The sequence below is a fragment of the Monosiga brevicollis genome, genomic scaffold, assembly GCF_000002865.3.
Source record: "Monosiga brevicollis MX1 MONBRscaffold_43 genomic scaffold, whole genome shotgun sequence".
Classification (NCBI taxonomy): domain Eukaryota; class Choanoflagellata; order Craspedida; family Salpingoecidae; genus Monosiga; species Monosiga brevicollis.
In genome coordinates this window covers 139,550-260,982 of record NW_001865080.1, presented here as the reverse complement: position 1 = coordinate 260,982, position 121,433 = coordinate 139,550, and the positions used below count along the sequence as shown (strand labels likewise).

Here is a 121,433-nt window from a genome sequence, read left to right as displayed (position 1 = left end):
AAGTCCTTGGTCTCGAATTTGCCCTTGAGCTTGCGCTTGAAATTCCTGATGATGCCTTCTGTGCTGCCAACAAGCAAAATGTCATCAACATAGGCCAAAGCCCATACAATGTCCGTGTCCTCCTTGTAGACGTAGACGCACTCATCCTGTCGCAGTCGACGACATTGCATGATGTCACGCAAATACTTATCAAGTTCGAGATACCAGGCACGGGATGCCTGCTTCAGGCCATACACTGCCTTGTTGAGCTTGGCATACTCACAGCCACCGAGTCCAGCCTCCAGACCACGAGGGACTCGGATGTAGATGTCCTCATCAAGTGGCGCGTGCAAGAACGCCGTCTTGACATCCACCTGATGCACATGGTAATGCTGGTAAGTAGCAAGCGCCATCAATGTGCGGACGGTCGTCATGTTTACCGTCGGCGAATACGTTTCATCGTAATTGATGCCTTCACGCTGCTTGAAACCTTTGGCAACGATCCTGGCCTTGTAGCGGCCATCTTGCTTGATGTCGAATACCACTCGCAGATCGAGCAATGCAGCGTTGGGCTTCTGGTCAAGTCCAGTCATGACTTGATGTTCCTGAAACGAAGCAATCTCATCGTCCAGAGCGCGCTGCCATGCTGCGGCATCTGGGCGAGTCAAGGCTTCCGCTACTGTCTGCGGCATACCAGTTGTGCTGTAGCATACTTCAGCTCGATGACTCTGAAAGCTCGGGTTTGCCTGAGCTTGTCCGGCATTGCTGGCCAATTCGTTGACGTTCAGGCTGGGTTGAATTGCCTTGTTGCGACCACCCGAGGCAGAGCGTCGCTGGGCAACTCGCCCACCAATGCCTGGGGAATTTGACGCCAGTGGTGCAGCGGGTGAGCCAACCTCAGCATTCACAAGCGGGGCTACCATGGTTTCATCGTCGCTCATTGCTGGACTCGAATTTGGCGAGGCAAATGGAGTGTCAGTCTCCTGGTCATCTGCCTCCAGCACATCTTCAGTCTCCGTGCTTGTGTCTTCATCATCTTCTTGCGGTCCTTCGTCTTGCGAGTCATCTTCATCATGCTTCCAGGTCTGCATCGAGGCGAGTGATGGCAAATCCACATTCTCCCCCTCATCACGAGCATGGGGGCAAAGCTTCAGGTGTACCGTCTCGATCATGCGCCTGGTGTCCAGCATGTAGACTTTGTGCGCCAATTTGGCAGGGGAAAATCCCACGTAGACCCCTTTGCGGGCCTTTGGACCAAACTTTGACCTGCGGTGGTCCTTGTCACACACGTATGCATCTGCACCAAACGAGTGCAAATCGAGTAGCGCATGCGGGTTTTTACCATGCAGCAGTTGATAGGCCGACATGTTGTTGTACACGCCCTTGACCTTGATGTTGATCAAGTACTCGGCGTGCTTGGCGGCGAAGCCCCAATAGCCCTGGGGCAGCTTGCTGTCGGCTAGGAGCAGGCCAACCATGTCACGAATCTCACGGAACGCGTTCTCAATCGCTCCATTCATCTGCGGTGTGCGAGGCGGGGAGACACGCCATGAAATCCCAAGCTCCTTGAGCTTGGTTCGAAACCGCGTGCTGCAGTAAGCGCCATCATTGTCGCTTTGAAAAATTGACCGACGAGCCACATCAGCCTCCTTGATCCTAATAGGGATAGGGGAATCACGCAACAGACGCTCAAAACTGGAAGTGAGCTCGTCCTTGCTCTTGACCGGGTCCAGGAACAAATAACCCGTGGCCACATCCTTGTAGGCGATGATATACTTGTCACCATACAGCGAAGGTGTTGAAATGGGCCCAAACATGTCCGAGACAATCAGGTCTCCAGGTCGGCGCGGCGTCCTCGGGTGGGCCTTCTTGGGGATGGTCGCCATCTTGGCCTTGAAAAGATGGCACTGTTCGCAGTCGGCAATCTTGCCCGACAATTGCTGCATATCCAAATCCTCATTGCGCAGCATAGCACGCATTGCATCTGCAGGCGGATGGCCCAGGCGACGATGCATCTCCACCATGGCATCAAAAGCCATGTTGGGAACCAGCGTGTAAGTAAACGAGTACAGAGCAAGCCCATTGCGATTGCACTCTGCCTTCCAGACGGCACCGCCCTGCTTCATGACGATGGTCTTGTAATCCGGCATCTTGACGTCCGTTCCGGCTTCACCCAGCTGACGGGTAGAAACCAAGTTGCGCTTAAAACTAGGCACATACAGGGCATCGCGCAGCACAACTTGCACACGCGAACCATCCACGCCATCAACAAACATGCGCGCAGTGCCAACACCTTGGGACAATACCGTGGTCCCGCCCGATTCAATGGGCACCTTGTGGATCATCATGGTCTCAAACAAACGTTCATCGTTAAGGAAGTGGCTGCTGGCACCCGAGTCCACGATAGCCATGCCTTGGTCCGCACGCAGATGAAAATTTGCCTCCTCAGGCCCCTGCAAAACAGATGTATAGGCATGTGCCTGATCATGGCTGTTCTTGCTGCTGTTGCCGCCCTTGGATCCATGCTCCTTGTGCTTGGCCGACCGCCAAGCCTCACAGTCTGCTTTCTTGTGGCCATAGCCCTTGCAGTAGTGACAATTGCCGTTGAACCGGTGCAAGTCCTTGCTCTCCGGCTCATGCTTCCTATTGGATCCACCACGACGTACACCGTGTTTTCCACGACCACGGCCATAATTGCCTTGCCCAGCGTACCTCTGTCGGCCACCGCGGCCGCGCCCTCCTTGGGCGTAGTAGGCTTCCTCGCGCTCCATGGGCACATCTGGCATGCACATCACTGCCCTCTTGAGGATGGTCCAAAAAGTCACCATCTTCTTCTTGCTGTCATCCATGGTTTCCATCTTGTCCTCCACGTAGACACGCGCTTGTGTGGGCAGGTTGCTCACCAACTTCTTGACCGTGTCCTCCTCGACAAACCTGCTGCTCATCCGCAGCGTCGACACTGTCAGGTCAATCTTGCGCCGGTAGTTGCTCAGATCATGTTGACTCTGCAGCTTCGTGGTGACCAAATCAGCTTCAGCTTGCGCAAACACGCTCTCCAGCGCCTCCAGATCGATGTCAGTTCGATCAATCCAGTCGTGTAGTATCATTCCACGACCATGGCCGCTCTTGATTTCCTTCCTAAGGCCACTCAAGACCAAGCGAGCTGTTCCGGTGAGACACGTCGAAAGTGCGACAATAATCACACTATTGATTTCCTTGAGCTTCTTGACGTTGTCCTTCGGGCCTGGCCCGTGCTTCTCCTCAATGGCAGCGGCTTGCAAATCCTCCTCCTCCAGGCTCTTGAGCTCTGGCAGGTACGGGACATCGTAGCTGTCACAAACGGCGTTAATGACCTCGCGCAGCTCGATCAACTTCATCGTGTCATGGCCATCATACTGAGGCCAGCGCTCCGACTGTCGGCGGATGCTCTTCACGATCTCCGGCAACTCCTCGAGCGCCATGTTCTCGATGTACTCCTCGACACCGGTTTTTCCTTTGGGGAACTCGCACTCAAATGGGAAGCACCCAAGTCTTCAGCTCCTTGACGCAGTGTCCACGCAGTCGAGGCCCATAACCTATTGAAAGACGATTTGAGCTGAGACAGTAAAGCGGTTCAATTGCACTTCTCTCACAGGAGAGAACGATAGAAAACAGGAAGGGAAATATCCAAAAGAAAATGCCACTCACGGTCAGCGGGACCGTACTTATAATCTGGTGGCTAAACACACCCAGAGTGTACGAGAGGGTTCCTCGACGGGCGGCGGCAGCTGCACATCGTCAAGTACATTGATGCAATCCTTCCAGAGGGATCTGGCAGGTGGTCGATGCTTGCACTCCAATACTGCCACACTGTAGATCGCATCGCCACCACCAATACCATGGACCCACGTGATCAAGCACCATGTCCCACAGCACCACGATGAGATAAAACCACAATAACATGAATACTGGCTGGTGTGACGTGCAGACAAAAGAAAGGAGTTGTCAACATAGAAGGCGAGAATGAGTGGAAAGCGTGGTACTGACTGACCTTGTTTTTAGCTTCAGGATCGGCACCATGCTTTAACAACAGTTCCATCGCTTTCACAGATCCGAGTTGGGAGGCATTGTGCAGCGGTGTCATGCCAGACTAGGATTGATGAATCGTTGTCAGCATCGCCATCACACGCAATTGCAGCACCCCAGAGCAACAATAGTAAGAGCACTGTTGTAGCAGTTGGAGGCAAGTAGCGGGATCTAGCCAAATCCCGCTACTGAGGCACACGCAGAACAAGCAAAACGAGGACAGTGATGAAGGAGGAAAGAAAAGGGGAACAGTGTGAAACTGACCATAACATCTTTGGCGTCAGGATCAGCACCGTGCTTCAACAAGATATCCATCACCCTCGCACCACGTGGCCCACAAGCACAGTGCAGTAGTGTTTCATCATTCTAAGGTTTATTTATCAACGCGCGTCGCCACAGTTGCATTGTCATGTCCCATATTGTCACGGTGAGGTAGATGTATCGCGTTTAATCACATGCCAGGATAACATGCTCAAAAAAAAAAAAGGGGGGGGCATGATCAAGGATAAGAAGGATGTGAAACTGACCATGTCCTCAGGGTTGGTAGTACCAAAGCCGTGCTTCAACAACGTATGCACCACCGCTGCCTGCCCTTGAGTGCAGGCATGCTTCAGTAGTGAATAGTCAATCTATGGTTTGATTTATCACCGACACATCACCACACGTCAACATGCCCCAAGCCATGATGATGGGAGATGTGCCACACCCCCCTGCAGATCAGATGAAACAGCAAAGGTGCAAAGCTAATGATCATGAAAGAACCGCAGGCAGAGTCACGATGCTGACCTCGTTGATGACTTTGACGCCTGTGCCGTGCTTCAACAACACCTTCATCACCTCCGCATGACCGTTACCGCAGGCAGCGTACAATGGTGTTTTGCCACTCTGTGAGTCGATTCACCACCAACACCACCAACCAGGCAGCGTCGTGATGAGATGAACAATTTCAATATCAATGGTTTTCCCCGCGTTGGTCTGAATGCGATGTAACTGCTATGATAATAAAGAGCAGGGGCAAGGAAGGATGGGACTGACTGCATCCTTGGCCTTGGCATCAACGCTGCGCTTCAACAACACCTTCGCCACCTCCACATGACCGTGATAGGAGGCGCGATGCAGGGGTGTCTTGCCACGCTATCAATGTCATCATGGTCCACAAGAACATGATGAGACAAAAAAAAAAGGTTTTGTTGATGAAAAGCATCAGTTTGTGTACATGCAGGTCAAAAGGGAAAGCAGGGAGGTGGTCGACATGAAAGAGCGCAGCAAAGGAACACGGTGATACGCTGGGGGCGCGCTGGGGGCGGAGGGAACGGGGCGAGGAGTAGAGGGGAGGACTGACCTCGTCCCGGGCGTTTGTGTCAACGCGATGCTTTAACAGCACTTTTACCACCTCCACATGTCCATGAGCGCAGGCACCGTGTAATGCTGTGTCACCACTCTAGGGTTTGTTTTTACCACCGTGTGTATGTCTCACAGCATGATGATGAGATGTATTTTATATCGCCCAATGTCCAAGCAATACGCGCAGACCAATAAGGAGCAAGACGAACAGAACAAGATCGTAGAAGGTGAAAGGGGTGGGATTTAGCAGTACTGACCACGTTAATGGCATTTGGATGAGTGTGGTGCTTCAATAACATCTCCACCACCTTGACGTGGCCGTTAAAAGAGGCCCGGTGCAGTGGTGTATCGCCACACTGAAGACCGATTTACCATCGCCACGACGTTTGAACAACACCAAATCCGATAGCGACATGTAAGACACCATTTGGCGTGTAAGCACTATATCTAAGTCGACCAAAAGGGAAAGCGAGGAGGAATATCGAAGGAAGGACCATAGTAGGAAAGCGGGTGGTACTGACAATGTTCTCGGCTTGAGCATCAGCGCCATGCTTCAACAGCATATTCACCAGCTCCACATGACCTCTTCCGCAGACATCGTGCAGTGGTGTATTACCACGCTGTCGATTCATTCGCCGCCACCGCCAGCCGCAATCGGAGCATTACCATATTCCACAGCACGACGATTGGATGAGTCAGAATGATGATATTATTATTGTAACAATAAACCAGTTGGTTCGCCAAAGATGGGAGCCATGAACAAAGAGAAGAGCAGAATGGAAAGAGGGGTTGAACCAACCTCGTCCGTGACTTGAGTGTCAGCAAAGTACATCAGCAGCATCTTCACAACCTCTGCATGGCCGTGATAGGAGGCACGGTGCAGCGGTGTATCGCCACCCTATAGGTTTTCTCCCATCGCCACCATACATTTAGTCGCAGAATTGCCAACGGCATAACGAGATGGAAATTTTACCAGCCGATGTACAAGTACGAAACCTATCGATTCTTGATGGAAAAATGGGAAGGACAATCTGGTACTAACCCAATTCTTGACGTTGACGTCAGCCCTGTACTTCAACAACACCTCCACTACAGCCGGTTGATTTCTGTTGGAGGCGTGGTGCAGTGGCCTATCACCACCCTAGAGTTGATGGCCACCGTCGCACACACGCATTTGCAGGGTCACCAGGCCCATGCCCATGAGATGAATATTATTTGGTAAGATGCACAAGACGTAGATCGCAAGAATAGAAAGACATAGACAGTTAACGTGCTGTCAGCACCAAACCCAATTTCGGCAAAACAGGGTGGCACCAACCTCATCCCCGGCATTGGCATCAACGCGGTTCTTCAACATCACTTCTAGTACCTCCGTAAGGCCATTGCAACAGGCATCACTCAATGGTGTAATGCCAGACTGTGGTTGATTGACCACCACCACACATGATCGTAGCGTCACGATGCCCAAATGCGCCGTGATGAGATGGACATCATAGTTGCTGCACAGGTGGGTACATGGAAACTATCGACAACAACAGAGCGGTGCGGCAAGAATGCTGACTTTGTCCTTGGCCAGAGCATCAGCATCAAACAGCAACAACACCTCCACCACCCCCGCATGACCGTGATGAGAGGCCTGATGCAGGGGTGTCCTGCCAAGCTATTGATTCATTCACCACCGCCCACAACAAAATGTGGTTGCAGCATCACCATAAGCCACGGTACACCATGATGAGATACGCATTTTCAAGAGAGCGAAAGAGATGTCAAAGGCAAGGTAGCACAGACCGCGTTTCTGGCTTGTGCATTACCGCTGTGTTCCAGTAAAAGCTTGGCCACCTCCACATGACCGCTGGAGGAGGCGTTGAGCAGTGGCGTGTTGCCACACTGTACGCCGACACATGCGCAGTTGCAGCATCGCCATGATCCACAAGATCACAATGAGACAAATCACGATAATGATAATAATAATACATAACATGATAAGTATTAAGATTGTTGTTATGAGTATTGTCGTAGGCGCAGACTATGAGGAAAGCGGGAGGGGGGGGGAATCAACTGAGGAGAGAAATAAGGAAACAACGCGCGACGCTGACCTGGTCTTCGGCGTTCACATCAACGCCTTGTGCCAATAGCACTTTTACCACCTGCACATGTCCATGAGTACAGGCACCGTGCAATGGCGTGTCATCATTCTGCAGGTTGATTGGCCGTTGCAACACCACGGACGTCAAGTCGCAGAGTGATCGATGATGAAATGAGTCTCAAACCAGCTGTTGAGCCAGCATGCGGTGCAGGCCAACAAGGAAAAAGACGGAAGCATCCAGGAGCAAAGAAAGGTGGCTCGGGAAATGGGAGTACTGACCTCGTTCTTTGGTCCAGGATCAGCGCCATGCTTCAGTAGCATTCCCACCACCCCCACATGGCCTCTGGTGCAGGCATAGTGCAGTGGTGTCGTGCCACCCTGAAAGTTGATTCACATAACAAATGCGATTGCAACATAACCATGTTTTTACTGTAGTGAGCTCAATCGCTAAACCAGTTAAAAGTGAAAAACAGCAAAGCGGTGGACTCGAAAGAAAAGCAACAACATGGACTGACGATGGTCTTGACGTGGACATCAGCGCCATGCTCCAACAACGCATTCACCACATCCACACCACCTCTGCCGCAGGCATAGTGCAGTGGTGTAAAGCCACCCTATTGGGCCCATTGCAAGCGGTGGTCGCATCAAGGTGCCTCGTCGTGGTGAGACAACGGTGATATCACCTGGTCCACAAACAGGCACATGCAATCCAACGAAAAAAGGGTCCGCATACTGCAAGAGAAAAGCAGTAAGGGGGGGTACTGACAATGTTCCTGGCTTGAACATCAGCGCCGTGCTCCAGTATCACCTCAACCACCTCCAGATGACCATTATCGCAGGCGTGGTGTAGTGGCGTATAACCAAGCTGTGAGTTGATTTACCACCACCCGCATGGATGCAGCTTTTCGTCAGACCATCATGGTGAATTCAGTGTCTTGTTCACTTTCCAAGAATCAGTGATACAGACACCTCAACCAACACGGCACGAACCGCTTCGTCTTTGTAAATGGCAGCGGCTTGAATACGTTGTTGATCCCAGCTGCTCAACAACTGCAGCGCCGCTCGTGGATCCGATGAATCACACGCCCTGTGCAGTTGATATCCATCCTCCAAACTCATGATCACGGGTCGCCATCAAACGCCTACTATGAACACAACAGACCATCAATCAAGTTAAAACGTCTGACATTTTCGTTTCAAAAAAAAACGGCAGCTGGGCATCTGCAGAGCCTTGCGCACTGTGCAGCTGGATCAGCGCAGAGGGTGCTCTCACCTTGATCCGCTGGTCTTGACGAGATGTTTGTCCTTTTTTTGTACAGCGCACGGCGTCGACCAGCATCGTGTGAGGGGCGAGCGAGGCAATGAAATGGCGATCACGCAACGCAAAAAAAAGACAAGGCAAGCGTCCGAAGCAACTCACCTTGACCACACGCTCTGGCGCCGCCGCAGGCCCCAGAAACCAGTTGTCCGTCGCGTCGTTGACAACCAATCAAGTTCAACCAATCAAGTTCCAGACCACACGAGAACAGTCGGCGCGGGAGCACGACAACTCAAAGCCGTCGTTTGCCGAAGATGGAGCAAGAAGAAAATGACAGCAAAAACAATACAACAGCCCAAAATAAAATGCGACAGTTTTTTTTAATTTTATACATGTATTAAGCTCATGCATATATGTGAATACTCAAGCATGCGAGCGAGCCGCCTGCAACGATGTATGACGCCTCGTGCTCTAAGCCGGCTACTTTCACAGCGCGGCGTCACATTCACGAAACGTCTGAGACTGAGGCACAAAAAGATGCTTGGGCGTGCAGATCGTCACGGTGCGGTTATCAGCCATCGTGTTGGATCGCACCGACAACAACGCCCCCGCCCCCCACCGCCCCTCCTCGGCCGAACACGCAAAACTCGTTCCGTCATGGGACCAAGACTGTCCGTCAAGCCATTCATGCCGCCTTCTATCTGGCGTTGAGCTCAAGCTAGCCAGCGGGGCATGGTGAACGAACCAGCCCTGATCCGCCAGGCCTCGAGCTAGGGCGATTTTACCCGAGCCTGTGGCCTTGACAAGGGAGCCGTCAGGGCTTCGTTGAAAGAAAAAAGGTATTATGCCCTGAAGCGGGGATATAACAAAGGTGGAAGCAAGTTCTTGAGAATTGGATTGAAGTACCGCCACCTCCAGTCGGCGAACATACTGAAGTCTCAGCAGCAGAGAACAATCGCAATTATCACTAGATTTCCTTGAGCAGCACCGTCAGACAACATCCTATACACGACTACCAAGATTGATATCTTTCCAAGAGCTCCGGCAGCATTAGACCTACATCATGATGTCTGTGGTCCAACAGCCAGGCCAGCCTCGTGGGCAGTCAACACAGATTTCAGCTTGTTGTCATGCTTGTGCTGGCGAGCCACGTCGAGGGGCGTTTCGCTACGCTAAGAACGGGCCAAAGTCAAATGATCGGAAGAATAAGTGAGCAAACAGCGATGCCACATCGTTGTTTTCGAAGAGGCGAGACAAATTTGTTCTGGAGCCCGCAGGAGCGTCCGACGGGCAACGGGGTAGCAAGCATGTGAAAAGTACAACGTAGGGGTTCATGAATGGGCAAAAGAAACATTTGTGTGCAAAGCCGAAACAAGGATAGAGACCGGCAGCTATTTGAGTGTAAGGAGAATTTAGATCAGACGAACAGTGTCATGTCAAAGAGAAACGCGGATTGAGGGAAGAGCGAGCACTGAAGAGAGAGACGCAGCCCAGGTAGGGAAGGCAAGTTGCAAGAGAATTCAAGCAAGCGGGCACAAAGGGGGAGCGAGCGGTGGGGAGCGAGCGGTGGAAAGAAGCGAGAGACAGGCTGGAGTAAAGAGACGAACAGAAAGGACGAGCAGGAGGAGCAGCAACACGGCGACAGTTGGACAAAGGTACCAACCCCATTCTTGGCTTGAGCATCAACGCCATGCTTCAAAAGCATCTCCACCACCTCCACAGAACCGCAAAGGCAGGCCCAGTGCAGTGGCAGACCACCGCCCTGTAAGCAGATTCACCCCAACCAACACACGTACAGGTACCGCATCCACACATGTTCAATCGGGATGATGTTGAGCCATATATGTACCAGCCAGAAGTACCAGCAGCACATGCAGACAGAATGGGGAGAGGCAAGGCAGTCAACAACATGGAGGAGCAATGGCGGGTGAGTGGGAGGTACTGACGTTGTCCTTGGCTTCAGCATCGGCGCCGTGCTTCAACAACACCTCCACAACCTTCACATGATCGTTACCGCAGGCAAGGTGAAGTGATGTATCGCCATCCTGTGGATTGATTGACAGCACCACCATCCGTGAAGAAGCACCACCAACTTGTGCCTCACAAAATTATGCCAAGCAGGAGCACCAGCAACACTTGCAGCCGGAGAGGCATGAGGCAAAGCAGTCGACAACAAAGAGAAGTATTGGCGGGTGAGTGAGAGGCACTGACGTTGTCCTTGGCTTCAGTATCAACGCCGTGCTTCAACAACATTTCCACTACCTCCACATGACCCTCGATGCAGGCCCAGTGCAGTGGTGCGTGTCCAGCCTGTGGACGGATTTGCCATCATTAAACGCCCCCAGGTGCGGCAACGCCATGTGACCCAGAGAGCAACAGTGGGATGTTAAAAATACCATCGTTCCATGTTCCTGTATAAACGACTATCGGTGTACCAGCGGCACATGCAGACCACAGCAAAGGAAGCGGACAACGCCACAGAACAGCCATCGGAAGAACAATCGCACTGACCCAGGCCTTGGCTTTGGCATCAGCGCCGTGGTTCAACAGCATTTCCGACGCCTTCACATGACCGTTATAGCAGGCCCAGTGCAGTGGCGTCCAGCCATTCTGTGGGTTGATGGGCCACACGTACAAGTGTCACATTCATGTTCCATGCTGTACCAGAGTCCACATCCGCACCCCAAAGGAACGAACGCATGACAACACCACCGTTCTCAAAAAGCATTTGTACCTCGTCCTTGCAAGGCGCAGCGGATCGAATGCGTGGTGGGGCCCAATTGTTCAACAGTTGCAGCGCCTCTTTTGGATCTGATGAGTTGCACGCATCCAACAGCTGCTCTTCATCCGAACTCATGGTAATGGAACTCCACACAACTCCACCATTCGCTCGGCCGGCCTGCATCCAAGCGCTGCTGACATGTGAAGAAGAAGAAGATCAATCGAATGAACCGCTTCCAATTCCAACCATTGTCTGAGAGTTCAACGGTGAAACGGCAGCCGGTCAGCTGGCCTGGCTTACCCCGCGTTGATTGATCGTAAAGATGACCGAGCTACTCACACCAAGCACAGACAGGTGCAGCTGCCAATCAGCACGTCCTTTGTCCGACTGGTGCAGGCACAAAACAACAAGCATGCGATAGCGCTCACAATGTCTCACCGTGCCGCACGTTCTGGCGTCGCGACAAGAACCAACCAGGTAAGCACCACCCTGCCAATGAGAGATGAAGTGCGCAGTCACGCACAAACAGCCAGCGCGCGAGCACGACAGCTCAACTCAAGCAACACCGCCGACGGGAAAGTAGACGGCAAGAACAAGAAAAAAAAATTAAAAACGAGTCAAATGGTTACGCAACAACAACTTTTAAATTTTAAAAATTTAACAATTTTTACATTTGGATGTCAAAAAAATTTCGGATTTGAAGACACAGGATTGTCGTTTTGGGCCTAGATACAGGCAATTCAATTAGGGCACCCGGCGGTTCAGGAATCAGGAAGCTGTTGGTTGTGAGGCTAGTTCGGGTCACAGCTTAGCCTGGTGTACGGGAAGGCACCAGAAAGCCCTCTGAAGCTGCTCATCACCAGGGCATGACTGTCCAGGCTTGATCGCTGACGCACTTACAACCCGCGTTTCCGATGTCGGGGGATGAACAGGTGCGTTGGTCGGCTGGGCAAGCTGGTTCATCCCCACCATCTTTGAGCATGAAAGATCTCGCTATCGTTGCGTTGCTGCTCTTGCCTCTCTTTTCCCCACAAAGGCAGATTGTTTGTCTTGGATGCAATCACCGCTGTAACAAGCGGCATTCAATTGCTCTCAACGGCAACAGCACTTCACGCAGACAAAGAGAGTAGCGCACAGACTGCTTCACGCATGTAATGTCAAGCACAAGCTGGACAACTTTGCACGGAAAAGAAATGACATGGGCTGCTGAGATTGCCAACGCTAGCAAGCTGACTGGCAATCGCACTTATGTTGGAGATGGGGTTGTCGCAGAAACAAACGTCCGAGCGAACAAGCGAGAGTTGTTGCAACCCGTCAAAGGAAGTCAGTGCAACGTTGTGCTATTGATCATGCCAATCAACATGTCAGTGCAAAGTCAAATACGAAAATTAGACTTGGAGCATCAGCGAGCACACGCCCGAGGCCGTCGGCCGGTACTTACGCTGACAAACACAGAACCCGTGACAAACATAAGCTTGTTCATGCCTTGCACATGGGTCAATGCAATGTTTTGCTAGGTAGCCACACATTGATTCAACGTGAGTCGACAAGCTACCGCGAGGCTCATTGGAAACAGCCAGGCTCACCGAAAGAAAGACGGAATCGCCGACACTCCCCAACTTTTGCAGGCCGACCACACTCTTTATATTAGGATTGGCCTACAGGAGCCGTCAGAGCATCAACTGAGATGTTTACAAAATTTTCACACAACGCTGTGGCAAAGCATGACTCACAAAAATGGAAAGGTCGCCTCCAACTGAACTAAGGCTGTTCAGGCCGTCAAGTTGCGTCAATGCCGTGTTGCCCTTTTGTGGGAAACCAACATCTCAAGCGAGGTCAGTGCCGTCGTAGATCAAATTTCAATAAACCCCCAGAGAAACTCACCGAGATTTGGAACCTGCCAAGGGCATAGATGAGCGAATTCAAGCCGTCTATCTGCTCTAGTGCAGGGTTTGCCTGCGCATGAAGATATAGCGGTGCAGGACGATAGGTCACATAGAGCAGTGTTGCTACGCATTGTTGGAGGACCTTTGCTCTAACACAGGTATGACTAGCGGCAACAAGCCCGTCATGATCTACAGACTAAACTCATACGTTGATCAAGATATCGCCTTTAACTACCACAATGCCGCGTAAGCCATCGATGTTGACCAGCTGATCGAGCGTCTGTTAACATGTTGCAAAGGGTGAGGAAATGCAATCTTTGGAGGTACGCTCAACACATAGATCAAAGTGCTAGTAAAACGCGCTCTGGCCGCCAAGCGTAAGGCCATACATCAATGGTGAGGGCATCGTTCACATGAGTGAGCCCGTGCAGTCCATCCAAATTCGTCAGCGCAAAATTATGCTAAGTGCCCATGTGGTAGTTGCATGAATGGAGCAGACACGGGAAGTCTGTGCTAACGTAAGCTTAACCCGGGAAGCTGATCAAACAGACCCGAAAGAATACGTCACCTCCCACGTCCGTCAGATTGCCCAAGCCATCCACGTTGGTAAGACCACCATTCCTCTACGAGCAATAGCGGTCAGGAATAAGCAGCTCGTGCCACAAAGCACCAAAACGTTGAGACTCAGAACTATCATGAGCATGTTCTTTCGGCGCTTACGTAGAGCATGAGTTGTTCGCCCACTGCCCGCAGGCTTGACAGACCGTCAATGTTGGTGAGTAGATCACATCGCTGTCCAACACGAGCGGTCAAAATTTAGAATGAAGCAGAAGCGGAAGATCAAGGTCAAGAGGGGGGTTGTTTTTTCCATTTGTTTCGCAGACTACATGTGTGCCATCCTTTTGAAACCCAACAGTAAAAAACGGCGCGCGTCTTACGTATATGAAAAGGCCTCCATCAATGACCTCCACGGTGCGAAGGATGTCGATATCTGCCGACGTGAGGGTTTGACACCAATTCAGGTTGACGCTGCCCTGGACCTGAACCACGCCAGGCGGCACTTGGCTCAAATTGCAGCCAATGTCACCCGGAAACACCATTGAACCTGGTGCTGCTGCTGTCTGCAGCACGGCGCTGGGGCGTGCGCACACTGCACCCAGAATCGAGACGGCAACGGCCAAGCCAATCCAGAGAATCAACCGCACTGGACGCAACGGCAGGTGCACGGGCTTTGACCCAACCATGATGACGAGCAGCGTGTTGACGAAAGAACACGGACTCCCAAGCACGGGTGCTTTTTAAAAAAAAAAAATTAACGACATCACTGGCTGACCGAACCCGTGCAGCAAGGCAGCAAGCCAGCGATTGAAACAAGGCCTTGCAAGCAACGACTCAAATGTCAGACAAAAACTTGTGTGTGTTTGTCAGACAAATCTTGTTGGGTTCTTTTTTTTTTTTTTTTTTTTTTTTTTTTTTTTTTTTTTTTCTTTTTTTTCCTGTGGCAGCGGGGAGCTCTTCGCGGTGGGCGGGGCAGCTGGCGTCAACGAGCTGCACAGAATTTGATCAGAATGGCGATAAAGGCAATGAGAACTGTCATGTTCGGGTGTGATCATGGACGAGGAGGGGGGAGGCGATTGACGTGGATCATGGTGGGGTTGTGCTTGGCTGCATGGGCTGGCGCCAATGGCTTGGACAACGACCCAATCCTGGCGGTTGGTGATGACGGTACGCTTTACATCAACACGAGCAGTCGGGTCGTGGTCAACGGGATCGACATTATTGAGCAGTTGCAGCAGGTGCGCGCCACGCAACAGCGGTATGAAGCCAACTTTGACATTATCTTCCGCTCTGATCCGGGCTCGGCCTGGGTCCCACCTTCGCAACGAGTCATAACCATCGAAGCCAACGGGGCACGAGCCGTGACTGCTGTCGACCTTGATGGCGATGGGTACTGCGATGTCCTCAGCGCCAGCTCCGGGGATGCCAAAATTGCCTGGAGCCGCAATTTAGGCAATGGTACCTTTGCGTCACAGAGCGTCATTACGCGCGAAGCATTAGGAGCCATGAGCGTGTTTGCCGTTGACATTGATGGTGATGATCATATTGATGTCGTCAGCGCCAGTTCTACGGACCACAAAGTGGCCTGGTACCGCAACTTTGGCAACGGCACGTTTTCTGGGCAAAAGGTGATCACTCAAGCTGCCACCAACGCCAAAGCCGTGTACGCTGCTGATCTGGACGGCGATGGTGACATGGACGTGCTGAGTGCGAGTGCCGCCAGCCCTAGCGTGGCCTGGTATCGCAACAACGGCTCGGGCGACTTTGGTACTCCCCTCGGCATTATGCCCTCTAGCATTGACATCGCCTGTGTCGTGGCTGTGGATATCAATGGTGACACCTTTCCGGACGTCCTCGTCCTCTCCGCGGAGACCGGCATGCTCGCATGGTTTGCTAATCAAGGTGACGCCTCCTTTGGCCCCCAATCCACCATAGCCCAAAGCGGGAACTACGGCTATGCGCTGCATGTGGCAGATTTTAATCAAGACGGTGTACCAGATGTGCTCACAGGCACCTACTCGGAAGGCGTAACGGTGAGGTGGAACGCGGGAAATGGAGTCTTTGCTTCGGCTCCCGTCAACATCTCGCACCTCGCCAACTCCTTCACCTTTGCTGTTTACGCCGCCGACTTGGACGGAGACAGGGACCAGGATATCATACATGGAACGGCGAGCACGGGGTCCGTGAATACAGTTCAATGGCACCGCAACGAGGGTGATGGTACATTTTCATCAGGCATCCTGCTGAGTAATGCCTTGGACACTGTGCGGGGTGTATCTGCCGCCGACCTGGACAACGATGGCCACGTGGATGTGCTCAGTGCCAGCTATTCCGACGACAAGATTGCTTGGTACCGCAATGACGGCATGTGGGGCTACTTTGCACGGTACCTTTAGCGTGTGGCTCATGATATGCGTGCGTTGGGCGAGTAATTTGACTTGGCCTGAAACACGTTGGAGATGCAGCCTTTTAATTTAAGAAGAAGAAGCAGAAGAAAAAAGGAGGAGCAAATCTTCCTCAACAAAAAGAACGCGTGCGGCAGCCGACCGGCCATGGTGCAAAAGCGCCTGGGATCCACAAACATGATTGTCAGTGCATGTTGGCTTCACGGGGCGAATTAACCCAGAGCTTGCTTGCACGTTCTCGAGGAAATGAAAAGACGCACACACACACACACACACACACACACATACACACAAGAACAGAGGAGCAGTTAGAATGAGTTGTCAAAACCAAGCAACGAAGAAGGGAATCAAGTGTACAACACCAACACGAGGCATCAAGATCGACAACGGATGGGAGAACAAGTCAAGGAGCCAATCCGAGGAAGACACCAGCGGTGCATGGTCAAAAACAGAATCTTGGTGGCAGGGCGCTAAGAGCTCATTGCCAATGACAAGCTAACAAAAAGTAGTCGGTGCGACATGTCCTATCGTAGCTGCATGACCTCGTAGGCCTGAGCGCGAGCTTCGTTTGCAGGAGAAAAGGCATCACTCATGTCTTCGTAGCTCTCCTCGCGGTTCAGGATGCCGCCCTCGGTCAGCTCTTGCCGAATGGGCCTGAGCGTCCCCTGTTGCGGCGGCAGGGGTGGGGGTTCATCGCCAGCAGGGCGGGGCGGCTCTGGTCCACCCGCAATGTCAATTGGGGCACTGGCTGGAGGCCGGCCTGCAGCCCCATTGGACATGGCGCTAGACATGACCTGGAGCTGCTCAAGCTCCGCCATCATGGCAGACATCTCTACGTCGGTCTCATCGAGCACTGGTGCCACCATGGCTGAGGTGGGCTCCGGCAAGACAGACTCGGGGCCTTCGTAATCCATGGCGTCCAGGAAGCTAGCAGGAACCCAACCTTCCTGGCCATTAAGAGTGGCAAACCACCAGCCATTGTCCGTTTCCTCGAGAACACGCAAGACATCGCCTCGGCTGAACGAGAGCTTGCTAGGGTCGCCCTGGGCATCAAAGTCTTCTCCTGCAATCCATTCTGCTCCATCCTCTTCCTCTTCCACTGACGGGATTGGATCCTTTCTGGGCACCGGAGGCGCCGCCGTGGTCAGCAGGGTAGCATCTACGCTCAAAGCTGAGGCATTGCTTGGCTGTGACATGGACGAAGCCAGCTCCGGGGTCACTTCAAGAAGTCCATCTTCCTCTGAATCGGAGTAAGGTGGCACCAACATGGAAAGTGGAGGGTGGAGGAATGGGACAGTTGTGAGCACAGATTTGACAACCATTTCTTTTGAATGACAAGAAGAAAACGTGCATGTGAGGGCTGACGCACCGATATCTTCGACGGCATTGGAACGCCGCAAGTCGCCACGAGCCTTAACCACCTCATTGATATCTCGGATAGGCATGGCCACGCCTACCCGCGAGGCTGCAGGCCGACCTCCTGGCGTCGTCTCGTCGGCTGTCGGGTGGTGGCATATACAGGGAGGGGGCGAGGGCACGGGGCAAAAGTCAGCGGGGTGAGCACTGAGTAGGAAATGCTTGGCGAATACAAGGCCCGGGTACTGACGCTTGGCATCACGACGAGGTAGGGGCGGGACAGCCGCATTGTTGGGTTCAGCTGACACGGTGCGACTAGGAAGGGCCGGCGCTGGTGGCTCCTCGACGCCATGGTTATCCCATTGGTAGTCTTGAACAGCACGCTCGTCATCGCTGTCGTCATCATTTAGCGCTGAGCTCATGAGCTCAAAGCCCGCTGAAAGACGTGCAAACCCAACACCCCGAGACCATGAGACAGACGCAGACTGAAACGAGCAATAGGGAGGCAGAAGCTCTGTGCGAAACTACGAACGTTCAACGACGTTCGCGGAGTTTGAAGGCCGGATGGCCGAGGGTGGCAGGAAAGGCTTGAGGGCGGCAAGGATGGCTTGACTCTCGGTGGTCTCCAAACAAAAGTGCCCTGGATGTTGACAAGAGCCCGAGCGACCCAAGGGTCCAAGACACGAGCCGAGCAGCGAGCGGTGAGAATGTGGCTTGGGGTGCATGTAAAAGATGATGCCAAAAGCAGGAGCAAAACCAACCTGGATTGGGTTGCGAGCCAACAATAACAAACTCAAATTGTTTTGGGGTGGCGCAGACGCTACAGCATGATTACAAAAGGAGGATGAGGTGCAGCCAGGACGAGGGCACGATGAAAGAGAGGCACGCCCAAACCATGCCCTCCAAAAGATATGTATATTTACATAATGTGTTTTTCAAGATAAAAGGGTTGCCCAAGCAGTGGTTTGCTGACCTTTGCACGCCAATGACGTTCCAACTCGCAAGCTCGACGCTGTTGGCCGGATTGAGGACGGCAAAGTCGCGACCGATCACACGGACATCACAACGCATGTTGGCAGTGATGCCCAGTCGGCGCGCGCCATCGGTAGCACAGAGTTGGCACGAATAAACTTGCTCAGAGTGGGAGGGCCGATTGGTGGGGCGGGGGAGACTGGCTGCAAGACAAGCTGCGGGGCTCGCGGGTACGCTAGTTGCAGCAGAGGGGCTAGGAGGGGCCTCAGTCTCCGACTGCAAGGGCAAGGATGTGTAGGCGGGTAGTGCAGTGGACTGTCGCTTGTTGGCACCACCCGAGAGGAGGTTCTTATCAAAATCGAGGGGGCTGATGATGAGGGCAGACTTCCAGCGCACTGGTGTGCTATGTGGGGTGCCGAGAAAGTCGATCACCTCCTCCAAGGAGGCACAGGAGCCACACGGCTGGTTGTTAAGCAGGTACAGCCCTCCCGCAGTTTGAGTGACCAGGTGGTGAATGACCCGGCCCTGGTGCACGACCGTCACGGCATGCGACCCCCTATATATGAGCCAATGTGAGAACAGAGTACGTAAAAGTGGCCGAGGGGACCTGCACCGCTTTGGCAACGCTTCGTGTGCCTGTGCGACTCTTGATCGCGTACCTTTGACTCGATTCTCGAACGATGAACATGCCCTGCTGGTGACCATAATCAGCCAGCAGGTCTTCAGCCATTTGTCGACTAATCTTGCCGTAGAGCCAGTTATCCGGGCCCACGGGCTTGGGCTAAAAAGAAAACAAAAGCAGGGTTGGGGAATAAGTGAGCGTCGTTCGAGGAGGACCGAGAAGGCGTGGCCCAAGGTGAAGCATACATGAGTGGGTCGTGCACATGGCCGAGTGGGCATGGAGCACGAGGCTCTGGAGGACACCGTGGTACGGCGCGGCGCAGCCGTCTAGTGGCGAGAGGATGGGCGAGTGTAGAGAAAAGGAAAAGAGCCATTCAGTGAGGGGATGAGATGTAGAAGAAGCAAGGGGGGGAGATTGCAAGTGATACAAGCGTTATTTTAAGGAAACCCCTTCCCTCCCCCAGCAAAATTGCGAGGACCCCGTATTCAAGTTGCGGTTTGAGCGTGCGGTGGGCCCGAACCTGAGGACGGCTGGCACCGTGATCCTTGGATGGCGAGGAGGCCGGCTGGCCCTGAAACGGTGTGGGAGTGGGAGGTGGCTGGCGAACGCTGTGGCCAGGAAGCTGGGAGCCGCTGCTAGCGCTGTTGCGGGAGCTGTGCGCGGGCGAGGCGGGGTTGGACGGAAGTGCCGGGGTGGGGGCGGGCGTTGCAGCAGGCGGTGTGGCCACGGCTTTGGCAAAGAGCTCCTCACGAAGATCTTTGATCCAATCATCGCGCTCCAAGCGATTCTCGGCACAAAGAACGTAGGTGCGCTGTGGCAGGACAATGCGAAAGAAAAACTTCATGCGGCGCTCTTCGGAAGGGCCTTCTTCCACCGTAGTGCAGTCAGAGAGATTGATAATACCCTTGGGCATGGAACGCTGTACGTCTCCGGGATCAACGTAGTATTCCATGCGTGCCTTCCCGGCGTTGGTCTGTGGGCAAACCCAGGAGCCAAGAAGCGTATGAGCTGACACGAGTGGAAACGGCGCGCTACAACGGCTGGACCAAAGAGCAGGGCGCGGGCGTACAGCGCGAAGAAAGCGAAAGAAGCGACGTTTCCAGCCCTTGAGGGCGCCGGGTGGGGGGCTCTTGATGAGCCAGCCATTGCGAACCACGTCTGAAGACATGGCTAAGACCAGGGTAGAGTCGACACAGGTGGTGGAGGCGCGATGAATGAAGTGAAGCCAGATTTCGAACCAAGAAAGCGAGCGTGGGCTGGCTTTTGATCACACCGATCATCAGGGCTGCCTGTAGGGACCTTTGTCCCAAATGACGAGGAGCTCAACCATCACAGGCAGAAGAGCAGGCTTACCTCACGATGGTCGGCTATGGATGACCACACACACGCCCACACACGCACCGAGGAGCCGCCGTCCCTCAACTTGGCACGACCCGAGTGTGCCGGTGGTCGGTCGTTCCAGACAGCTCCTTCTGAAAACGAAGCAGACGCTGCTGCCGACGGCCCATTCACACCAACCTAACCGATCTTGCCAACACCAAGCCGAGCAACACTCGCACAAATGCAAATGCAGATTCCTGCACTCCACTGCTGAGTCCAATGACACCGCCGCCGCCGACGCCGACGACGCCGACAATGATGAAGAGATGAAGAATATGAAGCAGATGAAGAAGAAGAGAACGGCAGCGGCAACGAGCGAGCAACTGCTGACAGAAGAAAAAAACAAGAGAGAGAGAGAAGAGAGAGGAGAGAGAGAGAGAGAGAGAGAGAGAGAGAGAGAAATTCCAAAAGGGAGAGAGAGAGACACACACACACACCACACACACACACACATACACATACACATACACACTGTCAAAGCGTCCAGGTTGTCGTCTTCCGGGAGACTGATGAAGACTTGAGAAGACTCATCTATCCTATTGTCAGACTTTTTAAACCCGGAACTGATGGCGACGACGACGACGACGGACACGGAGGCCGAGGCGGTCAACGCAACGGTCACGACAGCGGCGACGGCGACGGCGACGGCGGTGAATGAGGGAGGGATTCCAGTAGATGCCGAAGATGGTGATGAGTATGAGGTATGTCACGCTGGAACGAAGCTGTGGCTTTTGACTTGTTGTTGCTTTCACTACCTGGCTTGTTGGGCCAACGACAGGTCACGTATGTGGTGGCCGACTTTGAGCTGCCCCGCACCGATGCAAATGCTGCCCGAGCATTTCACATCATCGTGAGTGATCGTGGAGGACACAGACGCAATACCTGTGCGTGTGCGTTGCGCTGACACCAACCTCGCGAATCACGGCAGGGCCAGCACACAGCCACCCCATTTGTGCAGCTGAACGATCAAGTTTTCGAGGCCCGGCACTCTGGTTCGTAACCGTTGCGTCGGCGAGCGCCTGGTCATCTTCTCTCGCGCGCACGCAGGGTCACACCGGTTTTATCCCTTGCTGTCCTGTAGAGGCGCTGGGAACGCACCTGATACTCAAGGTGGAACCAACCGAAGGTGCGTGATGAAGATGGGCCTGGCCGGCCTCCTGCAGGGGCCCCGTTCGCACCACATCCTACCCATCTGACCGGTATCTCTCTGCCTGTCTTGAACGTGTCGACGCAAACCATGATGCGTGCTTCCCGCTGTCAACAGATCAGACAAGGCGGCTGGCTTTCTTCCAGACGACCCTCAACGCTTTAGAGTGCCAGCGTATCATTCTGCGCTCCGATGCACAAGGTAGTTGATTGTCCAAGGGCCAAACGCTGTGGCCCACTTACCCGGCCAATCTGCTACCTGCCCAAAGCAGTGAGATGCAATTCTTGAAGGCAATGTCCACCGGCTTTTCTCACTAGACGCGTGTCGGCATGCTTGCTTGTTGAACGATAGACACACCCAGGTCTGCCCGCAAGCGACGACCCTTGCGCCGCCCCAACACAACAACCCCGCGATCTTCTACAGCCGGATCGGGAACCGGCCGGCGCGCGTCACAACCGACGGTAGCAGACGGTGCCGATGCACATGCAACAGAAGACCGGTCTGGCCCGAGCCAGGCCGGTGGCACTGCATCAATACCAGAGCCAGGAGCTTCCGAGTCGGGATCGCCCACCAGCAAGCGTGCGCGACGTTCCTCCAGTCCAAAAGCATGACCTTGTCTCTGCCATCATCCAAGTTTTTGACCACCCATGCTCTGTCGTCGCTCGCCCTAGCTTCCCCACGCAGTCGTCTTCCTTTGCTTTGTGTGTATCCTTTTCCTCCTTGCTTTTTTTTTTTTTCTTTTTTCTTTTTTCTTTTTTCTTTTTTCTTTTTTCTTTTTTTTCTTTTTCGCTGCCACCTGGCGGCTGCCTTAGACTTTGGCAAAGAGAATTGGCAGAACGCCGCTGAGCGGTATGATAAAATTGTAGTCTGTCAGTCACGTTATTCGGGCTTTGATACGGTGCATTTCTCAGCACGTCACTCCGCGTGGAGCAATTGCCAGTCGTCTGGGCCCATGTCCAGGACAACCTCGGTTTGGTGCTCGTCATAGTTTTGGATCCAGGGTTGCGCAGCCAGGACCAGATGGCCTTGTAAACGGTTTGGCGGATCACGCTGCACGGCGGCAAACACACACGGGGAGAGGCGTGTTTTTGAGCATGCTTTGAGCCTTGTGGACGACCAGGTTTGATCTGCATTCAACTAGGGGAGATGACCTGACGCACCGTCGATGTGTGTAAGCGCAATATGGGACCCATAAAGCGTCGCAGCACCTGCAGCCGACTTTGTTCATCGGGGCTGATGGGCTCCCGCAGCACGCAGCCGACGCACAGGGCTGACGATTGGCCTCTAACCCCACCAGCACGACCAGTGATGAGAACAAATGCCGGCAGACCCGTTTTTCGTTTTTCACTGTTTATTAAGACGGTCAAGACCCTGGGCCCCACGTACGACTCGGTGGCAGTGGCGTTGCGTGCTAGAGCCACGATCCGCGCCACGTCGCTCGGCGCCTGAAACAGGGTAGCACAGCGGGGCAAGGAAAGGGAAATGAGAAGGGCCATGGGCGTGACATTGCCTGACGGCACGCACATGGCTCTCGTCTGAGAGAACCTCATCCCGGCGGAAGCACAAACCTGCGCCCAAGCCTGCACATCGTCAAGGACCAGCAGCCAACGCGTGTGCTGAATGGCCCGGTGGCAACAACTCAAATAGGCCAGTAAATCCGAGCGCCTATCTCCGTCCATCCGCGCAATGAGAAAAAGTAATTGTCTGTGAGTGTCTGTGTGTGGCCAAAAGGTTGAGGCAGCAGCAGGACGGAAACAACAACGACGGCGCGCCAATGCGGGGTGGAGTCGAACTCACGCGGGGAGGTGACGAATTTCAATGGCGTCAAGGGTTGCAAGGCTCGGACGCTCGAGTTGAGTACACATTAAGGGAGGGATGCGGCCCAGATCCTCAGATGTACTCGTCAAAAAGATGACCTGGTACCCTCGGGTGGCCCATGCTAAGCATTCGTGGAAGAGGAGCGTGCGCAACGCCCTGCACACACGATGCGTGAACCAGGAATCAGGTTGCGCGCTCAACCAGCAACGAGGGGACCAAAGGAGCCGGAGCCGACATTGAAGAGGGGGCGCAGATGCCATGAAGCTGTGGATGAGGCTCGGGGCGGTCCGGATGGTCGCGTAAGGTCGCCCATGGAAGAGGCGAAGACCCAGCTGCGTCGGGCCATTGCGATGAACCCTAGCCCACACAGGACGATGAGCATGCGCCCGGTGAAGCAAATGCATTTACACACGAGGATCGCCGGCTGGGAAATCAAAGGGCTGGGAGAATGGAACCATCAAGCGCTTGATCGTTACCGGAATCGCCAATAGTTGTCGCACGGTGGGTGAGGCCGATGCCGTATGCATCGGCGCTTTCCCTGCCGCCGGAGTTGTCGACATGTCTGGCCGACCGGTGGGCACCAATCATCCCCTCACCAGACTACCCCGTCCCCCTGATCATGGTATGACCATGGCCGTGCAACACCAGTCCTTCTTCCCCCCAGCCAAGCGCATTGCCCAGACGGCCCTTCGCTTCGTCCCCTCTGACCCACAACACGCGCAGCAAGCTCGCCAATTCAAGTTGAAAAAAAAACCCCCCCCCCAGAGTCGCAGCCGCGTCAAACGGTCGTTGGCGCCTTCAGAGCTTCTGACAAATAGAATGTCAGAATTTTAAAAGGCGCTGACTGTGGCGGAAGTCTAAATAAAGAAGATACTGATATATTTAGATGGATGATGACCAGCTCGAGCAGCACTGGACGCGACGAGTCAGCATTTTGACTCGAGAGCAGTGATGCAAGTGAGACATATTTACAGAGGCAACATTGTCATCGTCGTCATCAGTCAGAGATATGGAGCTATGGAGCTTTACAAGACTTGCAAGCCTTACCATATCTACTATAAATCAGAGATGTGAGACGTGACCGCATACTATCCAGAGAAGTTGCGGAATCACCATCAGCGCTGCAGAGAGTGGCAATCCTCATCGACGAGGTGTGGCATTTTTTTTTCATTTCTCAAGCATCCAAAAGTCAGTGGCACGTCCCCGAGCGAGGCATGGCAGCGCGGCCCGCACCTTCACCCCCCCTCCTCTTTCTTCTGCCCTTGTGCCCTCGCCTGGGTCTCATGGTAACTGTGCCCGTGAACTTTGTAGGACAGCATCATGGCTACGATTCACGCCCACACCGCCTTTGATGGCGAAGAACTCTGCAAGGTCCGCCCATTCACTGTCTTAATTTGTTGTTTTGTTGAGCGGTTTGTGGCCGGCTCTCGTTGCGTGCGCTGTCTGTCTTCAACTTATACAAATCCCTTGGGCGCTTCCACCATCTGTGTGGCACGATGCAGGCTTTGCGCAAGGCCATGAAGGGTCAGTGCTAGTGCTGCGCCACCGTCTCTTGCCACAGTTTTATCGGTGCCCCCACCACCACCAAAGTCGAGTCTGGTTCACTCATCACTCATCACGCGACATGTACAGGTCTTGGTTGCAACGAGCGCGCTGTTATCGAAGTGCTCTGCTCCGTCGACAATGCGCAGCGCCAGCAGCTCAAGGTCCAGTACAAGGTAAACAAACATGTGCTCACTTTTGATCTGCCCGACCCTTGTTCCCGACTGCCCCGATCTCTCATTGATGACTCTTCGGATCAAACCGGACTGGATTCGATAGACCATGTTTGGCCGTGATCTTGTGGATGATCTCAAGTCGGGTAAGAAGAGACGTGTTTTTTTCTTGTGCTTTTGTGGTTTTTCTCAAAAAAAAGAAAAAAAAATTGTTAAACAAGTTGTTCTCGCCTTGACTTACAGTGCGACCCTTTCTTTTCGTTTTTTTTTTTTTCCAATTCTGGATAGAGCTTGGCGGCAACCTCGAGCGCGCCGTCCTTGCCATGATGATGCCCCCGGCCGAGTAAGTAGCAGATTCCCGCTGATACAACGATGTTCAAGCTGCGCCTTGTCCCTCTTCATCCTTTGTCAGCTCTGATGATAGTCGCCTCACTGGAGTGACGGTTTGGTTGTTTTTTGAACATCAGATATGATGCCTTCTCTCTGCACGAGGCCATGAAGGGCGCTGGCACAGACGAGGCTGGTCAGTTGGAGATTTTCCCGCCTGCCGCTCTACCCAAAAGCTTGTTGCCGCGCATCTTGCACACGGAAGCCTGATCCCGCCATCTCACCGCTGCCATGGCCCTCCCCGTGGCTCTATCGCAGACATTACCGAGATTCTGGCCACCCGCTCCAATGCCGAGGTATGTGCGCCTGTACCCCATGCAGCCAATTTCAGTGTCCTACGTCCGTCGCTCACTTGATCTCACTTGATCTTCACCTCTATCGCTTTACTCAAATTAGATTGCAGCCATCAAGGCTGCCTACGAAAAGGCCTATCACAAGGATCTGGAAAAGGCCATTTCCTCGGAAAATGGTGGTCACCTCAAGCGCATCTACATTTCCTTGCTCCAGGCCAACCGTGACGAGACGGACAAGGTGGACCAAGCCCTGGCCAGCGAAGACGTGAGTACCCTCTGTACCCCGCCCCCCAGAACAAGACACACACCGCCCTGACCCCATGTTGTCGACCCGTTTTACCATCTCAGGCCAAGGCACTGTTTGACGCCGGCGAGAAGCGCTGGGGCACCGACGAGGTATGATTCAGCTTTGGTGTCTTTTGCCAAGGCCTGCTGGTTTGGCGCAGTTGTGTTTCAGGATGGCGATGCGCCCTCTTTCCCGTCCCGTGGATCAAGGCACTAGCTCACACTGTGGAGGGACATTCTCACGCTTCTTCTTCTTCTTCTTCTTCTTTTCCCTTGTCGCCTTGCCTATGCAGTCGGAGTTCAACCGCATCTTCATGTCACGTTCAGCCGCTCAGATCAAGGGTCTGTCACCTTCAATTCCACTCTTGCACGTGCCCTTTTGTGATCCGGTACAGCCAGCCTGACCCCTCTTTGGCACATGTCTGTAGCTACGGCCGACGAGTACGCCAAGATCAGCGACTACGGCCTTCGCCGCGCTATCGAGAAGGTGGGGCCTGCCCTACCACAACCCACCCCTCGATTGTTCCACCCCTCGTGCCTCTCACTTCCGACTCTTTCATTCATCCGTCATGGCAGGAAATGAGCGGCAACTACGAGTTTGCCATGGTGTCTATGCTGCAGGCTGCCGTCGACATGCCCGGCTACTTTGCCGAGCGGGCTTACCGCGCCATGAAGGTACGTGTCTTGAGCGCTCGGACGATCCTGTTTGGGCCTTGTCTTGTCTGTGCGCTCTCATTTTTATGGTTTGCCTATTTCTCCCTCTTTTGTCTCTGTTAACAACTTTGTTCCGACCGTGTGTGTAGGGTTTTGGCACTGCCGATGCCGATCTGATTCGTGTGATTGTTACACGTTCGGAGAAGGACCTCGAGGTGGTGAAGCAACGCTTCCACGAGCTGTATCACAAGAAGCTCTCAAAGATGGTCGAGGGCGACTGCAGTGGTGACTACAAGCGCCTTCTGCTTCACATCATCGGCGAATAAACGCATGCTCATTCCTCTCGTGTACATGCCCCTCAGTGTCCACACTTGTTTGATGCCTCAGTGCTTTTGATTCACATGCCATTTTTCAAAAAAAAAATATGTCAAAATTATGTCTAAATTCGTCAGAAATTCGTGAATATTATGTCATGTCTGCCCCCAAGACGCATCAACAACCACAGCAGCGGGGTACAAGCCACCGCTGCAGATCATCGAAAGCTTGTTGCAGAAGCGGCGTGTTGGCCAACACCTGTGCTGTCGTGTTGGGCCCAACCGTATGAAGCGGCCAGTGCGGAACCTGCAGGATGAAGACACGGCGTTAATGATGATACTTTTCGAGTTCTTCAACCAGACGAACGAGGGACGCAGGCGTACATCTGTAGCGTTCCAGCCCAAGTCGAGTAAGGTGTTGCCGTACACGATGCGCGCGCCAGGCATTGTACTCCATGAACACTTGTCAGGCTGCTTCTCCGGCAACTGCCCAAAGCCCTACGCGTCCAGACATCATACTTGAGTCGTGGCTGCTGGTCGCATCGCAGGGCAACGGACGCCATCTTTTCCTCAGATCAACTCGGTGTACAGGTGCGGGGCAAATGGCCCACCTCACACCGTGCAGTGCTGGGGTGGCTGTAAAAAGACCCAATAAAAGTGACGTTCTCATAGAAAGGTTGCGGCACCTATCACAGGCGCAGAGCGCGCTCCAATTAGCGTTGGCCATCGGACTCGCAACGCCCTCTGACATTGCGGGCAAGCGTCGTCTAGTATCCTCAGCCAGGTGCTTCAGCTTTGCCGTTTGATGCCAATCGGACCTGGTAGTAGAAAAAGGGCAGGAAGACGTCACTTCGTCCCAGACCAGCTTGCGAGGCAGGCTCCATGTTCCACTTGGAGCGACTGGTCCCGTTGAAGCTACATTCAAACGCCAGAGACACGATGTCGTACCGTGAGCCCAAGAGCAGCGGGACTACGGCATGCACGTTTGCTTGAATCGGAAGGGGCGACCACAACAAGAATTGCAGCGAGTAGTGGCTGGCACGGGCTTACCAATAGCAGGCCGGGTCGTCGTGGGTGTGATTGGGACCCCATGTAATGGGATCGCACTAGCGTTTGGGCAAGAGCATGGGGTCTATCAGCGAGCCGCTCGCTGGTTTGCAAGATTGGGATGAATGCATGCCACCCCCTTGCCCCATCGGTGTTCGAACCTGCTGGAAGTCGGTGCTTGTTTGCAGCGCAATCATCCGATCGGCCCAGACGTCACAAATACACATGGGATCCTCTGGTTGATTTCTACACCCGCAAAACCCGTTCCGTCCATCATGGCGGTCACAAGCCCAGCACTGACCAGCAGCTTTGAAGTACGCGGGCCAAAGTACCTGGGTTCGGCCTCTGGTCCATTGCAGGACACGTATGGGGCAAAATCAAGGTCTGCCTGGCGTGCCACGCAATACCTAGAGCAGACACCGCAACGAAAGCGATTGACCCTCAGTGCCATAAATCAACACAGCTCGGCAGAAAAGCCAGTCCTTCGAAGCATGGCCTTGCTATGCTTGTCTCGGCTAGCTGGTTCTTCCTCGATGAGGGTGCCTATCCAAGCGGCACAGACATACTCGGTAACGGGAGGGTTCAGGCTGACGTTGAAGAAGAGGGCCGAGTTGGTGTTGGTCAGGAAGGCAGCTTGAGCAGCGAGTCCAGCTGAGTTGTGATTGGCCAGGTAGTCAACTTCGGTTGTGTACTCTGACACGCGGTATACCTGCTCATGCCAGACAAGAAAGTGAGCCGACGCCGCCCCCGGGAGGCAGGTGAGATTCGGTTCCTTGAGAAGCGGCTGGCAAGGGATGAGGCAATTCGCACCGAGAGAAAAGTGACACCAGGAGCCGCGGTGCGTGCCAGGACCTGGTATCCATCAGCAGCCAAAAGATACAGCGAGGCTGGCTCGAGTTGAGGAATCTCGATCACTCCAGAGCGCGCTATCCCGAGGACACGGTCAGGCTGGCTGGGCCGAGCCAAAACTTGGGCGACACGGGTTGGAGTACGCTCTGTGAGATCACGACGACCCAGTCGGGTGAGGTGCAGTTGCTGAACAGATGATGCCGCTTGAACTACCAGTGCGTGGGTGGAGCTCTGAACGACGACCAGGGCCGAACGATCGACCACGGACGGCCCGGCGAGCAGTGCGCAACGGCGTGGCGCTGCCGAGTCGTTGCGCCAGTGCCACACAATCGAAGGCGCTGAGTCAGGATGCGTGCGAACAGATACGGCATACTCAATGTTGGGTCGAAGGTCTTCAAGTAAAAAGCTGGTCTGCTGCGTGGTTCCCCGCCAAAAGGGTGCCGCGGCTGTGCTGTCGTTGAGCCACAGATGGAGTTGAACGGCATAAAAGTCAGTCTCCGCCTGTGCCGTCCAATTGACCAACAGGTGCTGGCCTCCCACTGGCGCACACGACACCTCCACCTCTGCCACCACTGACACTGCCATAGCCACCGTCAACACCACCACCACTACCGCCGCCTCTGCTCCCAAGGACCACCTCCTGCCGCGCCCGCAGAGGCATCGCCTCATCATGATCAGCTTGAAAAATTTTTAAATTTTTTTCTCAAAAAATCAAACAACAAAACCCAATTGCGTCATCGCATCAGAACGGTTCCTCTTGTTTTGCTTGTTATAGAACTACTACGCGTGGTATTTTTACATCCTTGATGAGATTGAATGTCTCTCTCTCTCTCTCTGTCTCTCTCGGTGCCTGCTGAACTTTTCGGCCTCCTCTGCTGCCGGCTCTGGTGTCCAGGTGGGCTGCTGCTACCCTGCCGTGCCTCTGGTACAGAGTTGTATGAGATGAGACAACCGGGAATAAAGCACCATACCTGAGAGAATGGCGGTCGAGCTGCAGCGAATCAAGTATGCGCGCGACCAGGTGCAGGCCGGGATCGTGCACCTGGGCGTCGGGGCCTTCCATCGGGCTCACCAGGCCGTGTACTGGGACACGCTGCTGCCGGAGGACCCGCGTTGGGGGGTGTGTGGCATTAATTTGCGTGCTGCTGACCGTGCCGGCTTTGAGGCCCTGCAGGCCCAAGGCGGCCTCTACACGCTCAAGACGCTGGCCTTTGATGGGGCCACTGAGTACCGGCAGGTGGGCGCCATTGTCGAGCTCATCGATGCGTCTCGGGACTACGGGGCTGCTGTTGCCCGGGCGGCTGATGATCATATCCAAATCATCTCCATGACCGTCACCGAGAGCGGCTACTACCTGGACGAAGCCGATGTGCTCCGCACCCAGGCACCCGATGTGGCGCAGGGGCTCGCACAGCAGCCAACCAGTTGTGTGTACACCTATCTGCACGGTGCGATGCGCGCGCGCATGGCTGGTAATGGCCGCCCGATCACCCTCATGTCGTGCGATAATCTCCGCGAGAACGGGCACAAGTTGCGCACGGGCTTTCTGCAATACTTGAAGGCTGCCCAGGATGAGGCCACCCGTGCCTGGGTGGAGGCTCACGTCTCCTTTCCCTGCAGCATGGTGGATCGCATCACCCCGCGTCTAGACCCAGCTCATGCCCGCGATGTTCGCGAGCGCTTTGGCATCGAGGACCAGGTCACCATCATGGCTGAACCGTACATTCGCTGGGTGATTGAGGACAACTTTGCCGGTGCCCGCCCACCTCTGGATAGAGCCGGGGCCATTATCACTCGGGACGTCCAGGCTCACGAAGAGGCCAAGATTCGGGTCTTGAATGGTGGGCACACGGCGCTTGCCTATCTCGCGGCCCTTCGCGGCCACCGCACTTTTGACCGCGCCATGACCGACCCCGAGCTGGCCGACTTTTTCATGGCTTACGAAACGGAAGAAGTCATTCCGGGACTTGGCGAATCACCCATCGATCTCGCTGCCTATCGCGATGAGATTTGCGCTCGGTTCTCCAATGCCAGTATCGGTGACACCGTAGCCCGCATCTGCAGCGACGGCGCCAGCAAGATGCCCATTTTCATCCGGCCCACGGCCGAGGCCACGGCCCGGCGAGGCCTCGTGCCCCATCACGCCATTCGCATCATGGCCTCTTGGTACGTCTTTATGCGAGCGGTCCAGCGCGGTGGGGAGATTGACTTTGCCTATGTCGAGCCCAGCTGGGACACCCTCGTGCCCTTGCTGGCTGCTGGCCAGGAGACGACCTTTGCCACCCATGAGCTGCTCTGGGGTGACCTGCCCCAGCTTTGTCCCACCTTTGTTGAGTGCCTGGTTGCCGAAATTGCCAAGCAAGAGCAGGCCTATCAGCTCGCACGTCAATAAAGAGTTTGAAATCAACTCGCCGCCCGTGTCGTCTGGGCCCACCCTAATAGTTTGCAACCTGCTCCCGATCAAGCAGCAATTTGTATTTGTTGCCCAGTGAGGCGAGGCGGGGGGCAGTAGAGCACCATTTGAATGAAAATCCAGCGCAAAAAAATGAGACCGAAATCCCTGTGTCGATCCCTTACGAGTACAGATGGCAGTGTAGCAAGCGTGCAAAAAAAAAAGGGGGGGGGGCTCAGTCATCCCACAGCGAAAGCAGCGAAAGCCACTGTCCTGCTCAAGAATGAGCCGCCCAAAAGCAAAAAGAATTTCAGGGGACCTCGGGGAATCGAACCCCGGACCTCTCGCACCCAAAGCGAGAATCATACCACTAGACCAAGATCCCAGAAATGTGATGGTAAGGAAACAAATTATTGTATATAAAACCATTTGAATTCAAAGACTTTGGCTGAAAGCGTACTTGTCATCCTTATTTGTCATCTTTTCTGAGGTCCACACTGAAACTTGAAAAAGCAACGAAAAGGTTAGACTTGAGGGCTATCTCGATTGATGGGAGGGAGTCACGGTTGAGGTGCTGCTCAACTCAGAGGGGTATGAAAAGATCACCAACCAAGCTTTAAAAGTCGCTGGGCGGCCATGGTCCAGGCCTTCTGAAGACCTGACCTGACCAGAAAAAAAAGAAAAAGAAGCAGGAGGACAGAGGAAATTCGGGGGAGGCCGCACGGCGGCTCAATCCGAGACGGGGGCAGTGTCTTCAACAATGACAAAGAGGTTTTCGGGACTCTCGGCGTGGAAGCGGTCGAGAACCGTATCACAGGCGACTTCAAACTCGGCTCCAAACTCGCTGCGCCAGACATGCTGCTTGAAGACGGCTAGCAGCACACCCGTGCGTGCGTGCTTGAGCAAAACGGGTTCTCCCGCAGGAACGGGCTGGCCCTCCATCTCAAAGCGCATCTGGGGGTCCACGGCGACAAATGTCCAGGCACAATCAAAGGTCGGGCTTTCCGCTTGCAGGAAGGTCACGCTTTGCTTGCCGCTGTAGCGCGCAGGGCGTCCTGTGAGCCCCAGCTTCTCGGAGCAGAGATAGCCAACGCTGTGCTCGGGCAGGCGGCATTGAAGATAGACGTTGTCACCGTAGGTGATGCGCCGCTCTGCGGTCGGCGCATCGCAGAGCACCACTGTAAAAGCGTTGCGGGAAGCGGGAGGCGCTTGGGGTTGGGCCGTGCATGCCATGGGAGTGCCGGGAGCCGCCAGCACGGATGGGAGATAGCTCACAACACTCTCACTGCTGGGGTGGCTCAACTGGCATGTTTCGCCATTGTTCAGAAAGCCATCCCCTGCTCGAGATAGTTTCTGGGCCGTGCTGGCCGTGGCTTGTACACTGGCCACTGTCTGCGACAAGGTTTGCCCTGCCTGTTGTTTGGCCAGAAATGCTTGAACGCGATCCTAGTGAATGTAAGTCACAGCGTCAGCAGCAGGCAGCGCATGAGCTACAAAACTATCGACACCAGTTGAGCTCGAGCGACAGGAAAAAGCATCCAAGCCCAGAACGCAGAAGCGCACCTCCTCCGAGGCGATGTCCTCCTGCCAGTTACCCACGCGCACGCCGTGACCAAAGCTGCGTGCGTGCGCCATGCTGGTTCCAGTTCAGCCTCCTCACAACTCCAATGCCCGCCAATCCACCTTTGCCAAAAGCCCCAAACGTGCAGATTGACTCCTTTTCCCAGCCTTGGAATGCCCGTTCAAGCAGAGTTCCCCGCGGCCGTCAAGCGAGCTCTGGATCTACCAAATCAGCAGAAAAAAAAAAAAAAAAAAAAAAACAGAGAGAGAGTGTGTGTGTGTTATTTCTGGTTGTCAACGTCAATGATATTTGGTAACAAAATGTCAGTACAACAATACCAACAAGAGCAACAGCAAAGTCGCTTTGTATAATCCGTGCCTTGCTCTTCTGCTTCTTCTTAGGAAAGTATGAGTGGTGCTGCTATGGGATGGACGGGCCGTGGTGTTGAGCACACGGTAGCACGTCTGGGGTGTATGGGTGTGGAATCGGGGTATGGCTGAGAGGAATGGGTTGTGTCGAGGCTCAACTGATCAGACTCGATAGTTGGATCGCTGCTTAGCTGGTATGCAAACAAGCAGACCTCGTCAACACACAACTTCAGAGAACAGTCCTTGATACAGTTCACGAGCAGAACAGAGGGACGACAGCCGGTTTGATCGGGGCACTATCAAAGGCGTTGGAAGGTAGGGCATGCGCTATGCTCCACCATTTGGAAGGTGCCATTGTGCTAATTGACCATGGCCTTGCACCAGGGCATGGTTTTGCCATTGCGCACATCGCGATCACAGTTATCGTCGGGAAACAAGGGCTGTCCCGTATTGGCATAGCCTTGAAACCAATTGCCACACATACCCTGGGTGGGATTGAAGGCGCAGTTTTCGGCTTGCGCATCGCTCCAGTTGGTGGCCTGGCAGTTGGAGGTGAAGACGGCGCAAAAGCCATCCACGCAGGGGTTGACCTGCTGCGGTCGCATGGTCGGCGCCGCCTGCAGTGTAGCCGCAGCATGGGTCCGATTCAGGCCGGGCCAGATGGTGGATGCATTCTCCGCCGGAATACGGTAGAGCCAATTGCCCACCGAGTCGACAAGCGCGACATAAATGTAGGGGCGGTTCTCGTCCCGACCCGAGGTGACGACGTAGTTGTCGCTCTGAAAGCCGCCTTGGTTGACACCGCCGTTGAAGCACCGTCCCACTTGGTTAAACTGCGTGCTATCAGACACGAGCCCGAGGAACAGCACGTTAGCTGGGTGCGATGCTCAAAATGAGGCTGGCCATCAAGCACAACCTACTCAAAGCTGCGTCGATAGCCCTGGGTTCGCGTGTTGTTGGGCTCTTGCCAGGCGGGTTCCAAAAAGTCCATCTCTCCTGCGTTTCCGCCTGCCCAACAATTGTTGTTGGTGACAGGGCACTGGTCCGCCGGATAGCCCACTGCTGGCCCACGATCAAGGGTCACCTGGCGAGAATCAAAACGGTAAGGCTCACACAATAACGACGCGCAGCAAAGAGGTTGTGCAAGGAGAAAGACACGCCCCTTCACCAGCAGTGCACCATTCAGCTCATCACTCAGGAAAAAAAAAAAAAAAAAAAAAAAAAAAAAACAGAATAAATACCTGATTGAGCATGTACCAGGTAGCCGCCCAAAATTGCTCGGTCGAGAGGACAAACATGAGCCCATCGCCCGCCACGCCAGGTACACCAGGGTTGTAGTAGGCCAGGGACCAATACACGCTGCCACCGGGTTGGGGCCCTAGCCAGGCATCGGCAGGCTGCAGGCCGCCGTATGGCTTCATGAGGTCAAACGCGGGTTTGCTTCCGTCGACATTGAAAGAGCTGTCGTCTTGACGTCGCCATGTGCGGCTGGCGTTGTCAAAGGCATAGGCAGCCATGTAATTGAGAACCACTTGGCTCCCGGTTTGATAGTATGGCTCCAAGTCTGTCACGTTGTTACCAAAGCAGCAGGGTACCGCCGGCCCCGTGCATGTGGCGCCCGTGCTGGTCGTCCCACAGCGCAGGGGATCGCCTTGAGGTGCACAGCCCGGTGCCGTGGCCCCACCACATGCACAACCTTCCCCCTTGCACACTCCAATAATCTACAAGGCCGGGTTGCAGCGATCCGTTTGAGTGAGTGGAGCCACTGCCAATCACGCAGTGCGGCAATGCCGAGCGCAGCAGACGCACCTGGTTGAACTGCGGTCCCACATAGCAGCCGGCAACAGGGCAGCAACAGGGCTCACTGGGGGAGAGATTTTGGCACAGGCCCTGATCGTTACCCGTGGTACAGCCTTCAAAGCAGGTGCCTGCTGGAGAATTGGCGGTCGGACAAGGCCAGAGACTGCCGTTGGCCTGAAGATCGGCATACGTGGGTGCACAGTCGTTGACCTTGGTCAGATCGCAGCCGGTCGGAAAGCCGAGCTGTGGGTGCTGATAGTTCACAGCCACCACTGACACACACAGCCCCATCAACCACACCGCCGCACTGCGCGAATGCATGGCCGCCATGGCAATCCTTTGATGACTCCACCGCCCTGCACCGCCGATTCAGCAAAAGAGTCCTTTGATGATTTCAAAAACCTGGGAAAATGGAGAAAACGTCGCAAATTTAAAGGAAGATGCAGAAAACATTTGAAACGCAATGGTACTCTAAGGGCTTCTTAAGAAAGATTTACCTTTGTTGATGTTCATGTTTGTGCGGCATTAAGTTGAGTTTTCGCTGCCGCTGGGGTTTTTTTTTAACATGTAAGTAGCTCTCGAGTGTATGTGAGTGTGCGTGAGTGCAGCGTGCCATCGCTGTTGGAGCTGTGAGGGCGACTGAGCGTGGCGGTGTTCTGGCTGGGGCCAGACCTGGATGTTTGATCAAGCTCAAACACTTTTGGGCTGACCACAGCAGCTCAGGGTGCAAGCAAAATGGCCTGAATCAAGAGGTCGTGATCGGTGCGGGTGTGGGGAGGAAGTTGAAACCGCCCACCTAGGGCCCACGGCCTGCTGCCTGGGCAGGATTCTTGTGGTTGTCCAATCAAAATGGGTGCCTCTGCTCCCGAGGCACTGGCTATGCAGCCCGTGCGCTTCGAGTACACTCCACGCAGCCTCGTGCGTGCGCAGGCCCAGATCCATCGTCATCTCCTCGTTTTCGTGGTCGTGGTCATCTTGGTGCACTTGCTGGCCCTCCTGCTCCTCGATCATCTCCTGACGCGTCCCGACTGGCCTCGGTACGTGCCGACAACCACAGGCTTGCCCGGCCAACTCTTGCAGCCTCCTTTTTGTCTTTTGGTGGGGCATACCCCCTTGCCGACCTTTTTGGGGCCCCTGTGGTCGGATATCGCCCTCAATGGCGCGGCTTGTGAATGAGGCCCGACTCATCCTTCTGCCATTTGACTGCAACAGCATCGCCAAGGCACTGGTTGACACCAGTGGACACGCCGGTAGTGCCGGAGCTGCCTGGCTCACGGGCAAGGCTCTTGACTTGATTCGGCATGGGCGGGTGATCCGTGCCCTGCTTCAAGCCATCATCTGTGCCATCCTGGCCAGTCTGATGGACCTGGATCACTTTTTCCACGCCTCGCGCTGGAGTCTTACGGTGTGTGCCACGAGTCTAGAGTCATCACGCATCACCTCTCAAGCACTCACTTTGTCACAGCACAATGCCTGTTGGTTATAGCCGCAGGGAGTCTCACCGAATCGGGCGTGTCGTGCTGCCGGGGTTGCAGGCAGCCACCTCCCTGTCCACGCGGCCGTGGCTACACTCACTGCCAGTAGCCATTGCCGCAGCGCTTTTGCTGAGCTATGTGGCTCACCGGTGCAACGTTGCGGGCGCCCATCGTGACACATTTCTGCTGCCACTGACCGCCGTGCTCACGCATCAACTGCGCGATGCGCATCGCCGAGGCCTTTGGCTCTACCCCTTGGCTGGTGGTGCCAGCATCCCAATCTCATACACATTCTACCTGACTTTTAACGTTGCCATATGGCCAGCCGTGCTGGCTCAGCTGAGCCGCTGGTCCCCCGGCTAGCTGGCACACAATTGCGATGATTATTATCACGGCGCACCGTGTCTTGTCTGGAACGCTCAAAGAGCGCAAAAGGAAAAAAAGAAAAAAAAAAAAAATGTGGGGGTTCCTTGGCGGCTTTGTCACGCTGCGCTGCTTGTTGCGTCCCTTCCCCTTGCCCTTTCCATGGTTGCGTCCCTACGCTCATGCGTCGGGAGCGGGGCTTGAAGATGACTTGAAGCAAGAACATGGTGATGATGATGTTGACATGTAAATATCATTTCGAGTCGATTCGGTTAATAAAGAGTCGGATAAAGATGGCAGGCACAGCCCGCTTAATGCCAGCCTGCACGGCAGGCTTGGCTTCCAGCCTTTATGGGACTGCAAAGCCATACCACTGGCCAGCTCAGCTGGCTGATTGTGGCGACATTATACTTTAACTATGTTTCAGCAAGGAGACATGCCGAGGTGAGGTTGACGAGCTGCCATCAAGTCGTTTGAAGATCACGTCAAACAAGGGAAATAAAGAAGAAGGAAATGTCCGAAGGAGGGAGAGCCAAGACGGGCCATGGTTGCACAAGGCAACGGCCAACGCTTGATTGTATCGCTCAAACAGAATACCCGGTCCCGAAGGACACGGGCTCATTTATCTCCCAGCATCGCTAGCGGGGCCGCAACGATACACACGAGGTGCCAATTGGGCCCTGACTCTAATTCGAGCTGGTGGTGCAACAACCACACCAATCACATCAAACACAGCCACGACACGCCTGACATCTGCCTTACCTCATTGCCACCGAGCCCTCCATCAGTGGGTCAGTGGCGCCAAACCCAGTTGAGCAGCTCTGGCGCCACTGACCCGCTGGCGGACGACTCACTGATGATGTGTGTCGAAGAGGAAAGGAAATGCCACACACACACACACACACACACACGTGAAGGTGGTGAACACGTTATTGACACTTGGTAACAGAGCTGGGGTATCGCTTCTTGTTGATACAGGTTTTTTTCCGTCAATTCCGCAAGGAGGGGGAAAACTGAAAGGAGGTCGGATGGCTTCTTGATGCGCACACTCAGATTATCCTTGACCTCCGTCACGGCACGGTCAATCAAAAGCTCCACCAACACAATAGACAGAACAAAAACAGATCGGCAAAGTGGCTGCCTCAGGGCTTGGGGCATGGATAATGCAACCGAAGTGGGTCCCGACCATTAATCTGTACATAGGAATGGCGTCCAGATGCAGCACAGCAAAGTGAGCTCGCGCGGAGATGCCAAAGGGCTGTTCAATGGCGCCTCAACCAACCCGAATGTCATTGACACGATAGTGTGCGACCATATGGAATAGATACTGAAAGCAGCTGCGGTCAAGGCCCCCCAACATGCAAAGAGACAAGAGTGGCACATGAGCAACCAGAGGACGGGGCTAGAGTCAAATCGCCAAAGTGCACAGCATGCTTTTGAGACGGTAAACTTACGAGGCACCACTTCCACCGAAACTGTATGTCTCCCCCACCTCGATCGGTAGGTGGATAACCGCGGTTTCACTCCTGCAATCACCCACATGAATAAGCGTGCACGACGCCCCGCAGCAATACGACGATGGGGCGACATTTAAGGCGAGCCTGGATCTGCCAGGACAAGAGGGTTGACGTAGGGGAGCCACAGCACACACCGGACACTAAGGGTCAGCCCGTTGGCTGTACGCTGCGAGCGCCTGATCAGGAAGGTGCCGGGCGCAGCTCGGTTCAAACGCTGCTCAGCCACAACACGATCCACAATGTCCCCATGGAACCAGCTGCAGCCGACCCGTGACACACATGAGCTGTGGCCTGTAGATTGACCCGCTACCCAAACTCAATCAAACAGGGTTGTGCTGCCAGCAAACTCGGGCCAAGGACACGCAAAACTCACGCTTCGTGGTCAAAATCGTCGCCATCAACGAGTTCAAAGTAGTTGGACGGGACGCGGCCAATCTCGCCCTGGCTATTCTCAGCCTTCCACCAATTGTGTGAATCATCGAGGACTTGCACCTACATCCACATTCGCATAGGAATGCCACGCGAGCCCAGGCGCCAAACACAGGGGACAGGGCATGTGCGACGGTGTGAGTATGTGCAAGAAAGTCGGCTGTCGGCCTGGCACACGGGCCATGTGGGGACACGACGAGCGAGCTACAAACAATTTCGCTCGTCTTGAAGGATAGCTGAGTGACTTTCAGGCTAGGATCGGCGACATAGTCGGCCTTGGCCATGGCGCGGCGCGGGGGTGCAATTGTCTCGTCGGTGGGTGGCGGGCTGAGAGTGGAGCCTTTGGGAAGGGTGTTGGTGGGTGCCGCTTGGCGGCGCAGGTTGTTCAGCGCCTGGTCCAGGACGAGGCAACGATCAGCAGGAAAGCCACCAGCCTTGAAGGCATCGCCGTTCAGGGTGAGGAGCTTCTTGCCATCAAACCCGTTGCTGTAAATGGCATCCTTAAAGTCTTTGAGGTCGTTCTCTCGGAGCCATCGGAGCACCTCGCCGTTGTTCCAAGTGTTGGGATCCGCGGGCAAGGGCGCTTGGTCGGGCTCCACGAGGACAGATTCCGGTCGCTTCATGGGTACGCGGGGTGGCTGACTCGAGCTTGTTTCCTCGCTGGGCAATGGCTGAGGATCTTCGTAGTCGTGCTGATCGTCCACGTCTTCGTAGTTTGGTTGTTCCAACACGGCAGCAGCAGCAGCCGCCGAGGCGTTGGGGTGACGGGCCGGTAGCGAGGGCGCCGAAGCCAAGGCCTCGGGCAGGCCTGAGTTGGCCCCGTTGTAATTCTCGTAGTCGTGGGCGCTGGCATCGGCTGTGGGGCCAGGTTTGTGGCTGTCGGGATCTTCGTATACTTGCTCATCAGAGGCGGCGCCAACGGGCTCAGAGGCGGCATATGGCTTGGGAACTGATGGGCGCGAGGGAGAGGCGATGGCGACCGAGTCGGCGTCATCGTAAGTGTCTTCCTGTAGTGGGGACGCCGCCTTGCTCGGATCTTCATATGCATCGGACGACACGGCCTGGTCGGGATCCTCATAAACATCGCTGGGCATGCCTATCGAGTGGGCTCAATGAGAAGCAACGGCAGTAGGAAGCGGGACGTGAGACATCAGGGGTGATTTACATTTCAGGCGGGGCTGGGTGTTTTTTCAGACGCGGTTGAAAACAGGGATGGTACCAGAGCTTTGAGAGGCATCGAGGCCATTGATGTAGCCACCGGTTTGTTGAAGGCCTGAGATGGCATCGTCCAATGCGTCATCGGCGGCGGTACCAGGAAGCGGGGGCAGGCCACGTCCATCGATTGAGGAGCGGTTTGATTGGTTCTTTGGGGTGGACACGGCGGCTGGTGGGCCAGCAGGGACTGCAGCAGGAGGGGGTCCAGCCATTGCAACTTCAGCTGCCATGGGGATCTTGGACTGGCTGTTGGAGCGGCGCCGGAACATGCGTCCGATCGATCCCAATCGTGAACGTTTGGTTGTACCTGTGGTGTGCGAGTCAATTGTTGGACAGGGGGCGGTCAGGCATGAGGTGGCTTCATCGACTTTGCAGGGGGTGGCGGCATGTGGCAGGTCTTTCTTCGGGACGAACCCTCATAGGTTTTGATGGCAGAGTCAAGTTTGCCTTTGTGGACGGCTTTGAGACCACAGTCCTCTTTCAAATACTACCACATGATCATTCGAGTGAACGGGGAGGCATGGTGCGTCAGGGCCTCGAGATACGGGGCTGGAGGAGGGATGACAAGGTCGTTGTAGGTGAAGCAGAGCATGCAGGGACAAACCTTGGCCGAGTCGATGATGTCCTTGACCGTTTTGACGCCCTGCTCCACAAAAGGCTGATAATATTCTTCCAGGCCAGCAACTAGGGTGTGCGCACCAGTCGGGCGCGGGAAGGGGACCAAGAACAAAAAGTGCAAGGCGTCAATAGAGAAAGAGCATGACGGTGCCTTTGCCTGTGCGTCGATGGGGTTGCAATGATGGGTGTGCGATCGCAAGCGTCCGGCCTACCTTGCAAAAACTCTTGGACAGTCATGTCCTCCGAGAAGGAGGCATCAGCTGGGGAAAGCAGAGGTTTCCATTGAGCAGCAGCTGTGACCAAAGATGGGAGCAGATGATGCGCGAGGGTTCCACGAGGACGTACCTTTAGCCATGTTGGCGGTTACGACAGTCGAGAGCAGTTGCGTTCACCAAACCAAGCTCTGCAACAGCGAGAAAAAAAAAAAAAAAGAGTGGATTGCCGTGAGGAGAGAGCAGCACAGGTACCGGGTGTCGTTTGATGTCCACCAAGACGGATAAGAGGGGTATGACAACGCACACTAGCCTGATCTTTTCGCACACAACGATGCTTTGAAGACTGCTTGGAATAAAAAAGGGCTAAGGCAAAATATCGAGAGGCGAGCGTTATCTCTGATCGTCTTGATCGCACCAGGTCAAGCCGAAACCCTCCCCCAACAGGGAAGAAAGAGGGCCATTGAACAAGGTATCAACAGGGAGCGAGCAAATAACCCTTTCAGATTGGGAACTGCCCGCCGAGGCACACGCCGCTTCAACCACCAACCTTGCCCTGCGGAGCCCAGCCGAGTCCGCCCCTCGTTGATCCAATTGATGCGTCGGCTCCACAAATCCACACCACCCTCTACAAACCTTTGCCCGGCATCAGCCCAAATGCAAGCCCCTCAACAGAGCCAACCCTCCCCCCATCCACCTCGCCATTCAACCCCACTCGAGTCCAGTCGATCAATCATATCAATCAAAACCACTGACCGGCAAACCACCTCGCGTCGACTCGCGCACCGCAAAAAAAACATAAAAAATAAAACAAAAAGGGGGTTTGAAAAATTAAAAATAAATAAAAAAGTCGCGTGCACATGTGTGTGTGTGTTTCTGTCCAGTCCGAATTATTGAACGTGTGTGTGTGTGTGCTCGTGTGTGTTGCACACTGTGTGCTGATCTCCGTGTGCTATGTGTGTGCTGCACACTGTGTGCTGATCTTCGTGTGCTATGTGTGTGCTGCGTTCTGTGTGCTGACCTCCGTGTGCTGTGTGTGCTGATCTTGGTGTGCTGATCTCGGTGTGCTGATCTCGGTGCTGATCTCAGTGTGCTGTACTTTGTGCGCCGACGTACCTCGCGTGTGTGCATGCTCTGTCGTTCTTAGAACTCTCGGAGCTCTCGCTCAGCTCACTCACAGACACTTTCTCCCCTCGCGCGCTCCTACTGGCCCTGCGCTTTTTCTTCTCTCCTCTTGCTTGTGTCTCAAGTGAGTTTATCCGTCCTCTCTCCAACGAGGCTCGCGAGGAACAACTTTGGCCGACATCATGACTCTGTCACCTCTACTTGTACAAATGGACACCATGATTCCAGTCGACACGCCGTATCAAGCTGTCCAGAGGAGAGTGTCTGTAGAGCCTATCCCCATAGCAGCAATCAACTTCAATCCAGCACCCAGTCAGGGAAACCCTCCACCTCTCTGCCAGCCCTCTTGTTCCTGCACAAGCTGAAGACCAGGTACCGAATCAAAAGAGCCTCCCCCTCCCTCCCTGAACCACCACCACCATCACCACGCCACCGCCACCGCCACTCTCTCTGCCCGCAGCAGCGTCGAAACGCTTTCGCACACACACACACACACACACACACACAACAATGCACATTTTTAAAGTGTAGATCTGACTACACTTTACACCTTCGTCTACTTGGTTAATGGGACATTGGATTTGTCAGACAAATTACAAGGTTGTTTTGGACAATAGTTTCAGCCGTAAAAGTCACCTTTGGATAATTGCCTGTGCAAGACAAGCCCAGGATCGCACAAGTGTGATAAACCCAACACAAACAGCACACACAACGCGCAGTAAGGTGTGGTTTTGGCGGCAAACTTCAACGCGCTGAGGAAAGCGCGCTGGCGCCGAGCAGTGGTCGTAGATGCCGCTCCAGCTCCCACGTCGCTGCCGCCCGCACCCCGCTCGCGCTGCCGTCACCCACCATCACCCTCCCCTCTAGCCCACATCTCAACCCTGCCACCCCCGCCGCCTGCTTTTCGTGATATATTCAGACAAAGACGCTGCGTCCCAGCGCCTTTTTTTCGTAGGCAGCTCTAGAAACACGCACACACACACACACTCTCTCTCTCTCTCTCTCTCACTTTCTTTTTTTCTTTTGTGTGAGAGCGCGCGCGCCGATCAGATCAAATCAAATCGTGTGTGTATGCGTGTATGCGTGTGTATGTCTCTCTCTCTCTCTCTCTCTGTGTGTGCGTGCTTGTCATCTTTGATGGGTCAAGACGTCGCGCAGCTTAGTGACGCCTCACCAGCCGACTGAGAACTCGCGGTCGGGGTGCTGGCTTGCTATTCAAATGCTCTGGTATCGGTGATTGTCGGGTGGTCGATTTGATCCGATTCGCCACGCGCTGCCAGTTTCTCATTGCCACAACAAACGCTCGCCCTTCGCCACTGTCACTGCCCTCGCCTACAAGCACGGACCCGACCCAGGGTGCACCAAGCGACAGCGCCACCCTTGCCTCGTGGTCCAGGCCTCTTCACCAAGCTTCATCCTGCTTCCCTCTGCCTCCTCTCCCTTTCGCCCCCGCTCGCTCCCGCTCCGTCTTCCCACTCCAACTCTTTTCAACAAAGAGAAGAAGAGCCCTTCCTCCTTCAAGCTCTCCGTTGCCTTCGCCGGGAACCTCCCCCACGTCTCAGCGACATATTTGACTCAATGCTCCATGAGTCACAGCAGCGGCCCCCCCGCCGCAGCCGCCAAAATGCTCGAGATTGACAGCTCGCAGCCCGTCTTTCCCGAAGACCGTCTGGCCACCACTCCGGAGCGCCGCGTGCATCATTCGCAGCCCATGCCTAAACGCGCTCGTCGTGGCGCTTCCGCGGCTGTTCAACTCCAGCTCGACACCTCCAACAACACGTCCACCCAGCCGCAGGATGACAGCGACATCGAGGATGCCGATACCCACCCTGACTCACCCCTGTTGGGCCCGGGCGCCCCCCTCTTTGAACAAACCATCAGCTTGCTCCAGGCCCTTCGCACCTCGGACCAAGGCCTCCTCCAGCCCAATGACAACTACCCCGCCCCCGTCGCTGACGCCCTCCAAGGTTCGGCCCGCTCGCCATGAGGGTTCAATTTCTGTTGTGTTGGTGCCGGGCCGCTTCAGCCACTTCCTGCCGGCGAAGGCAGATGCTCCGTCTCAAAGCATGCGTGCTTGTTCTTTCTTACTTGCCGGCTGTGACTTGCATACTCATGCTCGTGTCGTGTGGTTGACCGCGTGCCTGTGCAGAATTGGGTCTCATTCGTCGCCGAACCCGCAACGATGAAGTACTGGAATGGGTCCCCGATGCCACCTCTCCCGAAGGCCAGCGCGTGCAGGAAAACCGCGAGGTGTGCCAAGGCTCGCCCCCACGGCTCCAAGTTTAGCTCGCTCTCGTTTCGCTCATCACCCATCGGTTCTTGACGCTGTGCCAGGATGAACTCAAGTCCTTGGACGATCAGATTGAAAGGCTCAAACTGCTGCATTCCACCTCGGCAGCCAGCATGCGTCAACTTCTCAGCAAACGACAATCCTTGGCCCATGTTGCCAAAAGTGACATGGCTACTCTGGCCACTGTTCGTGATCGCACCGTCTTTATCGTTCAAGCTCCACCGGGAAGCACAATGAGTAAGTGACGGCTCCTTGACCCAGTCTGGCACCAGGTCGGAGGTTCTCCCCTATGTTCGGCCGCTTGCCAGTGGTGGCTCACCGTACCATGCCTTTGTCATTGTCTGTCAGCGGTCCCGACTCCCAACCCATCGACCAGCCAGTTTACACTCCAGATCCAAGGCCCCGGACAGGTGGCCGTGTCGCTGTTGAGCCAAACGCAACCTTCCCTCAGTGATCTCCACGCCGCAGACCCGGACCTCGTCACCAATCCCCTGAGTTTTATGGCACCAAGCTTGGACCAAGCTTGCAGCTCCACCAATGTCGTGCGGTCTCACAGCCCAAGTTCGCAGCTTGCGGCCAGCTCGACCACTGCCTCGACAGTCGACTCGCGAAGTCAAGCGGCCCGGAAACGCCCCAAACCGCGACCCAGCACTCTCCGCTCTGTACCCGATCGGATACTGGCTGCCACCCCGCTCGAGTCGCCACTGCGCGACCCTCTGCGGTCCAATCGCCTGAGCATGGATCCATCCTATCATGAGCAAGACGAGCCCATGCTCTTGTCTCTCATGCTACCCCCGTCCACCGCCAGTGCCGTGCCCGAATTTGCCGACTCGTTACATCATGAGTATCGTCTCACCGACCCGTGCATCTCACTCCTGGACACGTTTGCCGATGAGGATGACGATTTCGCCGAGGATTCCGCGGCTCTTGGCAACGACGTGCCTCGCTCTGCCTGATTCTTGTTCGCTGCCGTGCAAGGAAGGCGGAAGCCGGAAGCCAAGCTCTGCTGCCTGAGCTCTTCTGAACGAGCTCGCTGTGTGTTGTCTGTTTGTCCTGATCCGCAAGGGGCCAGCGAGTGCTTTGTCTGACTGTCCGGTCCCTCTGTCATGTCCTGCGTGTTTGTGTGCTTGGCCAAAAAGCTGCTTGCTGCGCTGCTGTGGCGCTGCTGTCGGGAACACGTGTGGCTACATCCCTGTGACCCGCCCGTTTCTGCTTTCTGGTTTCGTGGTTTTGTGTTTGGTTTGCTCTCCCTCAGCCCCCGCAGTTTTTTTTTTTTTTTGTTTTTTTTTTGGTCCTCTGGCTCGATGATCACAGAGTCATGGATGCCAGTTCCACTTGTTTTTGAATCCGTCCTTTCTTCTTCTTCTTCTCTTTTTCTTTTCCGTGTTCCTTACTTTTTGTTTTCCTTTTTGCTCCTGTCATTCTGCTGATGGAGTTGACTGGTGCCTGTTGAACCGGTTCAACTGTTCTGGGTGTCATACTTGACCCGCTTGATCCCGTTCTTGGTTGTCCGTCCGTTGTGTACTTTGTGTCCCGGGCTCATGCCCTTTTGGCGGTGGCGGGGTTTGGGAACGCGCCCCATCGCCGCATCATTTGACTCGTCTGTGTCAGTTCATGTCTCTGTTTGTTGGTTGTCTTTGGCTCGAGCCACACTGTCCATAACACCAACTTGCGCTCCCATATCACCCAGGCACCTTGCCGGGTTGAACTTCTTTTTAAAATAGAATCTAACAGATACCATTCGTAGTCCAACTCACCCTGCCACATTCAAAAACAAGCCCCCTTTCCCCCACGCTGTTCCTCCTCCTCCCGTCCCGCCGTCCCTCTTCCAGCCACCCAGCCAAATGATCTTCGACCGTATGTGTCTGCCTGAGGATCGATCATATAAACAGTACTTTGCTTTGACACGAAAAACACACACACACACACACACACACACACACACACACACACACACACACACACACACACACACACACACACACACACACACACACACACACACACACACACACACACACACAATAAAAAAAATCGCACAAGAGGCGAACACAACAAGTTCCTCCAAAAATACACACACACACACACACACTCTCTCTCTCTCTCTCTCTCTCTCTCTCTCTCTCTCTCTATCACATTTTTCTTCTCTCGTTTCAGCGAGAGATCTTTATATTATTTTAGCGTCGAGGGCTGTTTGTAGGGTCGGTGTTCTGATATGTGTCATGGCTGCCTGTGTAGATTGACCGTTGAAGATGCAGGTTTTGAGCTTGGCCCTTTTGGGCTTGGCCCTTTTGGGCTTGGCCGTCGCGTTGGCGTCGGCCAAGCCGCTGCGAGGCATGTGCCGCGACAGCCAGCTTGTTTTCCCCGAGGGTGAGCGCATCAGCGCCCCCCGCCCCCACGAGTACATCAACGTCGAGGACCTCCCCACAACCTTCTCCTGGGCCAACGTCTCTGGCGTCAACTACCTGACTCGCAGCCGCAACCAGCACATTCCCGAGTACTGCGGCAGCTGTGTTGCCTTTGCCACCACTTCTTCTCTGAATGACCGCATGGCCATCCTCCGCCGCAAGGCCTGGCCCGAAATCAACCTTGCCCCCCAGGTCCGTTTTTTTTTTTTTTTTTTTTTTTTTTTTTTTTTTTTTTTTTTTGTTCTTTTCCCTTCTTTGGAGAGCTCGTGGGGGTTGATTTCCGTTGGCATTTCTTCAGGTCATCGCTTGAGCTCACCCCCTTGTCAATCACCTGGCCCGGCTGATTTTATGTGATTGTCTCAGGTTCTCCTCAACTGCAACGCCGGCGTGAGCTGCGAGGGCGGCAATGCTGGTGCGTCCCCCTGCCCGCTTCTTCATGATTATGTCCCGCTCCAATGGGTCTCATCTTCGTCAACCTACCTCACCTTTATGCTTTGATAGGTCCCGTTTTTGAGCACATCCATCGTAACGGCGTGCCCGATGAGACTTGCCAGGTTTGTTTTCTTCAACCGTAACCTTGACACTCGGCCTTGACACTCGGTCAAACCGTGCCCCTCACTCGTTTGCACCTGTTGGCCCGCTTTTAGAACTATGAAGCCCGCGATGGCGAATGCACCGCCATGGGCATCTGCGAAACGTGCGACCCTAACAAGGGTTGCAGCCCCATCACCAACTACACCCTCTACTACGTGGCCGAGTTTGGCAACCTCGTGGGTGTGGATCAGATGAAGGCCGAGGTACGCCTGCGCCCGTGACACCGTCTGCTTTCAAGCCCCCTCTCTTAAACCACAAGCTCGGTAGCCGTGCATTCTCACCGTCTGGATTTGGCTGCTAGATTTACGCCCGCGGTCCCATTGTGGCTGGCATTGATGCCACTGACAAGCTCGAGGCCTACACCCATGGCATCTTCAGTGAGGAGAAGATTCTCCCCGTACCTAACCACGAGATCTCCATCGTCGGCTGGGGTGTCGAGGATGGCACTGAGTACTGGGTCGTGCGCAACAGCGTAAGCCACCTTTCAGGCCACAAGGCTTTGCCTGTACCCAGCTTGCGCCCACTCATCGTTTGCCTTGTCTGGCTTGCTCTAGTGGGGTACCTATTTTGGTGAGGAGGGCTTCTTCCGCATCAACATGCACGAGAACAACCTCGCCATCAACTCCCAGCCTGCGTTTGCCGTCCCGGCCTTCCACAAGAACGTCTCCGCCATGGAGCCTTACATCAACCTTGGTGCTGAGATTACCGCTGAACTTGAGGCCCGCGCCGCTGGCCGCCTCTTCATGCACCGCACCGTCGACATGCCTGCTTTCACCTCGCACCAATTCGCCGAAGGCTCCCTCTTTGACCCCGCCACCAAGGGCAAGGCCGTGCGCCACAACGTCAAGTCCAGCCACGTTGTCTCCCCCCTGCCCCATACCTACCTCACGCCCGAGGACTTGCCCGAGACGTACGATCCCCGCAACATCAACGGCATGGACTACACCACCGCCAACCGCAACCAGCACATCCCCCAGTACTGCGGCAGCTGCTGGGCGCACGGCACCACCTCGGCTCTGGCCGATCGCATCAAGCTGCTCCGCAAGGGAGCTTTCCCCGATATTCAGCCCTCCGTGCAGGTCTTGGTCAACTGCGTGACCGCCAACGAGACCCATGGCTGCGAAGGTGGTGATCCCACCGCTGCTCACAACTGGATCTACGAGAACGGTATCCCCGATGAGACTTGCACCAACTACCTGGCCAAGGACGAGGTCTGCAATGCGGCCAACACGTGCAAGACGTGCTCCCCTGAGACCGGCACCTGCACCGCCATCTCTGATCCCCCAAAGCTGCACATTGCTGAGTACGGTCAGGTGGCCGGCGAGCACAACATGATGGCTGAGATCTACGCACGTGGCCCCATCGCTGGCACTATTGCCGTTCCCCCCGCGCTGGAGACTTGGAATGGTCAGGGCATCTTCAACGATACTACTGGCGATGTCAGCCTTGACCACGAGATCGAGATTGCCGGCTGGGGCGTGGAGAACAACGTCCCGTACTGGATCATTCGCAACTCGTGGGGCACCTACTGGGCCGATACCAACTGGTTCTACCTGATCCGCGGTACCAACAACCTCGGCGTTGAGGCCAACTGCGACTGGGCTGTTTGGGACGGCAAGATGCCTTACGTGAACGAGCTTCCCGTGCCCCAGGCATAGACGCCTGTCTGCCCCACGTTTTGCTTCCTCTTCTTCCTCTTCTTCTTCTTTTTCTTCTTCTTCTTCTTCTTTTTTTTCCCAAAGTCAAGACTAGATTTGCCGACCTGCGTTCCTTCTTCTTTTTGGTTGCACCTTTCTTCTTCTTTTTTTTCTTTCTCCTGTTGTTCATACCGCGTGTTACTGCAATTTTGTGGGCTGACCGTTTTTGTATACGCACCAGGCTTGACTATGCAAGGCTGTCGTGATCTTGACCTTTTGGATGGGGTGTGGGTTTGTCTGCGGTTTTGATTTGTTTAATTTTGAGACGGAAAAATCGACGCACAAGCTCACGCATGCACCAAAGACTCGAGCACCTGGCCTTGCCTCAACCGTACTGGCACGTACCATCCAAGAGGATGTAAATTTTTACTTTCACCCGCCAACCGAGGGCACAAAGGTCCTAGTCGTCAAGAAGCCGGCGCTCTTGCGCCTGCTTGTAGAACCTTAGTGCAGCCGCCTGTGCACTCACGGCATCGGGATAGGCTGAGAAGGTGGGTGGTGAGGGTGACGGACCACGGTGATGTCGGTGCAGCTCGCTTTGCTGTTCCGCGATCAAAACTTGGGCTTCCTGCAGACTTCTCTCAAGTTGAGCAATGCGCTCTTGGTCTTGGGAGGCAGCCAAAGAAGGTGCAGCGGCGGAAGAGGCCGATGACCATTGCGGCATGAACATTGAAGATCGCGGGCTCTCTGTCACGGAGCTCTGAACAGAAGACAGAGGGGTACTCATCCGGCGGCTGGCGGGCATCGACCGCGACACGGAGCTGTGAGCTGAAAACCATGGTGTGGGCGTTGAAGGGGTGTAGATACGCGATGTGGCTGCTAGGTCACTGGAAAGGCGCAAGCCTTGAGCATGATCAGTTGAGCGCAGCATGGGGCTTGAAGATGATTGAGCCCGGGCTGTGCTCCGTTGTATAGCAGCTTGCCCACTGGATGAGCGGCGTTCACGCACGCCTTTGGCCGAGAGAGGCGCTTCGACCCTCGCATGAGCGTATGAGCTCGGGCTGCTAGGGGTGGAGGTTCGTCGTGACGTCGATGCTGAAGAAGGCTGGGGCTGATCAATCAGCTGTTTGGCCCGCTCCAAGGCAGTAGCAGCAGGGTCCAGCGCATCGCTGAGCCGATGGCCATTGCGACGAGCGCGTGCAGATAGCCGTTCGCGTTCAGCGGGGTACAGTTTTTTGAGCCAACGGTGAAGCCAGCGCTTATCGGGATATCGGGCACACAGGTTCACAATGTCGCCCAGCTTGAGGATGGCCCAAGGAGTTGAATTGCGACAGAGGCAACACTTCACAGTGGGTTGGTCCACGGTGACAGTGTCTGCTGTAATTTCATTGCCATTGCAAACCAGCAGGACTGGCTCGGGTGGGATATCTTGATGGTTCGCCAAAGCTTCTTGTCGCACCTGTGACCTGATGCTCAATCGAAGGCGCTGTGGTGGTGTCGGCTTTGTTAGAACAAAGCGATGCTGGTCCGGTTTGCAGCCCAGCGTCACTTGGCGTGTCTCTGGCCGGCGCGCGTACGCAGTCTGCCGAAATGGTTTGGGTGGAAACTTTTGAAAGGCGAAACTTGAGGCATCTTCAGCGGGGGCCTGCTGCCCTGATGGCGGACGCGACGCAGCGGAGCGATCGCGGCCCGCCCGATCAAAAGCACCATAAGGTGCGTACGACATGGTCCCAAGGTATTCACGAACCACACACACACACACACACACACACACACACACGTCGTCCCACCAAACAGCTCCCCACAATCACCAGCAACACCACGCCAACGCACCAATACCGCTGCCCTTTCCCAGCGTACCCACCCAGTGTGCGTGCGGTCAGTGCCTCGAAAACTTCGGACTCACAATCACACAAGCAACACAAGGGAACCAGAAGAAATTGCTTGCACGTTTGCTTGGTAGTCCCGTCACAAAAGCATTTATTTCCGTGTTGGAGGCAGTGAAGTCAGCTCAAGATGTATCGCGATGTCGGCTTTGCTCGTGCCAGAAGCGTGCATTCAGAATCACTGACTCGCTACCAGCACATACTGCCCCTGGAACGGATTCGCTTTTTCCAGTTTCCCGATGATCCCGAACCTTCAGAAGACTGGCAGATTGACTACCTAGATCCGGGGTCTTATCGCGTGCAAGATGTGGCTGCGGCGATCGCCGAGATACCGGGTGCAATGGCGGACTGGGACATTTGCCACATCTTTACTCCGCGAAGCAGTCTGATCGCCGAGGCCGTGGTCTTGGCGTACGAGAGGAAGGGCTACCGCTTTAAGCTCCGCCATCACGAAGAGTAACCCTTGCGTCCGATATGGCGCCGCAGTACTTTTTTCTCTCTCTCCCTCTCTCTCTCTCTGTGTTTGTGCTTTTCTAACCAATTCACTACCCTAACTCTCTCTAACTCTCCCAAACTCTCTCAAACTCTCTCATACTCTCTCTGCTGGCTTAAAAAATTACCACAAGTAGGCTTTAATCATCTTCTCTACACACACACACACACACACACACACACACACACACACACACACACACACACACACACACACACACACACACACACACACACACACACACACACACACACACACACACACACACACACACACACACACAGAAGATGCGGCGGCGAGAGCTGGTCGAGGCGTTGATTGGGGCGATGGCCATGGCACAGGCAGAGGTGGTGGCGGGTGGAGCTTCTTCGCTGCTGTGTGATCTCTGGGCACAGCTTACTGCCAACGAGCGAGTGCCCTTGGTCGCCCCCTTGATGGCTCGCTTTGATGCCTGGCTCGACGCTGAAGTTGGCGCACAGCATGATCCACCCACGGCAGCCAGCTGGCCGCTTATGCCCCTGCTAAATGTGCTGGCCGCCCGCGTCGTTGGTCTCTTGACCACGGGTCAGGCACCTGAGCTACATACCACCCAAGCTGAACTGAGTGCTCTTCAGACGAGCGAAGCAAGCCATCTGGATGCAACTGCCCAACAACAGGTTGGCCCGGCACACACCTCCTGCATGCCCACATTGCCATGGCACCACTGACTGCCTCCCCGCTTTTAGCTCCGGGACCTTGGTGCCCTGCCGGCCACGGCTGCGGCGATGCAGGATGCTGCTCGCATCTGCCTTGGCATCAGCTCCTGGCCGCTCTTGCGCATGCTCCTGGGATTACGCACTACTCAGGGCAGCCTACCCCTGCTGCCCCCACCCCTCAGGTACGATGCCTCGTGCTTGAGACCGTCTCCTTATAGCAGGTGCTTTGGCTATATGTGGACTTGTATGGGTGGACCCGCTTATGCAACCCCTGAACCAGTGTCTGCCTTGCCACCTTCAATGCGCTTCACAAGCCCGACTCGGCCGCTCGCTTGAGCCAAGGGGCCCGCGCTCTGTCCAAGCACTGCCACCGCGACACCTCGTCCCAGTTTTGGGGGGTCGCTCGTGGACCTGAACCGGTACGTGTGCCAAACCAACCATCCTCACCTGCACTGATCGCGTTGTCCCGGGCCCTCTCTCGCCTGCGCCACAGGACCTGTTCTTCCCTTGATGTGAGTCTGTCATGCGCCAGGCCCAAAATGAACATGCCCTTGAGGTGCTGGCCCGACTCGTCACCAACGTGGCTTGGATCAACGTGCATGAGCTGCCCCACGCCACGCAGGTCTGTATAGCATCCGCCTTGCCAACTCGCCCCGTGCTCCCACACGGGAGCTAGCTCTCTCCAGGCCTCTGATCCCCGCTCTGCGTCTGTCTGGCCACGGGCAGGTCGTTGAGATTCGCAATGCCGAGGGCTATGGCATGCGCTGGTCGGCTGATGGACGAGACTTTCGTGGTTTTCTAGAGCCACAGATGGTCGATGGTCATGAGCAAGGATGGCGCCATTGAGCCGGCGCCGCAACTAACAGACTTTTTTTACCAGATGCCCACTTGACCGATCACTGTTTTAATCGACCGATATCAATTTTCAAGAAACAAACGTCCCAAAGGCGCTGCGCTGTCCACCCCATTTGGCAGGCCTGCACATCAATACAACTGTCGCTTCATGCCTGATGGATCAAGAGGTCGTCAGCACCAACACATCAAGCGGTGCCAGCGCAACGGTGGCGTTGACTTTGTCGCCCGTCCACGCATCGTAAAAGGAGAGATTTTGGCCGCTGCTGGATGAAACCGTTGCCTCGATCGTCGCGTTGAGCACATTAATCAAGACCACCGCCTCCGCGCTTGCGCTGAAGCACAATAGGCCAAACACGTTTGAGAGCTTGCCCTCACCAACGACTGCGACGTTGTCAGACGAATGCTCGCCCGTCGGCTGCGTACAGCGCAACGCAGGAGAAGCGGGGCCGTGGGCCTCGAAAAATGACACGAGCTTAGCAAAGGCCGAGGCATCAGCAAGGCCGTCCATCACAAATGTGGGCAACGAGGCCAGCTGAGCCAGTTCATCAAGCGTAAATGTCTGATTGTGCAATGAACTGTTGGTGGCCAACACCAGGTGCGCAGTACCCGCTTGATGCAAGGCTCGCAAGCGCGGGGGTAGGGGCGCAAAGGTACACAGTGCTGGTGGCAGTACGAGCATGGAACCCTGGATCTTGGTGGTCAGGTCCGGGTCCGACTCATATGCAAAGCCCACATTCAGGCTGGTCATGGCCAACAGGCTGTACAAGACTTGCGTAAACTCCATGTAGCCGGGCGCCAGGATCGCGGAGAGCTCTGAGAAAAACAAGTAGACCTGGGGCTTCTGCTGACGAATTGGGGCGGCGAGATGACCGAGCGCTGAAACCTCTTGTCCAGCCCGTACAAACGTATCCAAGAGTTGTGGTTGGTTCAGTTGGCTGTACGCAAAATCGGCACCTGCAAACTCCCGCGACATTTTGGGCGTGGCCTCCCAGTCGGCTACCACGACGGTGCGCCAGATGCACAGTCACCACCAAACACCCGATGTTAGCTGCTGATGTTGCGCACGGTCTCTGCTTGCCCCGCCTTGTATCCCATCTCTGCTCGACACCTCGATGCACGCACATGCCCCGCCCGTGCAAAATTGCTTACCTCGACCCCAATACCAGGAGGTCACGAGCGAGAGGCCATGTAGCGAGCCCAGCCAGGTGCAGGCGCGCACGTGCTTCCAGGAAATATCGGGGTTGCGGAAGGAGACGGTGCTGATGACATGCCATTCCGAATCGATGACTGGTTTGACCTCGGTTGAGAGTTGCTGCATGGCGCGATAGCTAGCGGTGAGAGTGACCCAGTCCAGGGCGTACGTGTTGGGTGGATACTGATTCAGTGTTAGGTGGGGCTTGCTGCTGGCTTGCGCACGCGTATCACAATCGTGCATCTCCATGAGCTGACCCAGAGCTTGGCGGTCAATGCCATTGTAGTGGTGCGGGCCCAGGAGGGAATCGCTGTTGGTGGTTTTGACGTGAAGCTTGGCTCGGCCGCCAGCGGCGTCTTGAATGACAGTGTGAAGAAAAGTGTAAAAGTCCGTCACGCGCAACATGTTGAAGCGCTCCCAGACCAACGTCTGGGCCTGGCCAAAAGCAAGGGGGCTCATGGCCTGAGCAATGCGCGGGTCGTCAAAGCTCGAGAAGTTGGTATGCCACTGAGAATTGAGCAGCGCGATGCTGTTGTTATACGAGTCCTGCAAAAAGATGACAAACTTGGCCAGGGTATAGCTCGAGTTTGTGCGTTCGTAGCCCGGCTCGTTGGCGAGTAGCATGTCCAGTAGTGCCGGCTCCTCAATGATGGCGGGCATGAGCGCGGAGAGGGTTTGGTTGAAGATTTCTCGAACGACGGGGTGGTCAATGTCATAGCTGCAAAATTGGTTTTGACCGGCATCCCGGTTGATTTCGGGGTACATGTCCCGTGCCCATGCTGGCATGGCGTATGAGGTTGGGCTGTTTGAGCCGCCCTGCCGGCCGTTGGACATGGTAAGCGAGGCGAGTCGTCCTTGAAGACCTTGTGCCACCACGTTCGACTTGATATTGCTGATGGCCTCCTGCGATATATTCCACGGCGTAGGCATAAGTTGGGCGACGTTGAACCCCACCCCGTACGTATAGACGCCGAGTGCCCGGGCCATGGCCGTGTGCTGAGGATTGTTGTCCAAACTTGGAGCCTCGTTGTAGCCCGTGAGCAGAAGGGGCTCACCGTGGACGTTTTGAAAGGCGCCCGTCGTGCTGTTGAAGGTGATGGGCATTGTCAGGATGGGAAGGTGGGGGCGTGATCCACCCTGCGCCATGCGGTTGCATTCGTCCACGGCACGCTGCAGCACACCCTGGAGCTGTGTGGCCTCGGTTAGGGGCACGAGCTGGGCGGCGCTTATGTCTTGGTCCGTGATGTTGGGGTGGCGATTGAAAGCGGCGATGCTCTGGGCCAGAATCATGGTGTGATTGGTGTCAAAGGGAATGTATTGGGAAAAGAGCTGAGCGGTGGCCAGTGTCGTGTTTTCGGGCTGTACGGAGACCCCAGCGCGGCTGAGATTGGCCGTACAACTGACCAGCGTCTGCTGCAATGTCTGCACTCTCGCCAGCCGAGTCTCCAGCTCTGTCGACTGCTGAGCTGCAGTCTGCAGCGTCAACCCAAGACAAAGCAGCAACCAGCGGGAGGCAACCCCGCCCCGCCTTGCCCGACGCTCCTGCATGGCCGTCAATGGTGCAGCCAACAAGCAGGCACAGGGCCCCCGCCCTCGAGATGGCAGTGATCAGAGCAACGACCAGCGTGATCGAGATCGCTCCTTGTCCCAAATTTGTGAGCCGGAAACATCAACATTGCTTATCTACATTAACCAGTATTTTATCTGCGAAAACTTACATTGTTTCTGCTAATGATAACTCATAAACTCTCACTTCATCAGCAACTTCTCACCAGGCATCGAAATGTCCTCACAGTGCGACCATATTATCTGACAACTGATGATACGACGATTTTAACCGGTTTCACCAAGCTTGCCCGGCTCAGGCAAAGGTTACGCATATCAAGTCTAACGGGTTAAGCATGCATTGCTCGCCCTCACGTGAGCAATATATACACACACACACACACACACACACACACACACACACACACTTCTCGCTCTCTCTCTCTCTTTTGCGCGCGCGCTCGTACTCGTGCTCACGGCCGGGCAGCGGCTGCAGCAGCGAATGGTACGCAAATGAGCACGGCAGGGACGTACTAGAGGTGGTCAGTGCCGAAGGATTTGTGGGCTTCAAGTCCTCAAGTATCCGCGGGCGTGGGGTGCTGGTGAACTGACCGGAACACGCCAAAAGCCAGCGTCTCCTCTAGGGGAAGGGGGCGGATCGTCAGCTCGGCGGCGGGCGAACGCGAGGGTCGACAAGACTGGTTTGAGGAGGATCACCGTCTGCACTACACCCGAGGCAAGATGGATCGGCAGCTTTATCCGCCACGCCAGCTCTATCCGCCACGGCAGGGCTACAGCAGCGGGGCAGAGAACGCAGAGAGCGCGATGCCCATGGGGCATATGGACGCCGTGAGCCAGCGATATGACGAGGATGGTGCCAACAGCAGCTTCAACGGCCGCAAGGCCACTGATGCGCGAGCTCAACTGGGACCTGATAAGCCTGCACCGGCGCGGGACCGGTACAACCCGATGAACAACCTGCGCTCGATCGATGGCATGGATCGGCGCCAAATGCTCATCCCCCCGGTTATTTGCACGCTCGTCACTTGGAGCTTGATTTACTATCAATGGCACCTCTTCCACTATGAGCGCCTGATTGACATGAGTGATGAGACCTTGGTCCTGCGGTATCATTGGTGCCTGGTGGCCAGCTTTTTTGTCTTTTTGCAGCAAATTGCCATTTGGCGAGCCCATCTCACCGAGCCAGCCCGCTTGCCAAGCCCGGATCAGCTCTTATATAACGGCCGGCCGCTGTCCGAATTGCCGCCCCCTGATAGCCCGGGTGCGCCGCCACACCTCACGCGCTGTGATCGGTGCGACCGACCTCGGCCACCCCGGTGCCACCACTGCCGGGCTTGTCGCGGTTGCATCCTGACCTTTGACCACCACTGTGGTTTTCTGGGCACGTGGTGAGTTGACTGCTGGCGCCTGGGTTGAGCTGGCTGCTCAGCTTGATGAATTTGCAGGGGAAGGGAGTGAGGTTGCCACACTAACCGCTGATTCTCACGCACGACGTTTGACCTTGTATCCTTGGCTGCCAGCATCAACGCGTTCAATTACAAGTACTTTTATCACGTGTGCCTCTACAGTTTCACGTGCACGGCAACCTGCTTGCTGGTGATGGCCTATTCAGGCATTTTAACTTGCTTGGTGGGCCAAAACCTGGCTTTTATCTGGCACCTCTTTTTCGAATCGGACGTGCCTCTTGTGCAGTCTTGGGTGGCGTACGTTGTCTCGTTTTCGTGCCACGCTTGCATGTGGATGCCCAACCCAACGACCGCTCGCCAACACTTGCTGCTGGTTTCTCACTCAATGATCCAAACCGTCTGTTTCTCCTTCCTCTTTGATGGTCATGGTGTGCTGATGGGAGATAGGCGCGCGCATCGCGAGCTTGGTTTCCTGGAACTGTTTTATCACACCTTGAACATTGTATTTATGACGCTCACGGCCATGGGCACGGGATTCATGTCGACGGTCCACTCGCTCATGATCTACCGTGGAACCAACACGTTGGCTGTCATGAAGCAAATGGTAAGCTTTCAGTCGCCTGGCCGGGCTCCTTCGCTTTTTGTCGGCAAGGGGCGTCTTGGGCCAGGGTGCAAGTACCTTTTTTTTCTATTGTTGCTCTCATGCGGTTGCTCGCTCTTGTGTGCATCGGTCCCTCCCCGCAGGATGCGACCAATGATCGGGACACAACGTGTCGGCAGCTGTTTCACGGACAAGCGCGTCCACCGCCGGGCTCTAGCGCAAATGCCTCGGCGTATGCGCGCATCTCTGCCGTCATGGGACGCCACTTTTACCTGGTAAGTGCCAGGTGCAACCTTGAGCGTTAAGGGCGAGGGCGAGCAAGCTGATGGAAAGCATATCGCAGACCTGGTGACCGGCTGCCTCACGCCGCGATAACTTGCGCGCGGTAATTACAGTGGTGGCTGCCGCACTTACTGCAAAGCGACAAACGACGCATGTTTGCCATGGCCCTGTGGCCCTTGGAGCTGCGGCCCGAGAGCCATCGCGCCGTGTAAATTGGGAATCGGCAATTGCCATGGGATTTCCCGGGCACCTTGTAGGCTCAATCAGCAATTGAAGTCATAGGGTCATACCGTACACAGGAAAACGCTGCATCCTAGCCCTGGTCCCATAACAGCAGGACTCGCCGTGTGACCGGGCAGTGTGGGGCAACTCCGAAGGAATCAGCTCCGCGGAGCCTTGCCTTGTTCCCCAAAGCCTTTTGTTACAGCGCTGGTATCCTGCAGTTTATGTTGGTAAAAGATAATTTGCTGAGGATTTGTTACCAGGTACAAACTGAGTTTCTGACGACTTTTATGGAGTTTATGCAGACGGATCGAGCGCTGTTTTGCTGATGACTCCAGGTGGGTGTCGAGGGACCAGCTAGCAGCACGTCAATCACCGTCATCGATGGACGTGCTGGCATGGTGCCAACCTCCAACCTCAAACAACATTGAGAGCGTGTGTGGGGTGGTGGTCTTGTTCTGGGGGAAGGGGAGGAGGCTCCCACTCAGCTGTCGTGAGGACCTGGCTTTGTCTAGGCCCATCACAGTGCACGCATGACCTTTTCGGACCCGAACGTTGCGTTGCGGCGGTCTGCTTCCAAGACCTGCCAAGCGTGTCCGGCTCCGACGTGCTGTCCACACACACACACACACACGCACGCGCACACACATCGGAAACCACTTCCACTCGCATCGCGGCATCGTGGGTGGCCAGTGGTGGTGGGAGTGACTTTTTTTTTTTTGCAACTGGGAAATCACACACACGCGAGTCAAGATCCATGATCCGAGTTGGACATCAACGCTTGATCACGACAGAACACCAACACCACGCGCGCTACTTGAGCGGCAGCCTTCTTGTTCAGACTCACTCGATCTCTTTTGCTTTCGGTCCTGCTCTTGTGGTTGCCCGTACACGGGTTTTTGCCTCAGTTGAACCCTGAGCATACCTGCAACATGGCGCAAGAACAGCCGACCAACTATGGCGAGCAGTGGTTTGCCGAGGCTGCCGAACGCTGGGGTGAGATGCCCGTCGTCATCGAGTGCAACCTCAACGCTCTCAAGGAAATGGAGACCCAAATCAACAAGCGGGGCCTCGACTGGAAGCAGCTCTCCGTCCTCGAAGTGGGCTGCGGCGCTGGTGAGCGACATGTGCTTGTCACCCCTGCCCCCCTGCGTCCTCCTTTCCTTGCCCATCCTCTTTTGTCATCATTGTCATAACGGGACAGGCGTGCTTTCGCTGGAGCTTGCTGCCCGGGTCAAGGACGTTCTGGCTGCCGATCCGTCTGCAGCCATGATCGCAAAGCTCAAGGAGCGTCAGGTACGATCCGCCCGAAAGCACTCTGTGGCATCGACGTCTGTTTTGTGGAGAGAGGCGAGGGAAGATGGGACACGATTTTTTTTATCACGCACCTCACTGCGGCTCGTGCTAATGTGATGACATGCATCGAACATTTTGCCGACAGGCCAAGGCGGGTGTCACGAACGTCGAGACGCTCAACGAGGCCATTGAGCGCACCGAGCAGCTTGAGCCAGCCTCGCGAGACATTGTGGTCATTTCCCTCACTCTGCACCATGTGGCCAAGGTGGAGGAGCTCTTGGCAGCTGTGCGCCACTGCCTAAAGCCCGGTGGCCTCTTCTTCATTTTTGACTTTGAGCGCATGGAAGACCAATCCAACTTTCACGATGACTTTGATACCACCGTACGTTGACGTTGCTTCTCGCAAGACTCGGCCGTGACTTGAGCGCGCCGTGCATCCCGCCAGTCACCCTCTTGACACTTGTTGTTTAGGCGGCCGGCGTCCACCACACGTCAGGCTACGACCGCGCCCTGCTGACGGAGATGCTTGCCCCGCACGACCTCAAGGTGGTGCACGCCGAGGTGGGTTGCGCGTCCCGAGATGAGGACAAGACCTATTGAAGGAAGCCTTGATGATCCCGCGCTTTTGCTGCCTGCTTATTTGCGTGAATCCCCCCCCCCCTTTTTTTTTTTTTTGCACATTTGGCTAGAAATCCTTTATGATGACCATCCCCAAAGAAATGATGGACCAAGCCAAGAAGACAGAGTCAGAGGGTCACGGTCATGAGCATGGCCACAGCCACGGCCATGGACATGGTCATGGTCATGGTCATGGTCACGGCCACGGGCATGGCAACACTGGCCCCTTTCCCATCCTTTGTGCCGTAGCAGAGCGTGTGTAGAACCATTTGACCAAATCTCTTCTGAAACTGAATTAACATGTAAAAAAAAAAACACTCTCCCTCGCTCATCTCACACCTGTCCGAGCGCTCATTCAAATCCGCCCGTCCTGTACACACGCGCGCATCGTCCTCTTTGGCTCCGTCTGCCATCACGGCCTCCCCAACTCCTCTTTTCCTTCATCTCAGCCCTTCTCTCTTTCTCTCTCTCTCTCTCTCTTCTCCCCGCATCCGTGCCGCCTCCTGTTCATCCCAACCCCCGTAGCCATCTTCTCTCATAAATGAACAGCTTCTCATATGAGCGCTATGAGCTTTGAGTGAGAGAGAAAAAGTCATTCTTGAAACTGTTTGCCTCTCTCAAACTCTCTCTTGAACTCTTGAACTCTCTCTAAAACACACACACACACTCTCTCTCTCTCTCTCTCTCTCTCTCAAACTCTCTCAAACACACTCCCTCTCTCTCTCTCTCTCTCTCTCAAACTCTCTCAAACACACACTCTCTCTCTCAAACTCTCTCTCTCAAACTCCCTCTCAACTCTTTCTCTCTCAACTCTTTCTCTCTCAACTCTTTCTCTCTCAAACTCTCTCTCTCAAACTCTCTCTCTCTCTCTCAAACTCTCTCTCTCTCTCTCCCTCTCTCTTGCCAATGTGCACTCGTGCACCGGAAGTGTGTGTGGTCCAGTTTCAAGCTCGCGCGTTGGTCTTCCAGTGTCGGGTGGCGGACCGGGTTCCTGGTAGCAGGGGCCTTTGCAGATACAGAGTCAAGCGGATCTTCAACGGCTGGTCCACGGGCTTGTCGACCTGCCACTGTCAAGAGCTCTCTGCTTTCGAGTCGCACACCGATCAAGCCGTTGGTGGGCTCTGCTCGTACGTACATGCACCCATGCCACCTCCCGCTGAGAACACCCTGTCCCCCGGCCTGGTATCCATGGCCACACCTCCAGCCCATTTCGTTCCACCTTGTCGTGATCCATTGATTCGTACACCCCCGAGCCATCGCCCCAGCCTCAGTGGAGCCCTACGCACACACCCCGTTTGCATCCGTGTCCAGAATCTTTTCTCACGAGGTGTCCCAAAAAAATAAATCGCAGCTCACCGCCGCCATGCCTGAAGCGATTCGCACCTCCTCCATCGCCCTGAGCATGGTGCTCGGAGCGGCCCTCTCCGTCTTCTTGGCATATCTCCTCTACACCAACTATTTGGTCTGGCATAGCTATCTTCAGGTCCGGTTCTGGCGGGCGGTGCCGTGCTGTGCCCGACCCCAGCACCCGACTCCAACTCACAGCTTTGGTACACAGGTGGTGTTTTGGTCCTTTCTCATGGCTCAAGCTCTCCGTCCCCTCAAACTGCGCATCGTACGTGCCACTGAGCTCAGCCCCGCCCCCAGACCATGCACGCATCCTTCCTGTTTGTGCCATTCATGCCTGTTGTTGCTCCGACCACGGCCATGACAAGCGCAGGTGAGCTTTTTGGCCGAACTGCGACAAGACGATGTGGCTCCGTCCAAGAGGTTCGGTCGAGACCAGTCAAGTCCTTGGAAGTTCCCCGCCGCTCCTTTTGCCGTCTGTTGCTATGGTCAAATGACATGCTTTGGTTGGCCTTAGGGAGCGCTTGCTCATCAAAGTGCAAAGCATGAGCACCGAGGCGATGCAGACGGCGCGTGAATCACACAACATTGCCCGTATCATGGTGGCCCAAAGCTTTCTCCAGTTCTCTCTGCTCCTGGTGGTTCGTTCCAGCCAATTAGACACGCCATACACTGATGATTGTCTCTTGCACAGCAAGCCTCCCTACCCGCCATCACAAGCACCATCATCGCCATCAATGTTCTGCGCGCCTCAATCGCACCTCTGCTTGTGTCATGTGCACAGATGAGCGCCATCGTGCATACCACAGGCTACGTGGGCCTGCTTTCCCTTCTCGGCATTTTTGCCGCCATTTGTATGTGTCCTTGGCAGGTGTACAAGCAACTCACTTCTGCTGCAGGTTTGACCTCACACGCCAAATGCTGCCCTGCCCTGGCCCCACAGTCGTGCTGATGGGCTACCTGCTAGACGTGCAGCTGCTGCGTTTGCACCACTACATGGGTCTGAGCGATAATGCTATGGTGACACTGATCCTGAACATTGGTGTCTCTCTTCTTCTCGTCTTTGTCGTCGTCTTTCTCGGCGTTCAGAGCCTGTTGGAGGGTGCCGGAGCCATCGAAGGCGCTTACAACTGGATCCAGACCTACATTGACGGTCTGTCCCTACTCTGGTTTTCTCCCCGAGCCATCACGATGACCCTTGGCTTCAGCCCACCCGAACCTCATGTTCCCCTTCCCCTACCCTCTTCCCCCTTCAACTGCCCCCGAATGCCACTGTGCCCAACAGCCAAGGAAGGCAATCTGCACAATGACTTGGCCTCCATCTCCCATTACATCGAGCAAGGCTACGAACAGGTGGCAATGCAGTTCAACGAAACAGAGTGGTGGCCCGCTGCTGCTCGCCTTGAAGCTGCCGTCCGCACCAATACCAGCATGACAGCAGCCGTCATGGATAGTCGTGACATCTTGGCTGGACTCTACAACAACACCACCTGGTGGCCCCTCTTTGATCGCATTGTCACCAGCAGCGCCGCGCCTGCCACCGCCAGGTACACTTGCCACTGGCCCAGCGCCCTCGCCCTCATCTGATACTCCAGGCACGCATATCAACTCGTACCACGGCATGCTCTCGTTTGGTGCTCGCTTCCACACTGCAGTGGCGGCACCATGTCTTTGTGGAAGGACATGTCCATCCTGCAGGAAGCTGCCATGACCGTCATCAACGCCCTCCAGGACCCCGTGGGCTTGGGCTTGCAGGTAAATCTTCTCGCGTTGACAGCCAACACCACCAGTCAAATGACACGGCACGTGTTTTCCTCGCCGACATTCATCCCCGCATAGTTTGCTTTGACAGCCAGCAACTTTCTCCTCAAAATTGGTGCATACAGCTCCCAGCTGGTGGCGTTCTTCATCTTCTTCTATGAGATGACTTCGGCCGAGGAGGACCCACTCGAGAGCGTGGTGCGCGTCATGCTCCCAGCTAGCCCACGCTCCCGCGACCGCATCTTGGGACAAATCCAAGCGGTATGCCACCACGCTTGCTTGCTTCTGGTGCTTGTCCACCCGGCGCGTTTGGCAGACAGTGGTGGCCCATCCAACTCACGCGGTTGTGGTGCCCGCATGTCCACAAAGGCCATTGTGGCCTCGTTTCAAATCCCCCTGGCCATGGCATCCGTCCATGCCATGATCACGCTAACCAGCTATAGCCTCTTGGGCATCCCTTTCACTTACTTTGCCACCTTCTTGAGCTTTTTCCTCTCCTTAACGTACATTGTCAACCCACTGGCTGTGCCGGCAATCTGGGCGTGTGCCATCGGCGTACCGCCACTCATCAGTGAGTTATACTCCCATCTAACACCCGGCTCTGGGCTGCGTTCAGAGTCATGAACAAAGGGCCCTGACAGTTTCGCCCATGCTCCTCTTGTAGCGGGCACCAATTACTTTGCGCTCCTGCGTGGCTTGTTGCTCCTGGCTGCACACATCCTGGCCTATTCCTTCATGGATGCGCGCGTTTTTCAGCTCGAGGAAGCCCGGGTACGCTTGCTAGCTTGGCTTTGATTGCAAGGGCAAAGACAACAGCTGATTGAGCGCGCTGCTCAACATGCTTTCGCTTCCATAACCACCCTTGACGGCAGGGATTAACACATAACCCTGGGCTGACCATCTTCGCCGTCGTGCTTGGCTACTATGCCTTTGGCACCCAAGGGCTCATCGTCGGGCCCCTGGCATTCTACCTGCTCACCGTCATCTACAACCTGGTTTGTGGACACCCCAACTTGCACCCCGCGCCTTTATTTTCGCTAGCTTACTCCTTCCCTGTTCCGCTTCGGCAGCGCTTGCAAGTTAGCCACGAACAGGATCGCCGCAACAGCAGCCGCCGCAACAGCAGCAGCAGTGGCCAACCACAGAGTCAAAAACAAAGCCAAAGCAGTACGGCCACGCCGCTGCCCAAACCATCTCAGTCCCGTGATGTGCCGCCTCATTTTACCAGTGACTCTGTGGAGACGCCTGCCAATGGCCGTTCCATGACCAACTCCCCTACAGTCTCAGCCCCCACCATTCGTGTGCCTCCTGCCACGGTCAAAATGGCAAGCTTTTAGCAGGTAGAAGTCTTGATGGTTCAAAGCTGAGGTGGTCCGTGCTTTGCAAAGTGTTGCCCAATCCGAAAGGCGAGAGCCTGTGCTCAAGCATGTTGCACGCCATTTACAAAGACGAAACTGCAATGAAAATCGAATTCTTTCCTATTTTGCTCACGAAACGTTCGACTCGCACTTCTGACGGGGAGTTCGAAGGTGATTGCTGATGCAAAGCGTCACAAAAGGGCAAACACTCAAGCCTGGCCTTGCTGCCCACCGATGTACTCAACATAAGTTAAACATTCAATTGGGGATTTGATACTACATGTACTTTACAAGTGCTGTCCTAATCAAGAATCCGTTGAGTGAAGATTGTTGTCATTTGAGATAAAAACAAGAAACCAGTGGGGTTGCAACAGGACGAACACGTCCACTTGTCTGTAAGCACGAGCAATGCTGAAGACACGGATATCATAACTTTTTAGCCCTTCGCTCTTGAGAGCCTCAAATCTCCATGTCATCAAGGGCAAAATCGTAAATGGTGGCGTCACTACTTTGCAAGTCGATCGAGGGTGCTGGCTGAGCATGGCGGTCATAGACAGTGGCCCGGCGTCCGCTGGTGTCATTGGCAACGGGAAAGTCGTACACAGCCATGGGGCCCAAGCGACCAGTTGTGGCAGGTCCAGCAACCTCATAGATAGGCCCCTCTGCGTTCTTGCTTTCGTTGGCACGAAAGACCTTGTTCGCCATGAGCGGACCCTGCCAAGACGAGCCAGACGCGCCGTTGTGAGGCGACGGCAGATTTTGTTGTAACAGGGTAGCAATGGGCATTCATAAGTCATCACACATACCTCACTCAGCATTTGACCATTGGCTTCGTTGTCGTAAATGTCGTCACCGCCGAAACGGCTCTCGTACATGTCGGCACCCATCCAGACCCCAACGCCACTGGAGCCACGCGCGGGCGCTCGGATGCCCGAGCCTTCGCTTTCGTCAGACAGGTCGGCAATCGACTCGTACAGCTCCTCGCTATCGGCCTCAGGTACGGCCGTTGAAAAGTTCTTTTCCTTGATCATGTCCGTCAACAGATCCACCAACTCACCAAACGTGGGTCGATCTTCTGCTTCCAGCGACCAGCACATGCGGGCAATGGCGTCGGCTTCGGCAGGGGCCTGACGTGGCGTGGGCAAACGATAGCCCTTCTCCAGCAGATTGAAAACATCACCGTTGCGGTACTCTTTGTATGGGGTTCCTCCCAGGGAGAAGATTTCCCACATCGTCACACCAAAGGACCACACTGCAAAGTATAGAGCACGGGCAATGCCATAATTGGTGAGTTGTGGCAGCGATCACAGCTGGGCTAGGCAAGCGTGAAGGGGCAACGCAAACGCACCATCAGACTTGGTAGTGTAGATGCGGTCCGCCAAGCTCTCTGGAGCCATCCACTTGACGGGCAACTTGGTGGCTGTGGTCTTGTATTCTTCGCCTTCGATGTTGCGCGCCAGGCCGAAATCGCTGATCTTACATTCGAGCTTCTTGCCCACGAGCACCTAGACAAATTGGCACAAGGATCCCAGGCAGCGCGCACGCCAGTGAGCTTCAAGCAGGATTGCATGCATTCATGACTCGAGCAAGATTGTAGAATAGCACACACAAACAGCAGACATTCAAGACACAGTGTTTGATACATACGTTGCGGGCGGCGAGGTCACGGTGAATCACGTTTTTCTGTTCCAAAAAGGCCATGCCGCTGGCAATCTGGAGGCAAAAGTCGACCATCTGGCTCACGTGAAGGGATTGCGGCTTGCTTCGCGACGCCCGACACTCACGCAAGTAGTCGCGCAGGTTGCCCAAGTCTGCCAGCTCAACCAGTAGAATATACGGCTCCTCGCGCAAGCAGTGCCCGATGATGCCAATTACATTGGGGTGCGCCCCAATCTCCTTCATCACCGTCATCTCTGACAAAAAGTCTTGACGCTCCTCGAAAGGCGCTCCTGGTTTGAGAGTCTTGGCCGCACACCCGCGCTCCTCACCGCTGTGGCGGTTGCGAATCCAAGCCCGAAACACCTCGCCAAAGGCACCATTGCCAAGTTTCTCGCCCAGGCGCACAAACTGCCGCTCCACTTCCCAAATGTCCGCATCGCGGACCTCCAAGACCGCGTACAAGTCCTCGGATGTCGTGGGTGTCACAGGTTTTTGCTTGCGGCGGAACAGAATGAGAACCAAAAGCAAGAGTAGCAAAATGGCACCACCAGCTGCGCCACCAATCACCATTGAAGTGGATGCATCTGACGCGGTCGATCCCTGACTTGTGCCCGAGCCCACGGTATCTACCTCGCAATCGGTACCCGCGAACCCTTCGTCACACTCGCACTCGTATTCAGAGGTTGCCGGGTCCAAATCGGGGCTGGCGGCACCGGGCGTGCAGGTGCCATGACCGTTGCAACGGCCGTCGCAGGCAGCGTCCAGAATCGAGCATGTGGGGCCGCTCAGGCCGACGGCACACTTGCAGCGCGCACCACGACGTGACACCTCACATTCGCCCCCAAACTGACACGGGTTGGGGTTGCAGTAATTTTGGCAACCGATGCTGTTGGCTCCCGTTTGTGCATCACCCGAATAACCCGTGGCACACACGCAGCTCACCACGGCATCGCTGGGGCCAGAGACCGTGCAGTTGGAGTTTGAAGCCACGCACGGCTTGAAGCCAGCCAGGGCCAAATTATTTCGCGTCACAATCTCCGGGTCATACACCGAGTTGACAATGTTGCACACGTACGTATCCGACACGCAGGCACCATTTCCATTGACAAAGTAATTAATGCCCAGCGCGGCGATGGCCGGCGGCGTCACGCAAGCGTTGGGGTCAACACATGACATGAGGACCGCATTGTACTGCAGTGAGTCGTCAATGCACTCACAGGTGAAGCCCCCGGCCGTGTTGACACACATGGTGTCAGACGAGCAGGGCGAGGTGGAGGTGGCACACTCGTTAATATCCTGGCAACCGGCGCGGATGTTGGCGCGATTTTCGCGCGTGACTAGGCTCTTGTTGTAGATGAAACCATCACCACAATCCTTCACACTCTGAATGCAGTAATACTCGGCTGTCAGCTCCTCCCCAGCCGCGCATGTGTCAGGCGCAAAACAGCCACGCTCCGGATCGTATACATGGTCCGGGCTGGGGCAAACAACGGCCCATGTACATACGATCGAGCCATTGACAAGGGTCGAGATGGCCCCGTCGGGGCAGCGCACATTGCCTTCCTCACTCACGCATGCATCGCCAACAACGGCAAAGCCATCCGGGCACGTCAGCTCTGAAATGACGCACCAGCCATCCTTCAAGGTTGACCCGGCGGGGCACGCTGCACCACACAGCACGCCATCGCAATTGGAGCGACTAAAAAAAGTTGTGGCCACGTCGTCCCAGCCCAACTCTTCCAGCTGGCTCGAAAAGTCGCCCGACGCAACGGTTTGTAAGGCACAGCAGGCACTGTCACGTTGGGACGTAGTGACACCGAGAGCCAAAGAGACGAGCGACGTGGCGGAGGTCTGTTCTTGAATCAGGGTGACAGCCACCGTGTCGATGGGATCACCCGCTACCACGGCTGAGAGGGCTGCGCCCAGCGCGTCTTCAAGGTCGCCCGCCATCTCCTCCGTTGCCATGGCAGCAGACACAGAGAGGGTATAAGAGACACCGAGGTTGACGAGGGGGCACGATGTGGTGTTGGCGATCCCAGCTTTGGCAAAGCCGCTTGGGCAAGCCTGACAGGCGCCGTTGGACACGATGTAATTGACGTCACAGGAGCAAGCGTGGCTGCCAAGACTAGTGGTCGCCATGTTTGCACCACAAGGCTCGCAGCTTGTCTCTGCATGCCCGCTCTGGGCTTGAGCCGTGTTGATAGGGCAGGGAACGCAAGAAGGGGGCAATGCGCTGAAGGCGCCCGAGGCCGTACAAGTCAGCACGGCATCGCCAGTCATATGAGTCCCTGCGGGGCAGGTGTAAGCCACGGCGTCACCATATGTGGCCGTGGTTGCGTTGGGAGTGGCGCCATCGCTTGGGACGTCACCACATGAGACGGGCACGCAAGTGAGAGGGGTGCCCATGTACGTGCCAGAAGTGGAGCAAGTGCGCCTGGTGTCACCACCGGAGGGAGTGTAGCCGCTGCGACAGAAAGAGGTTAGGGTGCTCGGGTAGCGTCCACCATTCGTGGCAGAGCTTTCCACCACGTTCACATCCACATCCACATCGCACAGAGTGCCCTGACAAGTGGGGACGGGAGCAGACCATTGAGCGGCGCCCTCTTCCTCGTTGTAGCGGCAATAGAGTTCGGGGTTGCCCAGCATGTTAAAGCCGGCGTTGCAGGAGAAAAAGGCCATGGAAATGCCCCCGTGGACTTCAAACTGAGCATTGCCATCCATAGGTGCAGTCAAGGGTTCGCACTGCAAGATCGTGGTGGTAGTGGTAGTAGTGGTGGTAGTGCTGGTGGTAGTGCTGGTGGTAGTGCTGGTGGTAGTGCTGGTGGTAGTGCTGGTGGTAGTGCTGCACGAATCGCAGGTTCTACAAGTCCCTGATGACCCATAGCCACACCCTGTACGATAGGCCCCATTGCTGCAAGTGAGGACTGAGCAACTGCTGCAGCCTCTGTCAACAACGGCGCTTGGGCTTGAAGTTTGGTACTGAGAGCTTGAGCATGAGGACCAAGCAGAGCAAGAATAGCTTCCCCTTGTTCCCGAATGAACGTCGTAATAGCCGCTCTTGCAGTTACAAACGTAGGCATCGTGACCCGTGAATGTGCATGCCGTGTTGCTTCCACACGAGTCCGAATTCGCGTAGCAATTGTCGTCTGAGATGCCACCACGAAAAAGAAAAATGGTCCGCCATGAGGGACCGCGGGCCACAGATTTTGTGGTGTTTACAACCCGCATCAAAACCAGCTGATATCACCAGACATCAACGTACAAGGAGTATAGATCAATGTGACGAGAATGTGGCCTCGGGAAAAACTCAAGGTCCGAACTTCACCATTCTTGTGAATGTTGGACATGGTAAGCGAGCCCAACTAAACATGAAACGCACAAAGACGGGATGAGCAGGTATTGGGCAGACTGGCATCGCTAGACTTCAAGCAGGAGTGGAAATGCCGGGTCATACCGACTCAAAGTCCCACCACTTATTACCACCCTCATCGTCAGCAGCTTGCACAGAAATTGAGGCCTAAAGATGAAACGCAAGAAAGAAGTCGACCTGAATCTTGTGCACCTCCCTCGTTGCGAATGGTTGGCAGACGCGCGAAATTTCCAATGAGCAATGCAAAGCCGGGGCCGTACCGTTCGGCTGACGCCTGGAATTTTAATTTCCTCGCCCCTGAAGTTGGGAGCTAACGAGCCAGATGAGCGAGGCCCGGGCGTGACACACAACACTGTTGGGTGCCTCGGGGGCAATTAAAAGCGACAGCAGGAAATTGACAGGGATGTGCAAACACTGAGACTGACTGTTGTCGTCATCGATGGTGGACGTGAGATAGTCGGTTCCGCCGAACGTGAAAATCAGGAAGACGTCGCTCTCGCCGCTGGGCCATGAGTCTAACGTCAAGTGAGAGCAATGAGTTGAAGGACAAACGAGACAACAATTGAACCGCACGGTCGAGCAAACATCGAGTACCTGCATCCTCAAAGCTTCCATCCCAGACTTTGATGACCAATTCGTCCCCGCAGACAGCCGGCAGCTCTAAGCAATGGCAATGAGTTGACGTGTTATCCAGCACAGCACGACTGATTATCGCATGACAAGACAACGAGACATACTCACCAGCAAGAAGCGATGCAAGTAAAAGCACAACTACGTTGCAAAGCAACACAGTGCCATCCGTCACAATCATTTCTGGCTGCCGATCTCAACCCAAACCCAGGAAAGTGCATGCTTTAAAAAAAAGCAAACGCGTTGAGTCCGCCATGACACAACGAACCAAAAGCGTGTGTCACATCTGGCTCTTTGAACTTTCTTGCTGACATCTTTCGTGTTGTTTCTCTTCACGAGCCCTCCTTGACACTTTCCGAGGAACAAAGTTCCTGAGTTCTGATTTACATGATAAGCAAAGAGAGAAAAGGATCAGCAACAACGAGGGGGCAAGTGGAGTGAGCTCACAGGTGCAAGCAAACACACGGGTGTTGTCATTCATCGCCAGCAAACTGGCGATGGAAGTCCAGAAGTCGAGGGCAGCCAAACGTACGCCGCGCTGAACCTCAAAGTCGAAAAAATTATTGTAAAACTATGGCAAAATTACCCGAAAATCCACACAGTTGTCAGCCAAACGCAGCACACTCACAAGAGCGAAATCAGTGAAGATATCAAATCAAAATGTACAACACATACATTTGACGTGTTTCTTCATGATCCGGTTGACAACCGACGACCGGTGCGACGGCGAGCATTTCCGAGCTCAACGCTTCCCCTCTCTCTCACGAGGTCGTCATCGGTTGTTCCCGTTTTGCCGCGCCCTTCCGCGCGCCTGCTTGAAATCTCGGTGCGCTTGCTTGCTTGGCTGGCCTGGGTAGGGTCTGCAGTAGCATGGGTTGTTTGATGGAGCGTGTCCTGGTCTTTTGTCGCGGGCGCGCGTGTCTCTGTGGGATGTTGGTGGTCAGGGTAGCGGTTCACTCGTCAGCCAGCCGTCGCTCTCATCATTGAGCATCGGCTTGCTCGCGGTCGAGCTCATCTTGCTGTGGCTCTTGCATGTAGGTGACCGCTGAGGCTCAACATTATTTTGCCTCGGATTGTGCACTAAATTCTTAGCGTCTGTTCGGCGCTCTAGCAGACCGGCACCTGCGCTGGCGCGATCCATGTTCACATCACTCGTGAATTTTTGATTGACGCTCCCATTCTATTTCTGAGGTGCACAGTATACCGACCGTGACCCCCCACCTCTGGTGTCACCGAGTCAACCCACACCGGTAGCCGTCACCATGGCGGAGCCGGCCGATCAGGCAGAGGTGCTCAATGACGCGCGCATTCGTTGGCTCCTTGATCGGCTGACAACCATCTTCAAGCTGGGCATCAATCAGCTGCCCGAGCTGCTGGATCAGTCAGACGTAGCTGCACAGGATTTTGACGATGTCATTGCCTGGCTTGAGGCCCCCAAAACTGGGTTGCTATCCTTCTGCAAACAGATCAAGCTGGTTGACGCCGCTGCTGTTGGTAAGAGCCTCTCAAGCCGTAGACTATTCTCCCTCTCACTCCTTCGATCCCTTCTCCATCATCTTGCGCCCCCCTCCCCTGCACCTTTTCGTCCCGTTCCATCCTGATTCACCCCAACTCATTGACGTTTTAGAAGATGAGAGTGCGAATAACGGGGTGACCAGTCCCCACGAACAAACGGTCATCACCATCACTGTGGGCGCGCTCCCAGCGTCGGCTGCTGCCTTTCCCACGGTCTACTTTTTAAAACACAAGGCCCGGCCCTTGGAAGACGACCTGTCGCCCGAAGCCGCACACGACATCCTCTCACAATGCATTGAGTATGGCAGCCTGCAAGGGAGCTCTCTGAAAAGCCTCGAGAAAATGGTCAGCCTTCTCTACGTTCCCCTCCTGACGATGGCACAGCAGAAGACAGAGAGTTTGGCCAATGCCAACGATCCCCAACTACAAACCCTCCGACAACCGGGCAATGTACTGGAGCTCTCCCATGCCATGGGTGACGACTTTCTGGCTGGCATGACCAAGTTTCGAGACCACGTGCAACGCACGGTCCAGCATTTGGAAAGCCATGTGCGCATTGATGTGCCCCCCACCGTGCGCAAGCTCATCGCACAGTGTCGCCGTGCCAGCGGACCCGACCCCGAGGCTGTAGCAGCCCTGTCGGCCCAGCTCGTCATCTGGACCCAGGCCGTGGATCGCCTGCTCGAGGATGTGAATCACATGGATCGCGATGGTCCCGGACCCCAAGCTGAGCTTGACTACTGGGTCTCGCGTAGTACCTCCCTGACTGCATTAACCGAGCAATTGCAGGTGGCTGAGGTTTCGGATACCCTCAAGACGCTCAAGCAGCTCAACGCTCCCGAGCTGGAGCAGTACAACTTCAGCGTGTCCCACCTGAACAAGCAGCGGGCTGAGGCCAAGGACAATGTTCGCTTCTTAACGACCTTGGAGCGGCACTTTCGCCACCTCGCGCAATGTCCAAGCCTGCCGCAAGTGACCGAGCATCTGCCAGCGCTGATGAATGCGCTCCGCATGGTCTGGGTCATCTCCCGCCACTTCAACACGGATGAGCGCATGGTAGCACTGATGGAACGCATCGCTTGGCTGCTCTGCCAACGCGTCAAGCGCAGCGTTGTCCCACGCACCGTCCTCAAAAAGGAGCTGGCAACTGCCATCGAGCTCTGTGAACAGGCTGTGGCGCTGTTGCAGGGTTGGGAATCCAGTTACCTGGCCACACGCGAAACCATCGAGCAGAACGGGCGTGATGCGCGTTGGGAGTTTGATCGCCAGCGTCTCTTCCGTCGTACAACCTACCTGATTAGAGTGCTCAACGACCTCCGTCAGGTGGCTGGTATCACACAGGAATTCTTGAACATCTTTGGCAACGAGCTCAAGAAGGTGACGGGTAATCCGCAGGTTCGTCTTCGTAGCATAACTCGCACCGTGGTCTGCCGTGCGTGATCAATGGGCTCGTCGTACTCCAATCTCTGCTGGGCGCTTGTCCTCATGCATCGCGGATTTTCAGGTCATTCAAGACGTAGTCAAGCGTGTGCAAAAACTCGTCAACTTTGTGTCAGAACTGCCGTTTGAGCCTTTTGACGAGGTCAGACATCTCCGCGCTTCCAACGAGCTGCTCAAGGCTTGGGCAATCTGTCTTTGTTTTTCTCACCTCATCTCCCTTGCCTTGCCCAGAATAATGCGACCGAGTGGGGTGCAAGCATGGACGCTTTCTACGAACAAGTGGCTCAGATTGAAACTCAGGCTGTACAGTTTATCGACGAGTCCTTCCGCTCGCTGCGCAGTGCACAGGGGGCTTTTGAGATGCTGCAAAACTTTCAGCACATTCGCTCGCGTGAGACCATCAATCGCCAGCTTGAGCTCAAGTACGAGGATGTTCTCGCAAAGTTTGCGCAAGAAGTGGCTGAGGTCAAGCGCATCTTTTATGAGCAAAAGGCCGATCCGCCCCATGCCGTCAACATGCCGCCCGTCGCGGGCTCGGTCAAGTGGGCGCGCAGTCTCTTTGAGCGCATCAAGTCGGCCATCATCAAGTTCCAGGAGCGTCCCAGCTTGCTGGAATCCGAGGCTGGTCGTCTGGTCAGCGCGCAATACCTGGAGGTTGCTCGCGATATTCATGGCTACGAGCGCACGCTCCACAAAGAGTGGTCGCTCGGAGCTGAAGAGCGCTTGCCGCGCATGCTAGCAGAAAACGTTCTCACGCTCACTGCAGGGCCCGGCAGCAATGGGCCCCTGGCCAGCGCCTCCACTGCGCGTGCTGCCAGCAGCCGAGCAGCCGCGCTCGCCGCTAACGTCGACGTCATCCCAGATCCCAGCGCCCTGTTCAATCGTCATACCCGCCTCAAAGTCAACTACCTGCCCGAATTGCGCATCTTGATGGCCGAGTCCAAGTACCTGGACATTCTTGAGCTGCAAGTGCCAGAGAAGCTCGTCAATCTGACTCTTCAAGATGAGAAACACCATCAACTTCAGCATCAACTGCAACTGGTCATTGACCGCCTTCATGGCGTCCTCAGCAGCCTGGATGCGGCCAGCGAGCGCCTGCTGGCGCTGCATTTGAAGCAGTTGACAATCTGCATTTACCCGGGTCTGACCCGCATCAACTGGACCTCGCTTGGCGTGGCCGACTTTGCGAGTCGCTGCGAAGACGCCATGGATCGCTTTGAGACGGTCTGGAATCCCATTCAGGTGTGAATCATTGGCATTGTGTTCCTGTTCCATTCTATCCCGCGTGGCCATCTGACCTTTCAAGCTCATGCCACAATCTCATTCCTTCTTGCTTACCCCCCCCCCCCCTTTTTTTTTCACATATTATCCAAATGATGATAGAAAATCGCAACCGATATCCAATACAACGTGGAGCACATTCGCAACGCCAAGCTTTTTGCTCCGTACAGCGTCATCATGGATGAGCGCGCGCGGGTTGCCGCGGACCAGCGGAGCATGACCAACGCAGCAGCGGCTGTTGCTGCCTCCTCCTCGCCAGTTCCCGGCACGGTCAATGTCGCCGATGCCCGGCTGGAGGCAGCCAGCACTCTGCCGACGTTTGAGCACGAGGAAGTGCCCGAGGTCATGGAATTTGCTGCGACCGCCGAGTCGTACCGTGCTGAAATTGAGGAGGGGCTTGTGGCGCGCTATCAAGCGGTTGGTCCCCTCCTGTCCAAGATTGCTGTGAGCCTGGGTGAGGAGAGCGCGGCCAACCTGGTCCTCTACTACGAGCACTGGGAATCCGAATTCTATGAGGCATTGACGGACATGGTTCGTCTCAACTACGAGGCCAGCCTGGACGCCATGCGAACGCACCCTGAAATCTTCTGCAGCGTGGACGTGCAGTTGTCGGTTCCCGAAATTGCGTTGGCTCCTTCAGCCAGTGAGCTCTATCAGGTCTTCTCACGCTTCTTTCGCAACATGCTTGACACGTGCAAAGCTTTTATTCGCTGGCAGCGAGGTACCTGCCTACCTGCGCCCCCTGTCGTCGGACCAGATGGCGAGCCCACCCCCTTTTCGTTCTACGACGACGTTTGCCAAGACAGCCGCGTGCTCAATCTACTCGAGGAGTTGGATCAGACAGTGCGCCGCATGTTTGCGCTCGTCGGCAACTACCTTTCCGAGTGGAAGCGCTTCCGTCCGATGTGGAAGATTGATAAAGCGGGTGCTGCCGACAAGTTTGCAAGTCACCAGCCCTCTTGCATGGAGTTTGACGAAAAGCTGCGCGCCTATCTGACTGTAGCTGACGAGGTGCGAACCATGCCCAGCCAGCACAGTGTGCTCTTCGTTCAGCTGGAGCTTGACCATCTCAAGGACATTGTAGTTCAAGGTGCCGATGCCTGGATCAACAACCTGGGCCAAGCTCTCCTCGATTCCGTCTGGCAGCTGGCCAGCGGCCTACAGGAGCGTATTGAACAGTGGACCAATCTCCTCAAGCTGGAGCCCGATTCATTGGACAAGCTCAAGTCGATCCTGCGTGCGATTGCCGAGGTCAAGGACAGTGGCCTGGACATACAGCTTGCCCTTGAGGATCTACATGAGCGCTGCCGCACGCTGCGCATGTACCCAGCCATTGACGTGGACGAGGAGCGACTAGGCATCGTGGCAACAGTGACCGCGGCTTGGGAGCGTGTCAATCGCGAAGCGCGCGAGGTGGATGATGACTTGGTCTCGGTCAAGCACAAGTTTAGCCGCCTCACCGCAAAGGAGGTTGTGGCCTTTCACAAGTCCACCCTGGCATTGGTTGAGGAGTTTGATGCTGCAGGTCCAGTAGCTTCCGGATCTGACATGGACGAGGGCCTCAAGCGCCTGCACGACTTTCACGAAAAGCTGGCTGCGGCGGCCGAGACCCGCGCTGAGCTTACGGACGCACAACAGCTTTTTGGCATGGACATTCAGGCTTATCCAGAGCTCAACGCACTGCAAACGACCATGGAGCGTCTGGAAGTTATTTTCGCCGTGTACCAGGCCCAGCGCGACAAGCGCGCGGATTGGTCCTCCACACTGTGGTCGGACCTCAACGTCGAGGTCTTGGTTGCCGGTACAGATGAGTTTATCTTGCGTATGAAGCGCATGTCGGAGGAGGTGCGGAGCACGAGCCTTTGGCGCACTCTGTCCGAGAAGCTGCGCGACTTTAAGGGGTCCCTAGCGCTGCTCACAGACCTCAAGTCAGATGCACTCCGACCCCGGCACTGGAAGCGCCTCATGGAGGCCACCAAAATCACCTTTGATATGAACCCCACCACTTTCACGCTGGGCAAGCTTTTTGAGATGGAGTTGCATCGCTTCTCAGAAACCATTGACGAGATTATCACAGCCGCGGCCAAGGAACTCAGCATTGAGAAGGGCCTCAACGAGGTCAAGGACACGTGGCGCACCATGGAGTTTGACATTATCCGCTACATGCAGGGTGAACAGGAGCGTGGCGTCGTTCTCGGCGCCACCGACGACATTACGCTGGCCTTGGATGATGGTGCCATGAACCTGCAGTCCATGGCCGCATCGCGCTTTGTGGGCCCCTTTCGCGAGCAGGTCACGTCCTGGGAGAAGAAGCTTTCACTCGTGGGCGAGGTCATTGACGTGTGGGTGCTAGTCCAGCGCAAGTGGATGTATCTCGAGGGCATCTTTACCGCCGGTGACATTCGCCAGCAACTGCCCAACGAGGCCAAGAAGTTTGACGCCATTGACAAAGCCTTTCGCAAGATTATGCTTGACGCCAAGCAGCGCCGCAACGTTGTTGACACGTGCGTCTCTGAAAACCGCCTCCAGATTCTTACGGGTCTCCAGGCCGACCTGGATGCCTGTCAAAAGGGCCTGAACGATTACCTCGATGCCAAGCGGAATGCTTTCCCGCGCTTCTTCTTCATCTCGGATGACGAGCTGCTCTCCATCTTGGGCTCACACGAAAGCACCTGCGTGCAGGAGCACATGATCAAGATGTTCGACAACATTTCCGCTCTGCGTTTTGGCACAGGCAACGCAGCCAACGTGGCAAGCGGCATGATCTCCGCAGAGGGCGAGGAGATGGCCTTCAAGAATCCGGTTGTCTGTGACGGACGGGTTGAGGAGTGGATGACCGAGGTGCTGGCCGAGAGCCGCGCCACCAACCGCCTCATCACCAAAGAAGCTGTTTTCCAGTACGGCAGTGACGGGCTGAGCCGAACCGACTGGATCCTCCGCTACCAGGGCATGGTCGGCCTTGCTGGTTCTCAGGTCTGGTGGACCTGGGAGGTTGAGGACGTCTTCCGCCGTGTCGCCGAGGGCGACAAAAAGGCCATGAAAACGTACAGTCGGGCCCTCAACAGTCAAATTGACGACATGGTCGTCAAGGTCCGATCGGACCTGAGCCAGAACGAGCGCAAGAAATTCAACACCATGCTGATCATCGATGTTCATGCCCGCGACATCGTGGACCGCTTCGTGCGGGACAGTATCCTCGACATTCGCGAGTTTGAGTGGGAGTCACAGCTCCGCTTCTATTGGGAGCGCGACGCCGATGATCTCGTTATCCGCCAGTGCACCGGTAGCTTTGATTACGGCTACGAGTACATGGGTCTCAATGGCCGCCTTGTCATCACCCCTCTGACAGATCGCATCTACCTCACCCTGACACAGGCGCTGTCCATGTTCTTGGGTGGTGCGCCCGCTGGTCCCGCCGGTACCGGCAAGACGGAGACGGTCAAGGACTTGGCCAAGGCCATGGGTCTGCTCTGCGTTGTCACCAACTGCGGCGAGGGCATGGACTTCAAGGCCGTCGGCAAGATCTTCAGTGGCCTGGCCCAGTGCGGTGCTTGGGGCTGCTTTGACGAGTTTAACCGCATTGACGTGTCTGTGCTCTCGGTCATCTCCACCCAGCTCCAAACCATCCGCAGTGCACTCATGATGAAGCTCAACCGCTTCCTTTTTGAAGGCACCGAGATTGGCTTGGATAGCCGCGTGGGTATCTTCATTACCATGAACCCAGGCTATGCCGGTCGTACCGAGCTGCCCGAGTCGGTCAAGGCGCTTTTCCGGCCGGTCGTCGTCATTGTACCGGATCTTCTCCAAATTTGCGAAATCATGCTTTTCAGTGAGGGTTTCCTTATGGCCTCGACCCTGGCCAAGAAGATGACGGTGCTGTACAAGCTGGCCAAGGGCCAGCTCTCCAAGCAGTATCACTACGATTTTGGTCTGCGCGCCCTCAAAGCCGTGTTGGTTATGGCCGGGCAGCTCAAGCGCGGCAGCCCTAACCTGAGCGAAGACGTCGTGCTCATGCGCGCCCTGCGCGACATGAACCTGCCCAAGTTTGTTTTCGAGGATGTGCCTCTCTTCAAGGGCCTGATTGCCGATCTCTTTCCGGGTCTGGACTGCCCTCGCGTGCGCTACCCCGACTTCAACGATGCCGTCGAGAAGGTGCTGCTTGATAACCGCTACATCCTTGATGACGTCCAAGTGGACAAGGTGGTGCAATTGTACGAGACCATGCTCACTCGCCACACGAGCATGGTGGTCGGAAACACGGGTGGCGGCAAGTCTGTGGTCATCAATGCCCTGGCCCAAGCGCAATCCCTGCTGGGGCTCACCACCAAGCTCTACACGCTCAACGCCAAGGCCATCAACATCAGCGAATTGTACGGTGTCCTGGACCCCGTCACCCGCGACTGGACAGATGGTCTCCTCTCCAAGATTTTCCGTGACATCTGCAAGCCGACAGACAAGAACGAGCGGCGCTACGTTGTCTTTGATGGCGACGTCGACGCCCTGTGGGTCGAAAACATGAACAGCGTCATGGACGACAACAAAGTCCTCACGCTGCCCAACGGCGAGCGCATCCGCCTAGCGGCCCACTGCGCTCTGCTGGTTGAGGTTGCCGACCTGCAATACGCCTCGCCTGCCACCATCTCTCGGTGCGGTATGGTCTACGTGGACCCGAAGAACCTGGGTTATCGTCCATACTGGCAGCGCTGGGTGAATGCTCGTGCCGAGGCTACGGAGCGCGGCCAGTTGCATCTCCTCTTTGACAAGTACATCCCGGCCAGCATTGACCGCATCCTGGATGGCCTCGATGAGGAGCAGGCCGTCGCCCGCCTCCGCTGCATCATTCCTCAGACCAACCTGAACATGGTGGCCCAGCTCTGCAATCTATTGACGGCGCAACTTCCCGCCACGGGCGAGATGGAGACGGAAGTCCTCGAGGCCGTGTTTCAGAGCAGCATCATCTGGAGCCTGGGTGCTACTCTGATTGAGAGCGACCGCCCCATCTTTGACAAGTTTGTCAAGCGCCTGAGCGGCATGAGCGTGAGCGGCGCCGCAGGTCCCGGGTCACTACCGGGCGACAAGGCCACGCTCTACGAGTACTTTTTTGATCTTGCAGCGCGACGCTGGGTCCCGTGGGAGGCAGTTGTACCCTCATACGAGCACGATGTCACCCGGCCCTTCCACGAAATTCTCGTGCCTACGGTGGACACGGTTCGTACGTCCTGGCTGCTGCGCCTGCAAACGACGATTGAGCGGCCGGTGCTGCTGGTGGGTGAGGCCGGTACCTCCAAGACGGCCACCACCACAGCCTTCCTCAATTCGCTCGACCCAGAGCACAATCTCGTCTTGAACATGAACTTTAGCAGCCGCACGACCTCACTGGACGTACAACGCAACCTTGAGGCCAACGTGGAGAAGCGTACCAAGGACATTTACGGTCCGACGCCGGGCAAGCGCTTGATGGTGTTCATTGACGACATGAACATGCCGCAGGTCGATACCTACGGCACCCAGCAGCCCATCGCGCTCTTGAAGCTTTTATTGGAGCGCGGCGGCCTGTACGATCGCGGCAAAGACCTGACCTGGAAGTTTTTGCGTGATCTGGGCTACCTTGCAGCAATGGGCAAGCCCGGAGGTGGCCGCAACAGCGTTGATCCGCGCTTTGTGTCCCTGTTTTCCGTGTTTAACGTGACCTTCCCCTCGCAGGAGTCGCTCAAGACAATCTACGCCAGCATCCTGGCCGGTCACCTGGGCTCCTTCTCCGAAGAAGTGCGCAGCCTGGCCCCGACGCTTACTGATGCTACCATGGACCTCTATGATCAGATTGTAGCCTCGATGCCGCCGACGCCGTCCAAGTTCCACTACGTCTTCAATCTGCGTGATCTGAGTCGTGTGTACCATGGCCTCTGCCTGAGCACGCCCGAGCACTTTGAGACTGCGGGCTCGCTGGTGCGCCTGTGGCGCAACGAGGCGCTGCGCGTCTTCCATGATCGCTTGATCAACCACGAAGATAAGAAACATGCTCAAGGTTTGATCGAGAAGTTGTTGCGCGGCAGCTTCCCAGCCGTGGCAGACACGGCCTTGGCCGAGCCTCTGTTGTATGGCGACATGCTGCAGGTCTTGACGCCAGATGCGCCTCGCGTGTACAGCGAGCTGCCGGGCTACGAGCCCGTGAAGCGCGTGTTTGATGGCATGCTGGAGGAGTACAACGAGAAGCACTCGCGCATGAACCTCGTGCTGTTCGAGGATGCCCTGGAGCATCTGCTGCGCATCCACCGCATCATTCGCATGAGCCGCGCACACGCGCTCCTCGTGGGCGTGGGAGGTTCGGGTCGCCAGAGCCTGACCCGCCTGGCCACTTTTGTGGCCGGGTACAGCCTCTTTGAGATTACGCTGAGCCGTGGGTACGGCGAGGAGGAGCTGCGAGAGGACCTGAAGACGCTCTTCAACATGGTGGGCGTGGAGAAGCAGCCCACAACTTTCCTCTTCACCGACGCCCACGTCGCCGAAGAAGGGTTTTTGGAGCTCATCAACAACATCCTGACGTCCGGCATGGTGCCCGCCCTCTATGCGGATGACGAGAAGGAGGCCATCATTGGCTCAGTGCGGCCCGAGGTCCAAAAGGCGGGCCTCGTGCCTAACCGCGAGACGTGCTGGAACTTTTTTGTCAACCGCTGTGCAGACAACCTGCATGTGGTGCTGGCCATGTCTCCCGTCGGTGAGAAGCTACGCACACGCTGCCGTAACTTTCCTGGCCTGGTCAATAGCACCGTCATTGATTGGTTCTTGCCTTGGCCACAGCAAGCCCTGCTCGCGGTGGCCTCTGTCTTCCTGGGCACGGGCAGCGATGCTCACGCGCGGGCTGCCATGATCCCGGAAGACAAGCGCGATCACATTGTGCAACACGTCGTGCACGTGCACGAAAGCATTTCAGGCTATAGCCAAGAGTTTGAGGCGACACTGCGCCGCAGCAACTATGTGACACCCAAAAATTACCTCGACTTCATCAGCAGTTATCTGGATCTGCTGGAGCGCCGCGACCAGTTTGTCCAGGCTCAGTGCGATCGCCTGGACGGCGGCATGTCCAAGCTCGTCGAGGCAGGCAAAGACCTTGAGGTGATGAACGCCAAGTTGGCCGAGCAGAAAATCACGCTGAAGGCCAGTACCGAGGCCTGCGCCAAGCTACTGGACGAGATCACCGCCGCGTCCACCGAAGCCAACGCCAAGAAGCAACTGGCCGAGGCCAAGAAGGTTGAGATTGCCGAACAGAGCCGTACCATTGAGGTGGAGAAGAAGGACGCCGTCGAGGCTCTGGAGGTGGCCCTGCCCGCGCTTGAAGAGGCCAAGATGGCTCTCAAGGACCTGGACAAGAACGATGTGACGGAGATTCGCTCCTTTGCCAAGCCGCCCCCGGCCGTGCAGACGGTCTGTGAGTGCATCGTTGTGATGAAGGATGGCAAGGACATCTCTTGGAAGGCGGCCAAGGGCATGATGGCTGATCCGCAATTCCTGAGCTCGCTCATGAACATGGATGTGGACGCCATCAAGCAGAAGCAGGTGACCACCATCAACGCCTCACTGAAAAAGGCCAACATCTCCTTGGAGAAGATGCGGGACGTGTCGACGGCTGGCGCGGGCCTGCTCAAGTTCGTGACGGCCGTCATGGGCTACTGCGCGGTCGCGCGCGAGATCAAGCCCAAACGTGAAAAGGTGGCGCAGCTGGAGAAAAACTTTATGATTGCCAAGCGAGAGCTGGACCGCATCGTCAAGGAGTGCGACGAAATTGAGCGTCAGCTGAAGGAACTATCGCAGCGTCATGAAGCAGCCCTGCTGGAGAAATCGCAGCTGGCATCAGAGGCCGAGATCATGCAGCGCCGCCTTGTTGCCGCCGACAAGCTGATCAATGGCCTGAGCTCGGAGAAGACGCGCTGGGCACACGAGCTGGAGGAGTTGCGTGCGCAACGCGTGCGCCTATTGGGTGACTGTCTACTGGGCGCGGCCTTTTTGTCCTACTCGTGCGCATTCAACTTTGAGTTCCGACGTCGTATGGTGCACGATGACTGGTTGGTGGACCTGCAACGCCACGAGGTGCCTGTGAGCAACCCGTTTAGCCTGCAGGACTTGCTGACCAACGATGTTGAGATTGCGCAGTGGGGCTCGGAGGGCTTGCCGCCGGATGAGCTCTCGGTGCAGAACGGCATCTTGACCACGCAGGCTTCAAGCTTCCCGCTGTGCATCGATCCCCAGCAGCAAGCGCTCAACTGGATCCGCACCCGGGAAGAAAAGCACGGACTCAAGGTCTGCACCTTCAACGACCCAGACTTTTTGAAGAAGCTCGAGCTGGCCATCAAGTACGGCACGCCCTTTTTGTTCCGGGATGTGGACGAGTACATTGATCCGGTCATTGACAACGTGCTGGAGAAGAACATTTTGGGCTCGGGTCAACGGCGTTACGTGGTGCTCGGGGACAAAGAGGTAGATTACGATCCCAACTTCCGGCTCTACCTCAACACGAAGATTGCCAATCCCAAGTACCCCCCGTCGGTGTTTGGCAAGACCAAGATTATCAACTACACGGTAACGCTCAAGGGTCTGGAAGACCAACTGTTGAGCGAGATTGTGCGCCACGAGCGACCGGAACTGGAGGAGCAGCGCGCGCAGCTGATCCAGGAGACGTCACAGAACAAGACGCTGCTCAAGGACCTGGAGGACACGCTGCTGCGTGAACTGGCCTCGTCCACGGGCAACATGCTGGACAACGTCGAGCTCATTCAGACTTTGGAGAATACTAAGTTGAAGGCCGCCGAGGTCCAGGAGAAGCTGGCGCTGGGCGAGTCGACGGCCAAGGAAATCGACATTATTCGCGACGGCTATCGTCCGGCTGCCAAGCGCGGCGCCGTGCTCTTTTTCGTGCTGTCGGACATGTCGGCCATCAGCTACATGTACCAGTACTCGCTGAGCTCATATCTGGAGGTCTTTGAGCTGAGCTTGCGCAAGAGCTTGCCTCACACGATTTTGCAGAAGCGTTTGGCGAACATTATCGACGCGCTGACACTGAACGTGTACAACTACGCCACCACGGGTTTGTTCGAGAAGCACAAGCTGCTCTTTTCGTTCCAAATGGCGACCAAGCTGCTCGAGTCAGAAGGGCAGATGGTGCAAGCCGAGCTGGACTTTTTCGTCAAGGGCAACATTAGCCTGGAAAAGGTAGCACGGCCCAACCCGTACGGCTGGCTGCCCGAGGCCAGCTGGCAGGATGTGATGCGCCTGAGCGAGGTGGCCGAGGTTTTCCAAAATCTACCCGATGACGTGGCGAGCAAGGAGGCCGTGTGGCGCGATTGGTTCCAGGGTGAGGCGCCAGAGCAGGGCGATCTGCCCATGGGCTATTCGGAGCGCACGACCGCGTTCCAGCGATTGTGTTTGCTGCGCTGTTTCCGCGTGGATCGCATTTACCGTGCCGTGACGGACTTTGTGACGACGGAGATTGGCGAGCGCTTTGTGCAGCCACCGGTGGTGCGGTTTGAGAACGTGCACGAGTCGTCTAGCCCCAACTCGCCGATTGTTTTCATCTTGAGCCCCGGCTCTGACCCGGCCGGCGACCTGGTGAAACTGGCCGAGAAGACGGGTTTTGGGGGCAACCGCCTCAAATTCCTCTCCATGGGCCAGGGCCAGGGCCCGGTGGCGCTGGAAATGCTGGAGACGGCGGCGCAGCGCGGGCAGTGGCTCATGTTGCAAAACTGTCACCTGCTGGTCAAGTGGTTGCGGGATTTGGAGAAGGCACTCGAGCGCATCGACAACCCGCATCCCGAGTACCGATTGTGGCTGACCACGGCGCCCACCGACAAGTTTCCCATCGGCATCCTGCAGCGGTCGCTCAAGGTGGTATCGGAGCCGCCCAACGGGCTCAAGCTCAACCTGCGCGCCACCATGACCAAGATTGCGGAGGCGGAGCTCGAGCCCGAAACGTGTGCACACCCAGCCTATCCACCCCTGGTCTTTGCGTTGGGCTTCTTTCATGCCGTGGTGCAGGAGCGCCGCAAGTACGGCAAGATTGGGTGGAACGTTCCGTATGACTTTAACGAGAACGATTTCCGTGTGTGCTTGCAGATTGTGCAAACGTATCTCTCCAAGGCACATGCGAACCGGGACGAGAAGCTGCCGTGGGGCTCACTCAAGTACCTGGTGGGTGAGGTGATGTATGGTGGGCGCGCCATTGACAGCTTTGATCGGCGCGTGCTGCGCACGTACATGGACGAGTTTATGGGCGACTTTATCTTTGACACGTTCCAACCGTTCCACTTTTATCAGGACAGCTCTGTGGACTACACGATCCCGACGGGCGGGTCGCGGCAGGCGTACCTCGACTACATTGAGCAGCTGCCGCTGGCCAACGGGCCCTCGGTGTTTGGCCTGCACGCCAACGCAGAGATTGGGTACTTTACTAGCCAGGCGCGCAACATGTGGCATTTGTTGGTCGAGTTGCAGCCTCAGACGGCCAGTGTGGGCGGTGGTGTGTCGCGCGAGGCGTACATTGGGAATGTGGCGTCGAGCATCAAGGCCAAGATTGAGCCCGCCTTTGATTTGGAGCGCATCCGCGCAGACATCACCTCGGCGGCGCCTGTGGATGAGGATGGCAACAAAGTCTTGCCGCCCACCAGCGTGGTGCTGCTGCAGGAGCTGGAGCGCTGGAACGCCCTGGTCGCCAAGATGAACAGCTCTCTGAGCAGCCTTCAGCGGGTACGTTTTGGGGGCCGCTTATCGTTGTGATTGATCCTAGGGCGAAGGGAGTGGGCGGTGCGGTGTTCAGGGGCAGGGAAGAGGCAGGGGCGTCGTCTTCCTTTGGCTACTTTATGGTTGTGCCATGAGAGAGTCAGGTTCACCTGATTGGGTTTTCCTCTATTCTCTCACTCTCTCACTCACTCACCCTCTCTCCTCTCTCTCTTTTTTTGTATCTTTTTTGTAGGCGCTGGTGGGCGAAGTGGGCATGTCGAGCGCGTTGGATGAGCTGGCGTCGGCGTTGTTCAACGGCCAGCTACCGGGCATGTGGCGTCGCTTGGCTCCGGATACGAAGAAGAATTTGACCAACTGGATGCTGCATTTTGAGCGTCGCTACCTGCAGTACAAGAGCTGGGTGGAGAAGGGCGAACCCACTGTCATGTGGCTGTCTGGCCTGCACATTCCCGAGTCCTATCTAACGGCGTTGGTACAAACGACGTGCCGACAGAATGGATGGGCCCTGGACCGCTCAACGCTGTATACCGCGGTGACGGAGTTTGTGGATCCGCGCGAGGTACAGGCGCGGCCACCCAGCGGCTGCTTCGTGACGGGCTTGTATCTCGAGGGGGCAGCGTGGGATGTCAAGGCCGGGCACTTGGTGCCGCAGGCACCCAAGCAGCTGTTGCAGCCGTTGCCGATTCTGCGGGTGATTCCGATTGAGGCGCACAAGTTGAAGCTGCAGAACACGTATCGCACGCCCGTGTACACGACGTCGGATCGTCGCAATGCCATGGGCGTGGGCCTGGTGTTTGAGGCTGATCTGGCGACCGCCGAGCACCTCAGTCACTGGGTACTGCAGGGTGTCTGCCTCACCTTGAACGATGATTAGGCCTCTCTCGTCCGGTGTTCTCTGAGGTCACCGCGACCCACCTCGGTGTATGTATGGGACCGAGGGCCTGAGCCATAAGTGATCAACTACCTACCGCACAGGATGTTGTGCCTGTGCCTGTGTGTGTTCTAAAAGCACCTTGACATGTGATTGTAAACTCCACCTCTCTTGTTTTGAATTGACATAGCATATCCTTTGACATACTCACTGCATTCGTCAACTGAAACACTCCATGTCAGCTTTCTCCCTTGCCAAAGTATTGCAACACTTCTTCTACTGCCTTCCACCTCTTTCTTCGTTCTCCCTCAACCTTCTAGCAACAGCCCGATAGTGTATCGTAAATCACACTTTACACACCTCTCGGCTGTACACGTGTCCCCCTCGCAACACGTTGCAGAAGCTTAATGTTCACATCGACAGTAGTGCCCTTTCTGCGTTGAGGACGCGCTCTTGCATGTGAGTTGCGCGTCGAGCGTACCAAGTGTGAGTCCCGCTACACTTGCTTCACCATTGCACACCACGTTTACTCTCGTAAGAGTGTGCAGCCCACTGAACGAGCCACAGCGAGAGAGAGAGCGAGAGAGAGAGAGAGAGAGAAATGCATTTGTGCTTCTGGTCACTGGATGTAAGTTGGTTGTGCCTGACAGGCCTTGGCCTCGTGGGTCGGTCATCTCGGTCGTGTTAGTCGTGTCAGTCGGTCGGTCGGTCGTGCATCGGTCGTCGACTCGGTTGTGCTGTGGGAGCGGGCGCGATAGCACGATTTGTGTGGTGCTTTGTGGTTGGCAGTCCTTGCGTTGCTCTTGTGTCCACTCGGCTTGTGGGCACGGCCGTCTGGTGTTGGGTGTTCTGCGGCACCTGCGTGCGTGCAGTGGTGTCCTCGGTCGGCGTTTTTGGCTTGTTCGTCGTTCATGGCACGCCTGGGCACAGACAAGTCATTTCGTCTTAAAACTCTCCACTCATTTTTCTTCTTTCCCCTCCTCCCTCGCAGTAGACCCCTCCCTTCCCTCTTGGCTTTCACATCAAGACCTCCAACCATGTTGAAGGCGTCTCGCTCCCTGCTGGTGCAGGGCACCCGTGCCAACCAGACCAACAACTTTGCCCACGTCATTACCCGCGCTGCCAGGTATGCCTCCTTTCATACCCATGTCTGTCTCCCTCTCTTCCATCTACCTCACCGTCATTCGCCTTTCTTGACGAGTCGCCGGCTGCACTCTTCTTGACCGCTCAACCCCTCGCTCACCCGCCTGGCTGCCCGCTCGCTTTCTTCACTTTGTGCAAAAAAACAACAACACGTAGTGTCCAGGGCCGTGTTATTGGTGTTGACTTGGGTACCACCAACTCTTGCGTTGCTGTCATGGATGGCAAGGACGCCCGCGTGATTGAGAACTCCGAGGGTGCCCGCACCACCCCGTCGGTGGTTGCCTTCACCGAGGACGGTGAGCGCCTGGTGGGCCAGCCCGCCAAGCGCCAGGCCGTTACCAACCCTGCCAACACGCTCAGCGCTACGAAGCGTCTTATTGGCCGCCGCTTTGAGGACCCCGAGACCCAGAAGGACATGGAGACCTCGAGCTACAAGATTGTCAAGGCGCCCAATGGCGATGCCTGGGTCCATGCTGGCGGCAAGGACTACTCTCCTTCGCAGATTGGTGCCTTTGTCCTCACCAAGATGAAGGAAACGGCCGAGGCGTACCTCGGTGGCTCGGTCAAGAACGCCGTCATCACCGTGCCTGCCTACTTCAACGACAGCCAGCGCCAGGCCACCCGCGACGCCGGTGAGATTTCAGGCCTGAACGTGCTTCGCGTCATCAACGAGCCCACCGCTGCCGCCCTGGCCTACGGTCTGGACAAGCAGGAGGACAAGACCGTCGTCGTCTATGATCTGGGTGGTGGCACCTTTGATGTGTCCATCCTGGAGATTCAGTCTGGTGTCTTTGAGGTCAAGGCCACCAACGGAGATACCTTCCTGGGTGGTGAGGACTTTGACAACACGCTCGTCAACTTCTTCATTGAGCAGTTCAAGAAGGACCAGGGCATTGACCTGCGCAAGGACAACATGGCTCTGCAGCGCCTCCGCGAGGCTGCCGAGAAGGCCAAAATTGAGCTTTCCTCCTCCATGCAGACGGACATTAACCTTCCCTACATCACCGTGGACCAGACTGGTCCCAAGCACTTGAACATGAAGCTGAGCCGTGCCAAGTTTGAGTCGATTGTGGATGAGCTTGTGCAGCGCACCGTTTCGCCCTGCCAAAAGTGCCTGTCGGATGCCAAGATGAGCAAGAGCGACATTGGTGAGGTTATCCTTGTTGGTGGCATGACGCGTATGCCCAAGGTTCAGTCGACTGTCGAGAGCATCTTTGGCCGTTCCCCGTCCAAGGGTGTCAACCCCGACGAGGCCGTCGCCATGGGTGCCGCCATTCAGGGCGGTGTCCTGGCTGGCGAAGTCAGCGATGTGCTCCTCCTTGACGTGACTCCTCTTTCCCTGGGCATTGAGACGCTGGGTGGCGTCTTCACCAAGCTCATTGGCCGCAACACCACCATTCCCACCAAGAAGTCGCAGGTCTTCTCCACCGCTGCTGATGGTCAGACCACCGTTGAGATTAAGGTGCTCCAGGGCGAGCGTGAGATGGCTGCGGACAACCAGGAGCTCGGTCGCTTCTCGCTCGTTGGTGTGCCCCCGGCGCCCCGCGGCACCCCCCAGATTGAGGTTACCTTCGACATTGACGCCAACGGTATTGTGAACGTGTCCGCCAAGGACAAGGGTACTGGCAAGGAGCAGCAGATTGTGATCCAGTCTTCGGGTGGTCTGTCTAAGGATCAGATTGAGCAGATGGTCCGTGACGCCGAGACTCACGCCGAGCAGGACAAGGAACGTAAGGATGCCATTGAGGCTGTCAACGCGGCCGAGAGCATGATTCACACGACCGAGAAGAACCTGGAGGACTTTAAGGACGATGTTGAGCCCGAGGCCGCTTCGTCCATCCGCGAGCACATTGCCAAGCTGCGTGATGCCCTCAACGCTGAGGAGAAGAACGCCGAGGAGATTCGTCAGCTCTCAGGCGACGTGCAGCAGGCCAGCCTCAAGGCCTTTGAGGTTGCCTACAAGAAGCGCGCCGGTAGCAACGACAGCGGCAGCGAGCAAAACTAAGTTTCCTCCAACAGACTGTGTCCACTCGAGAGTGTGTCCTCTCACTCTCTTGTTTTTCTTTTCTTTCTTTTTGTGGTCATTGATGGAAGCGATGCGCCGTGCGCGTTGTGTGTCCTTTCCTCCTTCCCTACATGAAGGGGGCGGGCCCCGAGGGGGTTGACATGGGAGGAAGCAAGCAGAGGATCTGTTTCCCTTTTCTTGTCTTAACTTTTTTTTTTCCTTTGTATCTTGTTTGTTTCTTGCCCCGTCAATTTAGTCTGTGACTTGAATAGCCTCTGTCCTGTCCAATGCCATCGTAGCCATTGCCAGCCCAAACTTTTGTTGGTATTGTACTGCCCTGTCGTAGGAGCTGAGAGGGAGTGTGCGCCAGCGCGCCATTTTTTTTCTCTCGGGCTGCCGGCAAAAGTCTGACAATTTGTCTTTGAGCTGGCTTGCAAGCCTTTGTCGAGGGAATGCAAGTTATTTTCAGGTTCGTTTTGGGTACAAAATGAGTCTAAACCTGGTTCAGATTTGGTCCAGCGAGCTGGTGGCTCGGGTATATGGTTTTGCAAGGTGCAGCAAGCTTAACCACGACTGACAAGTGTGATTCGTCTCGGCTAAGGGAGAGAAGGATGGAGCCTGGTCGATCCGGCGGTCGATCCGGCGGTCGATCGGCCGAGGCGGTCGAGGCGATCCAGTGTGCGACGCTGTGCCAGCGAGGAGCATGTCTCGAAGCAAAGCGCCTCGTGTTTGAGGCAGTTGAAACCCGTTGAAACGAAGCAAGAGATCGATAGGGTCGAGACGTATCAAGACGTATTCGACCAAACGGCTACTAAAGAGTGGTAAGCTTCGGGGGAGGAGGGGGGAGAGGAGACAAGGGGCTGTGACAACGCACCACTTCAGGATGGACACGCGGCTGCTGAAGTCAGGGTGTGCCGAAGAAGAAGCAAGCCACTGCCATTGCCCCAGGGCCGCACGAGCGTCGCCCCGCCCCATCGCACGCAGCTCGCTCGCTCGTTCCCTCGAGCCGCCGCTCGACCCATGGAGAGACAAACCCCTTTGAACAGGGTTACGCCCCCTTCTGCTTCTCTCGTTTTGAAGCAAGAGAGAGAGAGAGAGGGGAGAGAGATAGAGAGAGACATAGAAGAGAGAGAGAGAGAGAGAGAGAGAGAGAGAGAGAGAGACAGAAGAGACAGAGAGAGAGAGACAGAAGAGACAGAGACAGAGAGAGAGAGAGAGAGAGTCAAAAAGACAAGTTTGCAATGGAATGTCAAGAGAGAGGCCACGTCAACAGATCTCCTCCTTAAGCCCCCTTGTCCGCATTCTTTTGTCTAAAGGTGGGGTTGCTTCTTCGCTTCGTTTTGACAACGTGTCTCACAACAACAACAACAACAGTAACCAGTACACTCACCACTCACGAACCAGTAACCTCAAAGTCAGTGAAACGCGCAGAAGGTGATGGTTCCGCCCACTTCACTGTACCACACCTATTGGTGATCGTCCAATAGGTAAATAAGCTTAAACAGCCACACCCACAGCACCGCGCCCTCACAGAACAAGGTGGGTAAAGGCTGCGAGGGGTTATTTTTCCACTGCCACTGGTACGTCGCTGCCCTTTTGGCTGGAGAGCTGCGTTGGGTCTTGGGTGTCGGGTCGCTGGGGTTTCGCTCTGCCCCTCTTGTCGGGCTGTGTGTCTTGGCGTGCCTGGCTCCCCCTCTCCCCTCTCTCTCGCTCCGGGGGTTTTCGTCTCGATGTGTACTGGTGGGGGTAAAAAGGGTTGTGGGGCTCTGCCGTTGCGTGTCGTCGCGGGTGCGGCTGTCGACAGTCTCGGCGAGAGGCAGGATGCCACTGTCGTGATGGGGCGGGCGCGCGCTTGATTTGGCCTCAAATCAAAAATCCTCTTTCGGGTCGTGCCTCGAGATGTTCCATCGCGTGGGGAAGCAAGTGGTGTTTAGCAGCCAGTGGGATCGTTGATGATTTGTGGCACAAAACATTCAATCCCCCCTTCTCTCTCAAGCTGCCATTGTCACACCGGGCTCACCTCACAATCCTGCTCTTCTGCCCACTTCTTGTGCCCTTGTGCCTCACCAGATCTTTGGACTGAGAAGAAGTCGTTGCCTCCCAACATAAACAGACAGCCATGGCTCGCAACATCAGCATGACGATGGGCCTGCGTAACGCCTCGTCTGGCCTTTACCTGACCCAGGAGACCTTCGGCTTTGCCGTCAACTGCAACGGTACGGTTCCTTTTCCAGCACATTCTTTGTGGTTCATCTCCAGCCGTAGCACTAGTCTTTCGTCAACCATCTTCTTCTGTTTGTTTCTTTCGTCTCGCCTGGACGGCGCGTTTTGAACCTGCTTCAAATCGCCATCGTTCTCCTTGTTGTAAAACCAAACCTTGCATCTTCTTTGACGCTCCGGGTTTGGTGGTCAACATTTGAGAAGAGGGGGCGGATCCACTGGTCCTGATATTGTTGTTCATGTACTGGGTGGTTCCATCATATTTTGTTTCCCCCCCGTGTCCTGTGATCCCCCTGCCTTCTCCTTTCCTTTTCTTGTAGCTCGCCTCATCTTGTTTTGATGCCTCTTTTATTTGGTTTGCCGCCTCGTTCGCAGGCAAGAGCCTGAAGAAGAAGCAAACGCTCACGCTCGTGGCCCAGGACGGTGGCATCCACTTCAAGACCCACCTGAACAAGTTCCTTTACGGTGATCGCGACGGCAACGTCAAGGCCGACGCTGATGCCCCTTCGGCCGAGACCCAGTGGACCATCCTCCCCCAGGCTGATGGCACCTGGGCCCTCAAGTCGGCCGCTGGCTTCTTCTTCCACGGCACTGGCGACAAGCTCACCGCCTTTGTCGGTGGCGATGATGTCCCCGCTGATGGCCGCTGGGTCGTCCACCTGGCCATGCACCCCCAGATCAACCTCTACAACGCCATGCGCAAGCGCTACGTGCACCTCAGCACCGACGGTGAACTCCAGTGCAACGAGGATGTGCCATGGGGTGAGGATGCCCTCCTCAACCTCATCTTTTTCGAGGAGCACCCCACCGGCCGCTACGGTCTCATGGCCTGCAACGGCAAGTACCTCGAGAACTCTGGCAAGCTCGTCGATGCCCCCAATGGCAACTGCCAGTTCCTCCTCGGCTTCCACGATGATCACATCTCCCTCTGCGACGACGAGGGTCGCTTCCTGAGCTGCGTCGGTGGCAAGGGTACCGTCCGCGTCAACAAGCAGAAGGTCACCAAGGACGAGCTCTTCCGCATCCAGGACTCCGAGCCCCAGTTTATCATCCGCAACATCTTCAAGAACCTCAACGTGTCCGCCCGTAACGGCGCCGAGGTTAAGGCCGACCAGAAGCTCAACGACGTTCAGGACACTGAGCGCTTCCAGTTTGAGGTCGCCGATGGCGAGGTTCACGTCATGTCCGACAAGCTCAAGTACTGGGCTCCCCGCGATGATGGCTCTCTCGCCGTTGAGACTGAGAAGAAGTCTGCCAACACCGCCTTTGTGGTTGACTACTCGGCCGGTAACACCGTCAAGTTCCAGCACAAGGCCAGCGGCAAGTTCCTCATTGCCAAGCCCAACGGCGCCATGTTCGCCACTGGCGATGCCTCGGACGAGGCCGCTGCCTTTGAGCTCGCCATTATCAACCGCCCCACCCTGATTCTCCGTGGCCAGTACGGCTTCCTCGGCGTCAAGGGTGCCTCGGGCCGCGTTGAGTGCAACCGCTCCCACCCCGACGTCTTCAACCTCGTGTCCAAGAATGGCGAGTACTATCTGCAGAAGGACGGCAAGTACTGGACCGTCGACCAGGATGGCGTGGCCTGCGTGTCTTCGTCCCCCGTTGCCTTTTTCTTTGAGTTTGTCCAGCTCTCCAAGGCCCTCATCAAGCACAAGGAAAGCGGCAAGTACATCATTGGCGAGCAGAACGGTGGCTTCAAGGCCAACGGCGACCGCGAGGAGACCAACACTCTCTGGGAGTTTTAAATGAATGCACATTATCTCACATGAATCCCCGGTGCGAGGTTGTTGTTGATCGCTGGTGTCCCTTCATACCCTCTTCTTTTACTTGCCTCGTTTGTTTTCTTTTCTTCTTCTCTTTTTTTTTCTTCGCCATGTCCACGTCTCCTGGGCGCGCCTTGGCCCCGGGCTATGCCGTGTTGATAAGGTGGTTGGCTGACCGAGGAGGGTGTGGCACACCCTGCGCCATCTCTCTTGGAAACTGAAGAAAAATAAAAAAGAACAACAATTAACTGAATGACGATCCTTTTGATTTCTCTTCTTTCCTAAGATCACGGTGATGCATGCCAGTTTTGGACGGGACACGGCCTCGGCACGGCATGGCAGTACGAGGTTCACCGACGTCAGAGGACAAAGATATAAAAAAGAGTAGGGTTTCACGTGTTGGTAGGGAAACCACCCCGGCATGGCACGTGGATGGTTGGTTGTCTGGCCCTGCACCTTGTACGGCCGGTCCAGAAGGGGGACATGTCTGTCTCACGCGCAGGGCGGGACAGCCAACCTGAAGCATGAGGATGAGCAGTTGCAGGCTTGAGCGAGAGGTTGAGAAAGAGAGGTTGAGAGAGAGAGAGAGAGAGAGAGAGAGAGGTTGAGAGAGGTTGAGAGAGAGCTAGAGAGCTTGAGAGGTTGAGAGCTTGAGAGCTTGAGAGAGAGAGAGCTTGAGAGAGGTTGAGAGAGAGCTAGAGAGCTTGAGAGGTTGAGAGGTTGAGAGCTTGAGAGAGAGAGAGCTTGAGAGAGCTTGAGAGAGAGAGAGAAAGAGAGAAAGAGAGACAGAGAAAGAGAGAAAGAGAGAGAGAGAGCTTGAGAGAGAGAGAGAGAACAACAGACACGCACACGCACGCACACAACATGTGTTTGGTGATGTCGCGCAGTCAGGCGTCCGTCCGGAAGGGCAGTCGGAGGCGGAAGGACAGGCGAACGATCAGTACAGAAGCAGGAAAGCCAATGCAGGGCTGGTTCAACGGGTTGCTGGTCTTCGGTGACTGTTTGGGAGCAAAAGAACAGGATGCCGTTTTGCGGGCGTGCTGGACGCGTGTTTCCGCCCCCTTTTTTTTCTATGCATATCTCTTGTGTTAATATCACGCTTGACGTCTCCCTGTGGTACAACTCCATGATGCACCTCTATCTCTGTCATCCTGTTTAAATACTAAGAAACCTTTGCAGTTTGGGGCCAGTATGAATTAAACCTCTGAAACTATTCACTCCAAACTTGTCCTCTCTGCAGATGAACACCAGTGGAGAGATACTCTCTCTCTCTCTCGCGCACGCTCTCTCTCTCTCTCTCTCTCTCTCTCTCTTTTTGCTGCTGCTGGAGCTGCTGGAGCCTGCTGCTGGAGCTGCTGGAGCCAGTGCTACTGGTGCTGCCGTCACGTCACGAGAGCGTGTGTTTGGCATCTTGGGTCAGCTCGAGCTTGCCATACGCGTCAATCTTTCCCTCGAGGTGCATTGGGTTGCCTTTCGGCCGCAAGACGCCGCTGCCTTTTGCCATCGAGGTTGCTGCGACACCGGTCGACTTTGCATACCAAGTCCCCTTTGATCACATCAGGTAGCTTTCGCCCCTCGCTCGGCAGTGCCGCCAGCCAGTCTGCTCTCTGTCTGCCCTGTGGCATCGCCTGCTGTGTGCCATCCTACTGTACAAGAGAGGCAAACGATCAGACGGCTAGCGACCCTCGGCCCAGCGCCTTTCCTTGGACGACTGACGCGGGCCCTTGATCGTTTCTCCCTGTGGTGTGGGCTAGCATCAGACATCATGGCTGACGAGGAGGGACAAAAAAAGCGCAGCACGCTGGGTCGCATGTTTTCTTGGGGCAAGAAGAACCGCAAGGAGGATGTGCCCATGGCGGGCGCGCCCCCCGCTGCTGGCGCGGCTGCCAGTCCGCCAAAGTCCAAAAAGGAGCTCAAAAAGGAGGCCACACTTGCCAAGAAGGAGGCCACACTGGCCCGCAAGCGAGAAAAGGAGGCCACCCAGACCAAGAAGGCGGGTCCTACGCCCACCAAACGCAAAGACGCCACTCTGGCCAAAATGAAGGAGGCCACCCTGGCCCACCAGCGCCGTGAGAGCAAAGCCGGCAAGAAAAACTCCAAGAAGAAGCAAAAGCAAAAGCGTCACCAGGCACAAAAGGTCCGACGTGGTCGTCTCTATGTCAACCTCCGCCTCAAAGGCGATACCCTGGAGGCTGATATCGAGGAGGCCAAGGACCTGATTGAAATGTCCAAGGCCGGCGATGCCAACCCTTACGTCGAAGTCTCCGTGACCTCAAGTGCCGTCAAGAACGGCGTGCAGAAATCCGCCGTCATCCAGGGCACTCGCAAGCCCCAATTCAAGGCTAGCTTCTCCTGGGAGCTGCCCAAGCTCAACAAGGACTCAACGATGCTCCGCATCTACATCCACCACGAGAGCAAGGGCTTTGGCAAGAAGCGCTCCTTCATGGGTGGCATGGCCTTTTCCATTGCTGAAATCGAGGATGTCGGCACCATCACCGAAGGCTGGTTCCGCCTATTGGACGAGCAAAAGGCCGAGAATCAAAACGTCCCCTTTCGTGTCAAGCGCCGCCATGAGATGACCACCGAACAAATGGAAATTTATGGCATTATTGGTGATGCTGCCTTGCCCCCGCTGCCGACCCCTGCCGTCTCAAGCCCCATTGTCACGGACGGCGACGATTATCTTCAGCCGAGCACTGTTGCGAACCTTCAGGCCGAGGCTAATCTTGGTGATCTTCCTCTGCCCGCCTTGCCGTCCCAGCCCGGCGCGTCGGCCAAGAGCAGCCCTGGTCTGAGCATGGAAGACTTTACCTACCTCAAGGTGCTGGGTCAAGGTGCCTTCGGTAAGGTCCTCATGGCTGAGCGCAAAGCCAACAAGGAAATTGTTGCCATTAAGGTACGCCACCCGCCCTGGTGGCGTCCGTGTTGAAAGTCCGGAAGCATGTTGTCCCCGCCACTACCAGCCCAGGTCCTCACGCTGTTTGTCTTGGTGTTCAGGTTCTATCAAAGGAGGCGGTGGTTGATGACGACGATGTTGAGGCCACACTGATCGAGCGGCGCGTGTTGGCCAAGGCATCCGACTGCGCCTTCCTGACCAAGCTGCACGGTACCTTTCAGACTCCGAGCCATCTCTACTTTGTGATGGAGTTTATCACGGGCGGCGACCTCATGTTCCATGCACAAAAGGTTGAAAAATTCACCGAAGACCAAGCGCGCTTTCTTGTGGCCGAGATTTGCGAGGGCCTCTGGTACCTGCACGAGCGTGGCATCGTCTACCGCGATCTCAAGCTCGACAACGTCATGCTGGCCGGCGATGGCCACGTCAAGATTGCCGACTTTGGTCTCTCCAAGGAGTCCCTCTGGGGTGCGGCCACCACCACGACCATGTGTGGTACACCAGGTTACATGGCCCCCGAAATTGTTAACGAGAAACCCTACAACTTTAGCGTGGACTGGTGGGCCCTCGGTGTTCTTCTTTTTGAGATGCTCGTGGGTGAGTCACCCTTTGATGGCGACGATGTGGACGAAATCTTTGAAAACATTCAAGGCAAGGAGGTGGAGATCCCCTCTAGCGTTAGCGGGGCCGCTGCTGACTTGATTCGAGCCTTCTTGACCCGCGATGTTGCCAAGCGCCTCGGCTGTGGCACCAACGGCAAGGACGACATTCGTAACCACAAGGTCAGTTTTTGCCATCTTTTGGTGTGTGTGCGTGGGTGGTTTCCCTGCCCGGATTGGTAATGCGGCTCTTTGCGTCTACATCTCGACTTCACTGTGGGAATGGTTGTCGGGGATGACACATCTTTTGCGTGATAGTTCTTTTCCGGTCTGAGCTGGACCGACCTCAAGGAGCGCAAGATTGAGCCGCCATACAAACCCGCGAGTGAGGGCGACCCACTATCCAACTTTGACCCCGAGTACACGGACATGGACATTGAGCTCACCCCTGTCGAGCAAGAGGTCATTGCCGACCTGGATCAAATGCTCTTTGCCAACTTTGATTTTGTCGCCGGTTTGTCGGCCGTCGAGTCTGAGGTATGCCGCGCGTGCTACGTTGCTTGCGTGTTTGCTCGCTGGCTGCCAAATGGCACTGCCAAGATTCCAAGCCCCGGGTCACGCTGGCTCTTGCTAGTGCCTTTCTCTCACCCCCTTTCCGTGGCTCGTGATCTCTCTTGCAGGAGGCACCCATGTCCAAGTACGATTGGTACCGACCCGATCTCAACCGTCAGTCAGCCACGGCCCTGCTGCAGTCGGCACCCACGGGAACCTTTATCGTCCGCGAGTCGCGCCAACCCAATTGCTATGCCGTCTCCGTGTCTCTGGGGTCGCGCGTGTGGCACGGCGTCATCACCCCCTCCACGACGGCCACTGGCGACAAGTTGTACAAGCTTTACGTCAAGAACAAGTTTTCCGATATCCCAGAGCTCGTCAACTACTACCACGAGCAGCCCATTGCGCTCAATCCCAACGGCCAGCCCATTGTGCTGACCAGTGGTGCAGATGACGACGAGTAAAAAGAGAGAGAGAGATAGAGAGAGATAGAGAGAGAGAGCGAGAGAGGGATTGGCCGACCACGTCCATTCTGTTTTGGCGTCTCTCCTTCAAGCACAAGCTGGCTTTTGTGTTCTTATATACGCTTTGATATTTCTTCCCGTTTAGCATCAGCCCTCTGCCAATGGCCGAGGGTTGTTTGATAGCACCTTTGATTTGACGAGAACCGCGCATCTGCTGATCATCAAGGGCTTGACAGATTGTTCGGGCATGCAAAGGTCTTGGTTGATCTTTTTGTGCCTTTTGGTGTTTTTATCACCTTGTTTTTTCCCGCCCCACTCGTCCTGTTGTGGGCGAATTTTGTGGCTAGGCCTTTGCTGCGCACGTGTGTTGTGATTTTTTTGAAAGGGTTGTGTGTTTGACCCGCTGGAAATGTTTTGCTGTCTCTGATCCTTATTCTCGCTCATGATTTGCTCTTGGCGCCAACTCTGAATTGAATTGAATTGAATTGAAAGGCAGGCTTGAGTGTTGTTGTCCAGGTGACGAAACCACCGACTGAGACACGGGCACCTTGTGCCGGCGGACAGCAGATGAGCGGCTGTGGTTTAGTGGCGCTTGAAGTAATCCAGCTTGTCGTCGGGGGTGGGGATAATCTGTCGGGGGAAGACAAAAGCGGGTGAGCTTTGCCAGGCGAGTGGATTTGTACTTGGCGCCACAAGCAAAATAGGTAGGCCAGACATACCGTGTCATCTCCGGGCTGCCAGTTGGCGGGGCACACAACGCCGTGTTCGTCTGTGTGTTGGAAGGCCTTGACAAGGCGCAGAGTTTCTTCGACCGAGCGACCAACCTAGGCAGGTTTGGGGGTGGAGGACGGGGCTTTGAGCAGGTCGCGCTCTAGAGCAGGTCATTGACGGATGTGTTCTTACCGGGAGGTCATTCACGGTGGACTGTCGAAGAATGCCCTTGTCGTCAATGATAAACAAACCACTGTGGCACGAGGGGAGGCGAATGCGGTTGGCGGCCCTAGTTCGTGAGCGCTAGAGTTTCAGTCGGGGCGCCATGAAGTAGGGGAGGCAAGTGGTTCGCAATATGTGTATACCGGAGGCTATGGCCAGCGTCGCGGAGGAGCACGCCGTAGTCGGCAGAGATGGAGTGTGTCAAGTCGGAGACGAGTGGCATGCTCACAGCGCCGAGGCCACCCTCATTGGTGGGCGTCTGCGTCCTGTAACATGCGTCAATCAGTGAGCCTTAGGAGTTTTGATTCAGCCTGGCGGGAGGGAGCACTGTAAAGCCCATTCCAAGGTCTGACGAACCAGACTTTGAGGGTGTAGACCGAGTCAACGGTCACGATCAGCAGCTGATGATAAAAGAAAAAAGAGAGAAAAAAAGGAAGGGTATGATGAGGTCTGGCACACTCACTCACTCTTGCCCGAATGCTTGGGCGCATCGGACGAGGAGCCAGGACGGGGGATGTACCTGGGTGTTGTGAGCCTTGAACTGGTCGATGGCACGCTCAAAGGCCAGGACCTCCGTGGGGCAGACAAAGGTGAAGGCCAACGGCACAAACATCAAGACTACGTATTTGCCCTGATGAGCACGCGCATGGGGGGTGAGTCTGGGCAGAGCCACGGGCCTGGTCAGGTGATGCCGGTCGGCTGGTCGGAGGGCAACGATTCGCTTGCCTCGTAATCAGCCAGTGAGACTTTGGTAAGTTCACCATCAATCACGGCATCGGCCGTGAAGGCGGGGGCCGGAGCCTGAATGCGTGCCGTGGTGCTGGTGATGTCATGGTTGCTGGGATGACTATGGACGCATCGACCGGCCGAGCGGAGGGTTTAGCAGCCGCCACAGTCCACAAATTGCATCGGTTTTCCTCGAAACACTGGCCACCGACGAACGATACCAACCGATGCTGAAGGTCCCGTCCACAGCATCCACAGGACTCTGCCTGAACACCGCCCAGCAGCGCCACAAGCGCCAGGAGAGCCGTCACTGCCATCAAAACACCGCTGCCGTACGCCATCTTGTCGTCAGCGAGAGAAAAAATGTCAAGCGTTTGAGAGAAAGAGAGTTTTTTAAAGTGATTTGAAGAGATATGGAGGGATTCTAGAAATTTTAGTGGTGATTTCAACGGGTTTCATAGAGGGTTTGAGAGATGCGAAGGCATCCGCGAGACGTGTGAGAGATGTGTCTAGGTGTGTGTGTGACCGTGTTTTGCTGGAACTTTCAGTGCTTCAGACATCTGGGTCATGATATGAATTTTTCCTTAAAGTAGAGACAGGCGGAGAAGCAGAGCTCTCGATGCGGGGAGGACAACATAGCAGGCTGCGAAAGGGAGGTGCCTCAGGCGATCCCCAATGTAGCCCGTGAAACCTCGTATGGGAGACTGGGGTTCGATGCGGCTGAATCATCAAATATCGGGACCGCATGCATGGCAGCAGACCGGGAGAGGGGCTCATGCGTCAAGGCCGCAGCCTCTGACACATGCGATCAAAGGCTAGAAGGAATCAAATAGCGGCTGATTGTTGACACCAGAACCCAGGGCCCCACGGCAACACGCACACTCTCAAGCCCTGCCCGAGGCTATCGTGGGCAAGTGGCAGAGGCCACAAGCCCCTGAGACAGAGAGAAGAAGAGAGCAACTGGACGAGACAGAGAGAAGGGAAAGGTGTGTGGGAAGAGAGGGCGAAGGAAGAAAGAAAGGAAAAAAAAAAAAAAAAAGCAGCAGCAGTAGTAGATATCAACCAACAAAGCCAACGCCAAGAACACCGAGGAACAGGAGACAGGGAGTGAGGCAGGGAGCCTGCTGCTCATGACTTGTAGGGGCCGGTAGGGGGTGCCACGGGATTGGATGGCTGTTGATAATAGCCCATGGGGGGTGGCGGGCTCTGTGTGTAGCCATGAGGATATGGGGTGGTGCCCGGGGGCATGGCTGCGGCATACTGTTGGTGGGCGGGTGGGTAGGCCGTCTGTGCTGTTGGTGTGTAGGCAGGCGGGGGGACATTGTTGTTCATAGGGGCATGGTAGGGGCCGGGCTGTTGGGGATGGCCGTATGGGCCAGCTGATGTGGGGTAGCCCGCAGCGGCGGGTGGCGGGCTGAGGGCCTTGAGTTGCCAGGGGAAGGCACCGCGGTTGCGACCACCCGAGTCTTGGCGGACGTTGTAGACGAAGCAGTTGTGTTCGGGGCTGAAGCGTTTGCCGACGACTACGCAGGTCGTTTCGAAGCCATGCTGGCTCTTGTACGAAACACGCTGGTTCACCTCAAAGTACTCCATAACGTACGATGGCGGCGGACGGGATTCCGCGGCGCCCATGATGAACGGTGTGTGGTGTGCTGGGCCGCCGCGCAAGCTTCACGACAAATGTCCCGACGAGCTCAAGCCCAAAGTGGGGCAGCACAACAATGAGGCGTCAAGGGCAGAGCGCGGCAAACAAGAGGCAAGGCTGCCGGGTTTGTGGCCAGGGTGAATGAAAGCAGTCGAAATCCAGCCGAGAGAAGCTCTATCGCCAACAGCGAAAAGGCGCGGTGAGCAGCAATGGAGTGTGTACCAGAAGCAAGCTCGGAGACCGGGAAATGGCGCCGTGGCCGTCAAGTGACGTGTGTATGTATGTATTGTATGTGCATGTATGTTGCCGAGGGTCAACCAAAGCTTGACGATCGCCCTGTGCTCTGCCCTTCCGAAGAAAAAAAAAACGGAGCAGACGTAAACGAGGCGGCTGGATCTCTGTGTGCGTGTGTGTGTGTGTGTGTGCGTTTCCCCTCTGAACCCAAGTTGCATACATGTGTGTGTGTGGTACATGTGGCATCATCGAGCAGGAAAAGGGGTCGGAGAAGGCAAGGAAGAGCGGGAGAGACCAGGGACGCGAACACCCGGGGCAAGAACAAACACATGACCGGACTGACCTCAAAGAGAGATGCGATGATGACGACAGCAGTTGGAAAAATGAAAAGACAGAGAAAGAGAGAGAGAGAGAGAGAGAGAGTGTGTGTGTCAGTGGTGAGATGATGAAGATTGCATTGAAACCACACACACACACACACACACTCTCTCTCTCTCTCTCATCGCCATTTTGAAATGTAGCAGCCAGGTACACTGCCCTGCCCTGCTACCCCTCTCCTCCTCACCCAGCCCCAGCCAGCTCGTCGCCTGTCTGTCCCGGGCTGCCCTCGTTGCATGATGACCACACGCACCGCCCTCCTGTGAAAACGTAAACCTGTTGTTCGTCAACCAACCGCGCGCGCACGGTCCATGGATTTGTCTGACAACGACGGGTGGTACATGTGTTATGGCACATGTACCGGGGAAAGTATTTTACTATCCCCACTCGTTCAAAGATGCTTTCCTGTGTGCTGTTGGTGAGGGGCCTTGTAGCCGCAGAGTCAAAAAGCATGATTCAGAGATAAATTCATGACACGACTAGAGCACGACATGCTAGAGAGGTGATGCTGGAATGCCCAGGGATTGACTGGTCCACCTGCCGCAAGAGAGAGAGAGGATCAGCAGGGTAAGACGGTGTCAGCACCACGACCACCAATAGCTCAACAGGCCAAAAGAAAAAAACAAGCAAGGGGAAAAGAAAAAAACAAGAATGCGCTCAGACAAATGCCTCGTGTTTGTCTTCAAGAGATCGCAAGGGTAACGGCGGGTCGAGACCGCACAGAACGTGAAGCCTCGTCCCACACTGGCGTACCCTCACTTTCAGACTCGTCATCTAAATCGAATCGTCACTGCGCTCTTTTCCCCCCGACAACAAAAAAAACAACAACAACAGCACAACAACCAAAAGACACGCGCGACCATTTCACTTGCCTGCGCTACAGCGTGCAAAACTGCTAACACTCGTCAAAGATGCTGCTGCTCGAGGCTCACAAGCTACGAAGAATAGAAAGAATAAAAAAAAGGTGAGAACTTAGGCTTCAAGTTCACGAGTCCATTGGCAGTCGGGAGCAGCATCAGGTTAGCTGTTTTATCAACACGGGAATTCAGCCCCGAAAGATGGTTGATATGATAAGCATACTCATCATGTGCGCCGTCGCATTCACAACTCGTTCACTCGCCATTCACAGCTCACCTGAGGCAGAGAGTGAGAAAAGGAAGAGAAAAATGCCACTGACCGGCCCACGTTGTGTGTGGTCTTGTGACCGTTGACTCCCTTTGAGGTCCAAAACTCGTTCACCCACACACTTTCACCTTTTTTTTTTTCTTCTCTCTCTTCTCAGCTTGGTGTTTCCTTTTTAATTTTAAAGGGGAGCTACAAGTTTAGCTTCGCTCTCAAGGATGGAAAACGAGAGATTTTTTTTTTTTTGGATTGCTTACACAGAAAACACAAGCCATCCTCTCTCGCCAATCTCGCGCGCCATCAAACCCACCAAGCACCACGGACAAAAAGAAATAAGACACAGACAGTCGCGCATGACACAAGCAAGAGAGGCTAGATGGAGCGAGAGCATTGGGACAGCAGCGCCACAGTGCCCTGGGCCCTCTGTCGCCTAGGTCGTACGAATTTGGTAGTCGCCGTTCATGGTGATGTAGCGCACCCACGGCAACGCCTGATAACCGCTCTTCTCGATAATCTTAAGATAGCGCACCTATGACGGTCAAAGAAAACAGCAAAGTAAAAACGTCAAGCCCCCCCGTGCAACGATCCTTCGTCGCAGCGAGGCGGGTCGTCCCGTTGCACGTACCTGGATGCCCGAGGTGGTAAAGTAGGGAATCTCAAACTTCACTTGGATCGGAGGGCGAGATTCGGCCTCCTCCGACTCGACCGAGGGCAGGTTGAAGTGGGCGCGCATCATAAACTCTTTGCCACCGGGAAACTGCTTGATGGTCCAGACCACGGCCGACAACTCTGGCGCATACTTGCACGTGCCCATGACTGTCTTGAACGTTGGCGTGTCCGCATCCGCAGGCACGGGCACGATAATCTGCACGTTGTTGGCCGTCGAGCGACGCTTAAAGTTGGATTTGGCCTTGATCATGTACTCGACGCGCGAGTGCGAATGACGCTCAATCACACTCTCAATCCAGATCAATGGCTTGACATGTTGCGTCAGTCGATAGGACATGAGCTCAAACTCGCCCTCGGGCGGCACAAAGCTGATCGTGTGATCCGTGTCAAATCGTGATAACCGCACGCATTGATGAAACTTGACGTCTTCCAACTCCACACTCTTGCCCTTGCCGCCGCCTATGGCAAAGCACCACAACAAAAGAGGCACGGATCAGTGACCTTTCAGAAGCATACCAGCCACAGAAACCCCTCCTCAGCCGGCACTGCAGATGAGATGGTCTTTTCGCTACGCTGGTATCTCATCTGCACCCGATCTCGTCTGCACCACGACAATTCAAACGTACGGCGACCCGTCGACTCAAAGACGACCTTGTCGTTCAGACCCAGTCTCAGCTCGGGCATGCCTGTTTAGCGTTCAAAAAGGGCGTGAGTGCTATTTTTTGAAAAAAAAAAAAAAAAAAAAAAAAAAAAAAAAAAAAAAAAAGAATCGCAGCAAATGGAGATGCGCCACATACCGCTGAGCTGAACGCGCATTTGCACCGAGCCCGCAATGTCCGAGTGCAGCACATTGCCGCTGGCGCTGACCAGTAGATTGATCGATTCGACCACATCCAAAAATACCTCGTTCTTGCGGTGCTTGATGCCATCCGCGCGCCACGAGACAGCATTGGTCACGGCCATGGGTGGGCGAGGTGCCGCCGCCTCCAGCTTGCGGCCCGTCTGTGTAATGTATGTCTGTATGTGTGCCAAACAATCAAGGACCAGATGAATGAAAAACCCACCAAGAAGGAACCGAGTCGGGCGACCACGGTGGTGGGAGCGCAGGTACATTTGTCGGCTCAGTTGCGCACCTGCAAAATCTGAGACTCGGTGAATTGCGGATAACCAAAGTCCATTAGCTCGTCAAGGAGCTCGTAGATGATGACAAAGTTGTCGCGAATGGATTCCTCCTCCAGCGTTGTAAAATAGTCAATCAGAATCTAGCCCACAACCATAGCATGAAGCAAAGTTGAATTGAGCTGATCGTCTGGATTGTCTGGGCAGTGAGTTGACGAATGGCATGCTGTCCTCCTTCTCCAGCGCCTGCTTTGAAGCCACTGGGGTAACCGGCCTTGTTGCTTACCTCGACCAGGCGGTGAAGGAACACAAAGACTAGCGCGGCGTTGGCGTTCTTCTTGCTAGCAGCCACCACGTAGAGGTTCTCGTGTTTGATGTACATGTAGTTGGCCTGCGCCACGCCGGTTCATTTCATGCAGGAGAGGGCACAGCATGCAGCGTGAAAGTCACCCAAAGGTTAGACATCAATTTTGTCAACACGAGCGGGACGGGCATGAGCGAGATAGGCACGAGCGCACAACCAGGTTCACACCTTGTCGCTTGAAACAATGGGCGTTGCAACGCCTTCGTCCTCATTGTCAAGGGCTAGGGCCAAAAACTCGTCAATGCAGTTGCGCGGCAAGTCACCACGGTAGTCGCGCGAGATCAAGGCCTAAAGCACGGTTTCAGCCATGGAGTGACACGGAGCAAGGGTGAGCGCGCCAAATCACTGAGCTCAAACCCAACTGGCCCCTCATCACACGGCACTGCTCAGCCTGCATCCAGGCACCAAGACCAAGCGCCGTGGCCAAGTTTCCGCCCGATACAGGTGGGTCAAGGCTGGGAATCAGGGTCAGGGAGGCGAACCGCACCTTGCCCTTGAGGTCCAGGATGTAGATGGCCGAGGCCGACATGATGAAGGTGAGTCGTCGACTGACGGTCGAACAAGTCTTAACACAGCCGTCTCTGTTGTGTGCCGGCAATTGGCACAAACGCTCCACCCGTCACCGGCCCTTTCCAATTGTTTCAATGCTCGCCTTGATAGGTAGCCCAGGGACCTGGCCGCCCTGGCAATCGAGTCTGAGACACCGACGCCACCAGCCAGTGACCACTCGATCTCGTCGTTCCCGTTCCGCTCGAAACAACAACACCGACAAAATAGCCCAAAGGGGATCAAATCGAGCAAAAGGATCAAAAGTATCAGCATATCACAAAGAACCAGAGCTGGAATGGGATGGAAATGTTTGTATCATTGTGGGGGTGTTATTCTTCGAAAACGTATTCAGATTACAACAAGTTGTATTTTCTGACAAAAGCTGGCCTCAATCAATCAGGGCGCTGGGTAGGTAGTAAATTCACAAGGTCCCAGAACCAAAAAAGAAAAAAAAAGAAAGAAAGAGGGAGCAAGTGAAGAACAATGGAACAAATAAGAGGGTAAAGAGTCAGCTAGAGAAAACCGGCGAACCAACTGCCGGGATTTGGGTCAGAGGACACCAAATCACAAGGCGACCGACCGTTTCGGGCAACATGACGAACGTGCATACAAGACACAGACCACAGAGCAGCGATCGGGAGCAAGCAGAGAGGCATGTGGTGAATCTGGCAAAAACTAAAAACATCAAACATTAAACAGGAAAAGAAAGAAGAAGAAGAAGAAGAAGCAAAAAACCAGAGGCACGAGTACAAAAGCAGAAACCAATGAAACCGCCAGATGCAACCATGAGGGACGAAATGCACGCGCACAAGACAGGGGTCGAGGTCGAGAATAGAAAAGAAAAGACAACAAAGGTTGGTAAGATTGGGGTGAGCGATAGGACCCAGAGAACAAGCGGGCTGTGGATGGGGCTAGGCTGGCACAGCCGACTCAGACCACGCTATCCTTGGATTCACGCCGAGGTGGCGGTACGGGCGGTGGCGACTCGGTCCCTTCACGTTCCGTGGTGGACTGTGGAGCGCGACCCAACATGCAGCCGCGTAAGAAGAACAAGGGAGAAAAAAAGAAGAAGGAGAAGAAGAAGAAGAAGAAAAAAAAAAGCCACAATTGTGGACAGGGGGAACGGTTCAATCGCGGGGCAAGACGTACCACCACTTCGTAACGCTTGCGCAGGGTCACGGGCGCCTCGTCCATGGCCGTATACACTTCATCACCTTCGTTCAGGGCGTCCAGCACCTCTGCCTCCGATGGTGGGAGCGTTGAGTTGGGCACATTGGCATCTGACATATCTTCGTCTACAGACACGGACACGGACACGGACACGGACACGGACACGGACACACAGATACGCCATGCGAACCAAGGTCAGAAAGGCATGTCAACTCGCATTGTATGACAGCATTGATTCATTTCGACCTACATATTTCACCATCCTCAGATACCAGCATGTTTGAGGTTGGGTCCGGCTGGGTGTCGGAAGCGGCGGTCACTTCGCTGGGCCCACCCTCAGCCGTCTCCATGCTCTCATAAATGGCAGGGTCTTTCTCGTCCCCAGCGCCATGAGTAGCCTGCTCTGTATCCATGCTTTCATACACGGCATCGGTTTCCGTCTCTGCAGCCCCGCTGCCAGGACCTTCCAGGTCCACGCTCTCGTACACGTCGGGCTGGGGTGAAAGCGAGCGCTTGCGAGCGGCTTGGTCATTCGAGGGCTCAGCTTCCGTTTCCACGCTCTCATAAATGTCTCCGTCAACTGGCCTGGTATCGGCCGGTACGCGTCGAATGTTCTCTTGGCTACCACGCGGTGGGGGAAGGGCTGGAGCGCGGGGGCTTGGTCGTGGGGGCAATGACGGCTGCGGGGTTGGGCTAGCCGGGCCCTCCTCCTCGTCGGACATATCGTTGGCAGCAGCGTATACGCTCGAGTCTAGGGCCAAGGCATCGGCGTCTGCATACATGGTCGGTTCACGGGACACGTGGTCTGCCGTGTCGTATATTTGAGCATCATCCGTGGGGTTCTCCAAAGACTCGTACACGGGCAGGGGGGCACTTTCGTCAATATCCGCACCCGTCTCCGCTCCCGGCGGAGCAGAAGAGCTTGCAGACGCCACATCACGGTCGGTACCGGGCGCCGGCGCCGCATCCGTTGATGTCTTGGCCACCGCTGCTGGTGCTTGGTGACGCTCTCGGTGCTTGGCCATCTCCTCGGGGGACAGTACGGCCACGCCGACAACGCTGCCCTTCATGTCCAAGGGAAGACCCTCAACAGTTGTTTCAAGCTTGGCCGGTTTGGGGACCGCTTCTAGCAGGAGGCGCACCGAAGAAACATCCATTTCCACGTTTTGGTTGTTGACAAAGCCCACGGCCTTGTTGGCGTTGCGACACACCCACACGCCGCTGGGCCCACGGCTCATTTCCAAAATCTCCAGGCGTTCGCCGAGCGCAATGGGCAAAAACGTTTCGTGAAGAGATGACGCAGGTGGTGCCTTGGTCACACGGCCTTGGCCACACGTCTCGGTGCGCGCCTTGCACTCATCCAGCAAGGCTCGATCCTCCTCCGAAATCTCCGGGACGGCTTCGGATTTCTTGCGGCGAAACAGGCCTCCACCCGAGCGCTTGCGCGTCGGTGGCTTTTTCTGTTTTAGGAAAGGGAGGTGGCGGGTAAAGGCCCATGAGCAAGGCGTGCCAGGCATTGGGCACGGGTACCCATACTCAAGTCAAAGCGTAAACGCACGGTTGCTTGGGCAGGAGCTGGCGTTGCGCCCGTGGAAGCCTGGGGCTTGCTCCCAGAGGCAAACACATCTGCTGCGCCCTCGCCCTCACCCTCGCCCTCGCCCCCGCTGCCCGCCGGGGCTTCTGCGATGCCCGAAAGACCGGTTGAGGCTGCGGCGCTAGCCTGAGGTTCACCTTCCTCCTCATCAGTGTCAGCCTTGGCGTAGGGCTACGCAGTAACAAGCAGTGTTTCAAGGCCGGTGAACTGGGTGTTGTCTCAATAACAGGCCGCAAAGCAGGTAGAGCACGAACCTGGGGAAGCTCGGGTGCTGTTGACCCCGGATTGCTTTCGCCTCCACCAGAGGTTGCGGTGGCATTCTAAGGAGGTGGCGAAGAGGGTGCGACAGGTGACGAAGTGAGGCATTTGCATGATTGGCGCAAAGCAGCATTATCCTGGGCAGTGGGCGAGGTGCATCGAACCGAAGCCATCGAGTCTGTGCGGCAGATGGCCGACTCGCGTTTTTTAGCCACGTAGACCTCTTCCTGCCCTTGCTGAGGTTCGAGATATGTGTTGCTGCTGTGGTCTACGCGAATCTGGGCAAGTTGATTTTTGCCCCGGAACATTTCATCCGCTTCGTCATAGTTATCCATGTCATCTGCACGAGAGGCGCATTGGGGAACGGGGAGTGGAGTGACAGGGTTGCGGCAGGCGACCCAGAGACAGAGCGGTGGAATGAAAAAAACAAACAAACAAACAAACAAAAAAACAAACAAACAAAAAAAACAAAAAACAAAAAATTAAACAGGACACTGCAATGAACGCGTACCGTCTGTATCGCTATCCTCGCCGTGAGGACGGCGTGCAGAGACGGCAGTGTTGGGTAACTTGGGAGGGGTGCGGCGATTACTGGCGATTGGGGCGGGATCGGCATCGGCGGGGAGGCTTTTGGGCGGGCGCGGGGGTGGAGTACCATCTGTGACAAGAGTCACGGTGGTGCTCGCGGGCGTCGAGGGCGGCGGCTTGGACGGGCGAGGGGGAAGGCTGCCAGAAATTCAGGGGAGGTGGTGGTGGGGGGGGGTCAGAAAAGGCAGCAGGCATGCTATGGGTGTGTATGTGTGTGTGTGTGTGTGTGTGTGTGTGTGTGTGTGTGTGTGTGTGTGTGCGCGCGTGAGGTAATGGAGCCCTGCTTTACGCACCGTGTGGAACGCTTGTCTTTGCGGACCAGGATCTTCGGCTCTGGGGTCAGTTTGGGACGGGAGGCACGCGAGGGCACCTCGGGAACGGGTTCCACTCTGGGTGAAAACAAAACGTGAGGCATGTCCTTATTGGACCCAAAGAAATCATGGGGGTTTTTTTCGTCCCTTTTTCTTCTTATGAAGGCAAAGGGGGCATGGTTTGAGCAGCGTAAGGAAGCCAGCGTACCGGCGCGGGGGAAGAGGGGGCAGGGTGTCGCCTTGTTCGTCGAGGTTGTCATAATCATTTGCGTCATCGCCTTCTTCATCCTCGTCGGCTGGTAGGCTGGAGGGGGCAACGCTGGGGTTGATGGGTAGACCAGCGGTATCACAGTATTCGTAGCTGTTGTCCTCTTCATCATCGCCATCTTGGGCAGCGGCAGGAGGAGCAGCCATGCCCCGGCCAGGAGAAGACAAGATGGGATCGGGAAGTTCATAGTTGTCATCGTCGTCGTCTTCCCCACCGTCCAAGGTTGTGGGAGGAGCAGCCACTGGTTCAGCGGGGGTGGGGACCTCGATTGGGGTCGGGTTGAGGTCTGCGGCCGTGTCTGGGGCCGGGCTGTGGGAATGTGAAGGGGATTCCGATGCGGGAGGCTGTTCAGGAATGGTAGGTTGTGGAGCAGTTGTGGCCATTGGTTCAGGGGTAGTGGGAGCAGAGGAGCCCGAGCTGGTAGCCTGGGAGGGAGGGCGAGGGCGAGGCTTGGGTTTGGGACGCGGCGTTGGGGTGGGGCCCTGGGTAGCGGCGGCTGCATCTGCCGCGTGAGTATCATTGGAAGCTTCTGGTCTAGTGACGCTCGGCGGCCTGAGGAGGTGGCGGGGGTGAAAAAAAAAAACACCGGTGAGCTGTGAAGGGACAATGTACGCGGGATCTGGGGGCAGCGGGGCAGCATACCGAGGGCGGGGGGCGACCGGGGGTGCAGCTACGTGCAATCAATCAGATGGAAATGTGGTGAGAGAGCATGCATGCGTTGGAAGATGGAACAAGCTAGAGAAGAGTACACATGGAGACAGAGAGAGACAGAGGGAGAGAGAGAGCAAGGGCAGCAGCAGCGCGCAGGGCTCAGGCACTTTACCTGGCATGGCGACGGTCAAAATTAAAATCAATGCGCAAAAAGGCGTCAAAGATTGAGCAAGGCAACGCGTTTGGGCTCAAGTGACAGCGGCAAGGGCAGGGTCTGCCGTTGGCTTTTCTCTGCTTTTAGGAAGCAGGCCGCGGGCCGAGCATGCTCATGGCCTGGCGGGGACGATGTGGTCTGCCCGTGCCCAGGCTCGGGTTTGCCGTCAAACACGATCAACACCCAACACTGCATTTATCAAACCCCAGGCAACGATCAGCCCCAACGGCTGCTAGAATCAACACACGCGCCTCCCTTTCAGCACTGAAGCAGGCGAACGCAGGCGCACCGACAGGCAGCCAGAAACCGAGCACCACGACCCGACCGGCACAGCGATAAGTGAGAGAGAGAGAGAGAGGGAGAGAGAGAGAGAGAGAGACGTTAACGAGAGAATGAGATCAAGAAAGATCAGAAATCAGAGAGAGTGGGGGCATGAGGTTTAACATTCAGAAAAACAGCAAGAGAAAGACGTTAAAATGAGAGAGAGACATCCCAGAGTGAGAAATCGCAGAGAGAGAACGATATGAATAGATGTCGTGAGAGAAGTAAAGTCGAGTCCAGTTCAGGTTCAGTCCAACTGGTCTTTTTTTTTGACACAAGAGACAGAGACACAGAGACTTTGAGCAAGAGATTAAGAGGGAGAAAGAGATTGAGCGAGAGATTGAGAGGGGGAAGAGATGGAGAGAGAGTTTGAGAGTTTGCGAGGGTTTGAGAGAGTTTAAGACGGTTTAAGACGGTTTGAGAGAGCTTGAAAGAGTTTGAGAGAGTTCGCGAGAAACAGAGAGAGTTTGAGAGAGGCAGAGAGAGATCGGGAGAGTTTGAGAGTTTGAGACAGTGTGCGTACAATACGAAATCCACTGAATGAACACACACAGCAAGTATCGACATGTGAAAGTGTGATAAAGTATACCACTTCTAGTGGTACTTTTTGTGTTCTTCCTCCTTGCGCTTGTGTGTCTCTCTTCGATCTCTCTCTGTCTCTCTTGGGCTCTGTCTCTCTCTCTCTCTTGGGCTCTGTCTCTCTCTCTTGGGCTCCGTCTCTCTGCCACTATCTCAGTGTCTCGGTCCCTTTGCCTCTGTCTCGGTGTCTCGGTCTGTCTCTCTCTGTCCCCCCCCTTCTCTGTGCACTTCTTCTCTCTGCTTCTATCCTATCTATGGGCTGAACGCGCTCGGATCGCTGCTTTCCTTTTTGAGCGTTGTATAACTCTTGTGACTCTTGTCGTCACTCACACACACACACTCACACCCACCCTCTTGTGACCATGTGTCCAGCAGTTGACCGCAAGAAGGCGCCTTGTGCCTTGCTGGCTCGCGTAGCCGATTGCGTCCTCAGGCTCGCTACGCACAGACACCTTGCCCTTTACCACACCCTAGCGATCCTTTCTTTCTGTTCCCCTCCCCCCCGCCACACTCCTGCCACCGCTGTGCAAGTCCTGCCGCCGGCCCGTCGACGCTGCGTCACTGTCTCCCTACGCCCTCGGAACTTGTCCTCCAATGGCTCCGGTGAGAAAATCCGTAAAAATGCTGACATTCGTCTCCCAACTAAAATCTGACATTTCTTATGGCAATGGGAAATTGGGTATAGGTTTAACGGAGAAAAACTTGGCCTCGACAATACACAACCTGTCTTGTTTGGCAGATCTGAGCATGATGTGTGATTGCGTCGTTCTGATGCTATGACGCATGTCGAAGCCACTAACCTCCCAACGATAAACCTTATCATCTGTACGTTTGTTACACTTTGAGCCGCGTAAAGTGTGAATATTATCACAGTATCGCTTGTTGCCTTCTCGGACGGCAGCTGTGATCACACGTGTAAACATCTGCTGACGGCTGTCGTCGGTCGCTTCCATTCGGGCTTGCTGCTCGTTGACCGAGTGGAACGTGTGTGTGAGATCCGAGTCGAGAAAGGGCAGCGGGTGTCCTTGCCGATTATCGCTTCAAGGGTCCTGAAGAAGCGCGCACGCCTCGGCGGCGCTGCCATGATACTGGTAGTTGGGCCTTGAGGCATGCAAGGAAGACTTGGCTTGGGGCGTTTCTTTTGTTCTCTCTGACTTTGCTGACTTGTCCTTCTCTCTCCCTTTCACTTGTTTTACATGCGCTTTTCCATTGAAACAAAGCGCTCTTCCATCACACCTCTAACCCTCTTCAACGCTCTGCTGCGATTGCTTCTGCAGAGACAGAGAGAGAGAGAGAGAGAGAGAGAGATTTTTTATTTTTTTTTTCGGCTCTCGCTCTCTCTCTCTGTGTCTCTCTCTCTCTCTCTGTGGTCGACTGCCATTTGAAGCACTTGAGCATCTGTGTTTGCGTCGTGCGCTGCCCGGTTGAGTCGGACGCTACGCTTGTTGTGTCGGGGTTTTACAGCACCTTGAAAGGTTTGTCTGGCAATCTCCTGGCTGAGCTATCCTTAGCTGGTTGCTTAGCTCTGGCCACGTATGCCTGTGTGTGGTAGTGGCCGTCTCTCACAATGGTTCGGAACCTGCTGGGCCTCTTTGTGCTGTAGATGTTGCGCTTGGCTGCTCAGCGTTTGCAGGGTGTGGTTGCGGCTGCCAACCCCGCCACCCTCTCCTCCGCCCCTCGGTTCCTCGTGGCGGCCCGTCGCTATCATCAAAACGTCCGTCGATCGCTCACTCTCACACAAACTCTCGCACTCTCTCGCACTCTCTCGCCTCGCCCCCGACACGTCAGCCCAACATCTTGCGCCCTTTCCTCATCGACTCTTGAACACGACGCTTCCATTGGCTTGTGCGCAGGTGATTGACCATTACGAAAATCCTCGCAACGTCGGTTCGCTGGACAAGGCCAATGAAAAGGTCGGCACGGGTGTGGTCGGGGCCCCTGCCTGCGGTGACGTTATGAAGCTGCAGATTGAGGTTGATGACAACGGCATGATCAAGGAGGCCGTCTTCAAGACGTTTGGCTGCGGTTCTGCCATCGCCTCCAGCTCTCTGGCCACCGTCATGATCAAGGGTCTGCACGTACGTTTGTTTTCTTATTTCTTTAAGTATTATTTTTATTTTTAATTTTCTTTTTGTTGGCGTGTCCTTGGCTCTTCTGCTCAAGATCTTCCTCCCCGCCTTCCGGGTCGTGCTGCTTGCTCTTGCTCACCCCCTTGTTTGCTTTGGTAGATTGATGAGGCGGCCAAGATTCAGAATTCAGACCTGGCAAAGGAGCTCCGGTTGCCCCCCGTCAAGCTGCATTGCTCCATGCTGGCAGAGCAGGCCATTCAGGCGGCCATCAAGGACTACCGTACAAAGTCCTCCACCGATACCCCGCAAGCTGCCACGGCCTGAGGTCGTTTGTTGTCACTGTGTTGACCTTTCCTTGCTCTTTTCGTTTCCCGCCGTGACGTCTTGCGCCTTGTTCATGCCCCTTCCTTTATCTTTGTCTTGTTTTTGTTCTTGGATTTGATACGTCAACCTGTATGCACAAGCCCCTTTGCGCCGTGCACTCGTCGACTCGGTGAATGACTTTTCCTTTGATCGCCTTGTTTGAGGTGTTGTTGCCAGGCCTCCTGTTGCTTTCTGCGCAATGTTTCTTTCTTTTCCTTGATGGTTCTGGAATGCAACGCGCGGCTGCCTTCGTCTCGTCTCAACCATCGGCTTGTCCAGTTGGCTTGCGCGCTGTTTGTTTGTTCGTTTGTTCGTTGCCGACCATTGGCATGCCAATTGCATCTACTAGCCTGGCTCCCCTCCACCTTCCTTTGAGCGCCCGTCTTTGTACTGGCTCGTGTTCTAGCTCTCAAGTGCTGAAACAAATCCTAACCCTTTTGGTAAAGCGTGGCCTTGATCGATTCTAATGACAACCAAGGGCAGGTCGGGAGAAAAACCAAAAAAAAAAAACCAAAAAAAAAAAAAAAAGGGAATCGCGCACAGCGCGGCACGAGCAGCCGGATCGTGCAAGGACGCTCCGGTCAGCACTGGCCAAGATGGGCCGTGGTGTGTCGGGCCAGAGGTGACCGGAAGAGTTACAAGAGCGTGTTGGCCAGCCAAGCAATGGCATCTTGTGCTTGAGAGACGGTGTGCCGACCCAACTGGTAAGCTCCTGTCAGGGTACTCGTAGAAAAGGCTTGGTCTGCTGCCTTGACCAAATGTTGCCATTGAACAGCCGCCGCATCCTGGGCTTTTGTGCGCCACTCCTGCAGCGTTTCTCGCGCGTGCTCGCGGTCCTGGAACTTGTCTTGCAGGTCATGAGCTCGTGCTTGAGCTCCCTGCATGGCTCGCTCCGACCTGCAGCAGCTCAATCAGAGGAGACAGCAAAAGGAGGCAGGAGGTGAGCGTGGCGAGGGAGCCGGGCTTGTTGACGCGAGCAACCCGGCCATGAAAGAAAAGAACAATGGTTCTCGACCAACGCCACGGGGCCACGCACCAGGACGGTTGTCGTTCAGCAGGGCCCGACTGGCGGCCGGCAGTCGAGGCTGGTGCGCTTGCCTCGCGTGGGTTGCCTGCTGCCCGGGCATCAACACTGCCAAGCATGTGGACACAAGGGCATTCGGTTAGCGATTCTATAGAGTGTTCAAGCGACCCGGCAAAGCCACGACGTGTCTGAAAGACACATGGCTGCGCGCGCGCACAGGCCGTACGGTTTGGTATTTTGAGTAATGAGAACGCGGAAGCCCGCGAGCGCAGCGAGTTCGTTTGGGTGCGGAACCGGACGATTCTATAAAACCAGCAACACGGCACAATCACGGGTGACGTGAGTGCCGAGCCGCCGCATCACAGCATCAAGCCCCGCCGTCGAAGAGAGCGTCGTGGACCGCTTGGCCACGACAACTTGGCAACACCGCGACACCGAGCCCATTGGCCAATTAAAACAAGAAGAAACAAACAAACAAACAAACAGGCAGGCAGGCGTCCACCCACCTCCACGCTGACAATGCTGAGGCCGTAGCAGCGCCCACACGGCTCCCGAGGGTTGACCGGCGGTTGACCAGGCTTGGGTTTGTTCTGCCAATAACCAACGCACGTCTCACGCATCAAAGGGGGCCCGCCCCGCTGATGGCCATGACCCCCCCCACGCTTGGCAGCGCCAGCATTGCCTTCGCCTGGTCCACCAGCACCATGCCCCGATGACGCATGCACCAAACTCTCCCCACTACCCGCCGCCTCCGCCTCCGCCCCGCCAGACCGCCGCCCCGCGCTGCCCTCTTGCGCCCCACTCATCTTCCTCGAAATAATCATCAACATGTAACCACAAGACAGAGAGAGAGAATTTGTGAGAGAGAGGGAATTTGTGAGAGAGAGGGCTCGAGAGAGAGAGAGCTCAAGAGAGAGAGAGCAAGAGAGCTTGGGAGAGAGAGCTTGAGAGAGAGAGAGAAAGAGCTTGAGAGAGAGAAAGAGCTTGAGAGAGAGAAAGAGCTTGAGAGAGAGAAAGAGAGAGAGCTTGAGAGAAAGAGAGAGAGCTTGAGAGAAAGAGAGAGAGAGCTTGAGAGAAAGTGAGAGAAAGAGAGAAAGAGCTTGAGAGAGAGAGAGCTTGAGAGAGAGAGAGAAAGCGAGAAACAAGGAGTATCATTGCTTATCCTTACAGCACGAAAGTTTTTTTTTCTGACAAACAACGATGCTGTAGCAAAGTCTGACATGAGCCACACTTTCGCTCACAACATTTACACACGAGGCCACACACACGTCTCTCTCTCTCTCTCTCTCTCTCACGCGCGCGCGCTGTGTGAGTGTCAAGTGTGTTCCAGCTCGGGGCGACCAGCGTACGAACGAAGCGGGGGCGGCCAGAGCTGATTTTGTGGGGGCAAGGGTTTGGTGTTTTGACAGTGACCTGTTCAGCATGCGTCCTTTGACTGAGGAGGAAACGACCATCTTCTTTGAGAAGTTGACCAAGTAGTACGTCGGCGACGAGACGCACGTCGTGTTGTGTGTGCCATCTCCCCCGTCGTCGCTTCCCAACGCTGCTGGAGGTGACCCTTGGCCTCATGCCTGCCTCGCTTCTCCATCCCGTGTTTGAATGTAGTATCGGCGCCAATGTCAAGCTGCTGATTGACCGACCAGATGGCCTCTACGTCTTCCGCCTGCACCGTGACCGCGTCTTCTATGTCAGGTCAGATCCATGGCCAAACGGGTGCTCCATGTCATGCGCACCAGACCATGCGCCGTGTTCCACGCCCGTCGCCCGCTTGCATCTGATTCAACAACTTGCATCTTGCTCTGCCTCCTCCCCACCCGGGGCATTAACCCTTTTGCATGGATAGTGATGCCATCATGAAGCGGGCCACGTCTTTTGGTCAGAAGAACTTGATCAGCCTCGGTACTTGCTTTGGCAAGTTTACAAAAAAGTCCAACCAGTTCAAGCTCCACGTCACCGCCCTGACGTACTTGGCCCCCTATGCCCAGGTTCGGACCCGCTGCCCTCATCCACCTTCTTCATCCTCCACCTCTTGTTGCGAACCCCCCCCCCCCCCCCCCCTCCGTCGTGACTACCCAGTTTGTTGAGACTGCCGCCTCACCATCCATATGCTCGACCCTGTGTGCTGTGCTGAAATTGCTTGATGTCTCGGATCGAATCGGTGCCGGTTGGCGTAGTACAAGGTCTGGGTGAAGCAGTCTTCAGAACAGTCGTTCCTGTACGGCAATCACGTGCTCAAGAGTGGTCTGGCTCGCATGACTGAGAACACACCCCAACACCAGGGCGTGGTCGTCTACAACATTAATAACATCCCGCTGGTCAGTCTGGTGCCTGCTCCATCACGCCGCGTACCGTCCTGGGTGCTCTGGGGGTGCTCGGCCTGCTACGCCCCCGCGCCTGGTTGTCAGCTTCTTTAATCTGTCCTCACCTGGTGTCACCTGGTGTGATGGTATCATGCCCAAACACAGGGATTTGGTGCCACCTCCAAGTCAACCCAAGAGTGCCGCACGCTGGACCCGGCCGCCATTGTCATCTACCGCCAGGCCGATGTCGGCGAGGTATGTTTAACCTCTTCATCCGAGTCCAACTGAAAGGCGGGCGGGGGATGTATTTTTTCATTTTTTATTTTTCAATTTTTTTATTTTTTATTTTTTTGACTCATCTCTTATTTTGCTCTCGCTCGATGCTAGTACCTGCGCGACGAAGACACGTTGTAAGTCAAGTCTTTTTGCAGCGTGCTGATTAGCTTGTGCCCCCGGGCTCTCCATATGTGTGCGCATGTGCACAAGGGGCTTTCGGGTTTCCTCTTTTCTCAGTCTGGGCAGAGCTCGTGTTGTTTGGGTCGAGGCCTTGGTGCCGTGCCCCGAGGCCCGCGTGTGGCCCATGTCCCCAAGTTACCGTAATCCACTCTGTCACTCGTCATTTTGGCTAATCAACAACAACACACCATTCAAAATCACTCACAATGCGGAGAAAGAAGGACAGACCGACAGACGGAGAAAAACAATTTGCAGCTGTTGTGACAAGCCCCGGTTGTCAGGTTATTAGTTCAGGTCAAGGCACATTGAAGAGTCTTTTATCTCACTTGTCAATTAACATTTTTTTCCATGATGGATGACAGTGGATGAGAGGACGATATGTAAGGTAGGGCGCGTCACTGTAGGCGCGTCCAGTACGAAAACAACAGGGACATTAAGAAGATACAGCGCAACTCGTCACGACTGGCATGCTTGACACTGGGCCCATTCGGGCAGCAGACAGCACGCGGTGCAAATCCGTTGCTTAGTTGTACTTCTGGAAGAGAGCCTTGAGCTTGTTGACATCAGCGCCAATGAGCTCGTCAACCTTCTCGCCATCCTTGAAAAAGTGGAAGGTGGGCATGGCGGAAATGCCAAGCTCGGTGGCCACGTCGCTGGCCTGATCGACATCAACCTTGAAGCACTTGACGTTGGTGAACTCCTCAGCAAAGGCCTCAAACTTGGGGCCAATCATGCGGCAAGGACCGCACCAGGTAGCGGTGAAGTCAATGGCGACGACGCCAGAGGCGATCTTCTCCTTGAACTCGGCGAGCGACTGGATCATGGCAGGCATGGCGACGGTGTTGGGGGTTGGAAAAAAAAAAAAACGAGCTGTGGGCGCGGGGGAACAAAGGCACCGGTAAGTGAAATGCGAGTTTGAATGGTTTAGAGACTGAGAGGCAACTTGGAAAATGGCGCTGAGGTGACGGAAGAAGCTGAATCAAGCCGCGCCACCGCACCGCACAAACAAGGCTGGCAACCAAGACAACGAAACAAAATGCCCGAACTTGGCGTCAAAATGACATCACGCCCCAAAAAACCACGGCAGACGAGCCACAGGGACAGCCACACCCCCAACCACCCAAACACGCGACACCCATGACGATTGCCCCGGCCATCAACCCAAACACAACGCTGAACTCCTGCTGCGACCTGTGCCACTGCCGCCGCTCTTCTCAGATCTCGACCGTGCAGGTGTGCACGTCGTCCCTCTGACCACCCCCTTGCTGACCAACAAGAGAAAGCGAGCAACCCCCCACCGCACAAACCACCAAATGCCATCACTCTCTACCCCGCCAATTCCCATCCTCCCGCCTTGACGCTGCCATTTCTCACTGGCCCGCAAGACACTCAAACCCACTAAACACACTCAACACACAGTAAACGTACCTTAAGTGACGTGTGGTAATAAATGCAGCAAATGACGCCAAACTCACTTCATGTGTGTGTGTGTGTGTGTGTGTGTGTGTGTGTGTCCTTTGGTCAGATCCGACGAAAGGCAATGACAGTTGGTAACTTTTCTCAGTGCGTCAGTGTGTGTTGCGATATCCGATGTCAGGATGTCAGAAAATGGTTTAAAACATGTGTTGGGAACGATGGACTTGACTGGCTCTTTTTTTTTTTAAAAAAATGGCGACCGTGGATGGGGCGATGGCGGCGGAGCTGGCAGAGTTGGGACTGCCTGTGGCTGATCCCAAGGCCTGGACGCGGGCGTTGACGCATGAGAATGAAGCCATCCTGGCCATGACGTATGCTAATCAGGGTCATACCCTGATGGCTGGGACTCGGCATGGTTTTGTCCACCGTTGGAAGTGAGTGCGCGGACGCCCGTTTTGTTTGAGGCCTAAATGTGTACGTGCGCGTATCCGCGCTGTCGCCGACTCACCTCCTTCCGACGGACACATGGTCCTTCTTCTTCTTCTTCTTCTTCTTCTTGTCATTTACCAAAGCCTTGATGAGCTGGAGTATGATGATGATGAGCAGGCATACTCGCACGATGCTTTTGGTCAGTACCCCAGCCTCGTCAGCCGCTAGCACTCCACCGCTGCATCTTTCGGCGGCACGCGACCAATCTCATTCCATGTGTTCTGGTGGTCTAGCGGTGGGCGGCACGGCGGTGCAGGGACTTTTTAACATGCAGGAGACAATTGTGGCCTGCACGCGCACCAGCTTTTACACGCAGGCACGCTTGAAAGCTGGACGACCTCGGGGCTTAAGCTTTTCTGCTTTGCGTTTGGTGCTTGCTCACATCGTGACTGGGCTACTGGCTACTATGCAGGCGGGCTGCTTGACCCAATTGCCAACAACGCTGACTAGCTGCATCCAGAGCCCAGAGGTCCGCTTGCGCATTCTGAAGCAAAGCACCTATACCGACATTGCATTCTCATCGGCTTTCTTGATGACTTTGCGTTCTTTTGCAGGCAGGACAGCTGTTGGCGGGCACGATTGATGGGACTGCTTTGCGCTTTGATGTGTCGAACAACAGTTGCCAAACAATCAAGGTATTAAAAAGATGCCCCATCACCCCGTGTTGGAGCCTCACGATTCTTGGGGTTGATGACTCGCGCTCGGCTCGCTCTCTGAGCTCGCGTTGAGCTGGCCTTGCTTCTACTTTGAGTCATCCCGTGCTCTGATCATGTGTGTGGTGGAATTGGTTCCTCTTTTGATAGAAAGTGGCGGGCGGGCCTGTTCGTGCCCTGCTGGCGCTGCAATCGCGGGGCTTGCTGTTGCTGGGTCAGGCGGATAACCGCATTCGGGCTGTAGACCCGCGGAGCAACCAAGTTGTTGGTACTTTGGACGCGGCGCGCTCAGCGCGTAGCGGCCGATTGGCAACCGACGCCGATTCCACCCCCGCAGACCGGCATTCAGAACCCTTTTCTGCCCTGAATATCCTGCTTCGTGCAGGCGACGATGACTTGCTGGTATGGGGTTTGCTTTTGTGTGATTTGCGCGGCATTGTGACTGGATGCCTGACTCTTCCTTTGCCATGTGCCTGGGCTGGCGGTAGATTTCGGGTGGTGAACTGCCACTGCGGTTGTGGGACTTGCGGGCCAACTTGGGTCAGCGGACCTCCTCGCGGCAATCCGAACCCACGCCGCTCGCCGATTACAGCATTCCCGATGCCATGGTCTACACCCACGGCTTTTGGTACAACAACCAAGCCATTTTGGGCGGGATGAGCTCCAACTTGCATATGGTCCAGCTGGACGGTCAATTGCGACGAGCCACGACGCCCTGCACGAGCATCTATGCCGTTCTGCCCGCGCATGGCACTCAGGTACGGTCATGGACATACCGTCGACGGTGACAAGGGTGGCAGGCATTTTTAGTTTTCGTGCTGGATGTCACCGTTTTGAATCTTGGGCTGACTTTTGTTTTGGGCGTGATCATCATCCTGCAGGGGGCCATTGTGGCGGGTGAGGGAGCCGAGCTGTTTACGAGTCCCACCAGTGACTTTCTCTACTTTGATCAGGAATCGCTCATCCTCTCCGCGTAGAGTAGTTGTCTGCGACTCAAAATGTGTAGATTTTGGTTTGGCGTTGTCTGGTCGTGGTGTAAAATCCGTCGTAGCCTACGTGAGAGGGGGTCTTTTTTTTTTGTTCTTTAATGTCCGTTCAGAGTTGGCA

At 55.4% G+C, this 121,433-nt stretch overlaps 35 protein-coding genes across 35 annotated transcripts in view; 19 read left to right on the top strand and 16 right to left on the bottom strand.

The window, feature by feature from the left end:
* Nucleotides 1–9,793: 9,793 nt before the first annotated feature.
* Nucleotides 9,794–14,584, bottom strand: MONBRDRAFT_12720 (uncharacterized protein; the record flags this gene model as incomplete). Its single annotated transcript, XM_001750552.1, has 7 exons — nucleotides 9,794–9,904; nucleotides 10,679–10,777; nucleotides 10,944–11,042; nucleotides 11,244–11,342; nucleotides 11,755–11,943; nucleotides 13,339–13,410; nucleotides 14,279–14,584. 7 exons carry the CDS (start codon nucleotides 14,582–14,584, stop codon nucleotides 9,794–9,796), a joined length of 975 nt encoding a protein of 324 aa, XP_001750604.1.
* A 402-nt stretch (nucleotides 14,585–14,986) lies between these two features.
* MONBRDRAFT_12719 (uncharacterized protein) lies at nucleotides 14,987–16,294 on the top strand (the record flags this gene model as incomplete). Its single annotated transcript, XM_001750590.1, has 2 exons — nucleotides 14,987–15,865; nucleotides 16,112–16,294. The coding sequence occupies 2 exons, from the start codon at nucleotides 14,987–14,989 to the stop codon at nucleotides 16,292–16,294; spliced, it is 1,062 nt and encodes a 353-aa protein (XP_001750642.1).
* A 1,462-nt stretch (nucleotides 16,295–17,756) lies between these two features.
* Nucleotides 17,757–21,583, bottom strand: MONBRDRAFT_30131 (uncharacterized protein; the record flags this gene model as incomplete). The annotated part of the gene is made up of 10 exons (XM_001750551.1): nucleotides 17,757–17,801; nucleotides 17,893–18,095; nucleotides 18,192–18,299; nucleotides 18,421–18,479; nucleotides 18,633–19,187; nucleotides 19,291–19,412; nucleotides 19,774–20,226; nucleotides 20,323–20,423; nucleotides 20,965–21,139; nucleotides 21,545–21,583. The coding sequence occupies 10 exons, from the start codon at nucleotides 21,581–21,583 to the stop codon at nucleotides 17,757–17,759; spliced, it is 1,860 nt and encodes a 619-aa protein (XP_001750603.1).
* Nucleotides 21,584–22,695: 1,112 nt separating this feature from the next.
* Nucleotides 22,696–23,276, bottom strand: MONBRDRAFT_30130 (uncharacterized protein; the record flags this gene model as incomplete). The annotated part of the gene is made up of 3 exons (XM_001750550.1): nucleotides 22,696–22,830; nucleotides 22,941–23,064; nucleotides 23,167–23,276. 3 exons carry the CDS (start codon nucleotides 23,274–23,276, stop codon nucleotides 22,696–22,698), a joined length of 369 nt encoding a protein of 122 aa, XP_001750602.1.
* A 1,818-nt stretch (nucleotides 23,277–25,094) lies between these two features.
* Nucleotides 25,095–27,362, top strand: MONBRDRAFT_39240 (uncharacterized protein; the record flags this gene model as incomplete). Its single annotated transcript, XM_001750589.1, has 12 exons — nucleotides 25,095–25,122; nucleotides 25,231–25,316; nucleotides 25,420–25,459; nucleotides 25,602–25,656; nucleotides 25,781–25,836; nucleotides 25,959–25,996; nucleotides 26,097–26,258; nucleotides 26,342–26,389; nucleotides 26,572–26,659; nucleotides 26,707–26,765; nucleotides 26,855–26,953; nucleotides 27,082–27,362. The coding sequence occupies 12 exons, from the start codon at nucleotides 25,095–25,097 to the stop codon at nucleotides 27,256–27,258; spliced, it is 936 nt and encodes a 311-aa protein (XP_001750641.1). The 3' UTR covers nucleotides 27,259–27,362.
* Nucleotides 27,363–27,630: 268 nt separating this feature from the next.
* On the bottom strand, nucleotides 27,631–29,727 carry MONBRDRAFT_30128 (uncharacterized protein; the record flags this gene model as incomplete). The annotated part of the gene is made up of 7 exons (XM_001750549.1): nucleotides 27,631–27,744; nucleotides 28,065–28,161; nucleotides 28,297–28,352; nucleotides 28,455–28,539; nucleotides 28,626–28,700; nucleotides 28,860–29,002; nucleotides 29,104–29,727. Coding segments are annotated over 7 exons (1,194 nt in total), but the record flags the coding sequence as incomplete, so codon positions are not given.
* A 394-nt stretch (nucleotides 29,728–30,121) lies between these two features.
* On the top strand, nucleotides 30,122–31,534 carry MONBRDRAFT_30127 (uncharacterized protein; the record flags this gene model as incomplete). The annotated part of the gene is made up of 1 exon (XM_001750588.1): nucleotides 30,122–31,534. One exon carries the CDS (start codon nucleotides 30,122–30,124, stop codon nucleotides 31,532–31,534), a length of 1,413 nt encoding a protein of 470 aa, XP_001750640.1.
* A 526-nt stretch (nucleotides 31,535–32,060) lies between these two features.
* On the bottom strand, nucleotides 32,061–33,169 carry MONBRDRAFT_34653 (uncharacterized protein; the record flags this gene model as incomplete). Its single annotated transcript, XM_001750548.1, has 2 exons — nucleotides 32,061–32,980; nucleotides 33,098–33,169. The coding sequence occupies 2 exons, from the start codon at nucleotides 33,167–33,169 to the stop codon at nucleotides 32,264–32,266; spliced, it is 789 nt and encodes a 262-aa protein (XP_001750600.1). The 3' UTR covers nucleotides 32,061–32,263.
* Nucleotides 33,170–33,822: 653 nt separating this feature from the next.
* On the bottom strand, nucleotides 33,823–35,593 carry MONBRDRAFT_12712 (uncharacterized protein; the record flags this gene model as incomplete). Its single annotated transcript, XM_001750547.1, has 4 exons — nucleotides 33,823–34,303; nucleotides 34,384–34,547; nucleotides 34,705–35,184; nucleotides 35,273–35,593. The coding sequence occupies 4 exons, from the start codon at nucleotides 35,591–35,593 to the stop codon at nucleotides 33,823–33,825; spliced, it is 1,446 nt and encodes a 481-aa protein (XP_001750599.1).
* Nucleotides 35,594–36,112: 519 nt separating this feature from the next.
* Nucleotides 36,113–37,101, top strand: MONBRDRAFT_30124 (uncharacterized protein; the record flags this gene model as incomplete). The annotated part of the gene is made up of 3 exons (XM_001750587.1): nucleotides 36,113–36,300; nucleotides 36,476–36,668; nucleotides 36,799–37,101. The coding sequence occupies 3 exons, from the start codon at nucleotides 36,113–36,115 to the stop codon at nucleotides 37,099–37,101; spliced, it is 684 nt and encodes a 227-aa protein (XP_001750639.1).
* Nucleotides 37,102–38,938: 1,837 nt separating this feature from the next.
* MONBRDRAFT_12710 (uncharacterized protein) lies at nucleotides 38,939–41,235 on the bottom strand (the record flags this gene model as incomplete). Its single annotated transcript, XM_001750546.1, has 4 exons — nucleotides 38,939–40,143; nucleotides 40,267–40,569; nucleotides 41,093–41,140; nucleotides 41,226–41,235. The coding sequence occupies 4 exons, from the start codon at nucleotides 41,233–41,235 to the stop codon at nucleotides 38,939–38,941; spliced, it is 1,566 nt and encodes a 521-aa protein (XP_001750598.1).
* A 2,567-nt stretch (nucleotides 41,236–43,802) lies between these two features.
* MONBRDRAFT_12709 (uncharacterized protein) lies at nucleotides 43,803–45,463 on the top strand (the record flags this gene model as incomplete). The annotated part of the gene is made up of 4 exons (XM_001750586.1): nucleotides 43,803–44,184; nucleotides 44,367–44,467; nucleotides 44,552–44,744; nucleotides 44,856–45,463. The coding sequence occupies 4 exons, from the start codon at nucleotides 43,803–43,805 to the stop codon at nucleotides 45,461–45,463; spliced, it is 1,284 nt and encodes a 427-aa protein (XP_001750638.1).
* Nucleotides 45,464–46,759: 1,296 nt separating this feature from the next.
* Nucleotides 46,760–49,495, top strand: MONBRDRAFT_34651 (uncharacterized protein; the record flags this gene model as incomplete). Its single annotated transcript, XM_001750585.1, has 6 exons — nucleotides 46,760–47,107; nucleotides 47,279–47,327; nucleotides 47,417–47,469; nucleotides 47,563–47,712; nucleotides 47,811–47,981; nucleotides 48,064–49,495. The coding sequence occupies 6 exons, from the start codon at nucleotides 46,760–46,762 to the stop codon at nucleotides 49,165–49,167; spliced, it is 1,875 nt and encodes a 624-aa protein (XP_001750637.1). The 3' UTR covers nucleotides 49,168–49,495.
* A 111-nt stretch (nucleotides 49,496–49,606) lies between these two features.
* On the bottom strand, nucleotides 49,607–50,872 carry MONBRDRAFT_12707 (uncharacterized protein; the record flags this gene model as incomplete). Its single annotated transcript, XM_001750545.1, has 1 exon — nucleotides 49,607–50,872. The coding sequence occupies one exon, from the start codon at nucleotides 50,870–50,872 to the stop codon at nucleotides 49,607–49,609; it is 1,266 nt and encodes a 421-aa protein (XP_001750597.1).
* A 290-nt stretch (nucleotides 50,873–51,162) lies between these two features.
* MONBRDRAFT_30120 (uncharacterized protein) lies at nucleotides 51,163–51,492 on the top strand (the record flags this gene model as incomplete). Its single annotated transcript, XM_001750584.1, has 1 exon — nucleotides 51,163–51,492. One exon carries the CDS (start codon nucleotides 51,163–51,165, stop codon nucleotides 51,490–51,492), a length of 330 nt encoding a protein of 109 aa, XP_001750636.1.
* Nucleotides 51,493–51,837: 345 nt separating this feature from the next.
* Nucleotides 51,838–53,148, top strand: MONBRDRAFT_39237 (uncharacterized protein). The gene is made up of 5 exons (XM_001750583.1): nucleotides 51,838–52,181; nucleotides 52,251–52,402; nucleotides 52,501–52,639; nucleotides 52,753–52,842; nucleotides 52,947–53,148. The coding sequence occupies exons 1-5, from the start codon at nucleotides 51,852–51,854 to the stop codon at nucleotides 53,064–53,066; spliced, it is 831 nt and encodes a 276-aa protein (XP_001750635.1). The 5' UTR covers nucleotides 51,838–51,851; the 3' UTR covers nucleotides 53,067–53,148.
* Nucleotides 53,149–53,235: 87 nt separating this feature from the next.
* MONBRDRAFT_30118 (uncharacterized protein) lies at nucleotides 53,236–55,815 on the bottom strand (the record flags this gene model as incomplete). The annotated part of the gene is made up of 2 exons (XM_001750544.1): nucleotides 53,236–54,071; nucleotides 54,225–55,815. 2 exons carry the CDS (start codon nucleotides 55,813–55,815, stop codon nucleotides 53,236–53,238), a joined length of 2,427 nt encoding a protein of 808 aa, XP_001750596.1.
* Nucleotides 55,816–56,386: 571 nt separating this feature from the next.
* MONBRDRAFT_34650 (uncharacterized protein) lies at nucleotides 56,387–58,409 on the top strand. The gene is made up of 5 exons (XM_001750582.1): nucleotides 56,387–57,125; nucleotides 57,354–57,536; nucleotides 57,687–57,843; nucleotides 57,984–58,115; nucleotides 58,236–58,409. Exons 1-5 carry the CDS (start codon nucleotides 56,554–56,556, stop codon nucleotides 58,332–58,334), a joined length of 1,143 nt encoding a protein of 380 aa, XP_001750634.1. The 5' UTR covers nucleotides 56,387–56,553; the 3' UTR covers nucleotides 58,335–58,409.
* Nucleotides 58,410–58,658: 249 nt separating this feature from the next.
* MONBRDRAFT_34649 (uncharacterized protein) lies at nucleotides 58,659–60,573 on the top strand. The gene is made up of 6 exons (XM_001750581.1): nucleotides 58,659–58,682; nucleotides 59,253–59,460; nucleotides 59,549–59,640; nucleotides 59,786–60,022; nucleotides 60,112–60,201; nucleotides 60,330–60,573. Exons 2-6 carry the CDS (start codon nucleotides 59,277–59,279, stop codon nucleotides 60,519–60,521), a joined length of 795 nt encoding a protein of 264 aa, XP_001750633.1. The 5' UTR covers nucleotides 58,659–58,682; nucleotides 59,253–59,276; the 3' UTR covers nucleotides 60,522–60,573.
* Nucleotides 60,574–61,621: 1,048 nt separating this feature from the next.
* MONBRDRAFT_30115 (uncharacterized protein) lies at nucleotides 61,622–64,703 on the top strand (the record flags this gene model as incomplete). Its single annotated transcript, XM_001750580.1, has 12 exons — nucleotides 61,622–61,741; nucleotides 61,817–61,873; nucleotides 61,979–62,028; nucleotides 62,123–62,246; nucleotides 62,390–62,504; nucleotides 62,549–63,152; nucleotides 63,261–63,360; nucleotides 63,445–63,627; nucleotides 63,736–63,937; nucleotides 64,031–64,137; nucleotides 64,239–64,361; nucleotides 64,437–64,703. The coding sequence occupies 12 exons, from the start codon at nucleotides 61,622–61,624 to the stop codon at nucleotides 64,701–64,703; spliced, it is 2,052 nt and encodes a 683-aa protein (XP_001750632.1).
* Nucleotides 64,704–65,183: 480 nt separating this feature from the next.
* MONBRDRAFT_12702 (uncharacterized protein) lies at nucleotides 65,184–69,611 on the bottom strand (the record flags this gene model as incomplete). Its single annotated transcript, XM_001750543.1, has 4 exons — nucleotides 65,184–65,438; nucleotides 65,531–65,976; nucleotides 66,073–66,229; nucleotides 66,372–69,611. The coding sequence occupies 4 exons, from the start codon at nucleotides 69,609–69,611 to the stop codon at nucleotides 65,184–65,186; spliced, it is 4,098 nt and encodes a 1,365-aa protein (XP_001750595.1).
* A 2,034-nt stretch (nucleotides 69,612–71,645) lies between these two features.
* On the top strand, nucleotides 71,646–76,655 carry MONBRDRAFT_30113 (uncharacterized protein; the record flags this gene model as incomplete). Its single annotated transcript, XM_001750579.1, has 5 exons — nucleotides 71,646–71,877; nucleotides 72,011–73,293; nucleotides 73,403–73,480; nucleotides 73,570–74,580; nucleotides 74,722–76,655. Coding segments are annotated over 5 exons (4,538 nt in total), but the record flags the coding sequence as incomplete, so codon positions are not given.
* Nucleotides 76,656–76,782: 127 nt separating this feature from the next.
* MONBRDRAFT_39235 (uncharacterized protein) lies at nucleotides 76,783–86,225 on the top strand (the record flags this gene model as incomplete). The annotated part of the gene is made up of 2 exons (XM_001750578.1): nucleotides 76,783–85,353; nucleotides 85,580–86,225. The coding sequence occupies 2 exons, from the start codon at nucleotides 76,783–76,785 to the stop codon at nucleotides 86,219–86,221; spliced, it is 9,213 nt and encodes a 3,070-aa protein (XP_001750630.1). The 3' UTR covers nucleotides 86,222–86,225.
* A 1,350-nt stretch (nucleotides 86,226–87,575) lies between these two features.
* MONBRDRAFT_12699 (uncharacterized protein) lies at nucleotides 87,576–89,933 on the top strand (the record flags this gene model as incomplete). The annotated part of the gene is made up of 2 exons (XM_001750577.1): nucleotides 87,576–89,282; nucleotides 89,793–89,933. The coding sequence occupies 2 exons, from the start codon at nucleotides 87,576–87,578 to the stop codon at nucleotides 89,931–89,933; spliced, it is 1,848 nt and encodes a 615-aa protein (XP_001750629.1).
* A 1,502-nt stretch (nucleotides 89,934–91,435) lies between these two features.
* MONBRDRAFT_39233 (uncharacterized protein) lies at nucleotides 91,436–93,613 on the top strand. The gene is made up of 2 exons (XM_001750576.1): nucleotides 91,436–91,582; nucleotides 91,962–93,613. Exons 1-2 carry the CDS (start codon nucleotides 91,486–91,488, stop codon nucleotides 93,332–93,334), a joined length of 1,470 nt encoding a protein of 489 aa, XP_001750628.1. The 5' UTR covers nucleotides 91,436–91,485; the 3' UTR covers nucleotides 93,335–93,613.
* Nucleotides 93,614–93,844: 231 nt separating this feature from the next.
* Nucleotides 93,845–94,480, bottom strand: MONBRDRAFT_30109 (uncharacterized protein; the record flags this gene model as incomplete). Its single annotated transcript, XM_001750542.1, has 1 exon — nucleotides 93,845–94,480. One exon carries the CDS (start codon nucleotides 94,478–94,480, stop codon nucleotides 93,845–93,847), a length of 636 nt encoding a protein of 211 aa, XP_001750594.1.
* Nucleotides 94,481–95,117: 637 nt separating this feature from the next.
* MONBRDRAFT_39232 (uncharacterized protein) lies at nucleotides 95,118–98,357 on the top strand (the record flags this gene model as incomplete). Its single annotated transcript, XM_001750575.1, has 4 exons — nucleotides 95,118–96,248; nucleotides 96,350–97,030; nucleotides 97,166–97,384; nucleotides 97,528–98,357. The coding sequence occupies 4 exons, from the start codon at nucleotides 95,118–95,120 to the stop codon at nucleotides 97,861–97,863; spliced, it is 2,367 nt and encodes a 788-aa protein (XP_001750627.1). The 3' UTR covers nucleotides 97,864–98,357.
* On the bottom strand, nucleotides 98,329–99,574 carry MONBRDRAFT_35331 (uncharacterized protein). Its single transcript, XM_001750541.1, has 7 exons — nucleotides 99,523–99,574; nucleotides 99,317–99,427; nucleotides 99,154–99,197; nucleotides 98,940–99,062; nucleotides 98,767–98,827; nucleotides 98,583–98,687; nucleotides 98,329–98,493 (listed from the first exon to the last, which is right to left on the bottom strand). Exons 2-7 carry the CDS (start codon nucleotides 99,407–99,409, stop codon nucleotides 98,446–98,448), a joined length of 474 nt encoding a protein of 157 aa, XP_001750593.1. The 5' UTR covers nucleotides 99,410–99,427; nucleotides 99,523–99,574; the 3' UTR covers nucleotides 98,329–98,445.
* A 1,076-nt stretch (nucleotides 99,575–100,650) lies between these two features.
* On the bottom strand, nucleotides 100,651–101,154 carry MONBRDRAFT_12695 (uncharacterized protein; the record flags this gene model as incomplete). The annotated part of the gene is made up of 1 exon (XM_001750540.1): nucleotides 100,651–101,154. The coding sequence occupies one exon, from the start codon at nucleotides 101,152–101,154 to the stop codon at nucleotides 100,651–100,653; it is 504 nt and encodes a 167-aa protein (XP_001750592.1).
* Nucleotides 101,155–103,147: 1,993 nt separating this feature from the next.
* Nucleotides 103,148–105,843, bottom strand: MONBRDRAFT_39230 (uncharacterized protein). Its single transcript, XM_001750539.1, has 8 exons — nucleotides 105,541–105,843; nucleotides 105,222–105,341; nucleotides 104,976–105,080; nucleotides 104,704–104,832; nucleotides 104,368–104,587; nucleotides 104,197–104,256; nucleotides 103,527–104,029; nucleotides 103,148–103,430 (listed from the first exon to the last, which is right to left on the bottom strand). Exons 1-8 carry the CDS (start codon nucleotides 105,580–105,582, stop codon nucleotides 103,332–103,334), a joined length of 1,278 nt encoding a protein of 425 aa, XP_001750591.1. The 5' UTR covers nucleotides 105,583–105,843; the 3' UTR covers nucleotides 103,148–103,331.
* Nucleotides 105,844–106,532: 689 nt separating this feature from the next.
* MONBRDRAFT_30104 (uncharacterized protein) lies at nucleotides 106,533–110,621 on the bottom strand (the record flags this gene model as incomplete). Its single annotated transcript, XM_001750538.1, has 11 exons — nucleotides 106,533–106,613; nucleotides 106,752–106,897; nucleotides 107,023–108,232; nucleotides 108,331–108,537; nucleotides 108,621–108,686; nucleotides 108,789–108,964; nucleotides 109,136–109,350; nucleotides 109,506–109,601; nucleotides 109,732–110,343; nucleotides 110,434–110,461; nucleotides 110,543–110,621. 11 exons carry the CDS (start codon nucleotides 110,619–110,621, stop codon nucleotides 106,533–106,535), a joined length of 2,916 nt encoding a protein of 971 aa, XP_001750590.1.
* A 2,538-nt stretch (nucleotides 110,622–113,159) lies between these two features.
* On the top strand, nucleotides 113,160–113,949 carry MONBRDRAFT_30103 (uncharacterized protein; the record flags this gene model as incomplete). Its single annotated transcript, XM_001750574.1, has 3 exons — nucleotides 113,160–113,270; nucleotides 113,410–113,634; nucleotides 113,785–113,949. 3 exons carry the CDS (start codon nucleotides 113,160–113,162, stop codon nucleotides 113,947–113,949), a joined length of 501 nt encoding a protein of 166 aa, XP_001750626.1.
* A 2,324-nt stretch (nucleotides 113,950–116,273) lies between these two features.
* MONBRDRAFT_34642 (uncharacterized protein) lies at nucleotides 116,274–117,930 on the top strand. Its single transcript, XM_001750573.1, has 6 exons — nucleotides 116,274–116,490; nucleotides 116,618–116,704; nucleotides 116,856–116,997; nucleotides 117,187–117,327; nucleotides 117,478–117,567; nucleotides 117,700–117,930. The coding sequence occupies exons 1-6, from the start codon at nucleotides 116,435–116,437 to the stop codon at nucleotides 117,724–117,726; spliced, it is 543 nt and encodes a 180-aa protein (XP_001750625.1). The 5' UTR covers nucleotides 116,274–116,434; the 3' UTR covers nucleotides 117,727–117,930.
* A 184-nt stretch (nucleotides 117,931–118,114) lies between these two features.
* On the bottom strand, nucleotides 118,115–118,695 carry MONBRDRAFT_34641 (uncharacterized protein). The gene has a single exon (XM_001750537.1). The coding sequence runs from the start codon at nucleotides 118,598–118,600 to the stop codon at nucleotides 118,292–118,294; it is 309 nt and encodes a 102-aa protein (XP_001750589.1). The 5' UTR covers nucleotides 118,601–118,695; the 3' UTR covers nucleotides 118,115–118,291.
* A 741-nt stretch (nucleotides 118,696–119,436) lies between these two features.
* MONBRDRAFT_34640 (uncharacterized protein) overlaps nucleotides 119,437–121,433 on the top strand; it is a gene marked incomplete at its 5' end in the record, with an annotated part of 9,725 nt that continues 7,728 nt past the window's right edge. Inside the window, 7 exons of the mRNA XM_001750572.1 lie at nucleotides 119,437–119,555; nucleotides 119,757–119,829; nucleotides 120,086–120,142; nucleotides 120,228–120,308; nucleotides 120,477–120,566; nucleotides 120,815–121,084; nucleotides 121,208–121,299. Coding sequence (XP_001750624.1) covers nucleotides 119,437–119,555; nucleotides 119,757–119,829; nucleotides 120,086–120,142; nucleotides 120,228–120,308; nucleotides 120,477–120,566; nucleotides 120,815–121,084; nucleotides 121,208–121,299 — 782 coding nt within the window. The remainder of the gene's footprint in view (nucleotides 119,556–119,756; nucleotides 119,830–120,085; nucleotides 120,143–120,227; nucleotides 120,309–120,476; nucleotides 120,567–120,814; nucleotides 121,085–121,207; nucleotides 121,300–121,433) is intronic.

Coding starts and splice junctions, on each gene's coding strand:
- MONBRDRAFT_34650 (XM_001750582.1), top strand. CDS start 56,554: ATGGATCGGCAGCTTTATCCGCCACGCCAGCTCTATCCGCCACGGCAG. Junction 57,844..57,983: donor TGGCTGTCATGAAGCAAATG/GTAAGCTTTCAG, acceptor CCCTCCCCGCAG/GATGCGACCAATGATCGGGA. Junction 58,116..58,235: donor TGGGACGCCACTTTTACCTG/GTAAGTGCCAGG, acceptor CGGTAATTACAG/TGGTGGCTGCCGCACTTACT.
- MONBRDRAFT_34641 (XM_001750537.1), bottom strand. CDS start 118,600: ATGCCTGCCATGATCCAGTCGCTCGCCGAGTTCAAGGAGAAGATCGCC.
- MONBRDRAFT_35331 (XM_001750541.1), bottom strand. CDS start 99,409: ATGTTTGTGCCGTTGGCCTTCACCTTTGTCTGCCCCACGGAGGTCCTG. Junction 99,198..99,316: donor TCAAGGCTCACAACACCCAG/GTACATCCCCCG, acceptor TTTTATCATCAG/CTGCTGATCGTGACCGTTGA. Junction 98,828..98,939: donor GACGCTGGCCATAGCCTCCG/GTATACACATAT, acceptor CTCGTGCCACAG/TGGTTTGTTTATCATTGACG.
- MONBRDRAFT_39230 (XM_001750539.1), bottom strand. CDS start 105,582: ATGTCGGCCTCGGCCATCTACATCCTGGACCTCAAGGGCAAG. Junction 105,081..105,221: donor CCATTGTTTCAAGCGACAAG/GTGTGAACCTGG, acceptor GGCGTGGCGCAG/GCCAACTACATGTACATCAA. Junction 104,833..104,975: donor TCCTTCACCGCCTGGTCGAG/GTAAGCAACAAG, acceptor GTTGTGGGCTAG/ATTCTGATTGACTATTTTAC.
- MONBRDRAFT_34642 (XM_001750573.1), top strand. CDS start 116,435: ATGCGTCCTTTGACTGAGGAGGAAACGACCATCTTCTTTGAGAAGTTG. Junction 116,491..116,617: donor TTTGAGAAGTTGACCAAGTA/GTACGTCGGCGA, acceptor GTTTGAATGTAG/TATCGGCGCCAATGTCAAGC. Junction 116,705..116,855: donor GACCGCGTCTTCTATGTCAG/GTCAGATCCATG, acceptor TTGCATGGATAG/TGATGCCATCATGAAGCGGG.
- MONBRDRAFT_39233 (XM_001750576.1), top strand. CDS start 91,486: ATGGCTCGCAACATCAGCATGACGATGGGCCTGCGTAACGCCTCGTCT. Junction 91,583..91,961: donor CTTTGCCGTCAACTGCAACG/GTACGGTTCCTT, acceptor CCTCGTTCGCAG/GCAAGAGCCTGAAGAAGAAG.
- MONBRDRAFT_34649 (XM_001750581.1), top strand. CDS start 59,277: ATGGCGCAAGAACAGCCGACCAACTATGGCGAGCAGTGGTTTGCCGAG. Junction 59,641..59,785: donor CAAAGCTCAAGGAGCGTCAG/GTACGATCCGCC, acceptor TTTTGCCGACAG/GCCAAGGCGGGTGTCACGAA. Junction 60,023..60,111: donor ACGATGACTTTGATACCACC/GTACGTTGACGT, acceptor CTTGTTGTTTAG/GCGGCCGGCGTCCACCACAC.
- MONBRDRAFT_39237 (XM_001750583.1), top strand. CDS start 51,852: ATGGCCATGGCACAGGCAGAGGTGGTGGCGGGTGGAGCTTCTTCGCTG. Junction 52,182..52,250: donor ATGCAACTGCCCAACAACAG/GTTGGCCCGGCA, acceptor CCCCGCTTTTAG/CTCCGGGACCTTGGTGCCCT. Junction 52,403..52,500: donor CTGCTGCCCCCACCCCTCAG/GTACGATGCCTC, acceptor CCCCTGAACCAG/TGTCTGCCTTGCCACCTTCA.